Genomic DNA, 144179 nt, shown 5'->3' on the forward strand with positions numbered 1-144179 from the left:
GCCAACTTGCCTGTGGCCTGACCAGGGATTTTACACACAAAAATTCCAGATGGTCGAGGATTTCTCCCAGACCAAAGCTGCCCCTTTCTCCAAACCTGGCTGCCATTGGAGTACCAAACGTGCCCTCCAAAATGACATCAGCCAAGTAGGCGCTGGACTTTTCTTTCCTGTGAAAATGGCCACCTTACAGAGCCAACTTGCCTGTGGCCTGACCGGGGATTTTACACACAAAAATTCCAGATGGTCGAGGATTTCTCCCAGACCAAAGCTGCCCGTTCCTCCAAACCTGGCTGCCATTCGAGTGCCAAACGTGCCCTCCAAAATGACATCTGCCAAGTGGGCGCTGGACTTTTCCTTCCTGTGAAAATTGCCACCTTACAGAGCCAACTTGCCTGTTGCCTGACCGGGGATTTCACACACAAAAATTCCAGATGGTCGAGGATTTCTCCCAGACCAAAGCTGCCCCTTTCTCCAAACCTGGCTGCCATTGGAGTGCCAAACGTGCCCTCCAAAATGACATCTGCCAAGTGGGAGCTGGACTTTTGCTTCCTGTGAAAATTGCCACCTTACAGAGCCATCTATCCGGTGGCCTGACCGGGGAATTTACACACAAAAATTCCAGATGGTCGAGGATTTCTCCCAGACCAAAGATGCCTCTTTCTCCACACCGGGCTGCCATTTGAGTGCCAAACGTGCCCTCCAAAATGACATCTGCCATGTGGGCTCTGGACTTTTTCTTCCTGTGCAAAATTGCCACCTTACAGAGCCAACTTGCCTGTTGCCTTACCGGGGATTTTACACACAAAAATTCCAGATGGTCGAGGATTTCTCCCAGACCAAAGCTGCCCCTTTCTCCAAACCTGGCTGCCATTTGAGTGCCAAATGTGCCCTCCAAAATGACATCTGGCAAGTGGGCGCTGGACTTTTCCTTCCTGTGCAAATTCCCACCTTACAGAGCCAACTTGCCTGTGGCCTGACCGGGGATTTTACACACAAAAATTCCAGATGGTCGAGGATTTCTCCCAGACCAAAGCTGCCCCTTTCTCCAAACCTGGCTGCCATTTCAGTGCCAAACGTGCCCTCCAAAATGACATCTGGCAAGTTGGGTCTTGACTTTTTCTTCCTGTGCAAAAGTGCCACCTTACAGAGCCCACTTGCCTGTGGCCTGACTAGGGATTTTATACACAAAAATTCCAGATGGTCGAGGATTTCTCCCAGACCAAAGCTGCCCCTTTCTCCAAACCTGGCTGCCATTTGAGTGCCAAACGTGCCCTCCAAAATGACATCTGGCAAGTGGGCGCTGGAATTTTGCTTCCTGTGCAAAAGTGCCACCTTACAGAGCCAACTTGCCTGAGGCGTGACCAGGGATTTCACACACAAAAATTCCAGATGGTCGAGGATTTCTCCCAGACCAAAGCTGCCCCTTTCTCCAAACCTGGCTGCCATTGGAGTGCCAAACGTGCCGTCCAAAATGACATCTGGCAAGTGGGCGCTGGAATTTTGCTTCCTGTGCAAAAGTGCCACCTTATAGAGCCAACTTGCCTGTGGCCTGACAGGGGATTTCACATACAAAAATTCCAGATGGTCGAGGATTTCTCCCAGACCAAAGCTGCCCCTTTCTCCAAACCTAGCTGCCATTTGAGTGCCAAACGTGCCCTCCAAAATGACATCTGCCAAGTGGGAGCTGGACTTTTCCTTCCTGTGAAAATTGCCACCTTACAGAGCCATCTTGCCAGTGGCCGGACCGGGGAATTTACACACAAAAATTCCAGATGGTCGAGGATTTCTCCCAGACCAAAGATGCCTCTTTCTCCAAACCTGGCTGCCATTTGAGTGCCAAACGTGCCCTCCAAAATGACATCTGGCAAGTTGGGTCTTGACTTTTTCTTCCTGTGCAAAATTGCCACCTTACAGAGCCAACTTGCCTGTGGCCTGACCAGGGATTTTACACACAAAAATTCCAGATGGTCGAGGATTTCTCCCAGACCAAATCTGCCCCTTTCTCCAAACCTGGCTGCCATTTGAGTGCCAAACGTGCCCTCCAAAATTACATCTGCCAAGTGGGCGCTGGAAATTTTCTTCCTGTCCAAAAGTGCCACCTTATAGAGCCAACTTGCCTGTGGCCTGACCGGGATATTATACACAAAAATTCCAGATGGTCGAGGATTTCTCCCAGACCAAAGCTGCCCCTTTCTCCAAACCTGGCTGCCATTTGAGTGCCAAACGTGCCCTCCAAAATGACATCTGCCAAGTGGGAGCTGGACTTTTCCTTCTTTTGGAAATTGCCACCTTACAGAGCCAACTTGCCTGTGGCCTGACCGGGGATTTTACACACAAAAATTCCAGATGGTCGAGGATTTCTCCCAGACCAAAGCTGCCCCTTTCTCCAAACCTGGCTGCCATTGGAGTGCCAAACGTGCCCTCCAAAATGACATCGGCCAAGTTGGGTCTGGACTTTTCCTTCCTGTGAAAATTGCCACCTTACAGAGCCAACTTGCCTGTGCCCTGACCGGGGATTTTACACACAAATATTCCAGATGGTCGAGGATTTCTCCCAGACCAAAGCTGCCCCTTTCTCCAAACCTGGCTGCCATTAGAGTGCCAAACGTGCCCTCCAAAATGACATCTGCCAAGTGGTCGCTGGACTTTTCCTTCCTGTGAAAATTGCCACCTTACAGAGCCAACTTGCCGGTGGCCTGACCGGGGATTACACACACAAAAATTCCAGATGGTCGAGGATTTCTCCCAGACCAAAGCTGCCCCTTTCTCCAAACCTGGCTGCCATTTCAGTGCCAAACGTGCCCTCCAAAATGACATCTGGCAAGTTGGGTCTTGACTTTTTCTTCCTGTGCAAATGTGCCACCTTACAGAGACAACTTGCCTGTGGCCTGACTAGGGATTTTATACACAAAAATTCCAGATGGTCGAGGATTTCTCCCAGACCAAAGCTGCCCCTTTCTCCAAACCTGGCTGCCATTTGAGTGCCAAACGTGCCCTCCAAAATGACATCTACCAAGTCGGATCTGGACTTTTTCTTCCTGTGCAAAATTGCCACCTTACAGAGCCAACTTGCCTGAGGCGTGACCAGGGATTTCACACAGAAAAATTCCAGATGGTCGAGGATTTCTCCCAGACCAAAGCTGCCCCTTTCTCCAAACCTGGCTGCCATTTGAGTGCCAAACGTGCCCTCCAAAATGACATCTGCCAAGTGGGCTCTGGAATTTTGCTTCCTGTGCAAAAGTGCCACCTTATAGAGCCAAATTGCCTGTGGCCTGACCGGGATATTATACACAAAAATTCCAGATGGTCGAGGATTTCTCCCAGACCAAAGCTGCCCGTTCCTCCAAACCTGGCTGCCATTTGAGTGCCAAACGTGCCCTCCAAAATGACATCTGCCAAGTGGGCGCTGGACTTTTCCTTCCTGTGAAAATTGCCACCTTACAGAGCCAACTTGCCTGTTCCCTGACCGGGGATTTCACACACAAAAATTCCAGATGGTCGAGGATTTCTCCCAGACCAAAGCTGCCCCTTTCTCCACACCTGGCTGCCATTGGAGTGCCAAACGTGCCCTCCAAAATGACATCTGGCAAGTTGGGTCTGGACTTTTCCTTCCTGTGAAAATTGCCACCTTACAGAGCCAACTTGCCTGTGCCCTGACCGGGGATTTTGCACACAAATATTCCAGATGGTCGAGGATTTCTCCCAGACCAAAGCTGCCCCTTTCTCCAAACCTGGCTGCCATTTGAGTGCCAAACGTGCCCTCCAAAATGACATCTGCCAAGTGGTCGCTGGACTTTTCCTTGCTGTGCAAATTCCCACCTTATAGAGCCAACTTGCCTGTGGCCTGACCGGGATATTATACACAAAAATTCCAGATGGTCGAGGATTTCTCCCAGACCAAAGCTGCCTCTTTCTCCAAACCTGGCTGCCATTGGTGTGCCAAACGTGCCCTCCAAAATGACATCTGGCAAGTTGGGTCTTGACTTTTTCTTCCTGTGCAAAAGTGCCACCTTACAGAGCCAACTTGCCTGTGGCCTGACCAGGGATTTTACACACAAAAATTCCAGATGGTCGAGGATTTCTCCCAGACCAAAGCTGCCCCTTTCTCCAAACCTGGCTGCCATTTGAGTGCCAAACGTGCCCTCCAAAATGACATCTGCCAAGTGGGCGCTGGACTTTTCCTTCCTGTGAAAATTGCCACCTTACAGAGCCAACTTGCCGGTGGCCTGACCGGGGATTACACACACAAAAATTCCAGATGGTCGAGGATTTCTCCCAGACCAAAGCTGCCCCTTCCTCCAAACCTGGCTGCCATTTGAGTGCCAAATGTGCCCTCCAAAATGACATCTGGCAAGTGGGCGCTGGACTTTTCCTTCCTGTGCAAATTCCCACCTTACAGAGCCAACTTGCCTGTGACCTGACCGGGGATTTTACACACAAAAATTCCAGATGGTCGAGGATTTCTCCCAGACCAAAGCTGCCCCTTTCTCCAAACCTGGCTGCCATTTCAGTGCCAAACGTGCCCTCCAAAATGACATCTGGCAAGTTGGGTCTTGACTTTTTCTTCCTGTGCAAATGTGCCACCTTACAGAGACAACTTGCCTGTGGCCTGACTAGGGATTTTATACACAAAAATTCCAGATGGTCGAGGATTTCTCCCAGACCAAAGCTGCCCCTTTCTCCAAACCTGGCTGCCATTTGAGTGCCAAACGTGCCCTCCAAAATGACATCTACCAAGTCGGATCTGGACTTTTTCTTCCTGTGCAAAATTGCCACCTTACAGAGCCAACTTGCCTGAGGCGTGACCAGGGATTTCACACAGAAAAATTCCAGATGGTCGAGGATTTCTCCCAGACCAAAGCTGCCCCTTTCTCCAAACCTGGCTGCCATTTGAGTGCCAAACGTGCCCTCCAAAATGACATTTGCCAAGTGGGCTCTGGAATTTTGCTTCCTGTGCAAAAGTGCCACCTTATAAAGCCAAATTGCCTGTGGCCTGACCGGGATATTATACACAAAAATTCCAGATGGTCGAGGATTTCTCCCAGACCAAAGCTGCCCGTTCCTCCAAACCTGGCTGCCATTGGAGTGCCAAACGTGCCCTCCAAAATGACATCTGCCAAGTGGGCGCTGGACTTTTCCTTCCTGTGAAAATTGCCACCTTACAGAGCCAACTTGCCTGTTGCCTGACCGGGGATTTCACACACAAAAATTCCAGATGGTCGAGGATTTCTCCCAGACCAAAGCTGCCCCTTTCTCCACACCTGGCTGCCATTGGAGTGCCAAACGTGCCCTCCAAAATGACATCTGGCAAGTTGGGTCTTGACTTTTTCTTCCTGTGCAAAAGTGCCACCTTACAGAGCCAACTTGCCTGTGGCCTGACCGGGGATTTCACATACAAACATTCCAGATGGTCGAGGATTTCTCCCAGACCAAAGATGCCCCTTTCTCCAAACCTAGCTGCCATTTGAGTGCCAAACGTGCCCTCCAAAATGACATCTGCCAAGTGGGAGCTGGACTTTTCCTTCCTGTGAAAATTGCCACCTTACAGAGCCATCTTGCCAGTGGCCGGACCGGGGAATTTACACACAAAAATTCCAGATGGTCGAGGATTTCTCCCAGACCAAAGATGCCTCTTTCTCCACACCTGGCTGCCATTTGAGTGCCAAACGTGCCCTCCAAAATGACATCTGGCAAGTTGGGTCTTGACTTTTTCTTCCTGTGCAAAAGTGCCACCTTACAGAGCCAACTTGCCTGTGGCCTGACCAGGGATTTTACACACAAAAATTCCAGATGGTCGAGGATTTCTCCCAGACCAAAGCTGCCCCTTTCTCCAAACCTGGCTGCCATTTGAGTGCCAAACGTGCCCTCCAAAATGACATCTGCCAAGTGGGCGCTGGACTTCTGCTTACTGTGAAAATTACCACGTTAACAGAGCCAACTTGCCTGTAGCCTGACCGGGGATTTTACACACAAAAATTCCAGATGGTCGAGGATTTCTCCCAGACCAAAGCTGCCCCTTTCTCCAAACCTGGCTGCCATTTGAGTGCCAAACGTGCCCTCCAAAATGACATCTGCCAAGTGGGAGCTGGACTTTTCCTTCCTGTGGAAATTGCCACCTTACAGAGCCAACTTGCCTGTGGCCTGACCGGGGATTTTACACACAAAAATTCCAGATGGTCGAGGATTTCTCCCAGACCAAAGCTGCCCCTTTCTCCAAACCTGGCTGCCATTTGAGTGCCAAACGTGCCCTCCAAAATGACATCGGCCAAGTTGGGTCTGGACTTTTCCTTCCTGTGAAAATTGCCACCTTACAGAGCCAACTTGCCTGTGCCCTGACCGGGGATTTTACACACAAATATTCCAGATGGTCGAGGATTTCTCCCAGACCAAAGCTGCCCCTTTCTCCAAACCTGGCTGCCATTTGAGTGCCAAACGTGCCCTCCAAAATTACATCTTCCAAGTTGGCGCTGGACTTTTTCTTCCTGTGCAAAAGTGCCACCTTACAGATACAACTTGCCTGTGGCCTGACCGGGATATTATACACAAAAATTCCAGATGGTCGAGGATTTCTCCCAGACCAAAGCTGCCCCTTTCTCCAAACCTGGCTGCCATTTGAGTGCCAAACGTGCCCTCCAAAATGACATCTGGCAAGTTGGGTCTTGACTTTTTCTTCCTGTGCAAAAGTGCCACCTTACAGAGCCAACTTGCCTGTGGCCTGACCAGGGATTTCACACACAAAAATTCCAGATGGTCGAGGATTTCTCCCAGACCAAAGCTGCCCCTTTCTCCAAACCTGGCTGCCATTGGAGTGCCAAACGTGCCCTCCAAAATGACATCTGCCAAGTGGGAGCTGGACTTTTCCTTCCTGTGAAAATTGCCACCTTATAGAGCCAACTTGCCTGTGGCCTGACCGGGGATTTCACATACAAAAATTCCAGATGGTCGAGGATTTCTCCCACACCAAAGCTGCCCCTTTCTCCAAACCTGGCTGCCATTTCAGTGCCAAACGTGCCCTCCAAAATGACATCTGGCAAGTTGGGTCTTGACTTTTTCTTCCTGTGCAAATGTGCCACCTTACAGAGACAACTTGCCTGTGGCCTGACTAGGGATTTTATACACAAAAATTCCAGATGGTCGAGGATTTCTCCCAGACCAAAGCTGCCCCTTTCTCCAAACCTGGCTGCCATTTGAGTGCCAAACGTGCCCTCCAAAATGACATCTACCAAGTCGGATCTGGACTTTTTCTTCCTGTGCAAAATTGCCACCTTACAGAGCCAACTTGCCTGAGGCGTGACCAGGGATTTCACACAGAAAAATTCCAGATGGTCGAGGATTTCTCCCAGACCAAAGCTGCCCCTTTCTCCAAACCTGGCTGCCATTTGAGTGCCAAACGTGCCCTCCAAAATGACATTTGCCAAGTGGGCTCTGGAATTTTGCTTCCTGTGCAAAAGTGCCACCTTATAAAGCCAAATTGCCTGTGGCCTGACCGGGATATTATACACAAAAATTCCAGATGGTCGAGGATTTCTCCCAGACCAAAGCTGCCCGTTCCTCCAAACCTGGCTGCCATTGGAGTGCCAAACGTGCCCTCCAAAATGACATCTGCCAAGTGGGCGCTGGACTTTTCCTTCCTGTGAAAATTGCCACCTTACAGAGCCAACTTGCCTGTTGCCTGACCGGGGATTTCACACACAAAAATTCCAGATGGTCGAGGATTTCTCCCAGACCAAAGCTGCCCCTTTCTCCACACCTGGCTGCCATTGGAGTGCCAAACGTGCCCTCCAAAATGACATCTGGCAAGTTGGGTCTTGACTTTTTCTTCCTGTGCAAAAGTGCCACCTTACAGAGCCAACTTGCCTGTGGCCTGACCGGGGATTTCACATACAAACATTCCAGATGGTCGAGGATTTCTCCCAGACCAAAGATGCCCCTTTCTCCAAACCTAGCTGCCATTTGAGTGCCAAACGTGCCCTCCAAAATGACATCTGCCAAGTGGGAGCTGGACTTTTCCTTCCTGTGAAAATTGCCACCTTACAGAGCCATCTTGCCAGTGGCCGGACCGGGGAATTTACACACAAAAATTCCAGATGGTCGAGGATTTCTCCCAGACCAAAGATGCCTCTTTCTCCACACCTGGCTGCCATTTGAGTGCCAAACGTGCCCTCCAAAATGAGATCTGGCAAGTTGGGTCTTGACTTTTTCTTCCTGTGCAAAATTGCCACCTTACAGAGCCAACTTGCCTGTGGCCTGACCGGGGATTTCACATACAAACATTCCAGATGGTCGAGGATTTCTCCCAGACCAAAGATGCCCCTTTCTCCAAACCTAGCTGCCATTTGAGTGCCAAACGTGCCCTCCAAAATGACATCTGCCAAGTGGGAGCTGGACTTTTCCTTCCTGTGAAAATTGCCACCTTACAGAGCCATCTTGCCAGTGGCCGGACCGGGGAATTTACACACAAAAATTCCAGATGGTCGAGGATTTCTCCCAGACCAAAGATGCCTCTTTCTCCACACCTGGCTGCCATTTGAGTGCCAAACGTGCCCTCCAAAATGACATCTGGCAAGTTGGGTCTTGACTTTTTCTTCCTGTGCAAAAGTGCCACCTTACAGAGCCAACTTGCCTGTGGCCTGACCAGGGATTTTACACACAAAAATTCCAGATGGTCGAGGATTTCTCCCAGACCAAAGCTGCCCCTTTCTCCAAACCTGGCTGCCATTTGAGTGCCAAACGTGCCCTCCAAAATGACATCTGCCAAGTGGGCGCTGGACTTCTGCTTACTGTGAAAATTACCACGTTAACAGAGCCAACTTGCCTGTAGCCTGACCGGGGATTTTACACACAAAAATTCCAGATGGTCGAGGATTTCTCCCAGACCAAAGCTGCCCCTTTCTCCAAACCTGGCTGCCATTTGAGTGCCAAACGTGCCCTCCAAAATTACAACTGCCAAGTGGGCGCTGGAAATTTTCTTCCTGTCCAAAAGTGCCACCTTATAGAGCCAACTTGCCTGTGGCCTGACCGGGATATTATACACAAAAATTCCAGATGGTCGAGGATTTCTCCCAGACCAAAGCTGCCCCTTTCTCCAAACCTGGCTGCCATTTGAGTGCCAAACGTGCCCTCCAAAATGACATCTGCCAAGTGGGAGCTGGACTTTTCCTTCCTGTGGAAATTGCCACCTTACAGAGCCAACTTGCCTGTGCCCTGACCGGGGATTTTACACACAAAAATTCCAGATGGTCGAGGATTTCTCCCAGACCAAAGCTGCCCCTTTCTCCAAACCTGGCTGCCATTTGAGTGCCAAACGTGCCCTCCAAAATGACATCGGCCAAGTTGGGTCTGGACTTTTCCTTCCTGTGAAAATTGCCACCTTACAGAGCCAACTTGCCTGTGCCCTGACCGGGGATTTTACACACAAAAATTCCAGATGGTCGAGGATTTCTCCCAGACCAAAGCTGCCCCTTTCTCCAAACCTGGCTGCCATTTGAGTGCCAAACGTGCCCTCCAAAATTACATCTTCCAAGTTGGCGCTGGACTTTTTCTTCCTGTGCAAAAGTGCCACCTTACAGATACAACTTGCCTGTGGCCTGACCGGGATATTATACACAAAAATTCCAGATGGTCGAGGATTTCTCCCAGACCAAAGCTGCCTCTTTCTCCAAACCTGGCTGCCATTGGTGTGCCAAACGTGCCCTCCAAAATGACATCTGGCAAGTTGGGTCTTGACTTTTTCTTCCTGTGCAAAAGTGCCACCTTACAGAGCCAACTTGCCTGTGGCCTGACCAGGGATTTTACACACAAAAATTCCAGATGGTCGAGGATTTCTCCCAGACCAAAGCTGCCCCTTTCTCCAAACCTGGCTGTCATTTGAGTGCCAAACGTGCCCTCCAAAATGACATCTGCCAAGTGGGCGCTGGACTTTTCCTTCCTGTGAAAATTGCCACCTTATAGAGCCAACTTGCCGGTGGCCTGACCGGGGATTACACACACAAAAATTCCAGATGGTCGAGGATTTCTCCCAGACCAAAGCTGCCCCTTTCTCCAAACCTGGCTGCCATTTGAGTGCCAAACGTGCCCTCCAAAATGACATCTGGCAAGTTGGGTCTTGACTTTTTCTTCCTGTGCAAAAGTGCCACCTTACAGAGCCAACTTGCCTGTGGCCTGACCAGGGATTTCACACACAAAAATTCCAGATGGTCGAGGATTTCTCCCAGACCAAAGCTGCCCCTTTCTCCAAACCTGGCTGCCATTGGAGTGCCAAACGTGCCCTCCAAAATGACATCTGCCAAGTGGGAGCTGGACTTTTCCTTCCTGTGAAAATTGCCACCTTATAGAGCCAACTTGCCTGTGGCCTGACCGGGGATTTCACATACAAAAATTCCAGATGGTCGAGGATTTCTCCCACACCAAAGCTGCCCCTTTCTCCAAACCTGGCTGCCATTTGAGTGCCAAACGTGCCCTCCAAAATGACATCTGCCAAGTGGGCGCTGGAATTTTGCTTCCTGTGCAAAAGTGCCACCTTACAGAGCCATCTTGCCGGTGGCCTGACCGGAATATTATACACAAAAATTCCAGATGGTCGAGGATTTCTCCCAGACCAAAGCTGCCCCTTTCTCCAAACCTGGCTGCCATTGGAGTGCCAAACGTGCCCTCCAAAATGACATCTGGCAAGTTGGGTCTTGACTTTGTCTTCCTGTGCAAAAGTGCCACCATACAGAGCCCACTTGCCTGTGGCCTGACTAGGGATTTTATACACAAAAATTCCAGATGGTCGAGGATTTCTCCCAGACCAAAGCTGCCCCTTTCTCCAAACCTGGCTGCAATTGGAGTGCCAAACGTGCCCTCCAAAATGACATCTACCAAGTCGGATCTGGACTTTTTCTTCCTGTGCAAAAGTGCCACCTTACAGAGCCAACTTGCCTGTGGCCTGACCAGGGATTTCACACACAAAAATTCCAGATGGTCGAGGATTTCTCCCAGACCAAAGCTGCCCCTTTCTCCAAACCTGGCTGCCATTTGAGTGCCAAACGTGCCCTCCAAAATGACATCTGCCAAGTGGGCGCTGGAATTTTGCTTCCTGTGCAAAAGTGCCACCTTATAGAGCCCACTTGCCTGTGGCCTGACCGGGATATTATACACAAAAATTCCAGATGGTCGAGGATTTCTCCCAGACCAAAGCTGCCCGTTCCTCCAAACCTGGCAGCCATTGGAGTGCCAAACGTGCCCTCCAAAATGACATCTGCCAAGTGGGCGCTGGACTTTACTTCCTGTGAAAATTGCCACCTTACAGAGCCAACTTGCCTGTTGCCTGACCGGGGATTTCACACACAAAAATTCCAGATGGTCGAGGATTTCTCCCAGACCAAAGCTGCCCCTTTCTCCACACCTGGCTGCCATTGGAGTGCCAAACGTGCCCTCCAAAATGACATCTGGCAAGTTGGGTCTTGACTTTTCCTTCCTGTGCAAAAGTGCCACCTTACAGAGCCATCTTGCCAGTGGCCGGACCGGGGAATTTACACACAAAAATTCCAGATGGTCGAGGATTTCTCCCAGACCAAAGATGCCTCTTTCTCCACACCTGGCTGCCATTTGAGTGCCAAACGTGCCCTCCAAAATGACATCTGGCAAGTTGGGTCTTGACTTTTTCTTCCTGTGCAAAAGTGCCACCTTACAGAGCCAACTTGCCTGTGGCCTGACCGGGGATTTTACACACAAAAATTCCAGATGGTCGAGGATTTCTCCCAGACCAAAGCTGCCCCTTTCTCCAAACCTGGCTGCCATTTGAGTGCCAAACGTGCCCTCCAAAATGACATCTGCCAAGTGGGCGCTGGACTTCTGCTTCCTGTGAAAATTGCCACGTTAACAGAGCCAACTTGCCTGTAGCCTGACCGGGGATTTTACACACAAAAATTCCAGATGGTCGAGGATTTCTCCCAGACCAAAGCTGCCCCTTTCTCCAAACCTGGCTGCCATTTGAGTGCCAAACGTGCCCTCCAAAATGACATCTGCCAAGTGGGAGCTGGACTTTTCCTTCCTGTGAAAATTGCCACCTTACAGAGCCAACTTGCCTGTGGCCTGACCAGGGATTTTACACACAAAAATTCCAGATGGTCGAGGATTTCTCCCAGACCAAAGCTGCCCCTTTCTCCAAACCTGGCTGCCATTGGAGTGCCAAACGTGCCCTCCAAAATGACATCGGCCAAGTTGGGTCTGGACTTTTCCTTCCTGTGAAAATTGCCACCTTACAGAGCCAACTTGCCTGTGCCCTGACCGGGGATTTTACACACAAAAATTCCAGATGGTCGAGGATTTCTCCCAGACCAAAGCTGCCCCTTTCTCCAAACCTGGCTGCCATTTGAGTGCCAAACGTGCCCTCCAAAATGACATCTGGCAAGTTGGGTCTTGACTTTTTCTTCCTGTGCAAAAGTGCCACCTTACAGAGCCAACTTGCCTGTGGCCTGACCGGGGATTTCACATACAAACATTCCAGATGGTCGAGGATTTCTCCCAGACCAAAGCTGCCCCTTTCTCCAAACCTAGCTGCCATTTGAGTGCCAAACGTGCCCTCCAAAATGACATCTGCCAAGTGGGAGCTGGACTTTTCCTTCCTGTGAAAATTGCCACCTTACAGAGCCATCTTGCCGGTGGCCTGACCGGGGAATTTACACACAAAAATTCCAGATGGTCGAGGATTTCTCCCAGACCAAAGATGCCTCTTTCTCCACACCTGGCTGCCATTTGAGTGCCAAACGTGCCCTCCAAAATGACATCTGGCAAGTTGGGTCTTGACTTTTTCTTCCTGTGCAAAATTGCCACCTTACAGAGCCAACTTGCCTGTGGCCTGACCAGGGATTTTACACACAAAAATTCCAGATGGTCGAGGATTTCTCCCAGACCAAAGCTGCCCCTTTCTCCAAACCTGGCTGCCATTTGAGTGCCAAACGTGCCCTCCAAAATGACATCTGCCAAGTGGGCGCTGGACTTCTGCTTCCTGTGAAAATTGCCACGTTACCAGAGCCAACTTGCCTGTAGCCTGACCGGGGATTTTACACACAAAAATTCCAGATGGTCGAGGATTTCTCCCAGACCAAAGCTGCCCCTTTCTCCAAACCTGGCTGCCATTGGTGTGCCAAACGTGCCCTCCAAAATGACATCTGCCAAGTGGGCGCTGGAAATTTTCTTCCTGTCCAAAAGTGCCACCTTATAGGGCCAACTTGCCTGTGACCAGACCGGGATATTATACACAAAAATTCCAGATGGTCGAGGATTTCTCCCAGACCAAAGCTGCCCCTTTCTCCAAACCTGGCTGCCATTTGAGTGCCAAACGTGCCCTCCAAAATGACATCTGCCAAGTGGGAGCTGGACTTTTCCTTCCGGTGAAAATTGCCACCTTACAGAGCCAACTTGCCTGTGGCCTGACCGGGGATTTTACACACAAAAATTCCAGATGGTCGAGGATTTCTCCCAGACCAAAGCTGCCCCTTTCTCCAAACCTGGCTGCCATTGGAGTGCCAAACGTGCCCTCCAAAATGACATTGGCCAAGTTGGGTCTGGACTTTTCCTTCCTGTGAAAATTGCCACCTTACAGAGCCAACTTGCCTGTGCCCTGACCGGGGATTTTACACACAAATATTCCAGATGGTCGAGGATTTCTCCCAGACCAAAGCTGCCCCTTTCTCCAAACCTGGCTGCCATTTGAGTGCCAAACGTGCCCTCCAAAATGACATCTGCCAAGTGGGCTCTGGACTTTTCCTTCCTGTGAAAATTCCCACCTTATAGAGCCAACTTGCCTGTGGCCTGACCAGGGATATTATACACAAAAATTCCAGATGGTCGAGGATTTCTCCCAGACCAAAGCTGCCTCTTTCTCCAAACCTGGCTGCCATTGGTGTGCCAAATGTGCCCTCCAAAATGACATCTGGCAAGTTGGGTCTTGACTTTTTCTTCCTGTGCAAAATTGCCACCTTACAGAGCCAACTTGCCTGTGGCCTGACCAGGGATTTTACACACAAAAATTCCAGATGGTCGAGGATTTCTCCCAGACCAAAGCTGCCCCTTTCTCCAAACCTGGCTGCCATTTGAGTGCCAAACGTGCCCTCCAAAATGACATCTGCCAAGTGGGCGCTGGACTTCTGCTTCCTGTGAAAATTGCCACGTTAACAGAGCCAACTTGCCTGTAGCCTGACCGGGGATTTTACACACAAAAATTCCAGATGGTCGAGGATTTCTCCCAGACCAAAGCTGCCCCTTTCTCCAAACCTGGCTGCCATTTGAGTGCCAAACGTGCCCTCCAAAATCACAACTGCCAAGTGGGCGCTGGAAATTTTCTTCCTGTCCAAAAGTGCCACCTTATAGAGCCAACTTGCCTGTGACCTGACCGGGATATTATACACAAAAATTCCAGATGGTCGAGGATTTCTCCCAGACCAAAGCTGCCCCTTTCTCCAAACGTGGCTGCCATTTGAGTGCCAAACGTGCCCTCCAAAATGACATCTGCCAAGTGGGAGCTGGACTTTTCCTTCCTGTGGAAATTGCCACCTTACAGAGCCAACTTGCCTGTGGCCTGACCGGGGATTTTACACACAAAAATTCCAGATGGTCGAGGATTTCTCCCAGACCAAAGCTGCCCCTTTCTCCAAACCTGGCTGCCATTTGAGTGCCAAACGTGCCCTCCAAAATGATATCGGCCAAGTTGGGTCTGGACTTTTCCTTCCTGTGAAAATTGCCACCTTACAGAGCCAACTTGCCTGTGCCCTGACCGGGGATTTTACACACAAATATTCCAGATGGTCGAGGATTTCTCCCAGACCAAAGCTGCCCCTTTCTCCAAACCTGGCTGCCATTTGAGTGCCAAACGTGCCCTCCAAAATGACATCTTCCAAGTGGGCGCTGGACTTTTTCTTCCTGTGCAAACGTGCCACCTTACAGATACAACTTGCCTGTGGCCTGACCGGGATATTATACACAAAAATTCCAGATGGTCGAGGATTTCTCCCAGACCAAAGCTGCCTCTTTCTCCAAACCTGGCTGCCATTGGTGTGCCAAACGTGCCCTCCAAAATGACATCTGGCAAGTTGGGTCTTGACTTTTTCTTCCTGTGCAAAAGTGCCACCTTACAGAGCCAACTTGCCTGTGGCCTGACCAGGGATTTTACACACAAAAATTCCAGATGGTCGAGGATTTCTCCCAGACCAAAGCTGCCCCTTTCTCCAAACCTGGCTGCCATTTGAGAGCCAAACGTGCCCTCCAAAATGACATCTGCCAAGTGGGCGCTGGACTTTTCCTTCCTGTGAAAATTGCCACCTTACAGAGCCAACTTGCCGGTGGCCTGACCGGGGATTACACACACAAAAATTCCAGATGGTCGAGGATTTCTCCCAGACCAAAGCTGCCCCTTTCTCCAAACCTGGCTGCCATTTGAGTGCCAAACGTGCCCTCCAAAATGACATCTGCCAAGTGGGCGCTGGACTTCTGCTTCCTGTGAAAATTGCCACGTTAACAGAGCCAACTTGCCTGTAGCCTGACCGGGGATTTTACACACAAAAATTCCAGATGGTCGAGGATTTCTCCCAGACCAAAGCTGCCCCTTTCTCCAAACCTGGCTGCCATTTGAGTGCCAAACGTGCCCTCCAAAATTACATCTGCCAAGTGGGCGCTGGAAATTTTCTTCCTGTCCAAAAGTGCCACCTTATAGAGCCAACTTGCCTGTGGCCTGACCGGGATATTATACACAAAAATTCCAGATGGTCGAGGATTTCTCCCAGACCAAAGCTGCCCCTTTCTCCAAACCTGGCTGCCATTTGAGTGCCAAACGTGCCCTCCAAAATGACATCTGCCAAGTGGGAGCTGGACTTTTCCTTCCTGTGAAAATTGCCACCTTACAGAGCCAACTTGCCTGTGGCCTGACCGGGGATTTTACACACAAAAATTCCAGATGGTCGAGGATTTCTCCCAGACCAAAGCTGCCCCTTTCTCCAAACCTGGCTGCCATTGGAGTGCCAAACGTGCCCTCCAAAATGACATCGGCCAAGTTGGGTCTGGACTTTTCCTTCCTGTGAAAATTGCCACCTTACAGAGCCAACTTGCCTGTGCCCTGACCGGGGATTTTACACACAAAAATTCCAGATGGTCGAGGATTTCTCCCAGACCAAAGCTGCCCCTTTCTCCAAACCTGGCTGCCATTTGAGTGCCAAACGTGCCCTCCAAAATGACATCTGGCAAGTTGGGTCTTGACTTTTTCTTCCTGTGCAAAAGTTCCACCTTACAGAGCCAACTTGCCTGTGGCCTGACCGGGGATTTCACATACAAACATTCCAGATGGTCGAGGATTTCTCCCAGACCAAAGCTGCCCCTTTCTCCAAACCTAGCTGCCATTTGAGTGCCAAACGTGCCCTCCAAAATGACATCTGCCAAGTGGGAGCTGGACTTTTCCTTCCTGTGCAAAATTGCCACCTTACAGAGCCATCTTGCCAGTGGCCTGACCGGGGAATTTACACACAAAAATTCCAGATGGTCGAGGATTTCTCCCAGACCAAAGATGCCTCTTTCTCCACACCTGGCTGCCATTTGAGTGCCAAACGTGCCCTCCAAAATGACATCTGGCAAGTTGGGTCTTGACTTTTTCTTCCTGTGCAAAATTGCCACCTTACAGAGCCAACTTGCCTGTGGCCTGACCAGGGATTTTACACACAAAAATTCCAGATGGTCGAGGATTTCTCCCAGACCAAAGCTGCCCCTTTCTCCAAACCTGGCTGCCATTTGAGTGCCAAACGTGCCCTCCAAAATGACATCTGCCAAGTGGGCGCTGGACTTCTGCTTCCTGTGAAAATTGCCACGTTAACAGAGCCAACTTCCCTGTAGCCTGACCGGGGATTTTACACACAAAAATTCCAGATGGTCGAGGATTTCTCCCAGACCAAAGCTGCCCCTTTCTCCAAACCTGGCTGCCATTTGAGTGCCAAACGTGCCCTCCAAAATTACATCTGCCAAGTGGGCGCTGGAAATTTTCTTCCTGTCCAAAAGTGCCACCTTATAGAGCCAACTTGCCTGTGACCTGACCGGGATATTATACACAAAAATTCCAGATGGTCGAGGATTTCTCCCAGACCAAAGCTGCCCCTTTCTCCAAACCTGGCTGCCATTTGAGTGCCAAACGTGCCCTCCAAAATGACATCTGCCAAGTGGGAGCTGGACTTTTCCTTCCTGTGGAAATTGCCACCTTACAGAGCCAACTTGCCTGTGGCCTGACCGGGGATTTTACACACAAAAATTCCAGATGGTCGAGGATTTCTCCCAGACCAAAGCTGCCCCTTTCTCCAAACCTGGCTGCCATTGGAGTGCCAAATGTGCCCTCCAAAATGACATCTGCCAAGTGGGCTCTGGACTTTTCCTTCCTGTGAAAATTGCCACCTTACAGAGCCAACTTGCCTGTGCCCTGACCGGGGATTTTACACACAAAAATTCCAGATGGTCGAGGATTTCTCCCAGACCAAAGCTGCCCCTTTCTCCAAACCTGGCTGCCATTTGAGTGCCAAACGTGCCCTCCAAAATGACATCTGGCAAGTGGGCGCTGGACTTTTCCTTGCTGTGCAAATTCCCACCTTATAGAGCCAACTTGCCTGTGGCCTGACCGGGATATTATACACAAAAATTCCAGATGGTCGAGGATTTCTCCCAGACCAAAGCTGCCCCTTTCTCCAAACCTGGCTGCCATTGGTGTGCCAAATGTGCCCTCCAAAATGACATCTGGCAAGTTGGGTCTTGACTTTGTCTTCCTGTGCAAAAGTGCCACCTTACAGAGCCAACTTGCCTGTGGCCTGACCAGGGATTTTACACACAAAAATTCCAGATGGTCGAGGATTTCTCCCAGACCAAAGCTGCCCCTTTCTCCACACCTGGCTGCCATTTGAGTGCCAAACGTGCCCTCCAAAATGACATCTGCCAAGTGGTCGCTGGACTTTTCCTTGCTGTGCAAATTCCCACCTTATAGAGCCAACTTGCCTGTGGCCTGACCGGGATATTATACACAAAAATTCCAGATGGTCGAGGATTTCTCCCAGACCAAAGCTGCCTCTTTCTCCAAACCTGGCTGCCATTGGTGTGCCAAACGTGCCCTCCAAAATGACATCTGGCAAGTTGGGTCTTGACTTTGTCTTCCTGTGCAAAAGTGCCACCTTACAGAGCCAACTTGCCTGTGGCCTGACCAGGGATTTTACACACAAAAATTCCAGATGGTCGAGGATTTCTCCCAGACCAAAGCTGCCCCTTTCTCCAAACCTGGCTGCCATTTGAGTGCCAAACGTGCCCTCCAAAATGACATCTGCCAAGTGGTCGCTGGACTTTTCCTTGCTGTGCAAATTCCCACCTTATAGAGCCAACTTGCCTGTGGCCTGACCGGGATATTATACGCAAAAATTCCAGATGGTCGAGGATTTCTCCCAGACCAAAGCTGCCCCTTTCTCCACACCTGGCTGCCATTTGAGTGCCAAACGTGCCCTCCAAAATGACATCTGCCAAGTGGGCGCTGGACTTTTCCTTCCTGTGAAAATTGCCACCTTATAGAGCCAACTTGCCTGTGGCCTGACCGGGGATTTCACATACAAAAATTCCAGATGGTCGAGGATTTCTCCCAGACCAAAGCTGCCCCTTTCTCCAAACCTGGCTGCCATTTGAGTGCCAAACGTGCCCTCCAAAATGACATCTGGCAAGTAGGGTCTTGACTTTGTCTTCCTGTGCAAAACTGCCACCTTACAGAGCCATCTTGCCGGTGGCCTGACCGGAATATTATACACAAAAATTCCAGATGGTCGAGGATTTCTCCCAGACCAAAGCTGCCCGTTCCTCCAAACCTGGCTGCCATTGGAGTGCCAAACGTGCCCTCCAAAATGACATCTGCCAAATGGGCGCTGGACTTTTCCTTCCTGTGAAAATTGCCACCTTACAGAGCCAACTTGCCTGTTGCCTGACCGGGGATTTCACACACAAAAATTCCAGATGGTCGAGGATTTCTCCCAGACCAAAGCTGCCCCTTTCTCCAAACCTGGCTGCCATTGGAGTGCCAAACGTGCCCTCCAAAATGACATCTGGCAAGTTGGGTCTTGACTTTTTCTTCCTGTGCAAAAGTGCCACCATACAGAGCCCACTTGCCTGTGGCCTGACTAGGGATTTTATACACAAAAATTCCAGATGGTCGAGGATTTCTCCCAGACCAAAGCTGCCCCTTTCTCCAAACCTGGCTGCCATTGGAGTGCCAAACGTGCCCTCCAAAATGACATCTGGCAAGTTGGATCTGGACTTTTTCTTCCTGTGAAAATTGCCACGTTAACAGAGCCAACTTGCCTGAGGCGTGACCAGGGATTTCACACACAAAAATTCCAGATGGTCGAGGATTTCTCCCAGACCAAAGCTGCCCCTTTCTCCAAACCTGGCTGCCATTTGAGTGCCAAACGAGCCCTCCAAAATGACATCTGCCAAGTGGGCGCTGGAATTTTGCTTCCTGTGCAAAAGTGACACCTTACAGAGCCAACTTGCCTGTGGCCTGACCGGGATATTATACACAAAAATTCCAGATGGTCGAGGATTTCTCCCAGACCAAAGCTGCCCGTTCCTCCAAACCTGGCTGCCATTGGAGTGCCAAACGTGCCCTCCAAAATGACATCTGCCAAGTGGGCGCTGGACTTTTCCTTCCTGTGAAAATTGCCACCTTACAGAGCCAACTTGCCTGCTGCCTGACCGGGGATTTCACACACAAAAATTCCAGATGGTCGAGGATTTCTCCCAGACCAAAGCTGCCCCTTTCTCCACACCTGGCTGCCATTGGAGTGCCAAACGTGCCCTCCAAAATGACATCTGGCAAGTTGGGTCTTGACTTTTTCTTCCTGTGCAAAAGTGCCACCTTACAGAGCCAACTTGCCTGTGGCCTGACCGGGGATTTCACATACAAACATTCCAGATGGTCGAGGATTTCTCCCAGACCAAAGCTGCCCCTTTCTCCAAACCTAGCTGCCATTTGAGTGCCAAACGTGCCCTCCAAAATGACATCTGCCAAGTGGGCGCTGGAAATTTTCTTCCTGTCCAAAAGTGCCACCTTATAGAGCCAACTTGCCTGTGGCCTGACCGGGATATTATACACAAAAATTCCAGATGGTCGAGGATTTCTCCCAGACCAAAGCTGCCCCTTTCTCCAAACCTGGCTGCCATTTGAGTGCCAAACGTGCCCTCCAAAATGACATCTGCCAAGTGGGAGCTGGACTTTTCCTTCCTGTGAAAATTGCCACCTTACAGAGCCAACTTGCCTGTGGCCTGACCGGGGATTTTACACACAAAAATTCCAGATGGTCGAGGATTTCTCCCAGAACAAAGCTGCCCCTTTCTCCAAACCTAGCTGCCATTTGAGTGCCAAACGTGCCCTCCAAAATGACATCTGCCAAGTTGGGTCTTGACTTTGTCTTCCTGTGCAAAAGTGCCACCTTACAGAGCCAACTTGCCTGTGGCCTGACCGGGGATTTCACATACAAAAATTCCAGATGGTCGAGGATTTCTCCCAGACCAAAGCTGCCCCTTTCTCCAAACCTGGCTGCCATTGGAGTGCCAAACGTGCCCTCCAAAATGACATCTGGCAAGTTGGGTCTTGACTTTTTCTTCCTGTGCAAAAGTGCCACCATACAGAGCCCACTTGCCTGTGGCCTGACTAGGGATTTTATACACAAAAATTCCAGATGGTCGAGGATTTCTCCCAGACCAAAGCTGCCCCTTTCTCCAAACCTAGCTGCCATTTGAGTGCCAAACGTGCCCTCCAAAATGACATCTGCCAAGTGGGAGCTGGACTTTTCCTTCCTGTGAAAATTGCCACCTTACAGAGCCATCTTGCCGGTGGCCGGACCGGGGAATTTGCACACAAAAATTCCAGATGGTCGAGGATTTCTCCCAGACCAAAGATGCCTCTTTCTCCACACCTGGCTGCCATTTGAGTGCCAAACGTGCCCTCCAAAATGACATCTGGCAAGTTGGGTCTTGACTTTTTCTTCCTGTGCAAAATTGCCACCTTACAGAGCCAACTTGCCTGTGGCCTGACCAGGGATTTTACACACAAAAATTCCAGATGGTCGAGGATTTCTCCCAAACCAAAGCTGCCCCTTTCTCCAAACCTGGCTGCCATTTGAGTGCCAAACGTGCCCTCCAAAATGACATCTGCCAAGTGGGCGCTGGACTTCTGCTTCCTGTGAAAATTGCCACGTTAACAGAGCCAACTTGCCTGTGGCCTGACCGGGGATTTTACACACAAAAATTCCAGATGGTCGAGGATTTCTCCCAGACCAAAGCTGCCCCTTTCTCCAAACCTGGCTGCCATTTGAGTGCCAAACGTGCCCTCCAAAATTACATCTGCCAAGTGGGCGCTGGAAATTTTCTTCCTGTCCAAAAGTGCCACCTTATAGAGCCAACTTGCCTGTGGCCTGACCGGGATATTATACACAAAAATTCCAGATGGTCGAGGATTTCTCCCAGACCAAAGCTGCCCCTTTCTCCAAACCTGGCTGCCATTTGAGTGCCAAACGTGCCCTCCAAAATGACATCTGCCAAGTGGGAGCTGGACTTTTCCTTCCTGTGAAAATTGCCACCTTACAGAGCCAACTTGCCTGTGGCCTGACCGGGGATTTTACACACAAAAATTCCAGATGGTCGAGGATTTCTCCCAGAACAAAGCTGCCCCTTTCTCCAAACCTGGCTGCCATTGGAGTGCCAAACGTGCCCTCCAAAATGACATCTGCCAAGCTGGGTCTTGACTTTGTCTTCCTGTGCAAAAGTGCCACCGTACAGAGCCAACTTGCCTGTGGCCTGACCAGGGATTTTACACACAAAAATTCCAGATGGTCGAGGATTTCTCCCAGACCAAAGCTGCCCCTTTCTCCAAACCTGGCTGCCATTTGAGTGCCAAACGTGCCCTCCAAAATGACATCTGCCAAGTTGGGTCTTGACTTTGTCTTCCTGTGCAAAAGTGCCACCTTACAGAGCCAACTTGCCTGTGGCCTGACCGGGGATTTCACACACAAAAATTCCAGATGGTCGAGGATTTCTCCCAGACCAAAGCTGCCCCTTTCTCCAAACCTGGCTGCCATTGGAGTGCCAAACGTGCCCTCCAAAATGACATCTGGCAAGTTGGGTCTTGACTTTTTCTTCCTGTGCAAAAGTGCCACCATACAGAGCCCACTTGCCTGTGGCCTGACTAGGGATTTTATACACAAAAATTCCAGATGGTCGAGGATTTCTCCCAGACCAAAGCTGCCCCTTTCTCCAAACCTGGCTGCCATTGGAGTGCCAAACGTGCCCTCCAAAATGACATCTGGCAAGTTGGATCTGGACTTTTTCTTCCTGTGCAAAAGTGCCACCTTACAGAGCCAACTTGCCTGAGGCGTGACCAGGGATTTCACACACAAAAATTCCAGATGGTCGAGGATTTCTCCCAGACCAAAGCTGCCCCTTTCTCCAAACCTGGCTGCCATTTGAGTGCCAAACGAGCCCTCCAAAATGACATCTGCCAAGTGGGCGCTGGAATTTTGCTTCCTGTGCAAAAGTGACACTTTACAGAGCCAACTTGCCTGTGGCCTGACCGGGATATTATACACAAAAATTCCAGATGGTCGAGGATTTCTCCCAGACCAAAGCTGCCCGTTCCTCCAAACCTGGCTGCCATTGGAGTGCCAAACGTGCCCTCCAAAATGACATCTGCCAAGTGGGCGCTGGACTTTTCCTTCCTGTGAAAATTGCCACCTTACAGAGCCAACTTGCCTGCTGCCTGACCGGGGATTTCACACACAAAAATTCCAGATGGTCGAGGATTTCTCCCAGACCAAAGCTGCCCCTTTCTCCACACCTGGCTGCCATTGGAGTGCCAAACGTGCCCTCCAAAATGACATCTGGCAAGTTGGGTCTTGACTTTTTCTTCCTGTGCAAAAGTGCCACCTTACAGAGCCAACTTGCCTGTGGCCTGACCGGGGATTTCACATACAAACATTCCAGATGGTCGAGGATTTCTCCCAGACCAAAGCTGCCCCTTTCTCCAAACCTAGCTGCCATTTGAGTGCCAAACGTGCCCTCCAAAATGACATCTGCCAAGTGGGAGCTGGACTTTTCCTTCCTGTGAAAATTGCCACCTTACAGAGCCATCTTGCCGGTGGCCGGACCGGGGAATTTGCACACAAAAATTCCAGATGGTCGAGGATTTCTCCCAGACCAAAGATGCCTCTTTCTCCACACCTGGCTGCCATTTGAGTGCCAAACGTGCCCTCCAAAATGACATCTGGCAAGTTGGGTCTTGACTTTTTCTTCCTGTGCAAAATTGCCACCTTACAGAGCCAACTTGCCTGTGGCCTGACCAGGGATTTTACACACAAAAATTCCAGATGGTCGAGGATTTCTCCCAGACCAAAGCTGCCCCTTTCTCCAAACCTGGCTGCCATTTGAGTGCCAAACGTGCCCTCCAAAATGACATCTGCCAAGTGGGCGCTGGACTTCTGCTTCCTGTGAAAATTGCCACGTTAACAGAGCCAACTTGCCTGTGGCCTGACCGGGGATTTTACACACAAAAATTCCAGATGGTCGAGGATTTCTCCCAGACCAAAGCTGCCCCTTTCTCCAAACCTGGCTGCCATTTGAGTGCCAAACGTGCCCTCCAAAATTACATCTGCCAAGTGGGCGCTGGAAATTTTCTTCCTGTCCAAAAGTGCCACCTTATAGAGCCAACTTGCCTGTGGCCTGACCGGGATATTATACACAAAAATTCCAGATGGTCGAGGATTTCTCCCAGACCAAAGCTGCCCCTTTCTCCAAACCTGGCTGCCATTTGAGTGCCAAACGTGCCCTCCAAAATGACATCTGCCAAGTGGGAGCTGGACTTTTCCTTCCTGTGAAAATTGCCACCTTACAGAGCCAACTTGCCTGTGGCCTGACCGGGGATTTTACACACAAAAATTCCAGATGGTCGAGGATTTCTCCCAGAACAAAGCTGCCCCTTTCTCCAAACCTGGCTGCCATTGGAGTGCCAAACGTGCCCTCCAAAATGACATCGGCCAAGTTGGGTCTGGACTTTTCCTTCCTGTGAAAATTGCCACCTTACAGAGCCAACTTGCCTGTGCCCTGACCGGGGATTTTAAACACAAAAATTCCAGATGGTCGAGGATTTCTCCCAGACCAAAGCTGCCCCTTTCTCCAAACCTGGCTGCCATTTGAGTGCCAAACGTGCCCTCCAAAATGACATCTGCCAAGTTGGGTCTTGACTTTTTCTCCCTGTGCAAAAGTGCCACCTTACAGAGCCAACTTGCCTGAGGCCTGACCAGGGATTTTACACATAAAAATTCCAGATGGTCGAGGATTTCTCCCAGACCAAAGCTGCCCCTTTCTCCAAACCTGGCTGCCATTTGAGTGCCAAACGTGCCCTCCAAAATGACATCTGCCAAGTGGGCGCTGGACTTTTCCTTCCTGTGAAAATTGCCACCTTACAGAGCCATCTTGCCGGTGGCCTGACCGGGGATATCACATACAAAAATTCCAGATGGTCGAGGATTTCTCCCAGACCAAAGATGCCTCTTTCTCCACACCTGGCTGCCATTTGAGTGCCAAACGTGCTCTCCAAAATGACATCTGCGAAATGGGCGCTGGACTTTTCCTTCCTGTGAAAATTGCCACCTTACAGAGCCCACTTGCCGGTGGCCTAACCGGGGAATTCACACACAAAAATTCCAGATGGTCGAGGATTTCTCCCAGACCAAAGCTGCCCCTTTCTCCAAACCTGGCTGCCATTTGAGTGCCAAACGTGCCCTCCAAAATGACATCGGCCAAGTCGGATCTGGACTTTTCCTTCCTGTGCAAAAGTGCCACCTTACAGAGCCAACTTGCCTGTGCCCTGACCGGGGATTTTACACACAAAAATTCCAGATGGTCGAGGATTTCTCCCAGACCAAAGCTGCCCCTTTCTCCAAACCTGGCTGCCATTGGAGTGCCAAACGTGCCCTCCAAAATGACATCTGCCAAGTGGGCGCTGGACTTTTCCTTCCTGTGAAAATTGCCACCTTACAGAGCCAACTTGCCTGAGGCGTGAGCAGGGATTTCACACACAAAAATTCCAGATGGTCGAGGATTTCTCCCAGACCAAAGCTGCCTCTTTCTCCACACCTGGCTGTCATTGGAGTGCCAAACGTGCCCTCCAAAATGACATCTGCCAAGTGGGCGCTGGACTTTTCCTTCCTGTGAAAATTGCCACCTTACAGAGCCAACTTGCCTGTGGCCTGACCGGGGATTTTACACACAAAAATTCCAGATGGTCGAGGATTTCTCCCAGACCAAAGCTGCCCCTTTCTCCAAACCTGGCTGCCATTTGAGTGCCAAACGTGCCCTCCAAAATGACATCTGGCAAGTTGGGTCTTGACTTTTCCTTCCTGTGAAAATTGCCACCTTACAGAGCCAACTTGCCTGTGGCCTGACCAGGGATTTTACACACAAAAATTCCAGATGGTCGAGGATTTCTCCCAGACCAAAGCTGCCCCTTTCTCCAAACCTGGCTGCCATTTGAGTGCCAAACGTGCCCTCCAAAATTACATCTGCCAAGTGGGCGCTGGAAATTTTCTTCCTGTCCAAAAGTGCCACCTTATAGAGCCAACTTGCCTGTGGCCTGACCGGGATATTATACACAAAAATTCCAGATGGTCGAGGATTTCTCCCAGACCAAAGCTGCCCCTTTCTCCAAACCTGGCTGCCATTTGAGTGCCAAACGTGCCCTCCAAAATGACATCTGCCAAGTGGGAGCTGGACTTTTCCTTCCTGTGAAAATTGCCACCTTACAGAGCCAACTTGCCTGTGGCCTGACCGGGGATTTTACACACAAAAATTCCAGATGGTCGAGGATTTCTCCCAGAACAAAGCTGCCCCTTTCTCCAAACCTAGCTGCCATTTGAGTGCCAAACGTGCCCTCCAAAATGACATCTGCCAAGTGGGCGCTGGACTTTTCCTTCCTGTGAAAATTGCCACCTTATAGAGCCAACTTGCCTGTGGCCTGACCGGGGATTTCACATACAAAAATTCCAGATGGTCGAGGATTTCTCCCAGACCAAAGCTGCCCCTTTCTCCAAACCTGGCTGCCATTTGAGTGCCAAACGTGCCCTCCAAAATGACATCTGGCAAGTAGGGTCTTGACTTTGTCTTCCTGTGCAAAACTGCCACCTTACAGAGCCATCTTGCCGGTGGCCTGACCGGAATATTATACACAAAAATTCCAGATGGTCGAGGATTTCTCCCAGACCAAAGCTGCCCGTTCCTCCAAACCTGGCTGCCATTGGAGTGCCAAACGTGCCCTCCAAAATGACATCTGCCAAATGGGCGCTGGACTTTTCCTTCCTGTGAAAATTGCCACCTTACAGAGCCAACTTGCCTGTTGCCTGACCGGGGATTTCACACACAAAAATTCCAGATGGTCGAGGATTTCTCCCAGACCAAAGCTGCCCCTTTCTCCAAACCTGGCTGCCATTGGAGTGCCAAACGTGCCCTCCAAAATGACATCTGGCAAGTTGGGTCTTGACTTTTTCTTCCTGTGCAAAAGTGCCACCATACAGAGCCCACTTGCCTGTGGCCTGACTAGGGATTTTATACACAAAAATTCCAGATGGTCGAGGATTTCTCCCAGACCAAAGCTGCCCCTTTCTCCAAACCTGGCTGCCATTGGAGTGCCAAACGTGCCCTCCAAAATGACATCTGGCAAGTTGGATCTGGACTTTTTCTTCCTGTGAAAATTGCCACGTTAACAGAGCCAACTTGCCTGAGGCGTGACCAGGGATTTCACACACAAAAATTCCAGATGGTCGAGGATTTCTCCCAGACCAAAGCTGCCCCTTTCTCCAAACCTGGCTGCCATTTGAGTGCCAAACGAGCCCTCCAAAATGACATCTGCCAAGTGGGCGCTGGAATTTTGCTTCCTGTGCAAAAGTGACACCTTACAGAGCCAACTTGCCTGTGGCCTGACCGGGATATTATACACAAAAATTCCAGATGGTCGAGGATTTCTCCCAGACCAAAGCTGCCCGTTCCTCCAAACCTGGCTGCCATTGGAGTGCCAAACGTGCCCTCCAAAATGACATCTGCCAAGTGGGCGCTGGACTTTTCCTTCCTGTGAAAATTGCCACCTTACAGAGCCAACTTGCCTGCTGCCTGACCGGGGATTTCACACACAAAAATTCCAGATGGTCGAGGATTTCTCCCAGACCAAAGCTGCCCCTTTCTCCACACCTGGCTGCCATTGGAGTGCCAAACGTGCCCTCCAAAATGACATCTGGCAAGTTGGGTCTTGACTTTTTCTTCCTGTGCAAAAGTGCCACCTTACAGAGCCAACTTGCCTGTGGCCTGACCGGGGATTTCACATACAAACATTCCAGATGGTCGAGGATTTCTCCCAGACCAAAGCTGCCCCTTTCTCCAAACCTAGCTGCCATTTGAGTGCCAAACGTGCCCTCCAAAATGACATCTGCCAAGTGGGCGCTGGAAATTTTCTTCCTGTCCAAAAGTGCCACCTTATAGAGCCAACTTGCCTGTGGCCTGACCGGGATATTATACACAAAAATTCCAGATGGTCGAGGATTTCTCCCAGACCAAAGCTGCCCCTTTCTCCAAACCTGGCTGCCATTTGAGTGCCAAACGTGCCCTCCAAAATGACATCTGCCAAGTGGGAGCTGGACTTTTCCTTCCTGTGAAAATTGCCACCTTACAGAGCCAACTTGCCTGTGGCCTGACCGGGGATTTTACACACAAAAATTCCAGATGGTCGAGGATTTCTCCCAGAACAAAGCTGCCCCTTTCTCCAAACCTAGCTGCCATTTGAGTGCCAAACGTGCCCTCCAAAATGACATCTGCCAAGTTGGGTCTTGACTTTGTCTTCCTGTGCAAAAGTGCCACCTTACAGAGCCAACTTGCCTGTGGCCTGACCGGGGATTTCACATACAAAAATTCCAGATGGTCGAGGATTTCTCCCAGACCAAAGCTGCCCCTTTCTCCAAACCTGGCTGCCATTGGAGTGCCAAACGTGCCCTCCAAAATGACATCTGGCAAGTTGGGTCTTGACTTTTTCTTCCTGTGCAAAAGTGCCACCATACAGAGCCCACTTGCCTGTGGCCTGACTAGGGATTTTATACACAAAAATTCCAGATGGTCGAGGATTTCTCCCAGACCAAAGCTGCCCCTTTCTCCAAACCTAGCTGCCATTTGAGTGCCAAACGTGCCCTCCAAAATGACATCTGCCAAGTGGGAGCTGGACTTTTCCTTCCTGTGAAAATTGCCACCTTACAGAGCCATCTTGCCGGTGGCCGGACCGGGGAATTTGCACACAAAAATTCCAGATGGTCGAGGATTTCTCCCAGACCAAAGATGCCTCTTTCTCCACACCTGGCTGCCATTTGAGTGCCAAACGTGCCCTCCAAAATGACATCTGGCAAGTTGGGTCTTGACTTTTTCTTCCTGTGCAAAATTGCCACCTTACAGAGCCAACTTGCCTGTGGCCTGACCAGGGATTTTACACACAAAAATTCCAGATGGTCGAGGATTTCTCCCAGACCAAAGCTGCCCCTTTCTCCAAACCTGGCTGCCATTTGAGTGCCAAACGTGCCCTCCAAAATGACATCTGCCAAGTGGGCGCTGGACTTCTGCTTCCTGTGAAAATTGCCACGTTAACAGAGCCAACTTGCCTGTGGCCTGACCGGGGATTTTACACACAAAAATTCCAGATGGTCGAGGATTTCTCCCAGACCAAAGCTGCCCCTTTCTCCAAACCTGGCTGCCATTTGAGTGCCAAACGTGCCCTCCAAAATTACATCTGCCAAGTGGGCGCTGGAAATTTTCTTCCTGTCCAAAAGTGCCACCTTATAGAGCCAACTTGCCTGTGGCCTGACCGGGATATTATACACAAAAATTCCAGATGGTCGAGGATTTCTCCCAGACCAAAGCTGCCCCTTTCTCCAAACCTGGCTGCCATTTGAGTGCCAAACGTGCCCTCCAAAATGACATCTGCCAAGTGGGAGCTGGACTTTTCCTTCCTGTGAAAATTGCCACCTTACAGAGCCAACTTGCCTGTGGCCTGACCGGGGATTTTACACACAAAAATTCCAGATGGTCGAGGATTTCTCCCAGAACAAAGCTGCCCCTTTCTCCAAACCTGGCTGCCATTGGAGTGCCAAACGTGCCCTCCAAAATGACATCTGCCAAGCTGGGTCTTGACTTTGTCTTCCTGTGCAAAAGTGCCACCGTACAGAGCCAACTTGCCTGTGGCCTGACCAGGGATTTTACACACAAAAATTCCAGATGGTCGAGGATTTCTCCCAGACCAAAGCTGCCCCTTTCTCCAAACCTGGCTGCCATTTGAGTGCCAAACGTGCCCTCCAAAATGACATCTGCCAAGTTGGGTCTTGACTTTGTCTTCCTGTGCAAAAGTGCCACCTTACAGAGCCAACTTGCCTGTGGCCTGACCGGGGATTTCACACACAAAAATTCCAGATGGTCGAGGATTTCTCCCAGACCAAAGCTGCCCCTTTCTCCAAACCTGGCTGCCATTGGAGTGCCAAACGTGCCCTCCAAAATGACATCTGGCAAGTTGGGTCTTGACTTTTTCTTCCTGTGCAAAAGTGCCACCATACAGAGCCCACTTGCCTGTGGCCTGACTAGGGATTTTATACACAAAAATTCCAGATGGTCGAGGATTTCTCCCAGACCAAAGCTGCCCCTTTCTCCAAACCTGGCTGCCATTGGAGTGCCAAACGTGCCCTCCAAAATGACATCTGGCAAGTTGGATCTGGACTTTTTCTTCCTGTGCAAAAGTGCCACCTTACAGAGCCAACTTGCCTGAGGCGTGACCAGGGATTTCACACACAAAAATTCCAGATGGTCGAGGATTTCTCCCAGACCAAAGCTGCCCCTTTCTCCAAACCTGGCTGCCATTTGAGTGCCAAACGAGCCCTCCAAAATGACATCTGCCAAGTGGGCGCTGGAATTTTGCTTCCTGTGCAAAAGTGACACTTTACAGAGCCAACTTGCCTGTGGCCTGACCGGGATATTATACACAAAAATTCCAGATGGTCGAGGATTTCTCCCAGACCAAAGCTGCCCGTTCCTCCAAACCTGGCTGCCATTGGAGTGCCAAACGTGCCCTCCAAAATGACATCTGCCAAGTGGGCGCTGGACTTTTCCTTCCTGTGAAAATTGCCACCTTACAGAGCCAACTTGCCTGCTGCCTGACCGGGGATTTCACACACAAAAATTCCAGATGGTCGAGGATTTCTCCCAGACCAAAGCTGCCCCTTTCTCCACACCTGGCTGCCATTGGAGTGCCAAACGTGCCCTCCAAAATGACATCTGGCAAGTTGGGTCTTGACTTTTTCTTCCTGTGCAAAAGTGCCACCTTACAGAGCCAACTTGCCTGTGGCCTGACCGGGGATTTCACATACAAACATTCCAGATGGTCGAGGATTTCTCCCAGACCAAAGCTGCCCCTTTCTCCAAACCTAGCTGCCATTTGAGTGCCAAACGTGCCCTCCAAAATGACATCTGCCAAGTGGGAGCTGGACTTTTCCTTCCTGTGAAAATTGCCACCTTACAGAGCCATCTTGCCGGTGGCCGGACCGGGGAATTTGCACACAAAAATTCCAGATGGTCGAGGATTTCTCCCAGACCAAAGATGCCTCTTTCTCCACACCTGGCTGCCATTTGAGTGCCAAACGTGCCCTCCAAAATGACATCTGGCAAGTTGGGTCTTGACTTTTTCTTCCTGTGCAAAATTGCCACCTTACAGAGCCAACTTGCCTGTGGCCTGACCAGGGATTTTACACACAAAAATTCCAGATGGTCGAGGATTTCTCCCAGACCAAAGCTGCCCCTTTCTCCAAACCTGGCTGCCATTTGAGTGCCAAACGTGCCCTCCAAAATGACATCTGCCAAGTGGGCGCTGGACTTCTGCTTCCTGTGAAAATTGCCACGTTAACAGAGCCAACTTGCCTGTGGCCTGACCGGGGATTTTACACACAAAAATTCCAGATGGTCGAGGATTTCTCCCAGACCAAAGCTGCCCCTTTCTCCAAACCTGGCTGCCATTTGAGTGCCAAACGTGCCCTCCAAAATTACATCTGCCAAGTGGGCGCTGGAAATTTTCTTCCTGTCCAAAAGTGCCACCTTATAGAGCCAACTTGCCTGTGGCCTGACCGGGATATTATACACAAAAATTCCAGATGGTCGAGGATTTCTCCCAGACCAAAGCTGCCCCTTTCTCCAAACCTGGCTGCCATTTGAGTGCCAAACGTGCCCTCCAAAATGACATCTGCCAAGTGGGAGCTGGACTTTTCCTTCCTGTGAAAATTGCCACCTTACAGAGCCAACTTGCCTGTGGCCTGACCGGGGATTTTACACACAAAAATTCCAGATGGTCGAGGATTTCTCCCAGAACAAAGCTGCCCCTTTCTCCAAACCTGGCTGCCATTGGAGTGCCAAACGTGCCCTCCAAAATGACATCGGCCAAGTTGGGTCTGGACTTTTCCTTCCTGTGAAAATTGCCACCTTACAGAGCCAACTTGCCTGTGCCCTGACCGGGGATTTTAAACACAAAAATTCCAGATGGTCGAGGATTTCTCCCAGACCAAAGCTGCCCCTTTCTCCAAACCTGGCTGCCATTTGAGTGCCAAACGTGCCCTCCAAAATGACATCTGCCAAGTTGGGTCTTGACTTTTTCTCCCTGTGCAAAAGTGCCACCTTACAGAGCCAACTTGCCTGAGGCCTGACCAGGGATTTTACACATAAAAATTCCAGATGGTCGAGGATTTCTCCCAGACCAAAGCTGCCCCTTTCTCCAAACCTGGCTGCCATTTGAGTGCCAAACGTGCCCTCCAAAATGACATCTGCCAAGTGGGCGCTGGACTTTTCCTTCCTGTGAAAATTGCCACCTTACAGAGCCATCTTGCCGGTGGCCTGACCGGGGATATCACATACAAAAATTCCAGATGGTCGAGGATTTCTCCCAGACCAAAGATGCCTCTTTCTCCACACCTGGCTGCCATTTGAGTGCCAAACGTGCTCTCCAAAATGACATCTGCTAAATGGGCGCTGGACTTTTCCTTCCTGTGAAAATTGCCACCTTACAGAGCCCACTTGCCGGTGGCCTAACCGGGGAATTCACACACAAAAATTCCAGATGGTCGAGGATTTCTCCCAGACCAAAGCTGCCCCTTTCTCCAAACCTGGCTGCCATTTGAGTGCCAAACGTGCCCTCCAAAATGACATCGGCCAAGTCGGATCTGGACTTTTCCTTCCTGTGCAAAAGTGCCACCTTACAGAGCCAACTTGCCTGTGCCCTGACCGGGGATTTTACACACAAAAATTCCAGATGGTCGAGGATTTCTCCCAGACCAAAGCTGCCCCTTTCTCCAAACCTGGCTGCCATTGGAGTGCCAAACGTGCCCTCCAAAATGACATCTGCCAAGTGGGCGCTGGACTTTTCCTTCCTGTGAAAATTGCCACCTTACAGAGCCAACTTGCCTGAGGCGTGAGCAGGGATTTCACACACAAAAATTCCAGATGGTCGAGGATTTCTCCCAGACCAAAGCTGCCTCTTTCTCCACACCTGGCTGTCATTGGAGTGCCAAACGTGCCCTCCAAAATGACATCTGCCAAGTGGGCGCTGGACTTTTCCTTCCTGTGAAAATTGCCACCTTACAGAGCCAACTTGCCTGTGGCCTGACCGGGGATTTTACACACAAAAATTCCAGATGGTCGAGGATTTCTCCCAGACCAAAGCTGCCCCTTTCTCCAAACCTGGCTGCCATTTGAGTGCCAAACGTGCCCTCCAAAATGACATCTGGCAAGTTGGGTCTTGACTTTTCCTTCCTGTGAAAATTGCCACCTTACAGAGCCAACTTGCCTGTGGCCTGACCAGGGATTTTACACACAAAAATTCCAGATGGTCGAGGATTTCTCCCAGACCAAAGCTGCCCCTTTCTCCAAACCTGGCTGCCATTTGAGTGCCAAACGTGCCCTCCAAAATTACATCTGCCAAGTGGGCGCTGGAAATTTTCTTCCTGTCCAAAAGTGCCACCTTATAGAGCCAACTTGCCTGTGGCCTGACCGGGATATTATACACAAAAATTCCAGATGGTCGAGGATTTCTCCCAGACCAAAGCTGCCCCTTTCTCCAAACCTGGCTGCCATTTGAGTGCCAAACGTGCCCTCCAAAATGACATCTGCCAAGTGGGAGCTGGACTTTTCCTTCCTGTGAAAATTGCCACCTTACAGAGCCAACTTGCCTGTGGCCTGACCGGGGATTTTACACACAAAAATTCCAGATGGTCGAGGATTTCTCCCAGAACAAAGCTGCCCCTTTCTCCAAACCTAGCTGCCATTTGAGTGCCAAACGTGCCCTCCAAAATGACATCTGCCAAGTGGGAGCTGGACTTTTCCTTCCTGTGAAAATTGCCACCTTACAGAGCCATCTTGCCGGTGGCCGGACCGGGGAATTTGCACACAAAAATTCCAGATGGTCGAGGATTTCTCCCAGACCAAAGATGCCTCTTTCTCCACACCTGGCTGCCATTTGAGTGCCAAACGTGCCCTCCAAAATGACATCTGGCAAGTTGGGTCTTGACTTTTTCTTCCTGTGCAAAATTGCCACCTTACAGAGCCAACTTGCCTGTGGCCTGACCAGGGATTTTACACACAAAAATTCCAGATGGTCGAGGATTTCTCCCAGACCAAAGCTGCCCCTTTCTCCAAACCTGGCTGCCATTTGAGTGCCAAACGTGCCCTCCAAAATGACATCTGCCAAGTGGGCGCTGGACTTCTGCTTCCTGTGAAAATTGCCACGTTAACAGAGCCAACTTGCCTGTGGCCTGACCGGGGATTTTACACACAAAAATTCCAGATGGTCGAGGATTTCTCCCAGACCAAAGCTGCCCCTTTCTCCAAACCTGGCTGCCATTTGAGTGCCAAACGTGCCCTCCAAAATTACATCTGCCAAGTGGGCGCTGGAAATTTTCTTCCTGTCCAAAAGTGCCACCTTATAGAGCCAACTTGCCTGTGGCCTGACCGGGATATTATACACAAAAATTCCAGATGGTCGAGGATTTCTCCCAGACCAAAGCTGCCCCTTTCTCCAAACCTGGCTGCCATTTGAGTGCCAAACGTGCCCTCCAAAATGACATCTGCCAAGTGGGAGCTGGACTTTTCCTTCCTGTGAAAATTGCCACCTTACAGAGCCAACTTGCCTGTGGCCTGACCGGGGATTTTACACACAAAAATTCCAGATGGTCGAGGATTTCTCCCAGAACAAAGCTGCCCCTTTCTCCAAACCTGGCTGCCATTGGAGTGCCAAACGTGCCCTCCAAAATGACATCTGCCAAGCTGGGTCTTGACTTTGTCTTCCTGTGCAAAAGTGCCACCGTACAGAGCCAACTTGCCTGTGGCCTGACCAGGGATTTTACACACAAAAATTCCAGATGGTCGAGGATTTCTCCCAGACCAAAGCTGCCCCTTTCTCCAAACCTGGCTGCCATTGGAGTGCCAAACGTGCCCTCCAAAATGACATCTGCCAAGTTGGGTCTTGACTTTGTCTTCCTGTGCAAAAGTGCCACCTTACAGAGCCAACTTGCCTGTGGCCTGACCGGGGATTTCACACACAAAAATTCCAGATGGTCGAGGATTTCTCCCAGACCAAAGCTGCCCCTTTCTCCAAACCTGGCTGCCATTGGAGTGCCAAACGTGCCCTCCAAAATGACATCTGGCAAGTTGGGTCTTGACTTTTTCTTCCTGTGCAAAAGTGCCACCATACAGAGCCCACTTGCCTGTGGCCTGACTAGGGATTTTATACACAAAAATTCCAGATGGTCGAGGATTTCTCCCAGACCAAAGCTGCCCCTTTCTCCAAACCTGGCTGCCATTGGAGTGCCAAACGTGCCCTCCAAAATGACATCTGGCAAGTTGGATCTGGACTTTTTCTTCCTGTGCAAAAGTGCCACCTTACAGAGCCAACTTGCCTGAGGCGTGACCAGGGATTTCACACACAAAAATTCCAGATGGTCGAGGATTTCTCCCAGACCAAAGCTGCCCCTTTCTCCAAACCTGGCTGCCATTTGAGTGCCAAACGAGCCCTCCAAAATGACATCTGCCAAGTGGGCGCTGGAATTTTGCTTCCTGTGCAAAAGTGACACCTTACAGAGCCAACTTGCCTGTGGCCTGACCGGGATATTATACACAAAAATTCCAGATGGTCGAGGATTTCTCCCAGACCAAAGCTGCCCGTTCCTCCAAACCTGGCTGCCATTGGAGTGCCAAACGTGCCCTCCAAAATGACATCTGCCAAGTGGGCGCTGGACTTTTCCTTCCTGTGAAAATTGCCACCTTACAGAGCCAACTTGCCTGCTGCCTGACCGGGGATTTCACACACAAAAATTCCAGATGGTCGAGGATTTCTCCCAGACCAAAGCTGCCCCTTTCTCCACACCTGGCTGCCATTGGAGTGCCAAACGTGCCCTCCAAAATGACATCTGGCAAGTTGGGTCTTGACTTTTTCTTCCTGTGCAAAAGTGCCACCTTACAGAGCCAACTTGCCTGTGGCCTGACCGGGGATTTCACATACAAACATTCCAGATGGTCGAGGATTTCTCCCAGACCAAAGCTGCCCCTTTCTCCAAACCTAGCTGCCATTTGAGTGCCAAACGTGCCCTCCAAAATGACATCTGCCAAGTGGGAGCTGGACTTTTCCTTCCTGTGAAAATTGCCACCTTACAGAGCCATCTTGCCGGTGGCCGGACCGGGGAATTTGCACACAAAAATTCCAGATGGTCGAGGATTTCTCCCAGACCAAAGATGCCTCTTTCTCCACACCTGGCTGCCATTTGAGTGCCAAACGTGCCCTCCAAAATGACATCTGGCAAGTTGGGTCTTGACTTTTTCTTCCTGTGCAAAATTGCCACCTTACAGAGCCAACTTGCCTGTGGCCTGACCAGGGATTTTACACACAAAAATTCCAGATGGTCGAGGATTTCTCCCAGACCAAAGCTGCCCCTTTCTCCAAACCTGGCTGCCATTTGAGTGCCAAACGTGCCCTCCAAAATGACATCTGCCAAGTGGGCGCTGGACTTCTGCTTCCTGTGAAAATTGCCACGTTAACAGAGCCAACTTGCCTGTGGCCTGACCGGGGATTTTACACACAAAAATTCCAGATGGTCGAGGATTTCTCCCAGACCAAAGCTGCCCCTTTCTCCAAACCTGGCTGCCATTTGAGTGCCAAACGTGCCCTCCAAAATTACATCTGCCAAGTGGGCGCTGGAAATTTTCTTCCTGTCCAAAAGTGCCACCTTACAGAGCCAACTTGCCTGTGGCCTGACCGGGATATTATACACAAAAATTCCAGATGGTCGAGGATTTCTCCCAGACCAAAGCTGCCCCTTTCTCCAAACCTGGCTGCCATTTGAGTGCCAAACGTGCCCTCCAAAATGACATCTGCCAAGTGGGAGCTGGACTTTTCCTTCCTGTGAAAATTGCCACCTTACAGAGCCAACTTGCCTGTGGCCTGACCGGGGATTTTACACACAAAAATTCCAGATGGTCGAGGATTTCTCCCAGACCAAAGCTGCCCCTTTCTCCAAACCTGGCTGCCATTGGAGTGCCAAACGTGCCCTCCAAAATGACATCGGCCAAGTTGGGTCTGGACTTTTCCTTCCTGTGAAAATTGCCACCTTACAGAGCCAACTTGCCTGTGCCCTGACCGGGGATTTTAAACACAAAAATTCCAGATGGTCGAGGATTTCTCCCAGACCAAAGCTGCCCCTTTCTCCAAACCTGGCTGCCATTTGAGTGCCAAACGTGCCCTCCAAAATGACATCTGCCATGTGGTCGCTGGACTTTTCCTTGCTGTGCAAATTCCCACCTTATAGAGCCAACTTGCCTGTGGCCTGACCGGGATATTTTACACAAAAATTCCAGATGGTCGAGGATTTCTCCCAGACCAAAGCTGCCTCTTTCTCCAAACCTGGCTGCCATTGGTGTGCCAAACGTGCCCTCCAAAATGACATCTGGCAAGTGGGCGCTGGACTTTTCCTTCCTGTGAAAATTGCCACCTTACAGAGCCAATTTGCCGGTGGCCTGACCGGGGATTACACACACAAAAATTCCAGATGGTCGAGGATTTCTCCCAGACCAAAGCTGCCCCTTTCTCCAAACCTGGCTGCCATTTGAGTGCCAAACGTGCCCTCCAAAATGACATCTGCCAAGTGGGCGCTGGAATTTTTCTTCCTGTGCAAAAGTGCCACCTTATAGAGCCAATTTGCCTGTGGCCTGACCGGAATATTATACACAAAAATTCCAGATGGTCGAGGATTTCTCCCAGACCAAAGCTGCCCGTTCCTCCAAACCTGGCTGCCATTGGAGTGCCAAACGTGCCCTCCAAAATGACATCTGCCAAATGGGCGCTGGACTTTTCCTTCCTGTGAAAACTGCCACCTTACAGAGCCAACTTGCCTGTGGCCTGACCAGGGATTTCACACACAAAAATTCCAGATGGTCGAGGATTTCTCCCAGACCAAAGCTGCCCCTTTCTCCAAACCTGGCTGCCATTTGAGTGCCAAACGTTCCCTCCAAAATGACATCTGCCAAGTGGGTGCTGGACTTTTCCTTCCTGTGAAAATTGCCACCTTATAGAGCCAACTTGCCTTTGACCTGACCGGGGATCTTACACACAAAAATTCCAGATGGTCGAGGATTTCTCCCAGACCAAAGCTGCCCCTTTCTACAAACCTGGCTGCCATTGGAGTGCCAAACGTGCCCTCCAAAATGACATCGGCCAAGTCGGATCTGGACTTTTCCTTCCTGTGCAAAAGTGCCACCTTACAGAGCCAACTTGCCTGTGCCCTGACCGGGGATTTTACACACAAAAATTCCAGATGGTCGAGGATTTCTCCCAGACCAAAGCTGCCCCTTTCTCCAAACCTGGCTGCCATTGGAGTGCCAAACGTGCCCTCCAAAATGACATCTGCCAAGCTGGGTCTTGACTTTGTCTTCCTGTGCAAAAGTGCCACCGTACAGAGCCAACTTGCCTGTGGCCTGACCAGGGATTTTACACACAAAAATTCCAGATGGTCGAGGATTTCTCCCAGACCAAAGCTGCCCCTTTCTCCAAACCTGGCTGCCATTTGAGTGCCAAACGTGCCCTCCAAAATGACATCTGCCAAGTTGGGTCTTGACTTTGTCTTCCTGTGCAAAAGTGCCACCTTACAGAGCCAACTTGCCTGTGGCCTGACCGGGGATTTCACACACAAAAATTCCAGATGGTCGAGGATTTCTCCCAGACCAAAGCTGCCCCTTTCTCCAAACCTGGCTGCCATTTGAGTGCCAAATGTGCCCTCCAAAATGACATCTGCCAAGTGGTCGCTGGACTTTTCCTTGCTGTGCAAATTCCCACCTTATAGAGCCAACTTGCCTGTGGCCTGACCGGGATATTATACACAAAAATTCCAGATGGTCGAGGATTTCTCCCAGACCAAAGCTGCCCCTTTCTCCAAACCTGGCTGCCATTTGAGTGCCAAATGTGCCCTCCAAAATGACATCTGCCAAGTGGTCGCTGGACTTTTCCTTGCTGTGCAAATTCCCACCTTATAGAGCCATCTTGCCTGTGGCCTGACCGGGGATTTCACACACAAAAATTCCAGATGGTCGAGGATTTCTCCCAGACCAAAGATGCCTCTTTCTCCACACCTGGCTGCCATTTGAGTGCCAAACGTGCCCTCCAAAATGACATCTGGCAAGTTGGGTCTTGACTTTTTCTTCCTGTGCAAAATTGCCACCTTACAGAGCCAACTTGCCTGTGGCCTGACCAGGGATTTTACACACAAAAATTCCAGATGGTCGAGGATTTCTCCCAGACCAAAGCTGCCCCTTTCTCCAAACCTGGCTGCCATTTGAGTGCCAAACGTGCCCTCCAAAATGACATCTGCCAAGTGGGCGCTGGACTTCTGCTTCCTGTGAAAATTGCCACGTTAACAGAGCCAACTTGCCTGTGGCCTGACCGGGGATTTTACACACAAAAATTCCAGATGGTCGAGGATTTCTCCCAGACCAAAGCTGCCCCTTTCTCCAAACGAGGCTGCCATTGGAGTGCCAAACGTGCCCTCCAAAATGACATCTGCCAAGCTGGGTCTTGACTTTGTCTTCCTGTGCAAAAGTGCCACCGTACAGAGCCAACTTGCCTGTGGCCTGACCAGGGATTTTACACACAAAAATTCCAGATGGTCGAGGATTTCTCCCAGACCAAAGCTGCCCCTTTCTCCAAACCTGGCTGCCATTTGAGTGCCAAACATGCCCTCCAAAATGACATCTGCCAAGTTGGGTCTTGACTTTGTCTTCCTGTGCAAAAGTGCCACCTTACAGAGCCAACTTGCCTGTGGCCTGACCGGGGATTTCACACACAAAAATTCCAGATGGTCGAGGATTTCTCCCAGACCAAAGCTGCCCCTTTCTCCAAACCTGGCTGCCATTTGAGTGCCAAACGTGCCCTCCAAAATGACATCTGCCAAGTGGTCGCTGGACTTTTCCTTGCTGTGCATATTCCCACCTTATAGAGCCAACTTGCCTGTGGCCTGACCGGGATATTATACACAAAAATTCCAGATGGTCGAGGATTTCTCCCAGACCAAAGCTGCCCCTTTCTCCAAACCTGGCTGCCATTTGAGTGCCAAACGTGCCCTCCAAAATGACATCTGCCAAGTGGTCGCTGGACTTTTCCTTGCTGTGCAAATTCCCACCTTATAGAGCCATCTTGCCTGTTGCCTGACCGGGGATTTCACACACAAAAATTCCAGATGGTCGAGGATTTCTCCCAGACCAAAGATGCCTCTTTCTCCACACCTGGCTGCCATTTGAGTGCCAAACGTGCCCTCCAAAATGACATCTGGCAAGTTGGGTCTTGACTTTTTCTTCCTGTGCAAAATTGCCACCTTACAGAGCCAACTTGCCTGTGGCCTGACCAGGGATTTTACACACAAAAATTCCAGATGGTCGAGGATTTCTCCCAGACCAAAGCTGCCCCTTTCTCCAAACCTGGCTGCCATTTGAGTGCCAAACGTGCCCTCCAAAATGACATCTGCCAAGTGGGCGCTGGAAATTTTCTTCCTGTCCAAAAGTGCCACCTTATAGAGCCAACTTGCCTGTGGCCTGACCGGGATATTATACACAAAAATTCCAGATGGTCGAGGATTTCTCCCAGACCAAAGCTGCCCCTTTCTCCAAACCTGGCTGCCATTTGAGTGCCAAACGTGCCCTCCAAAATGACATCTGCCAAGTGGGAGCTGGACTTTTCCTTCCTGTGAAAATTGCCACCTTACAGAGCCAACTTGCCTGTGGCCTGACCGGGGATTTTACACACAAAAATTCCAGATGGTCGAGGATTTCTCCCAGACCAAAGCTGCCCCTTTCTCCAAACCTGGCTGCCATTGGAGTGCCAAACGTGCCCTCCAAAATGACATCGGCCAAGTTGGGTCTGGACTTTTCCTTCCTGTGAAAATTGCCACCTTACAGAGCCAACTTGCCTGTGCCCTGACCGGGGATTTTACACACAAAAATTCCAGATGGTCGAGGATTTCTCCCAGACCAAAGCTGCCCCTTTCTCCAAACCTGGCTGCCATTTGAGTGCCAAACGTGCCCTCCAAAATGACATCTGCCAAGTGGTCGCTGGACTTTTCCTTGCTGTGCAAATTCCCACCATATAGAGCCAACTTGCCTGTGGCCTGACCGGGATATTTTACACAAAAATTCCAGATGGTCGAGGATTTCTCCCAGACCAAAGCTGCCTCTTTCTCCAAACCTGGCTGCCATTGGTGTGCCAAACGTGAGCTCCAAAATGACATCTGGCAAGTTGGGTCTTGACTTTTTCTTCCTGTGCAAAAGTGCCACCTTACAGAGCCAACTTGCCTGTGGCCTGACCGGGGATTTCACACACAAAAATTCCAGATGGTCGAGGATTTCTCCCAGACCAAAGCTGCCCCTTTCTCCAAACCTGGCTGCCATTTGAGTGCCAAACGTGCCCTCCAAAATGACATCTGGCAAGTGGGCGCTGGACTTTTCCTTCCTGTGAAAATTGCCACCTTACAGAGCCAACTTGCCGGTGGCCTGACCGGGGATTACACACACAAAAATTCCAGATGGTCGAGGATTTCTCCCAGACCAAAGCTGCCCCTTTCTCCAAACCTGGCTGCCATTTGAGTGCCAAACGTGCCCTCCAAAATGACATCTGGCAAGTTGGGTCTTGACTTTTTCTTCCTGTGCAAAAGTGCCACCTTACAGAGCCAACTTGCCTGTGGCCTGACCAGGGATTTTACACACAAAAATTCCAGATGGTCGAGGATTTCTCCCAGACCAAAGCTGCCCCTTTCTCCAAACCTGGCTGCCATTGGAGTGCCAAACGTGCCCTCCAAAATGACATCTGCCAAGTTGGGTCTTGACTTTTTCTTCCTGTGCAAAAGTGCCACCTTACAGAGCCAACTTGCCTGTGGCCTGACCAGGGATTTTACACACAAAAATTCCAGATGGTCGAGGATTTCTCCCAGACCAAAGCTGCCCCTTTCTCCAAACCTGGCTGCCATTTGAGTGCCAAACGTTCCCTCCAAAATGACATCTGCCAAGTGGGTGCTGGACTTTTCCTTCCTGTGAAAATTGCCACCTTATAGAGCCAACTTGCCTTTGACCTGACCGGGGATTTTACACACAAAAATTCCAGATGGTCGAGGATTTCTCCCAGACCAAAGCTGCCCCTTTCTCCAAACCTGGATGCCATTGGAGTGCAAAACGTGCCCTCCAAAATGACATTGGCCAAGTCGGATCTGGACTTTTCCTTCCTGTGAAAAAGTGCCACCTTACAGAGCCAACTTGCCTGTGCCCTGACCAGGGATTTTACACACAAAAATTCCAGATGGTCGAGGATTTCTCCCAGACCAAAGCTGCCCTTTCTCCAAACCTGGCTGCCATTGGAGTGCCAAACGTGCCCTCCAAAATGACATCTGCCAAGTGGGCGCTGGACTTTTCCTGCCTGTTAAAATTGCCACCTTACAGAGCCAACTTGCCGGTGGCCTGACCGGGGATTTTACACACAAAAATTCCAGATGGTCGAGGATTTCTCCCAGACCAAAGCTGCCCCTTTCTCCAAACCAGGCTGCCATTGGAGTGCCAAACGTGCCCTCCAAAATGACATCTGCCAAGCTGGGTCTTGATTTTGTCTTCCTGTGCAAAAGTGGCACCGTACAGATCCAACTTGCCTGTGGCCTGACCGGGGATTTTACACACAAAAATTCCAGATGGTCGAGGATTTCTCCCAGACCAAAGCTGCCCCTTTCTCCAAACCTGGCTGCCATTTGAGTGCCAAATGTGCCCTCCAAAATGACATCTGCCAAGTGGTCGCTGGACTTTTCCTTGTTGTGCAAATTCCCACCTTATAGAGCCAACTTGCCTGTGGCCTGACCGGGATATTATACACAAAAATTCCAGATGGTCGAGGATTTCTCCCAGACCAAAGCTGCCCCTTTCTCCAAACCTGGCTGCCATTTGAGTGCCAAACGTGCCCTCCAAAATGACATCTGCCAAGTGGTCGCTGGACTTTTCCTTGCTGTGCAAATTCCCACCTTATAGAGCCAACTTGCCTGTGGCCTGACCGGGATATTATACACAAAAATTCCAGATGGTCGAGGATTTCTCCCAGACCAAAGCTGCCCCTTTCTCCAAACCTGGCTGCCATTGGAGTGCCAAACGTGCCCTCCAAAATGACATCTGCCAAGTGGGCGCTGGAATTTTGCTTCCTGCGCAAAAGTGCCACCTTATAGAGCCAACTTGCCTGTGGCCTGACCGGGATATTATACACAAAAATTCCAGATGGTCGAGGATTTCTCCCAGACCAAAGCTGCCCGTTCCTCCAAACCTGGCTGCCATTGGAGTGCCAAACGTGCCCTCCAAAATGACATCTGCCAAGTGGTCGCTGGACTTTTCCTTGCTGTGCAAATTCCCACCTTATAGAGCCAACTTGCCTGTGGCCTGACCGGGATATTATACACAAAAATTCCAGATGGTCGAGGATTTCTCCCAGACCAAAGCTGCCCCTTTCTCCAAACCTGGCTGCCATTGGAGTGCCAAACGTGCCCTCCAAAATGACATCTGCCAAGTGGTCGCTGGACTTTTCCTTGCTGTGCATATTCCCACCTTATAGAGCCAACTTGCCTGTGGCCTGACCGGGATATTATACACAAAAATTCCAGATGGTCGAGGATTTCTCCCAGACCAAAGCTGCCCCTTTCTCCACACCTGGCTGCCATTTGAGTGCCAAACGTGCCCTCCAAAATGACATCTGGCAAGTTGGGTCTTGACTTTTTCTTCCTGTGCAAAATTGCCACCTTACAGAGCCAACTTGCCTGTGGCCTGACCAGGGATTTTACACACAAAAATTCCAGATGGTCGAGGATTTCTCCCAGACCAAAGCTGCCCCTTTCTCCAAACCTGGCTGCCATTTGAGTGCCAAACGTGCCCTCCAAAATGACATCTGCCAAGTGGGCGCTGGAAATTTTCTTCCTGTCCAAAAGTGCCACCTTATAGAGCCAACTTGCCTGTGGCCTGACCGGGATATTATACACAAAAATTCCAGATGGTCGAGGATTTCTCCCAGACCAAAGCTGCCCCTTTCTCCAAACCTGGCTGCCATTTGAGTGCCAAACGTGCCCTCCAAAATGACATCTGCCAAGTGGGAGCTGGACTTTTCCTTCCTGTGAAAATTGCCACCTTACAGAGACACCTTGCCTGTGGCCTGACCGGGGATTTTACACACAAAAATTCCAGATGGTCGAGGATTTCTCCCAGACCAAAGCTGCCCCTTTCTCCAAACCTGGCTGCCATTGGAGTGCCAAACGTGCCCTCCAAAATGACATCGGCCAAGTTGGGTCTGGACTTTTCCTTCCTGTGAAAATTGCCACCTTACAGAGCCAACTTGCCTGTGCCCTGACCGGGGATTTTACACACAAAAATTCCAGATGGTCGAGGATTTCTCCCAGACCAAAGCTGCCCCTTTCTCCAAACCTGGCTGCCATTTGAGTGCCAAACGTGCCCTCCAAAATGACATCTGCCAAGTGGTCGCTGGACTTTTCCTTGCTGTGCAAATTCCCACCATATAGAGCCAACTTGCCTGTGGCCTGACCGGGATATTTTACACAAAAATTCCAGATGGTCGAGGATTTCTCCCAGACCAAAGCTGCCTCTTTCTCCAAACCTGGCTGCCATTGGTGTGCCAAACGTGAGCTCCAAAATGACATCTGGCAAGTTGGGTCTTGACTTTTTCTTCCTGTGCAAAAGTGCCACCTTACAGAGCCAACTTGCCTGTGGCCTGACCGGGGATTTCACACACAAAAATTCCAGATGGTCGAGGATTTCTCCCAGACCAAAGCTGCCCCTTTCTCCAAACCTGGCTGCCATTTGAGTGCCAAACGTGCCCTCCAAAATGACATCTGGCAAGTGGGCGCTGGACTTTTCCTTCCTGTGAAAATTGCCACCTTACAGAGCCAACTTGCCGGTGGCCTGACCGGGGATTACACACACAAAAATTCCAGATGGTCGAGGATTTCTCCCAGACCAAAGCTGCCCCTTTCTCCAAACCTGGCTGCCATTTGAGTGCCAAACGTGCCCTCCAAAATGACATCTGGCAAGTTGGGTCTTGACTTTTTCTTCCTGTGCAAAAGTGCCACCTTACAGAGCCAACTTGCCTGTGGCCTGACCAGGGATTTTACACACAAAAATTCCAGATGGTCGAGGATTTCTCCCAGACCAAAGCTGCCCCTTTCTCCAAACCTGGCTGCCATTGGAGTGCCAAACGTGCCCTCCAAAATGACATCTGCCAAGTTGGGTCTTGACTTTTTCTTCCTGTGCAAAAGTGCCACCTTACAGAGCCAACTTGCCTGTGGCCTGACCAGGGATTTTACACACAAAAATTCCAGATGGTCGAGGATTTCTCCCAGACCAAAGCTGCCCCTTTCTCCAAACCTGGCTGCCATTTGAGTGCCAAACGTTCCCTCCAAAATGACATCTGCCAAGTGGGTGCTGGACTTTTCCTTCCTGTGAAAATTGCCACCTTATAGAGCCAACTTGCCTTTGACCTGACCGGGGATTTTACACACAAAAATTCCAGATGGTCGAGGATTTCTCCCAGACCAAAGCTGCCCCTTTCTCCAAACCTGGATGCCATTGGAGTGCAAAACGTGCCCTCCAAAATGACATTGGCCAAGTCGGATCTGGACTTTTCCTTCCTGTGAAAAAGTGCCACCTTACAGAGCCAACTTGCCTGTGCCCTGACCAGGGATTTTACACACAAAAATTCCAGATGGTCGAGGATTTCTCCCAGACCAAAGCTGCCCTTTCTCCAAACCTGGCTGCCATTGGAGTGCCAAACGTGCCCTCCAAAATGACATCTGCCAAGTGGGCGCTGGACTTTTCCTTCCTGTGAAAATTGCCACCTTACAGAGCCAACTTGCCGGTGGCCTGACCGGGGATTTTACACACAAAAATTCCAGATGGTCGAGGATTTCTCCCAGACCAAAGCTGCCCCTTTCTCCAAACCAGGCTGCCATTGGAGTGCCAAACGTGCCCTCCAAAATGACATCTGCCAAGCTGGGTCTTGATTTTGTCTTCCTGTGCAAAAGTGGCACCGTACAGATCCAACTTGCCTGTGGCCTGACCGGGGATTTTACACACAAAAATTCCAGATGGTCGAGGATTTCTCCCAGACCAAAGCTGCCCCTTTCTCCAAACCTGGCTGCCATTTGAGTGCCAAATGTGCCCTCCAAAATGACATCTGCCAAGTGGTCGCTGGACTTTTCCTTGTTGTGCAAATTCCCACCTTATAGAGCCAACTTGCCTGTGGCCTGACCGGGATATTATACACAAAAATTCCAGATGGTCGAGGATTTCTCCCAGACCAAAGCTGCCCCTTTCTCCAAACCTGGCTGCCATTTGAGTGCCAAACGTGCCCTCCAAAATGACATCTGCCAAGTGGTCGCTGGACTTTTCCTTGCTGTGCAAATTCCCACCTTATAGAGCCAACTTGCCTGTGGCCTGACCGGGATATTATACACAAAAATTCCAGATGGTCGAGGATTTCTCCCAGACCAAAGCTGCCCCTTTCTCCAAACCTGGCTGCCATTGGAGTGCCAAACGTGCCCTCCAAAATGACATCTGCCAAGTGGGCGCTGGAATTTTGCTTCCTGCGCAAAAGTGCCACCTTATAGAGCCAACTTGCCTGTGGCCTGACCGGGATATTATACACAAAAATTCCAGATGGTCGAGGATTTCTCCCAGACCAAAGCTGCCCGTTCCTCCAAACCTGGCTGCCATTGGAGTGCCAAACGTGCCCTCCAAAATGACATCTGCCAAGTGGTCGCTGGACTTTTCCTTGCTGTGCAAATTCCCACCTTATAGAGCCAACTTGCCTGTGGCCTGACCGGGATATTATACACAAAAATTCCAGATGGTCGAGGATTTCTCCCAGACCAAAGCTGCCCCTTTCTCCAAACCTGGCTGCCATTGGAGTGCCAAACGTGCCCTCCAAAATGACATCTGCCAAGTGGGCGCTGGACTTTTCCTTCCTGTGAAAATTGCCACCTTACAGAGCCAACTTGCCTGTGACCTGACCGGGGATTTCACAAACAAAAATTCCAGAAGGTCGAGGATTTCTCCCAGACAAAAGCTGCCCCTTTCTCCAAACCTAGCTGCCATTTGAGTGCCAAACGTGCCCTCCAAAATGACATCTGCCAAGTGGGAGCTGGACTTTTCCTTCCTGTGAAAATTGCCACCTTACAGAGCCATCTTGCCGGTGGCCGGACCGGGGAATTTACACACAAAAATTCCAGATGGTCGAGGATTTCTCCCAGACCAAAGATGCCTCTTTCTCCACACCTGGCTGCCATTTGAGTGCCAAACGTGCCCTCCAAAATGACATCTGGCAAGTTGGGTCTTGACTTTTTCTTCCTGAGCAAAATTGCCACCTTACAGAGCCAACTTGCCTGTGCCCTGACCAGGGATTTTACACACAAAAATTCCAGATGGTCGAGGATTTCTCCCAGACCAAAGCTGCCCCTTTCTCCAAACCTGGCTGCCATTTGAGTGCCAAACGTGCCCTCCAAAATGACATCTGCCAAGTGGGCGCTGGACTTCTGCTTCCTGTGAAAATTGCCACGTTAACAGAGCCAACTTGCCTGTGGCCTGACCGGGGATTTTACACACAAAAATTCCAGATGGTCGAGGATTTCTCCCAGACCAAAGCTGCCCCTTTCTCCAAACCTGGCTGCCATTTGAGTGCCAAACGTGCCCTCCAAAATTACATCTGCCAAGTGGGCGCTGGAATTTTGCTTCCTGTGCAAAAGTGCCACCTTATAGAGCCAACTTGCCTGTGGCCTGACCGGGGATTTCACATACAATAATTCCAGATGGTCGAGGATTTCTCCCAGACCAAAGCTGCCCCTTTCTCCAAACCTGGCTGCCATTTGAGTGCCAAACGTGCCCTCCAAAATGACGTCTGGCAAGTTGGGTCTGGACTTGTTCTTCCTGTGCAAAATTGCCACCTTACAGAGCCAACTTGCCTGTGGCCTGACCAGGGATTTTACACACAAAAATTCCAGATGGTCGAGGATTTCTCCCAGACCAAAGCTGCCCCTTTCTCCAAACCTGGCTGCCATTTGAGTGCCAAACGTGCCCTCCAAAATTACATCTGCCAAGTGGGCTCTGGAAATTTTCTTCCTGTCCAAAAGTGCCACCTTATAGAGCCAACTTGCCTGTGGCCTGACCGGGATATTATACACAAAAATTCCAGATGGTCGAGGATTTCTCCCAGACCAAAGCTGCCCCTTTCTCCAAACCTGGCTGCCATTTGAGTGCCAAACGTTCCCTCCAAAATGACATCTGCCAAGTGGGTGCTGGACTTTTCCTTCCTGTGAAAATTGCCACCTTATAGAGCCAACTTGCCTTTGACCTGACCGGGGATCTTACACACAAAAATTCCAGATGGTCGAGGATTTCTCCCAGACCAAAGCTGCCCCTTTCTCCAAACCTGGCTGCCATTGGAGTGCCAAACGTGCCCTCCAAAATGACATCGGCCAAGTCGGATCTGGACTTTTCCTTCCTGTGAAAATTGCCACCTTACAGAGCCAACTTGCCTGTGGCCTGACCAGGGATTTTACACACAAAAATTCCAGATGGTCGAGGATTTCTCCCAGACCAAAGCTGCCCCTTTCTCCAAACCTGGCTGCCATTTGAGTGCCAAACGTGCCCTCCAAAATGACATCTGCCAAGTGGGCGCTGGACTTTTCCTTCCTGTGAAAATTGCCACCTTACAGAGCCAACTTGCCGGTGGCCTGACCGGGGATTTTACACACAAAAATTCCAGATGGTCGAGGATTTCTCCCAGACCAAAGCTGCCCCTTTCTCCAAACCAGGCTGCCATTGGAGTGCCAAACGTGCCCTCCAAAATGACATCTGCCAAGCTGGGTCTTGACTTTGTCTTCCTGTGCAAAAGTGCCACCGTACAGAGCCAACTTGCCTGTGGCCTGACCGGGGATTTTACACACAAAAATTCCAGATGGTCGAGGATTTCTCCCAGACCAAAGCTGCCCCTTTCTCCAAACCTGGCTGCCATTGGAGTGCCAAACGTGCCCTCCAAAATGACATCTGCCAAGTGGGCGCTGGACTTCTGCTTCCTGTGAAAATTGCCACGTTAACAGAGCCAACTTGCCTGTGGCCTGACCGGGGATTTCACACACAAAAATTCCAGATGGTCGAGGATTTCTCCCAGACCAAAGCTGCCCCTTTCTACAAACCTGGCTGCCATTTGAGTGCCAAACGTGCCCTCCAAAATGACATCTGCCAAGTGGTCGCTGGACTTTTCCTTGCTGTGCAAATTCCCACCTTATAGAGCCAACTTGCCTGTGGCCTGACCGGGATATTATACACAAAAATTTGAGATGGTCGAGGATTTCTCCCAGACCAAAGCTGCCCCTTTCTCCAAACCTGGCTGCCATTGGAGTGCCAAACGTGCCCTCCAAAATGACATCTGCCAAGTGGTCGCTGGACTTTTCCTTGCTGTGCAAATTCCCACCTTATAGAGCCAACTTGCCTGTGGCCTGACCGGGATATTATACACAAAAATTCCAGATGGTCGAGGATTTCTCCCAGACCAAAGCTGCCTCTTTCTCCAAACCTGGCTGCCATTGGTGTGCCAAACGTGAGCTCCAAAATGACATCTGGCAAGTTGGGTCTTGACTTTTTCTTCCTGTGCAAAAGTGCCACCTTACAGAGCCAACTTGCCTGTGACTTGACCGGGGATTTTACACACAAAAATTCCAGATGGTCGAGGATTTCTCCCAGACCAAAGCTGCCCCTTTCTCCAAACCTGGCTGCCATTTGAGTGCCAAACGTGCCCTCCAAAATGATATCTGCCAAGTGGGCGCTGGACTTTTCCTTCCTGTGAAAATTGCCACCTTACAGAGCCAACTTGCCGGTGGCCTGACCGGGGATTACACACACAAAAATTCCAGATGGTCGAGGATTTCTCCCAGACCAAAGCTGCCCCTTTCTCCAAACCTGGCTGCCATTGGAGTGCCAAACATGCCCTCCAAAATGACATCTACCAAGTCGGATCTGGACTTTTTCTTCCTGTGCAAAATTGCCACCTTACAGAGCCAACTTGTCTGAGGCGTGACCAGGGATTTCACACACAAAAATTCCAGATGGTCGAGGATTTCTCCCAGACCAAAGCTGCCCCTTTCTCCAAACCTGGCTGCCATTGGAGTGCCAAACGTGCCCTCCAAAATGACATCTGACAAGTGGGCGCTGGACTTCTGCTTCCTGTGAAAATTGCCACGTTAACAGAGCCAACTTGCCTGTGGCCTGACCGGGGATTTTACACACAAAAATTCCAGATGGTCGAGGATTTCTCCCAGACCAAAGCTGCCCCTTTCTCCAAACCTGGCTGCCATTTGAGTGCCAAACGTGCCCTCCAAAATTACATCTGGCAAGTGGGCGCTGGAAATTTTCTTCCTGTCCAAAAGTGCCACGTTATAGAGCCAACTTGCCTGTGGCCTGACCGGGATATTATACACAAAAATTCCAGATGGTCGAGGATTTCTCCCAGACCAAAGCTGCCCCTTTCTCCAAACCTGGCTGCCATTTGAGTGCCAAACGTGCCCTCCAAAATGACATCTGCCAAGTGGATGCTGGACTTTTCCTTCCTGTGAAAATTGCCACCTTACAGAGCCAACTTGGCTGTGGCCTGACCGGGGATTTTACACACAAAAATTCCAGATGGTCGAGGATTTCTCCCAGACCAAAGCTGCCCCTTTCTCCAAACCTGGCTGCCATTGGAGTGCCAAACGTGCCCTCCAAAATGACATCGGCCAAGTTGGGTCTGGACTTTTCCTTCCTGTGAAAATTGCCACCTTACAGAGCCAACTTGCCTGTGCCCTGACCGGGGATTTTACACACAAAAATTCCAGATGGTCGAGGATTTCTCCCAGACCAAAGCTGCCCCTTTCTCCAAACCTGGCTGCCATTTGAGTGCCAAACGTGCCCTCCAAAATGACATCTGCCAAGTGGTCGCTGGACTTTTCCTTGCTGTGCAAATTCCCACCTTATAGAGCCAACTTGCCTGTGGCCTGACCGGGATATTTTACACAAAAATTCCAGATGGTCGAGGATTTCTCCCAGACCAAAGCTGCCCCTTTCTCCAAACCTGGCTGCCATTTGAGTGCCAAACGTGCCCTCCAAAATGACATCTGGCAAGTTGGGTCTTGACTTTGTCTTCCTGTGTAAAAGTGCCACCATACAGAGCCCACTTGCCTGTGGCCTGACTAGGGATTTTATACAAAAAAATTCCAGATGGTCGAGGATTTCTCCCAGACCAAAGCTGCCCCTTTCTCCAAACCTGGCTGCCATTGGAGTGCCAAACGTGCCCTCCAAAATGACATCTACCAAGTCGGATCTGGACTTTTTCTTCCTGTGCAAAAGTGCCACCTTACAGAGCCAACTTGTCTGAGGCGTGACCAGGGATTTCACACACAAAAATTCCAGATGGTCGAGGATTTCTCCCAGACCAAAGCTGCCCCTTTCTCCACACCTGGCTGCCATTGGAGTGCCAAACGTGCCCTCCAAAATGACATCTGCCAAGTGGTCGCTGGACTTTTCCTTGCTGTGCAAATTCCCACCTTATAGAGCCAACTTGCCTGTGGCCTGACCGGGATATTTTACACAAAAATTCCAGATGGTCGAGGATTTCTCCCAGACCAAAGCTGCCCCTTTCTCCAAACCTGGCTGCCATTTGAGTGCCAAACGTGCCCTCCAAAATGACATCTGGCAAGTTGGGTCTTGACTTTTTCTTCCTGTGCAAAAGTGCCACCTTACAGAGCCAACTTGCCTGTGGCCTGACCAGGGATTTTACACACAAAAATTCCAGATGGTCAAGGATTTCTCCCAGACCAAAGCTGCCCCTTTCTCCAAACCTGGCTGCCATTTGAGTGCCAAACGTGCCCTCCAAAATGACATCTGCCAAGTGGGCGCTGGACTTCTGCTTCCTGTGAAAATTGCCACGTTAACAGAGCCAACTTGCCTGTGGCCTGACCGGGATATTTTACACAAAAATTCCAGATGGTCGAGGATTTCTCCCAGACCAAAGCTGCCCCTTTCTCCAAACCTGGCTGCCATTTGAGTGCCAAACGTGCCCTCCAAAATGACATCTGCCAAGTGGGCGCTGGACTTTTCCTTCCTGTGAAAATTGCCACCTTACAGAGCCAACTTGCCGGTGGCCTGACCGGGGATTACACACACAAAAATTCCAGATGGTCGAGGATTTCTCCCAGACCAAAGCTGCCCCTTTCTCCAAACCTGGCTGCCATTGGAGTGCCAAACGTGCCCTCCAAAATGACATCTGCCAAGTGGGCGCTGGACTTTTCCTTCCTGTGAAAATTGCCACCTTATAGAGCCAACTTGCCTGTAGCCTGACCGGGGATTTAACACACAAAAATTCCAGATGGTCGAGGATTTCTCCCAGACCAAAGCTGCCCCTTTCTCCAAACCTGGCTGCCATTGGTGTGCCAAACGTGCCCTCCAAAATGACATCTGGCAAGTTGGGTCTTGACTTTGTCTTCCTGTGCAAAAGTGCCACCATACAGAGCCCACTTGCCTGTGGCCTGACTAGGGATTTTATACACAAAAATTCCAGATGGTCGAGGATTTCTCCCAGACCAAAGCTGCCCCTTTCTCCAAACCTGGCTGCCATTTGAGTGCCAAACGTGCCCTCCAAAATGACATCTGCCAAGTGGGAGCTGGACTTTTCCTTCCTGTGAAAATTGCCACCTTACAGAGCCATCTTGCCTGTGGCCGGACCGGGGAATTTACACACAAAAATTCCAGATGGTCGAGGATTTCTCCCAGACCAAAGATGCCTCTTTCTCCACACCTGGCTGCCATTTGAGTGCCAAACGTGCCCTCCAAAATGACATCTGGCAAGTTGGGTCTTGACTTTTTCTTCCTGTGCAAAATTGCCACCTTACAGAGCCAACTTGCCTGTGGCCTGACCAGGGATTTTACACACAAAAATTCCAGATGGTCGAGGATTTCTCCCAGACCAAAGCTGCCCCTTTCTCCAAACCTGGCTGCCATTGGAGTGCCAAACGTGCCCTCCAAAATGACATCTGCCAAGTGGGCGCTGGACTTCTGCTTCCTGTGAAAATTGCCACGTTAACAGAGCCAACTTGCCTGTTGCCTGACCGGGGATTTTACACACAAAAATTCCAGATGGTCGAGGATTTCTCCCAGACCAAAGCTGCCCCTTTCTGCAAACCTGGCTGCCATTGGAGTGCCAAACGTGCCCTCCAAAATGACATCGGCCAAGTTGGGTCTGGACTTTTCCTTCCTGTGAAAATTGCCACCTTACCGAGCCAACTTGCCTGTGCCCTGACCGGGGATTTTACACACAAAAATTCCAGATGGTCGAGGATTTCTCCCAGACCAAAGCTGCCCCTTTCTCCAAACCTGGCTGCCATTTGAGTGCCAAACGTGCCCTCCAAAATGACATCTGGCAAGTTGGGTCTTGACTTTTTCTTCCTGTGCAAAAGTGCCACCTTACAGAGCCAACTTGCCTGTGGCCTGACCGGGGATTTCACATACAAAAATTCCAGATGGTCGAGGATTTCTCCCAGACCAAAGCTGCCCCTTTCTCCAAACCTAGCTGCCATTTGAGTGCCAAACGTGCCCTCTAAAATGACATCTGCCAAGTGGGAGCTGGACTTTTCCTTCCTGTGCAAATTGCCACCTTACAGAGCCAACTTGGCTGTGGCCTGACCGGGGATTTTACACACAAAAATTCCAGATGGTCGAGGATTTCTCCCAGACCAAAGATGCCCCTTTCTCCAAACCTGGCTGCCATTGGAGTGCCAAACGTGCCCTCCAAAATGACATCGGCCATGTTGGGTCTGGACTTTTCCTTCCTGTGAAAATTGCCACCTTACAGAGCCAACTTGCCTGTGCCCTGATCGGGGATTTTACACACAAAAATTCCAGATGGTCGAGGATTTCTCCCAGACCAAAGCTGCCCCTTTCTCCAAACCAGGCTGCCATTTGAGTGCCAAACGTGCCCTCCAAAATGACATCTGCCAAGTGGTCGCTGGACTTTTCCTTGCTGTGCAAATTCCCACCATATAGAGCCAACTTGCCTGTGGCCTGACCGGGATATTTTACACAAAAATTCCAGATGGTCGAGGATTTCTCCCAGACCAAAGCTGCCCCTTTCTCCAAACCTGGCTGCCATTGGAGTGCCAAACGTGCCCTCCAAAATGACATCTGCCAAGTGGGTGCTGGACTTTTCCTTCCTGTGAAAATTGCCACCTTATAGAGCCAACTTGCCTTTGACCTGACCGGGGATCTTACACACAAAAATTCCAGATGGTCGAGGATTTCTCCCAGACCAAAGCTGCCCCTTTCTCCAAACCTGGCTGCCATTGGAGTGCCAAACGTGCCCTCCAAAATGACATCTGCCAAGTGGGCTCTGGACTTTTCCTTCCTGTGAAAATTGCCACCTTATAGAGCCAACTTGCCGGTGGCCTGACCAGGGATTTTACACACAAAAATTCCAGATGGTCGAGGATTTCTCCCAGACCAAAGCTGCCCCTTTCTCCAAACCTGGCTGCCATTGGAGTGCCAAACGTGCCCTCCAAAATGACATCGGCCAAGTCGGATCTGGACTTTTCCTTCCTGTGAAAATTGCCACCTTACAGAGCCAACTTGCCTGTGCCCTGACCGGGGATTTTACACACAAAAATTCCAGATGGTCGAGGATTTCTCCCAGACCAAAGCTGCCCCTTTCTCCAAACCTGGCTGCCATTTGAGTGCCAAACGTGCCCTCCAAAATGATATCTGCCAAGTGGGCGCTGGACTTTTCCTTCCTGTGAAAATTGCCACCTTACAGAGCCAACTTGCCGGTGGCCTGACCGGGGATTACACACACAAAAATTCCAGATGGTCGAGGATTTCTCCCAGACCAAAGCTGCCCCTTTCTCCAAACCTGGCTGCCATTTGAGTGCCAAACGTGCCCTCCAAAATGACATCTGCCAAGTGGATGCTGGACTTTTCCTTCCTGTGAAAATTGCCACCTTACAGAGCCAACTTGCCTGTGGCCTGACCGGGGATTTTACACACAAAAATTCCAGATGGTCGAGGATTTCTCCCAGACCAAAGCTGCCCCTTTCTCCAAACCTGGCTGCCATTGGAGTGCCAAACGTGCCCTCCAAAATGACATCGGCCAAGTTGGGTCTGGACTTTTCCTTCCTGTGAAAATTGCCACCTTACAGAGCCAACTTGCCTGTGCCCTGACCGGGGATTTTACACACAAAAATTCCAGATGGTCGAGGATTTCTCCCAGACCAAAGCTGTCCCTTTCTCCAAACCTGGCTGCCATTTGAGTGCCAAACGTGCCCTCCAAAATGACATCTGCCAAGTGGTCGCTGGACTTTTCCTTGCTGTGCAAATTCCCACCTTATAGAGCCAACTTGCCTGTGGCCTGACCGGGATATTTTACACAAAAATTCCAGATGGTCGAGGATTTCTCCCAGACCAAAGCTGCCCCTTTCTCCAAACCTAGCTGCCATTTGAGTGCCAAACGTGCCCTCCAAAATGACATCTGCCAAGTGGGAGCTGGACTTTTCCTTCCTGTGAAAATTGCCACCTTACAGAGCCATCTTGCCTGTGGCCGGACCGGGGAATTTACACACAAAAATTCCAGATGGTCGAGGATTTCTCCCAGACCAAAGATGCCTCTTTCTCCACACCTGGCTGCCATTTGAGTGCCAAACGTGCCCTCCAAAATGACATCTGGCAAGTTGGGTCTTGACTTTTTCTTCCTGTGCAAAATTGCCACCTTACAGAGCCAACTTGCCTGTGGCCTGACCAGGGATTTTACACACAAAAATTCCAGATGGTCGAGGATTTCTCCCAGACCAAAGCTGCCCCTTTCTCCAAACCTGGCTGCCATTGGAGTGCCAAACGTGCCCTCCAAAATGACATCTGCCAAGTGGGCGCTGGACTTCTGCTTCCTGTGAAAATTGCCACGTTAACAGAGCCAACTTGCCTGTTGCCTGACCGGGGATTTTACACACAAAAATTCCAGATGGTCGAGGATTTCTCCCAGACCAAAGCTGCCCCTTTCTGCAAACCTGGCTGCCATTGGAGTGCCAAACGTGCCCTCCAAAATGACATCGGCCAAGTTGGGTCTGGACTTTTCCTTCCTGTGAAAATTGCCACCTTACCGAGCCAACTTGCCTGTGCCCTGACCGGGGATTTTACACACAAAAATTCCAGATGGTCGAGGATTTCTCCCAGACCAAAGCTGCCCCTTTCTCCAAACCTGGCTGCCATTTGAGTGCCAAACGTGCCCTCCAAAATGACATCTGGCAAGTTGGGTCTTGACTTTTTCTTCCTGTGCAAAAGTGCCACCTTACAGAGCCAACTTGCCTGTGGCCTGACCGGGGATTTCACATACAAAAATTCCAGATGGTCGAGGATTTCTCCCAGACCAAAGCTGCCCCTTTCTCCAAACCTAGCTGCCATTTGAGTGCCAAACGTGCCCTCTAAAATGACATCTGCCAAGTGGGAGCTGGACTTTTCCTTCCTGTGCAAATTGCCACCTTACAGAGCCAACTTGGCTGTGGCCTGACCGGGGATTTTACACACAAAAATTCCAGATGGTCGAGGATTTCTCCCAGACCAAAGATGCCCCTTTCTCCAAACCTGGCTGCCATTGGAGTGCCAAACGTGCCCTCCAAAATGACATCGGCCATGTTGGGTCTGGACTTTTCCTTCCTGTGAAAATTGCCACCTTACAGAGCCAACTTGCCTGTGCCCTGACCGGGGATTTTACACACAAAAATTCCAGATGGTCGAGGATTTCTCCCAGACCAAAGCTGCCCCTTTCTCCAAACCAGGCTGCCATTTGAGTGCCAAACGTGCCCTCCAAAATGACATCTGCCAAGTGGTCGCTGGACTTTTCCTTGCTGTGCAAATTCCCACCATATAGAGCCAACTTGCCTGTGGCCTGACCGGGATATTTTACACAAAAATTCCAGATGGTCGAGGATTTCTCCCAGACCAAAGCTGCCCCTTTCTCCAAACCTGGCTGCCATTGGAGTGCCAAACGTTCCCTCCAAAATGACATCTGCCAAGTGGGTGCTGGACTATTCCTTCCTGTGAAAATTGCCACCTTATAGAGCCAACTTGCCTTTGACCTGACCGGGGATCTTACACACAAAAATTCCAGATGGTCGAGGATTTCTCCCAGACCAAAGCTGCCCCTTTCTCCAAACCTGGCTGCCATTGGAGTGCCAAACGTGCCCTCCAAAATGACATCTGCCAAGTGGGCTCTGGACTTTTCCTTCCTGTGAAAATTGCCACCTTATAGAGCCAACTTGCCGGTGGCCTGACCAGGGATTTTACACAAAATTCCAGATGGTCGAGGATTTCTCCCAGACCAAAGCTGCCCCTTTCTCCAAACCTGGCTGCCATTGGAGTGCCAAACGTGCCCTCCAAAATGACATCGGCCAAGTCGGATCTGGACTTTTCCTTCCTGTGAAAATTGCCACCTTACAGAGCCAACTTGCCTGTGCCCTGACCGGGGATTTTACACACAAAAATTCCAGATGGTCGAGGATTTCTCCCAGACCAAAGCTGCCCCTTTCTCCAAACCTGGCTGCCATTTGAGTGCCAAACGTGCCCTCCAAAATGATATCTGCCAAGTGGGCGCTGGACTTTTCCTTCCTGTGAAAATTGCCACCTTACAGAGCCAACTTGCCGGTGGCCTGACCGGGGATTACACACACAAAAATTCCAGATGGTCGAGGATTTCTCCCAGACCAAAGCTGCCCCTTTCTCCAAACCTGGCTGCCATTTGAGTGCCAAACGTGCCCTCCAAAATGACATCTGCCAAGTGGATGCTGGACTTTTCCTTCCTGTGAAAATTGCCACCTTACAGAGCCAACTTGGCTGTGGCCTGACCGGGGATTTTACACACAAAAATTCCAGATGGTCGAGGATTTCTCCCAGACCAAAGCTGCCCCTTTCTCCAAACCTGGCTGCCATTGGAGTGCCAAACGTGCCCTCCAAAATGACATCGGCCAAGTTGGGTCTGGACTTTTCCTTCCTGTGAAAATTGCCACCTTACAGAGCCAACTTGCCTGTGCCCTGACCGGGGATTTTACACACAAAAATTCCAGATGGTCGAGGATTTCTCCCAGACCAAAGCTGTCCCTTTCTCCAAACCTGGCTGCCATTTGAGTGCCAAACGTGCCCTCCAAAATGACATCTGCCAAGTGGTCGCTGGACTTTTCCTTGCTGTGCAAATTCCCACCTTATAGAGCCAACTTGCCTGTGGCCTGACCGGGATATTTTACACAAAAATTCCAGATGGTCGAGGATTTCTCCCAGACCAAAGCTGCCCCTTTCTCCAAACCTGGCTGCCAATGGAGTGCCAAACGTGCCCTCCAAAATGACATCTGCCAAGTGGGCGCTGGACTTTTCCTTCCTGTGAAAATTGCCACCTTACAGAGCCAACTTGCCAGTGGCCTGACCGGGGATTACACACACAAAAATTCCAGATGGTCGAGGATTTCTCCCAGACCAAAGCTGCCCCTTTCTCCAAACCTGGCTGCCATTTGAGTGCCAAACGTGCCCTCCAAAATGACATCTGGCAAGTTGGGTCTTGACTTTTTCTTCCTGTGCAAAAGTGCCACCTTACAGAGCCAACTTGCCTGTGGCCTGACCAGGGATTTCACACACAAAAATTCCAGATGGTCGAGGATTTCTCCCAGACCAAAGCTGCCCCTTTCTCCAAACCTGGCTGCCATTGGAGTGCCAAACGTGCCCTCCAAAATGACATCTGCCAAGTGGGCGCTGGACTTTTCCTTCCTGTGAAAATTGCCACCTTATAGAGCCAACTTGCCTGTTGCCTGACCGGGGATTTCACACACAAAAATTCCAGATGGTCGAGGATTTCTCCCAGACCAAAGCTGCCCCTTTCTCCAAACCTGGCTGCCATTGGAGTGCCAAACGTGCCCTCCAAAATGACATCTGGCAAGTTGGGTCTTGACTTTGTCTTCCTGTGCAAAAGTGCCACCATACAGAGCCCACTTGCCTGTGGCCTGACTAGGGATTTTATACACAAAAATTCCAGATGGTCGAGGATTTCTCCCAGACCAAAGCTGCCCCTTTCTCCAAATCTGGCTGCCATTGGAGTGCCAAACGTGCCCTCCAAAATGACATCTACCAAGTCGGATCTGGACTTTTTCTTCCTGTGCAAAAGTGCCACCTTACAGAGCCAACTTGTCTGAGGCGTGACCAGGGATTTCACACACAAAAATTCCAGATGGTCGAGGATTTCTCCCAGACCAAAGCTGCCCCTTTCTCCACACCTGGCTGCCATTGGAGTGCCAAACGTGCCCTCCAAAATGACATCTGGCAAGTTGGGTCTTGACTTTTTCTTCCTGTGCAAAAGTGCCACCTTACAGAGCCAACTTGCCTGTGGCCTGACCGGGGATTTCACATACAAAAATTCCAGATGGTCGAGGATTTCTCCCAGACCAAAGCTGCCCCTTTCTCCAAACCTAGCTGCCATTTGAGTGCCAAACGTGCCCTCCAAAATGACATCTGGCAAGTTGGGTCTTGACTTTTCCTTCCTGTGAAAATTGCCACCTTACAGAGCCATCTTGCCGGTGGCCGGACCGGGGAATTTACACACAAAAATTCCAGATGGTCGAGGATTTCTCCCAGACCAAAGATGCCTCTTTCTCCACACCTGGCTGCCATTTGAGTGCCAAACGTGCCCTCCAAAATGACATCTGGCAAGTTGGGTCTTGACTTTTTCTTCCTGTGCAAAATTGCCACCTTACAGAGCCAACTTGCCTGTGGCCTGACCAGGGATTTTACACACAAAAATTCCAGATGGTCGAGGATTTCTCCCAGACCAAAGCTGCCCCTTTCTCCAAACCTGGCTGCCATTTGAGTGCCAAACGTGCCCTCCAAAATGACATCTGCCAAGTGGGCGCTGGACTTCTGCTTCCTGTGAAAATTGCCACGTTAACAGAGCCAACTTGCCTGTGGCCTGACCGGGATATTTTACACAAAAATTCCAGATGGTCGAGGATTTCTCCCAGACCAAAGCTGCCCCTTTCTCCAAACCTGGCTGCCATTTGAGTGCCAAACGTGCCCTCCAAAATGACATCTGCCAAGTGGGCGCTGGACTTTTCCTTCCTGTGAAAATTGCCACCTTACAGAGCCAACTTGCCGGTGGCCTGACCGGGGATTACACACACAAAAATTCCAGATGGTCGAGGATTTCTCCCAGACCAAAGCTGCCCCTTTCTCCAAACCTGGCTGCCATTTGAGTGCCAAACGTGCCCTCCAAAATGACATCTGGCAAGTTGGGTCTTGACTTTTTCTTCCTGTGCAAAAGTGCCACCTTACAGAGCCAACTTGCCTGTGGCCTGACCAGGGATTTCACACACAAAAATTCCAGATGGTCGAGGATTTCTCCCAGACCAAAGCTGCCCCTTTCTCCAAACCTGGCTGCCATTGGAGTGCCAAACGTGCCCTCCAAAATGACATCTGCCAAGTGGGCGCTGGACTTTTCCTTCCTGTGAAAATTGCCACCTTATAGAGCCAACTTGCCTGTTGCCTGACCGGGGATTTCACACACAAAAATTCCAGATGGTCGAGGATTTCTCCCAGACCAAAGCTGCCCCTTTCTCCAAACCTGGCTGCCATTGGAGTGCCAAACGTGCCCTCCAAAATGACATCTGGCAAGTTGGGTCTTGACTTTGTCTTCCTGTGCAAAAGTGCCACCATACAGAGCCCACTTGCCTGTGGCCTGACTAGGGATTTTATACACAAAAATTCCAGATGGTCGAGGATTTCTCCCAGACCAAAGCTGCCCCTTTCTCCAAACCTGGCTGCCATTGGAGTGCCAAACGTGCCCTCCAAAATGACATCTACCAAGTCGGATCTGGACTTTTTCTTCCTGTGCAAAAGTGCCACCTTACAGAGCCAACTTGTCTGAGGCGTGACCAGGGATTTCACACACAAAAATTCCAGATGGTCGAGGATTTCTCCCAGACCAAAGCTGCCCCTTTCTCCACACCTGGCTGCCATTGGAGTGCCAAACGTGCCCTCCAAAATGACATCTGCCAAGTGGTCGCTGGACTTTTCCTTGCTGTGCAAATTCCCACCTTATAGAGCCAACTTGCCTGTGGCCTGACCGGGATATTTTACACAAAAATTCCAGATGGTCGAGGATTTCTCCCAGACCAAAGCTGCCCCTTTCTCCAAACCTGGCTGCCATTTGAGTGCCAAACGTGCCCTCCAAAATGACATCTGCCAAGTGGGCGCTGGACTTTTCCTTCCTGTGAAAATTGCCACCTTACAGAGCCAACTTGCCGGTGGCCTGACCGGGGATTACACACACAAAAATTCCAGATGGTCGAGGATTTCTCCCAGACCAAAGCTGCCCCTTTCTCCAAACCTGGCTGCCATTTGAGTGCCAAACGTGCCCTCCAAAATGACATCTAGCAACTTGGGTCTTGACTTTTTCTTCCTGTGCAAAAGTGCCACCTTACAGAGCCAACTTGCCTGTGGCCTGACCAGGGATTTCACACACAAAAATTCCAGATGGTCGAGGATTTCTCCCAGACCAAAGCTGCCCCTTTCTCCAAACCTGGCTGCCATTGGAGTGCCAAACGTGCCCTCCAAGATGACATCTGCCAAGTGGGCGCTGGACTTTTCCTTCCTGTGAAAATTGCCACCTTATAGAGCCAACTTGCCTGTTGCCTGACCGGGGATTTCACACACAAAAATTCCAGATGGTCGAGGATTTCTCCCAGACCAAAGCTGCCCCTTTCTCCAAACCTGGCTGCCATTGGAGTGCCAAACGTGCCCTCCAAAATGACATCTGGCAAGTTGGGTCTTGACTTTGTCTTCCTGTGCAAAAGTGCCACCATACAGAGCCCACTTGCCTGTGGCCTGACCGGGGATTTTATACACAAAAATTCCAGATGGTCGAGGATTTCTCCCAGACCAAAGCTGCCCCTTTCTCCAAATCTGGCTGCCATTGGAGTGCCAAACGTGCCCTCCAAAATGACATCTACCAAGTCGGATCTGGACTTTTTCTTCCTGTGCAAAAGTGCCACCTTACAGAGCCAACTTGTCTGAGGCGTGACCAGGGATTTCACACACAAAAATTCCAGATGGTCGAGGATTTCTCCCAGACCAAAGCTGCCCCTTTCTCCACACCTGGCTGTCATTGGAGTGCCAAACGTGCCCTCCAAAATGACATCTGGCAAGTTGGGTCTTGACTTTTTCTTCCTGTGCAAAAGTGCCACCTTACAGAGCCAACATGCCTGTGGCCTGACCGGGGATTTCACATACAAAAATTCCAGATGGTCGAGGATTTCTCCCAGACCAAAGCTGCCCCTTTCTCCAAACCTAGCTGCCATTTGAGTGCCAAACGTGCCCTCCAAAATGACATCTGCCAAGTGGGAGCTGGACTTTTCCTTCCTGTGAAAATTGCCACCTTACAGAGCCATCTTGCCGGTGGCCGGACCGGGGAATTTACACACAAAAATTCCAGATGGTCGAGGATTTCTCCCAGACCAAAGATGCCTCTTTCTCCACACCTGGCTGCCATTTGAGTGCCAAACGTGCCCTCCAAAATGACATCTGGCAAGTTGGGTCTTGACTTTTTCTTCCTGTGCAAAATTGCCACCTTACAGAGCCAACTTGCCTGTGGCCTGACCAGGGATTTTACACACAAAAATTCCAGATGGTCGAGGATTTCTCCCAGACCAAAGCTGCCCCTTTCTCCAAACCTGGCTGCCATTTGAGTGCCAAACGTGCCCTCCAAAATGACATCTGCCAAGTGGGCGCTGGACTTCTGCTTCCTGTGAAAATTGCCACGTTAACAGAGCCAACTTGCCTGTGGCCTGACCGGGATATTTTACACAAAAATTCCAGATGGTCGAGGATTTCTCCCAGACCAAAACTGCCCCTTTCTCCAAACCTGGCTGCCATTGGAGTGCCAAACGTGCCCTCCAAAATGACATCTGGCAAGTGGGCGCTGGACTTTTCCTTCCTGTGAAAATTGCCACCTTACTGAGCCCACTTGCCTGTTGCCTGACCAGGGATTTCACACACAAAAATTCCAGATGGTCGAGGATTTCTCCCAGACCAAAGCTGCCCCTTTCTCCAAACCTGGCTGCCATTGGAGTGCCAAACGTGCCCTCCAAAATGACATCTGCCAAGTGGGCGCTGGACTTTTCCTTCCTGTGCAAATTGCCACCTTACAGAGCCATCTTGCCTGAGGCCTGACCGGGGATTTCACATACAAAAATTCCAGATGGTCGAGGATTTCTCCCAGACCAAAGCTGCCTCTTTCTCCTCACCTGGCTGCCATTTGAGTGCCAAACGTGCCCTCCAAAATGACATCTGCCAAGTGGGCGCTGGACTTTTCCTTCCTGTGCAAATTGCCACCTTACAGAGCCCACTTGCCGGTGGCCTGACCGGGGAATTCACACACAAAAATTCCAGATGGTCGAGGATTTCTCCCAGACCAAAGCTGCCCCTGTCTCCAAACCTGGCTGCCATTTGAGTGCCAAACGTGCCCTCCAAAATGACATCTGGCAAGTGGGCGCTGGACTTTTCCTTCCTGTGAAAATTGCCACCTTACAGAGCCAACTTGCCGGTGGCCTGACCGGGGATTACACACACAAAAATTCCAGATGGTCGAGGATTTCTCCCAGACCAAAGCTGCCCCTTTCTCCAAACCTGGCTGCCATTGGAGTGCCAAACGTGCCCTCCAAAATGACATCTGCCAAATGGGCGCTGGACTTTTCCTTCCTGTGAAAATTGCCACCTTACAGAGCCATCTTGCCGGTGGCCTGACCGTGATATTATACACAAAAATTCCAGATGGTCGAGGATTTCTCCCACACCAAAGCTGCCCCTTTCTCCAAACCTGGCTGCCATTTGAGTGCCAAACGTGCCCTCCAAAATGACATCTGCCAAGTTGGGTCTTGACTTTGTGTTCCTGTGCAAAAGTGCCACCATACACAGCCAATTTGCCTGAGGCCTGACCAGGGATTTTAAACACAAAAATTCCAGATGGTCGAGGATTTCTCCCAGACCAAAGCTGCCCCTTTCTCCAAACCTGGCTGCCATTTGAGTGCCAAACGTGCCCTCCAAAATGACATCTGCCAAGTGGGCGCTGGACTTTTCCTTCCTGTGAAAATTGCCACCTTACAGAGCCCACTTGCCGGTGGCCTGACCGGGGAATTCACACACAAAAATTCCAGATGGTCGAGGATTTCTCCCAGACCAAAGCTGCCCCTTTCTCCAAACCTGGCTGCCATTGGAGTGCCAAACGTGCCCTCCAAAATGACATCGGCCAAGTCGGATCTGGACTTTTCCTTCCTGTGCAAAAGTGCCACCTTACAGAGCCAACTTGCCTGTGTCCTGACCGGGGATTTCACATACAAAAATTCCAGATGGTCGAGGATTTCTCCCAGACCAAAGCTGCCCCTTTCTCCAAACCTGGCTGCCATTTGAGTGCCAAACGTGCCCTCCAAAATGACATCTGCCAAGTGGGCGCTGGAATTTTTCTTCCTGTGCAAAAGTGCCACCTTACAGAGCCATCTTGCCGGTGGCCTGACCGTGATATTATACACAAAAATTCCAGATGGTCGAGGATTTCTCCCAGACCAAAGCTGCCCCTTTCTCCAAACCTGGCTGCCATTGGAGTGCCAAACGTGCCCTCCAAAATGACATCTGCGAAATGGGCGCTGGACTTTTCCTTCCTGTGAAAATTGCCACCTTACAGAGCCAACTTGCTGGTGGCCTGACCGGGGATTTTACACACAAAAATTCCAGATGGTCGAGGATTTCTCCCAGACCAAAGCTGCCCCTTTCTCCAAACCAGGCTGCCATTTGAGTGCCAAACGTGCCCTCCAAAATGACATCTGCCAAGCTGGGTCTTGACTTTGTCTTCCTGTGCAAAAGTACCACCTTACAGAGCCAACTTGCCTGTGGCCTGACCGGGGATTTTACACACAAAAATTCCAGATGGTCGAGGATTTCTCCCAGACCAAAGCTGCCCCTTTCTCCAAACCTGGCTGCCATTTGAGTGCCAAACGTGCCCTCCAAAATGACATCTGCCAAGTTGGGTCTTGACTTTTTCTCCCTGTGCAAAAGTGCCACCTTACAGAGCCAACTTGCCTGAGGCCTGACCAGGGATTTTACACATAAAAATTCCAGATGGTCGAGGATTTCTCCCAGACCAAAGCTGCCCCTTTCTCCAAACCTGGCTGCCATTTGAGTGCCAAACGTGCCCTCCAAAATGACATCTGCCAAGTGGGCGCTGGACTTTTCCTTCCTGTGAAAATTGCCACCTTACAGAGCCATCTTGCCGGTGGCCTGACCGGGGATATCACATACAAAAATTCCAGATGGTCGAGGATTTCTCCCAGACCAAAGATGCCTCTTTCTCCACACCTGGCTGCCATTTGAGTGCCAAACGTGCTCTCCAAAATGACATCTGCGAAATGGGCGCTGGACTTTTCCTTCCTGTGAAAATTGCCACCTTACAGAGCCCACTTGCCGGTGGCCTAACCGGGGAATTCACACACAAAAATTCCAGATGGTCGAGGATTTCTCCCAGACCAAAGCTGCCCCTTTCTCCAAACCTGGCTGCCATTGGAGTGCCAAACGTGCCCTCCAAAATGACATCTGGCAAGTTGGGTCTTGACTTTGTCTTCCTGTGCAAAAGTGCCACCATACAGAGCCCACTTGCCTGTGGCCTGACTAGGGATTTTATACACAAAAATTCCAGATGGTCGAGGATTTCTCCCAGACCAAAGCTGCCCCTTTCTCCAAATCTGGCTGCCATTTGAGTGCCAAACGTGCCCTTCAAAATGACATCTACCAAGTCGGATCTGGACTTTTTCTTCCTGTGCAAAAGTGCCACCTTACAGAGCCAACTTGTCTGAGGCGTGACCAGGGATTTCACACACAAAAATTCCAGATGGTCGAGGATTTCTCCCAGACCAAAGCTGCCCCTTTCTCCACACCTGGCTGTCATTGGAGTGCCAAACGTGCCCTCCAAAATGACATCTGGCAAGTTGGGTCTTGACTTTTTCTTCCTGTGCAAAAGTGCCACCTTACAGAGCCAACTTGCCTGTGGCCTGACCGGGGATTTCACATACAAAAATTCCAGATGGTCGAGGATTTCTCCCAGACCAAAGCTGCCCCTTTCTCCAAACCTAGCTGCCATTTGAGTGCCAAACGTGCCCTCCAAAATGACATCTGCCAAGTGGGAGCTGGACTTTTCCTTCCTGTGAAAATTGCCACCTTACAGAGCCATCTTGCCGGTGGCCGGACCGGGGAATTTACACACAAAAATTCCAGATGGTCGAGGATTTCTCCCAGACCAAAGATGCCTCTTTCTCCACACCTGGCTGCCATTTGAGTGCCAAACGTGCCCTCCAAAATGACATCTGGCAAGTTGGGTCTTGACTTTTTCTTCCTGTGCAAAATTGCCACCTTACAGAGCCAACTTGCCTGTGGCCTGACCAGGGATTTTACACACAAAAATTCCAGATGGTCGAGGATTTCTCCCAGACCAAAGCTGCCCCTTTCTCCAAACCTGGCTGCCATTTGAGTGCCAAACGTGCCCTCCAAAATGACATCTGCCAAGTGGGCGCTGGACTTCTGCTTCCTGTGAAAATTGCCACGTTAACAGAGCCAACTTGCCTGTGGCCTGACCGGGATATTTTACACAAAAATTCCAGATGGTCGAGGATTTCTCCCAGACCAAAACTGCCCCTTTCTCCAAACCTGGCTGCCATTGGAGTGCCAAACGTGCCCTCCAAAATGACATCTGGCAAGTGGGCGCTGGACTTTTCCTTCCTGTGAAAATTGCCACCTTACTGAGCCCACTTGCCTGTTGCCTGACCAGGGATTTCACACACAAAAATTCCAGATGGTCGAGGATTTCTCCCAGACCAAAGCTGCCCCTTTCTCCAAACCTGGCTGCCATTGGAGTGCCAAACGTGCCCTCCAAAATGACATCTGCCAAGTGGGCGCTGGACTTTTCCTTCCTGTGAAAATTGCCACCTTACAGAGCCAACTTGCCGGTGGCCTGACCGGGGATTACACACACAAAAATTCCAGATGGTCGAGGATTTCTCCCAGACCAAAGCTGCCCCTTTCTCCAAACCTGGCTGCCATTTGAGTGCCAAACGTGCCCTCCAAAATGACATCTGCCAAGTGGGCGCTGGACTTTTCCTTCCTGTGCAAATTGCCACCTTACAGAGCCATCTTGCCGGTGGCCTGACCGTGATATTATACACAAAAATTCCAGATGGTCGAGGATTTCTCCCACACCAAAGCTGCCCCTTTCTCCAAACCTGGCTGCCATTTGAGTGCCAAACGTGCCCTCCAAAATGACATCTGCCAAGTTGGGTCTTGACTTTGTGTTCCTGTGCAAAAGTGCCACCATACACAGCCAATTTGCCTGAGGCCTGACCAGGGATTTTAAACACAAAAATTCCAGATGGTCGAGGATTTCTCCCAGACCAAAGCTGCCCCTTTCTCCAAACCTGGCTGCCATTTGAGTGCCAAACGTGCCCTCCAAAATGACATCTGCCAAGTGGGCGCTGGACTTTTCCTTCCTGTGAAAATTGCCACCTTACAGAGCCCACTTGCCGGTGGCCTGACCGGGGAATTCACACACAAAAATTCCAGATGGTCGAGGATTTCTCCCAGACCAAAGCTGCCCCTTTCTCCAAACCTGGCTGCCATTGGAGTGCCAAACGTGCCCTCCAAAATGACATCGGCCAAGTCGGATCTGGACTTTTCCTTCCTGTGCAAAAGTGCCACCTTACAGAGCCAACTTGCCTGTGTCCTGACCGGGGATTTCACATACAAAAATTCCAGATGGTCGAGGATTTCTCCCAGACCAAAGCTGCCCCTTTCTCCAAACCTGGCTGCCATTTGAGTGCCAAACGTGCCCTCCAAAATGACATCTGCCAAGTGGGCGCTGGAATTTTTCTTCCTGTGCAAAAGTGCCACCTTACAGAGCCATCTTGCCGGTGGCCTGACCGTGATATTATACACAAAAATTCCAGATGGTCGAGGATTTCTCCCAGACCAAAGCTGCCCCTTTCTCCAAACCTGGCTGCCATTGGAGTGCCAAACGTGCCCTCCAAAATGACATCTGCGAAATGGGCGCTGGACTTTTCCTTCCTGTGAAAATTGCCACCTTACAGAGCCAACTTGCCTGTGCCCTGACCAGGGATTTTACACACAAAAATTCCAGATGGTCGAGGATTTCTCCCAGACCAAAGCTGCCCCTTTCTCCAAACCTGGCTGCCATTGGAGTGCCAAACGTGCCCTCCAAAATGACATCTGCCAAGTGTGCGCTGGACTTTTCCTTCCTGTGAAAATTGCCACCTTACAGAGCCAACTTGCTGGTGGCCTGACCGGGGATTTTACACACAAAAATTCCAGATGGTCGAGGATTTCTCCCAGACCAAAGCTGCCCCTTTCTCCAAACCAGGCTGCCATTGGAGTGCCAAACGTGCCCTCCAAAATGACATCTGCCAAGCTGGGTCTTGACTTTGTCTTCCTGTGCAAAAGTACCACCTTACAGAGCCAACTTGCCTGTGGCCTGACCGGGGATTTTACACACAAAAATTCCAGATGGTCGAGGATTTCTCCCAGACCAAAGCTGCCCCTTTCTCCAAACCTGGCTGCCATTTGAGTGCCAAACGTGCCCTCCAAAATGACATCTGGCAAGTGGGCGCTGGACTTCTGCTTCCTGTGAAAATTGCCACCTTACTGAGCCAACTTGCCTGTGGCCTGACCGGGGATTTTACACACAAAAATTCCAGATGGTCGAGGATTTCTCCCAGACCAAAGCTGCCCCTTTCTCCAAACCTGGCTGCCATTTGAGTGCCAAACGTGCCCTCCAAAATGACATCTGCCAAGTTGGGTCTTGACTTTTTCTCCCTGTGCAAAAGTGCCACCTTACAGAGCCAACTTGCCTGAGGCCTGACCAGGGATTTTACACATAAAAATTCCAGATGGTCGAGGATTTCTCCCAGACCAAAGCTGCCCCTTTCTCCAAACCTGGCTGCCATTGGAGTGCCAAACGTGCCCTCCAAAATGACATCTGCCAAGTGGGCGCTGGACTTTTCCTTCCTGTGAAAATTGCCACCTTACAGAGCCATCTTGCCGGTGGCCTGACCGGGGATATCACATACAAAAATTCCAGATGGTCGAGGATTTCTCCCAGACCAAAGATGCCTCTTTCTCCACACCTGGCTGCCATTTGAGTGCCAAACGTGCTCTCCAAAATGACATCTGCGAAATGGGCGCTGGACTTTTCCTTCCTGTGAAAATTGCCACCTTACAGAGCCCACTTGCCGGTGGCCTAACCGGGGAATTCACACACAAAAATTCCAGATGGTCGAGGATTTCTCCCAGACCAAAGCTGCCCCTTTCTCCAAACCTGGCTGCCATTTGAGTGCCAAACGTGCCCTCCAAAATGACATCGGCCAAGTCGGATCTGGACTTTTCCTTCCTGTGCAAAAGTGCCACCTTACTGAGCCAACTTGCCTGTGCCCTGACCGGGGATTTTACACACAAAAATTCCAGATGGTCGAGGATTTCTCCCAGACCAAAGCTGCCCCTTTCTCCAAACCTGGCTGCCATTGGAGTGCCAAACGTGCCCTCCAAAATGACATCTGCCAAGTGGGCGCTGGACTTTTCCTTCCTGTGAAAATTGCCACCTTACAGAGCCAACTTGCCTGAGGCGTGAGCAGGGATTTCACACACAAAAATTCCAGATGGTCGAGGATTTCTCCCAGACCAAAGCTGCCTCTTTCTCCACACCTGGCTGTCATTGGAGTGCCAAACGTGCCCTCCAAAATGACATCTGCCAAGTGGGCGCTGGACTTTTCCTTCCTGTGAAAATTGCCACCTTACAGAGCCAACTTGCCTGTGGCCTGACCGGGGATTTTACACACAAAAATTCCAGATGGTCGAGGATTTCTCCCAGACCAAAGCTGCCCCTTTCTCCAAACCTGGCTGCCATTTGAGTGCCAAACGTGCCCTCCAAAATGACATCTGGCAAGTGGGCGCTGGACTTTTCCTTCCTGTGAAAATTGCCACCTTACAGAGCCAACTTGCCTGTGGCCTGACCAGGGATTTTACACACAAAAATTCCAGATGGTCGAGGATTTCTCCCAGACCAAAGCTGCCCCTTTCTCCAAACCTGGCTGCCATTGGAGTGCCAAACGTGCCCTCCAAAATGACATCTGCCAAGTTGGGTCTTGACTTTGTCTTCCTGTGCAAAATTGCCCCCTTAACAGAGCCAACTTGCCTGAGGCCTTAGCAGGGATTTTACACATAAAAATTCCAGATGGTCGAGGATTTCTCCCAGACCAAAGCTGCCCCTTTCTCCAAACCTGGCTGCCATTTGAGTGCCAAACGTGCCCTCCAAAATGACATCTGCCAAGTGGGAGCTGGACTTTTCCTTCCTGTGAAAATTGCCACCTTACAGAGCCCACTTGCCGGTGGCCTGACCGTGGAATTCACACACAAAAATTCCAGATGGTCGAGGATTTCTCCCAGACCAAAGCTGCCCCTTTCTCCAAACCTGGCTGCCATTGGAGTGCCAAACGTGCCCTCCAAAATGACATCGGCCAAGTCGGATCTGGACTTTACCTTCCTGTGCAAATGTGCCACCTTACAGAGCCAACTTGCCTGTGCCCTGACCGGGGATTTTACACACAAAAATTCCAGATGGTCGAGGATTTCTCCCAGACCAAAGCTGCCTCCATCTCCACACCTGGCTGCCATTGGAGTGCCAAACGTGCCCTCCAAAATGACATCTGCCAAGTGGGCGCTGGACTTTTCCTTCCTGTGCAAATTGCCACCTTACAGAGCCATCTTGCCGGTGGCCTGACCGTGATATTATACACAAAAATTCCAGATGGTCGAGGATTTCTCCCACACCAAAGCTGCCCCTTTCTCCAAACCTGGCTGCCATTTGAGTGCCAAACGTGCCCTCCAAAATGACATCTGCCAAGTTGGGTCTTGACTTTGTGTTCCTGTGAAAAAGTGCCACCATACACAGCCAATTTGCCTGAGGCCTGACCAGGGATTTTAAACACAAAAATTCCAGATGGTCGAGGATTTCTCCCAGACCAAAGCTGCCCCTTTCTCCAAACCTGGCTGCCATTTGAGTGCCAAACGTGCCCTCCAAAATGACATCTGCCAAGTGGGCGCTGGACTTTTCCTTCCTGTGCAAATTGCCACCTTACAGAGCCCACTTGCCTGTGGCCTGACCGGGGATTTCACATACACAAATTCCAGATGGTCGAGGATTTCTCCCAGACCACAGCTGCCCCTTTCTCCAAACCTGGCTGCCAATGGAGTGCCAAACGTGCCCTCCAAAATGACATCTGCCAAGTGGGCGCTGGAATTTTGCTTCCTGTGCAAAAGTGCCACCTTATAGAGCCAACTTGCCTGTGGCCTGACCGGGATATTATACACAAAAATTCCAGATGGTCGAGGATTTCTCCCAGACCAAAGCTGCCTCTTTCTCCAAACCTGGCTGCCATTGGAGTGCCAAACGTGCCCTCCAAAATGACATCTGGCAAGTTGGGTCTTGACTTTTTCTTCCTGTGCAAAAGTGCCACCTTACAGAGCCAACTTGCCTGTGGCCTGACCAGGGATTTTACACACAAAAATTCCAGATGGTCGAGGATTTCTCCCAGACCAAAGCTGCCCCTTTCTCCAAACCTGGCTGCCATTTGAGTGCCAAACGTGCCCTCCAAAATGACATCTGCCAAGTGGGCGCTGGACTTTTCCTTCCTGTGAAAATTGCCACCTTACAGAGCCAACTTGCCTGTGGCCTGACCGGAGAATTCACACACAAAAATTCCAGATGGTCGAGGATTTCTCCCAGACCAAAGCTGCCCCTTTCTCCAAACCTGGCTGCCATTTGAGTGCCAAACGTGCCCTCCAAAATGACATCTGCCAAGTGGGCGCTGGAATTTTTCTTCCTGTGCAAAAGTGCCACCTTACAGAGCCATCTTGCCGGTGGCCTGACCGTGATATTATACACAAAAATTCCAGATGGTCGAGGATTTCTCCCAGACCAAAGCTGCCCCTTTCTCCAAACCTGGCTGCCATTGGAGTGCCAAACGTGCCCTCCAAAATGACATCTGCGAAATGGGCGCTGGACTTTTCCTTCCTGTGAAAATTGCCACCTTACAGAGCCAACTTGCCTGTGCCCTGACCGGGGATTTTACACACAAAAATTCCAGATGGTCGAGGATTTCTCCCAGACCAAAGCTGCCCCTTTCTCCAAACCTGGCTGCCATTGGAGTGCCAAACGTGCCCTCCAAAATGACATCTGCCAAGTGTGCGCTGGACTATTCCTTCCTGTGAAAATTGCCACCTTACAGAGCCAACTTGCTGGTGGCCTGACCGGGGATTTTACACACAAAAATTCCAGATGGTCGAGGATTTCTCCCAGACCAAAGCCGCCCCTTTCTCCAAACCAGGCTGCCATTGGAGTGCCAAACGTGCCCTCCAAAATGACATCTGCCAAGCTGGGTCTTGACTTTGTCTTCCTGTGCAAAAGGACCACCTTACAGAGCCAACTTGCCTGTGGCCTGACCGGGGATTTTACACACAAAAATTCCAGATGGTCGAGGATTTCTCCCAGACCAAAGCTGCCCCTTTCTCCAAACCTGGCTGCCATTTGAGTGCCAAACGTGCCCTCCAAAATGACATCTGGCAAGTGGGCGCTGGACTTCTGCTTCCTGTGAAAATTGCCACCTTACTGAGCCAACTTGCCTGTGGCCTGACCGGGGATTTTACACACAAAAATTCCAGATGGTCGAGGATTTCTCCCAGACCAAAGCTGCCCCTTTCTCCAAACCTGGCTGCCATTTGAGTGCCAAACGTGCCCTCCAAAATGACATCTGCCAAGTTGGGTCTTGACTTTTTCTCCCTGTGCAAAAGTGCCACCTTACAGAGCCAACTTGCCTGAGGCCTGACCAGGGATTTTACACATAAAAATTCCAGATGGTCGAGGATTTCTCCCAGACCAAAGCTGCCCCTTTCTCCAAACCTGGCTGCCATTTGAGTGCCAAACGTGCCCTCCAAAATGACATCTGCCAAGTGGGCGCTGGACTTTTCCTTCCTGTGAAAATTGCCACCTTACAGAGCCATCTTGCCGGTGGCCTGACCGGGGATATCACATACAAAAATTCCAGATGGTCGAGGATTTCTCCCAGACCAAAGATGCCTCTTTCTCCACACCTGGCTGCCATTTGAGTGCCAAACGTGCTCTCCAAAATGACATCTGCGAAATGGGCGCTGGACTTTTCCTTCCTGTGAAAATTGCCACCTTACAGAGCCCACTTGCCGGTGGCCTGACCGGGGAATTCACACACAAAAATTCCAGATGGTCGAGGATTTCTCCCAGACCAAAGCTGCCCCTTTCTCCAAACCTGGCTGCCATTGGAGTGCCAAACGTGCCCTCCAAAATGACATCGGCCAAGTCGGATCTGGACTTTTCCTTCCTGTGCAAAAGTGCCACCTTACTGAGCCAACTTGCCTGTGCCCTGACCGGGGATTTTACACACAAAAATTCCAGATGGTCGAGGATTTCTCCCAGACCAAAGCTGCCCCTTTCTCCAAACCTGGCTGCCATTTGAGTGCCAAACGTGCCCTCCAAAATGACATCTGCCAAGTGGGCGCTGGACTTTTCCTTCCTGTGAAAATTGCCACCTTACAGAGCCAACTTGCCTGAGGCGTGAGCAGGGATTTCACACACAAAAATTCCAGATGGTCGAGGATTTCTCCCAGACCAAAGCTGCCTCTTTCTCCACACCTGGCTGTCATTGGAGTGCCAAACGTGCCCTCCAAAATGACATCTGCCAAGTGGGCGCTGGACTTTTCCTTCCTGTGAAAATTGCCACCTTACAGAGCCAACTTGCCTGTGGCCTGACCGGGGATTTTACACACAAAAATTCCAGATGGTCGAGGATTTCTCCCAGACCAAAGCTGCCCCTTTCTCCAAACCTGGCTGCCATTTGAGTGCCAAACGTGCCCTCCAAAATGACATCTGGCAAGTGGGCGCTGGACTTTTCCTTCCTGTGAAAATTGCCACCTTACAGAGCCAACTTGCCTGTGGCCTGACCAGGGATTTTACACACAAAAATTCCAGATGGTCGAGGATTTCTCCCAGACCAAAGCTGCCCCTTTCTCCAAACCTGGCTGCCATTGGAGTGCCAAACGTGCCCTCCAAAATGACATCTGCCAAGTTGGGTCTTGACTTTGTCTTCCTGTGCAAAATTGCCCCCTTAACAGAGCCAACTTGCCTGAGGCCTTACCAGGGATTTTACACATAAAAATTCCAGATGGTCGAGGATTTCTCCCAGACCAAAGCTGCCCCTTTCTCCAAACCTGGCTGCCATTTGAGTGCCAAACGTGCCCTCCAAAATGACATCTGCCAAGTGGGCGCTGGACTTTTCCTTCCTGTGCAAATTGCCACCTTACAGAGCCATCTTGCCGGTGGCCTGACCGGGGATTTCACATACAAAAATTCCAGATGGTCGAGGATTTCTCCCAGACCAATGATGCCTCTTTCTCCAAACCTGGCTGCCATTTGAGTGCCAAACGTGCCCTCCAAAATGACATCTGGCAAGTGGGAGCTGGACTTTTCCTTCCTGTGAAAATTGCCACCTTACAGAGCCCACTTGCCGGTGGCCTGACCGGGGAATTCACACACAAAAATTCCAGATGGTCGAGGATTTCTCCCAGACCAAAGCTGCCCCTTTCTCCAAACCTGGCTGCCATTGGAGTGCCAAACGTGCCCTCCAAAATGACATCGGCCAAGTCGGATCTGGACTTTTCCTTCCTGTGCAAATGTGCCACCTTACAGAGCCAACTTGCCTGTGCCCTGACCGGGGATTTTACACACAAAAATTCCAGATGGTCGAGGATTTCTCCCAGACCAAAGCTGCCTCCATCTCCACACCTGGCTGCCATTGGAGTGCCAAACGTGCCCTCCAAAATGACATCTGCCAAGTGGGCGCTGGACTTTTCCTTCCTGTGCAAATTGCCACCTTACAGAGCCATCTTGCCGGTGGCCTGACCGTGATATTATACACAAAAATTCCAGATGGTCGAGGATTTCTCCCACACCAAAGCTGCCCCTTTCTCCAAACCTGGCTGCCATTTGAGTGCCAAACGTGCCCTCCAAAATGACATCTGCCAAGTTGGGTCTTGACTTTGTGTTCCTGTGAAAAAGTGCCACCATACACAGCCAATTTGCCTGAGGCCTGACCAGGGATTTTAAACACAAAAATTCCAGATGGTCGAGGATTTCTCCCAGACCAAAGCTGCCCCTTTCTCCAAACCTGGCTGCCATTTGAGTGCCAAACGTGCCCTCCAAAATGACATCTGCCAAGTGGGCGCTGGACTTTTCCTTCCTGTGCAAATTGCCACCTTACAGAGCCCACTTGCCTGTGGCCTGACCGGGATATTATACACAAAAATTCCAGATGGTCGAGGATTTCTCCCAGACCAAAGCTGCCTCTTTCTCCAAACCTGGCTGCCATTGGTGTGCCAAACGTGCCCTCCAAAATGACATCTGGCAAGTTGGGTCTTGACTTTTTCTTCCTGTGCAAAAGTGCCACCTTACAGAGCCAACTTGCCTGTGGCCTGACCAGGGATTTTACACACAAAAATTCCAGATGGTCGAGGATTTCTCCCAGACCAAAGCTGCCCCTTTCTCCAAACCTGGCTGCCATTTGAGTGCCAAACGTGCCCTCCAAAATGACATCTGCCAAGTGGGCGCTGGACTTTTCGTTCCTGTGAAAATTGCCACCTTACAGAGCCAACTTGCCTGTGGCCTGACCGGAGAATTCACACACAAAAATTCCAGATGGTCGAGGATTTCTCCCAGACCAAAGCTGCCCCTTTCTCCAAACCTGGCTGCCATTTGAGTGCCAAACGTGCCCTCCAAAATGACATCTGCCAAGTGGGCGCTGGAATTTTTCTTCCTGTGCAAAAGTGCCACCTTACAGAGCCATCTTGCCGGTGGCCTGACCGTGATATTATACACAAAAATTCCAGATGGTCGAGGATTTCTCCCAGACCAAAGCTGCCCCTTTCTCCAAACCTGGCTGCCATTTGAGTGCCAAACGTGCCCTCCAAAATGACATCTGCGAAATGGGCGCTGGAGTTTTCCTTCCTGTGAAAATTGCCACCTTACAGAGCCAAATTGCCTGTGGCCTGGGCACGGATTTTACACACAAAAATTCCAGATGGTCGAGGATTTCTCCCAGACCAAAGCTGCCCCTTTCTCCACACCTGGCTGCCATTTGAGTGCCAAACGTGCCCTCCAAAATGACACCTGCCAAGTTGGGTCTTGACTTTATCTTCCTGCGCAAAAGTGCCACCTTACAGAGCCAACTTGCCTGTGGCCTGACTAGGGATTTTACACACAAAAATTCCAGATGGTCGAGGATTTCTCCCAGACCCAAGCTGCCCCTTTCTCCAAACCTGGCTGCCATTTGATTGCCAAACATGCCCTCCAAAATGACATCTGCGAAGTGGGCTCTGGACTTTTCCTTTCTGTGCAAATTGCCACCTTACAGAGACAACTTGCCTGTGGCCTGACCAGGGATTTTACACACAAAAATTCCAGATGGTCAAGGAATTCTCCCAGACCAAAGCTGCCACTTTCGCCAAACCTGGCTGCCATTTGAGTGCCAAACGTGCCCTCCAAAATGACATCTGACACGTCGGCTCTGGAATTTGTCTTCCTGTCGAAAAGTGCCACCTTACAGAGACAACTTGCCTGTGGCCTGACCGGGGATTTTACACACAAAAATTCCAGATGGTCGAGGATTCCTCCCACACCAAAGATGCCCCTTTCTCCAAACCTGGCTGCCATTTGAGTGCCAAACGTGCCCTCCAAAATGACATCTGGCAAGTTGGGTCTTGACTTTGTCTTCCTGTGCAAAAGTGCCACCTTACAGAGCCAACTTGCCTGTGGCCTGACCGGGGATTTTACACACAAAAATTCCAGATTGTCAAGGAATTCTCCCACACCAAAGCGGCCCCTTTCTCCAAACCTGGCTGCCATTTGAGTGCCAAACGTGCCCTCCAAAATGACATCTGGCACGTTGGGTCTTGACTTTTTCTTCCTGCGCAAAAGTGCCACCTTACAGAGACAACTAGCCTGTGGCCTGACCAGGGATTTTACACACAAAAATTCCAGATGGTTGAGGATTTCTCCCACACCAAAGATGCCCCTTTCTCCAAACCTGGCTGCCATTCGAGTGCCAAACGTGCCCTCCAAAATGACATCTGCCAAGTTGGGTCTTGACTTTGTCATCCCGTGCAAAAGTGCCACCTTACACAGCCAACTTGCCTGTGGCCTCACCGGGGACTTTACACACAAAAATTCCAGATGGTCGAGGATTTCTCCCAGACCAAAGCTGCCCCTTTCTCCAAACCTGGCTGCCATTTGAGTGCCAAACGTGCCCTCCAAAATGACATCTGCCAAGTGGGCGCTGGGCTTTTTCTTCCTGTGCAAAAGTGCCACCTTACAGAGCCAACTTGCCTGTGGCCTGACCAGGGATTTCACACACAAAAATTCCAGATGGTCGAGGATTTCTCCCAGACCAAAGCTGCCCCTTTCTCCAAACCTGGCTGCCATTTCAGTGCCAAACGTGCCCTCCAAAATGACATCTGGTAAGTTGGGTCTTGACTTTTTCTTCCTGTGTAAAAGTGCCACCTTACAGAGCCCACTTGCCTGTGGCCTGACTAGGGATTTTATACACAAAAATTCCAGATGGTCGAGGATTTCTCCCAGACCAAAGCTGCCCCTTTCTCCAAACCTGGCTGCCATTTGAGTGCCAAACGTGCCCTCCAAAATGACATCTACCAAGTCGGATCTGGACTTTTTCTTCCTGTGCAAAAGTGCCACCTTACAGAGCCAACTTGCCTGTGGCCTGACCAGGGATTTCACACACAAAAATTCCAGATGGTCGAGGATTTCTCCCAGACCAAAGCTGCCCCTTTCTCCAAACCTGGCTGCCATTTGAGTGCCAAACGTGCCCTCCAAAATGACATCTGCCAAGTGGGCGCTGGAATTTTGCTTCCTGTGCAAAATTGCCACATTAACAGAGCCAACTTGCCTGTGGCCTGACCGGGGATTTTACACACAAAAATTCCAGATGGTCGAGGATTTCTCCCAGACCAAAGCTGCCTCTTTCTCCAAACCTGGCTGCCATTGGAGTGCCAAACGTGCCCTCCAAAATGACATCTGCCAAGTGGGCTCTGGACTTTGTCTTCCTGTGCAAAAGTGCCACCTTATAGAGCCAACCTGCCTGTGACCTGACCAGGGATTTTACACACAAAAATTCCAGATGGTCGAGGATTTCTCCCAGACCAAAGCTGCCCCTTTCTCCAAACCTGGCTGCCATTGGAGTGCCAAACGTGCCCTCCAAAATGACATCTGCCAAGTGGGCGCTGGACTTTTCCTTCCGGTGAAAATTGCCACCTTACAGAGCCAACTTGCCTGTGACCTGACCAGGGATTTTACACACAAAAATTCCAGATGGTCGAGGATTTCTCCCAGACCAAAGCAGACCGTTCCTCAATACCTAGCGGCCATTTGAGTGCCAAACGTGCCCTCCAAAATGACATCTGCCAAGTGGGCGCTGGAATTTTTCTTCCTGTACAAAAGTGCCACCTTACAGAACCAACTTGCCTGTGGCCTGACCGGGATATTATACACAAAAATTCCAGATGGTCGAGGATTTCTCCCAGACCAAAGCTGCCCCTTTCTCCAAACCTGGCTGCCATTTGAGTGCCAAACGGGCTCTCCAAAATAACATCAGGCAAGTTGCGTCTTGATTTTTTCTTCCTGCGCAAAAGTGCCACCTTACAGAGCCTACTTGCCTGTGGCCTGACCGGGGATTTTACACACAAAAATTCCAGATGGTCGAGGATTTCTCCCAGACCAAAGATGCCCCTTTCTCCAAACCTGGCTGCCATTTGAGTGCCAAACGTGCCCTCCAAAATGACATCTGCCAAGTGGGCGCTGGACTTTTCCTTCCTGTGAAAATTGCCACCTTATAGAGCCAACTTGCCTGTGGCCTGACCGGGGATTTTACACACAAAAATTCCAGATGGTCGAGGATTTCTCCCAGACCAAAGCTGCCCCTTTCTACAAACCTGGCTGCCATTTGAGTGCCAAACGTGCCCTCCAAAATGACATCTAGCAATTTGGGTCTTGACATTTTCTTCCTGTGCAAAAGTGCCACCTTACAGAGACAACTTGCCTGTGCCTTGATCGGGGACTTTACACACAAAAATTCCAGATGGTCGAGGATTTCTCCCAGACCAAAGCTGGCCCTTTCTCCAAACCTGGCTGCCATTGGAGTGCCAAACGTGCCCTCCAAAATGACATCTAGCAACTTGGGTCTTCACTTTTTCTTCCTGTGCAAAAGTGCCACCTTACAGAGACAACTTGCCTGTGCCCTGGTCGGGGACTTTACACACAAAAATTCCAGATGGTCGAGGATTTCTCCCAGACCAAAGCTGCCCGTTCCTCCAAACCTGGCTGCCATTTGACTACCAAACGTGCCCTCCAAAATGACATCTGCCAAGTGGGCTCTGGACTTTTTCTTCCTGCGCAAAAATGCCACCTTACAGATCCAACTTGCCTGTGGCCTGACCAGGGATTACACCTCCCAAATTTCCAGATGGTCAAGGATTTCTCCCAGACCAAAGCTGCCCCTTTCTCCAAACCTGGCTGCCATTTGAGTCCCAAATGTGCCCTCCAAAATGACATCTGCCAAGTGGGCCCTGGACTTTTTCTTCCTGTGCAAAAGTGCCACCTTACAGAGCCAACTTGCCTGTGGCCTGACCAGGGATTTCACCTCCAAAATTTCCAGATGGTCAAGGATTTCTCCCAGACCAAAGCTGCCCCTTTCTGCAAACCTGGCTGCCATTGAGTGCCAAACGTGCCCACCAAAATGACATCTGGCATGTTGGGTCTTGACTTTGTCTTCCTGTGCAAAAGTGCCACCTTACAGATCCAACTTGCCTGTGGCCTGACCAGGGATTACACCTCCCAAATTTCCAGATGGTCAAGGATTTCTCCCAGACCAAAGCTGCCCCTTTCTCCAAACCTGGCTGCCATTTGAGTGCCAAACGTGCCCTGCAAAATGACATCTGCCAAGTGGGCGCTGGAATTTTCCTTCCTGTGAAAATTGCCACCTTACAGAGCCAACTTGCCTGTTGCCTGACCGGGGATTTCACAAACAAAAATTCCAGATGGTCGAGGATTTCTCCCAGACCAAAGCTGCCCCTTTCTCCAAACCTGGCTGCCATTTGAGTGCCAAACGTGCCCTCCAAAATGACATCTGCCAAGTGGGCGCTGGACTTTTCCTTCCTGTGAAAATTGCCACCTTACAGAGCCAACTTGGCTGTGGCCTGACTGGGGATTTTACACACAAAAATTCCAGATGGTCGAGGATTTCTCCCAGACCAAAGCTGCCCCTTTCTCCAAACCTGGCTGCCATTTGAGTGCCAAACGTGCCCTCCAAAATGACATCTGCCAAGTGGGCGCTGGACTTCTGCTTCCTGTGAAAATTGCCACCTTAATAGAGCCAACTTGCCTGTGACCTGACCGGGGATTTTACACACAAAAATTCCAGATGGTCGAGGATTTCTCCCAGACCAAAGCGGCCCCTTTCTCCTAACCTGGCTGCCATTTGAGTGCCAAACGTGCCCTCCAAAATGACATCTGCCAAGTGGGCGCTGGACTTTTCCTTCCTGTGAAAATTGCCACCTTACAGAGCCAACTTGCCTGTGGCCTGACCGGGGATTTTACACACAAAAATTCCAGATGGTCGAGGATTTCTCCCAGACCAAAGCTGCCCGTTCCTCCAAACCTAGCTGCTATTTGAGTGCCAAACGTGCCCTCCAAAATGACATCTGCCAAGTTGGGTCTTGACTTCTCCTTCCTGTGCAAAAGTGTCACCATACACAGCCAATTTGCCTGTGGCCTGACCAGGGATTTTACACACAAAAATTCCAGATGGTCGAGGATTTCTCCAAGACCAAAGCTGCCCCTTTCTCCAAACCTGGCTGCCATTTGAGTGCCCAAAGTGCCCTCCGAAATGACATCTGCCAAGTGGGCGCTGGAATTTTTCTTCCTGTACAAAAGTGCCACCTTACAGAGCCAACTTGCCTGTGGCCTGACCGGGATATTATACACAAAAATTCCAGATGGTCGAGGATTTCTCCCAGACCAAAGCTGCCCCTTTCTCCAAACCTGGCTGCCATTTGAGTGCCAAACGTGCCCTCCAAAATGACATCTGCCAAGTGGGCACTGGAATTTTCCGTTCTGTGAAAATTGCCACCTTACAGAGCCAACTTGCCTGTTGCCTGACCGGGGATTTCACACACAAAAATTCCAGATGGTCGAGGATTTCTCCCAGACCAAAGCTGCCCCTTTCTACAAACCTGGCTGCCATTTGAGTGCCAAACGTGCCCTCCAAAATGACATCTGGCAAGTGGGCGCTGGACTTTTCCTTCCTGTGAAAATTGCCACCTTATAGAGCCAACTTGCCTGTGCCCTGACCGGGGATTTTACACACAAAAATTCCAGATGGTCGAGGATTTCTCCCAGACCAAAGCTGCCCCTTTCTCCAAACCTGGCTGCCATTGGAGTGCCAAACGTGCCCTCCAAAATGACATCTGCCAAGTGGGCGCTGGACTTCTGCTTCCTGTGAAAATTGCCACCTTAACAGAGCCAACTTGCCTGTGGCCTGACCGGGGATTTTACACACAAAAATTCCAGATGGTCGAGGATTTCTCCCAGACCAAAGCTGCCCCTTTCTCCAAACCTGGCTGCTATTTGAGTGCCAAACGTGCCCTCCAAAATGACATCTAGCAATTTGGGTCTTGACATTTTCTTCCTGTGCAAAAGTGCCACCTTACAGAGACAACTTGCCTGTGCCTTGATCGGGGACTTTACACACAAAAATTCCAGATGGTCGAGGATTTCTCCCAGACCAAAGCTGCCCCTTTCTCCTAACCTGGCTGCCATTTGAGTGCCAAACGTGCCCTCCAAAATGACATCTAGCAACTTGGGTCTTGACTTTTTCTTCCTGTGCAAAAGTGCCACCTTACAGAGCCAACTTGCCTGTGGCCTGACCAGGGATTTCAACTCCAAAATTTCCAGATGGTCAAGGATTTCTCCCAGACCAAAGCTGCCCCTTTCTGCAAACCTGGCTGCCATTGAGTACCAAACGTGCCCTCCAAAATGACATCTGGCAAGTTGGGTCTTGACTTTGTCTTCCTGTGCAAAATTGCCACCTTACAGATCCAACTTGCCTGTGGCCTGACCAGGGATTACACCTCCCAAATTTCCAGATGGTCGAGGATTTCTCCCAGACCAAAACTGCCCCTTTCTCCAAACCTGGCTGCCATTTGAGTGCCAAACGTGCCCTCCAAAATGACATCTGGCAAGTGGGCGCTGGAATTTTCCTTCCTGTGAAAATTGCCACGTTACAGAGCCAACTTGCCTGTTGCCTGACCGGGGATTTCACACACAAAAATTCCAGATGGTCGAGGATTTCTCCCAGACCAAAGCTGCCCCTTTCTCCAAACCTGGCTGCCATTGGAGTGCCAAACGTGCCCTCCAAAATGACATCTGGCAAGTGGGCTCTGGACTTTGTCTTCCCATGCAAAAGTGCCACCTTACAGAGACAACTTGCCTGTGGCCTGACCGGGGATTTTACACACAAAAATTCCAGGTGGTCGAGGATTTCTCCCAGACCAAAGCTGCCCCTTTCTCCAAACCTGGCTGCCATTTGAGTGCCAAACGTGCCCTCCAAAATGACATCTAGCAATTTGGGTCTTGACTTTGTCTTCCTGTGCAAAAGTGCCACCTTACAGAGACAACTTGCCTGTGGCTTGACCGGGGATTTTACACACAAAAATTCCAGATGGTCGAGGATTTCTCCCAGACCAAAGCTGCCCCTTTCTCCAAACCTGCCTGCCATCAGACTGCCAAAGGTGCCCTCCAAAATGACATCTGCCAAGTGGGCTCTGGACTTTTTCTTCCTGTGAAAATTGCCACCTTACAGAGCCAACTTGCCTGTGGCCTGACCAGGGATTTTACACACAAAAATTCCAGATGGTCGAGGATTTCTCCCAGACCAAAGCTGCCCCTTTCTCCAAACATGGCTGCCATTGGAGTGCCAAACGTGCCCTCCAAAATGACATCGGCCAAGTGGGCACTGGACTTTTCCTTCCTGTGAAAATTGCCACCTTACAGAGCCAACTTGCCTGTGCCCTGACCAGGGATTTTACACACAGAAATTCCAGATGGTCGAGGATTTCTCCCAGACCAAAGCTGCCCCTTTCTCCAAACCTGGCTGCCATTGGAGTGCCAAACGTGCCCTCCAAAATGACATCTGCCAAGTTGGGTCTTGATTTTGTCTTCCTGCGCAAAAGTGCCACCTTACAGAGCCAACTTGCCTGTGGCCTGACCAGGGATTTTACACACTAAAATTCCAGATGGTCGAGGATTTCTCCCAGACCAAAGCTGCCCCTTTCTACAAACCTGGCTGCCATTTGAGCGCCAAACGTGCCCTCCAAAATGACATCTGCCAAGTTGGGTCTTGACTTTGTCTCCCTGTACAAAAGCACCACCTTACAGAGACAACTTGCCTGTGGCCTGACCAGGGATTTTACACACAAAAATTCCAGATGGTCAAGGATTTCTCGCAGACCAAAGCTGCCCCTTTCTCCAAACCTGGCTGCCATTTGAGTGCCAAACGTGCCCTCCAAAATGACATCTGCCAAGTGGGCTCTGGACTTTTTCTTCCTTTGCAAAAGTGCCACCTTACAATGCCAACTTGCCTGTGGCCTGACCAGGGATTACACACACAAAAATTCCAGATGGTCGAGGATTTCTCCCAGACCAAAGCTGCCCCTTTCTCCAAACCTGGCTGCCATTGGAGTGCCAAACGTGCCCTCCAAAATGACATCTGGGAAGTGGGCTCTGGACTTTTCATTCCTGTGCAAAAGTGCCACTTTACAGAGCCAACTTGCCTGTCACCTGACTGGGGATTTTACACACAAAAATTCCAGATGGTCGAGGATTTCTCCCAGACCAAAGATGCCCCTTTCTCCAAACCTGGCTGCCATTTGAGTGCCAAACGTGCCCTCCAAAATGACATCTGCCAAGTTGGGTCTTGACTTTTTCTTCCTGCGCAAAAATGCCACCTTACGGAGCAAACTTGCCTGTGGCCTGACTGGGGATTTTACACACAAAAATTCCAGATGGTCAAGGATTTCTCCCAGACCAAAGCTGCCCCTTTCTCCAAACCTGGCTGCCATTGGAGTGCCAAACGTGCCCTCCAAAATGACATCTGGCAAGTGGGAGCTGGACATTTTCTTCCTGTGCAAAAGTGCCACCTTACAGATCCAACTTGCCTGTGGCCCAACCGGGGATTTCACACACAAAAATTCCAGATGGTCGAGGATTTCTCCCTGACCAAATATGCCTCTTTCTCCAAACCTGGCTGCCATTTGAGTGCCAAACGTGCCCTCCAAAATGACATCTGCCAAGTGGGCTCTCGACTTTTCCTTTCTGTGGAAATTGCCACCATACAGAGCCAACTTGCCTGTGCCCTGACCAGGGATTTTTCACACAAAACAATTCCAGATGGTCGAGGATTTCTCCCAGACCAAAGCTGCCCCTTTCTCCAAACCTGGCTGCCATTTGAGTGCCAAACATGCCCTCCAAAATGACATCTGACAAGTGGGCTCTGGACTTTTTCTTCCTGCGCAAAAGTGCCACCTTACAGAGCCAACTTGCCTGTGGCCTGACCAGGGATTTTACACACAAAAATTCCAGATGGTCGAGGATTTCTCCCAGACCAAAGCTGCCCCTTTCTCCAATCCTGGCTGCCATTTGAGTGCCAAACGTGCCCTCCAAAATGACATCTGCCAAGTGGGCGCTGGACTTTTCCTTCCTGTGCAAATTGCCACCTTACAGATCCAACTTGCCTGTGACCTGACCGGGGATTTTACACACAAAAATTCCAGATGGTCAAGGATTTCTCCCAGACCAAAGCTGCCCCTTTCTCCAAACCTGGCTGCCATTGGAGTGCCAAACGTGCCCTCCAAAATGACATCTGCCAAGTGTGCGCTGGACTTTTCCTTCCTGTGAAGATTGCCACCTTACAGAGCCAACTTGCCTGTGCCCTGACCGGGGATTTTACACACAAAAATTCCAGATGGTCGAGGATTTCTCCCAGACCAAAGATGCCTCTTTCTCCAAACCTGGCTGCCATTGGAGTGCCAAACGCGCCCTCCAAAATGACATCTGCCAAGTTGGGTCTTCACTTTGTCTTCCTGTGAAAATTGCTACCTTACAGAGCCAACTTGCCTGTGCCCTGACCGGGGATTTCACACACAAAAATTCCAGATGGTCGAGGATTTCTCCCAGACCAAAGCTGCCCCTTTCTCCAAACCTGGCTGCCATTTGAGTGCCAAACGTGCCCTCCAAAATGACATCTGCCAAGTGGGCGCTGGACTTCTCCTTCCTGTGAAAATTGCCACCTTACAGAGCCAACTTGCCGGTGGCCTGATCGGGGATTTTACACACAAAAATTCCAGATGGTCGAGGATTTCTCCCAGACCAAAGATGCCTCTTTCTCCACACCTGGCTGCCATTTGAGTGCCAAACGTGCCCTCCAAAATGACATCTGGCAAGTTGGGTCTTGACTTTTTCTTCCTGTGCAAAAGTGCCACCATACACAGCATATTTGCCTGTGGCCTGACCAGGGATTTCACCTCCAAAATTTCCAGATGGTCAAGGATTTCTCCCAGACCAAAGCTGCCCCTTTCTCCAAACCTGGCTGCCATTTGAGTGCCAAACGTGCCCTCCAAAATGACATCTGCCAAATTGGGTCTTGACTTTGTCTTCCTGTGCAAAAGTGCCACTTTACAGAGCCAACTTGCCTGTGGCCTGACCAGGGATTTTTCACACAAAAATTCCAGATGGTCGAGGATTTCTCCCAGACCAAAGCTGCCCCTTTCTCCAAACCTGGCTGCCATTGGAGTGCCAAACGTGCCCTCCAAAATGACATCTGGCAAGTTGGGTCTTGACTTTTTCTCCCTGTGCAAAAGTACCACCTTACAGAGCCAACTTGCCTGTGGCTTGACCGGGGATTTTACACACAAAAATTCCAGATGGTCGAGGATTTCTCCCAGACCAAAGCTGCCCCTTTCTCCAAACCTGGCTGCCATTTGAGTGCCAAATGTGCCCTCCAAAATGACATCTGCCAAGTGGGCTCTCGACTTTTCCTTTCTGTGCAAATTGCCACCTTACAGAGACAACTTGCCTGTGGCCTGACCGGGGATTTCACACACAAAAATTCCAGATGGTCGAGGATTTCTCCCAGACCAAAGCTGCCCCTTTCTCCAAACCTGGCTGCCATTTGAGTGCCAAACGTGCCCTCCAAAATGACATCTGCCAAGTTGGGTCTTGACTTTGTCTTCCTGTGCAAAAGTGCCACCTTACAGAGCCAACTTGCCTGTGGCCTGACCGGGGATTTTACACACAAAAATTCCAGATGGTCGAGGATTTCTCCCAGACCAAAGCTGCCCCTTTCTCCAAACCTGGCTGCCATTGGAGTGCCAAACGTGCCCTCCAAAATGACATCTGGCAAGTGGGAGCTGGACATTTTCTTCCTGTGCAAAAGTGCCACCTTACAGATCCAACTTGCCTGTGGCCCAACCGGGGATTTCACACACAAAAATTCCAGATGGTCGAGGATTTCTCCCTGACCAAATATGCCTCTTTCTCCAAACCTGGCTGCCATTTGAGTGCCAAACGTGCCCTCCAAAATGACATCTGCCAAGTGGGCTCTCGACTTTTCCTTTCTGTGGAAATTGCCACCATACAGAGCCAACTTGCCTGTGACCTGACCAGGGATTTTTCACACAAAACAATTCCAGATGGTCGAGGATTTCTCCCAGACCAAAGCTGCCCCTTTCTCCAAACCTGGCTGCCATTTGAGTGCCAAACATGCCCTCCAAAATGACATCTGACAAGTGGGCTCTGGACTTTTTCTTCCTGCGCAAAAGTGCCACCTTACAGAGCCAACTTGCCTGTGGCCTGACCAGGGATTTTACACACAAAAATTCCAGATGGTCGAGGATTTCTCCCAGACCAAAGCTGCCCCTTTCTCCAATCCTGGCTGCCATTTGAGTGCCAAACGTGCCCTCCAAAATGACATCTGCCAAGTGGGCGCTGGACTTTTCCTTCCTGTGCAAATTGCCACCTTACAGATCCAACTTGCCTGTGACCTGACCGGGGATTTTACACACAAAAATTCCAGATGGTCAAGGATTTCTCCCAGACCAAAGCTGCCCCTTTCTCCAAACCTGGCTGCCATTGGAGTGCCAAACGTGCCCTCCAAAATGACATCTGCCAAGTGTGCGCTGGACTTTTCCTTCCTGTGAAGATTGCCACCTTACAGAGCCAACTTGCCTGTGCCCTGACCGGGGATTTTACACACAAAAATTCCAGATGGTCGAGGATTTCTCCCAGACCAAAGATGCCTCTTTCTCCAAACCTGGCTGCCATTGGAGTGCCAAACGCGCCCTCCAAAATGACATCTGCCAAGTTGGGTCTTCACTTTGTCTTCCTGTGAAAATTGCTACCTTACAGAGCCAACTTGCCTGTGCCCTGACCGGGGATTTCACACACAAAAATTCCAGATGGTCGAGGATTTCTCCCAGACCAAAGCTGCCCCTTTCTCCAAACCTGGCTGCCATTTGAGTGCCAAACGTGCCCTCCAAAATGACATCTGCCAAGTGGGCGCTGGACTTCTCCTTCCTGTGAAAATTGCCACCTTACAGAGCCAACTTGCCTGTGGCCTGATCGGGGATTTTACACACAAAAATTCCAGATGGTCGAGGATTTCTCCCAGACCAAAGATGCCTCTTTCTCCACACCTGGCTGCCATTTGAGTGCCAAACGTGCCCTCCAAAATGACATCTGGCAAGTTGGGTCTTGACTTTTTCTTCCTGTGCAAAAGTGCCACCATACACAGCATATTTGCCTGTGGCCTGACCAGGGATTTCACCTCCAAAATTTCCAGATGGTCAAGGATTTCTCCCAGACCAAAGCTGCCCCTTTCTCCAAACCTGGCTGCCATTTGAGTGCCAAACGTGCCCTCCAAAATGACATCTGCCAAATTGGGTCTTGACTTTGTCTTCCTGTGCAAAAGTGCCACTTTACAGAGCCAACTTGCCTGTGGCCTGACCAGGGATTTTTCACACAAAAATTCCAGATGGTCGAGGATTTCTCCCAGACCAAAGCTGCCCCTTTCTCCAAACCTGGCTGCCATTGGAGTGCCAAACGTGCCCTCCAAAATGACATCTGGCAAGTTGGGTCTTGACTTTTTCTCCCTGTGCAAAAGTACCACCTTACAGAGCCAACTTGCCTGTGGCTTGACCGGGGATTTTACACACAAAAATTCCAGATGGTCGAGGATTTCTCCCAGACCAAAGCTGCCCCTTTCTCCAAACCTGGCTGCCATTTGAGTGCCAAATGTGCCCTCCAAAATGACATCTGCCAAGTGGGCTCTCGACTTTTCCTTTCTGTGCAAATTGCCACCTTACAGAGACAACTTGCCTGTGGCCTGACCGGGGATTTCACACACAAAAATTCCAGATGGTCGAGGATTTCTCCCAGACCAAAGCTGCCCCTTTCTCCAAACCTGGCTGCCATTTGAGTGCCAAACGTGCCCTCCAAAATGACATCTGCCAAGTTGGGTCTTGACTTTGTCTTCCTGTGCAAAAGTGCCACCTTACAGAGCCAACTTGCCTGTGGCCTGACCGGGGATTTTACACACAAAAATTCCAGATGGTCGAGGATTTCTCCCAGACCAAAGCTGCCCCTTTCTCCAAACCTGGCTGCCATTTGAGTGCCAAACGTGCCCTCCAAAATGACATCTGCTAAGAGGGCTCTGGACTTTTTCTTCCTGCGCAAAAGTGCCACCTTACAGAGCCAACTTGCCTGTGGCCTGACCGGGGATTTTACACACAAAAATTCCAGATGGTCGAGGATTTCTCCCAGACCAAAGCTGCCCCTTTCTCCAAACCTGGCTGCCATTTGAGTGCCAAACGTGCCCTCCATAATGACATCTGGCAAGTTGGGTCTTGACTTTTTCTTCCTGTGCAAAAGTGCCACCATACAGATCCAACTTGCCTGTGACCTTACCGGGGATTTTACACACAAAAATTCCAGATGGTCGAGGATTTCTCCCAGACCAAAGCTGCCCCTTTCTCCAAACCTGGCTGCCATTTGAGTGCCAAACGTGCCCTCTAAAATGACATCTGCCAAGTGGGCTCTGGACTTTTCTTTCCTGTGAAAATTGCCACCTTACAGATCCAACTTGCCTGTGACCTGACCGGGGACTACACACACAAAAATTCCAGATGGTCGAGGATTTCTCCCAGACCAAAGCTGCCCCTTTCTCCAAACCTGGCTGCCATTTGAGAGCCAAATGTGCCCTCCAAAATGACATCTGCCAAGTGGGCTCTCGACTTTTCCTTTCTGTGCAAATTGCCACCTTACAGAGACAACTTGCCTGTGGCCTGACCGGGGATTTCACACACAAAAATTCCAGATGGTCGAGGATTTCTCCCAGACCAAAGCTGCCCCTTTCTCCAAACCTGGCTGCCATTTGAGTGCCAAACGTGCCCTCCAAAATGACATCTGCCAAGTTGGGTCTTGACTTTTTCTTCCTGCACAAAAGAGCCACCTTACGGAGCAAACTTGCCTGTGGCCTGACTGGGGATTTTACACACAAAAATTCCAGATGGTCAAGGATTTCTCCCAGACCAAAGCTGCCCCTTTCTCCAAACCTGGCTGCCATTTGAGTGCCAAACGTGCCCTCCAAAATTACATCTGCCAAGTCGGCTCTGGACTTTTCCTTCCTGTGCAAAAGTGCCACATTACATAGCCAACTTGCCTGTGGCCTGACCAGGGATTTCACACACAAAAATTCCAGATGGTCGAGGATTTCTCCCAGACCAAAGCTGCCTCTTTCTCCAAACCTGGCTGCCATTGGAGTGCCAAACGTGCCCTCCAAAATGACATCTGGCAAGTGGGCTCTGGACTTTGTCTTCCTGTGCAAAAGTGCCACCTTATAGAGCCAACCTGCCTGTGACCTGACCAGGGATTTTACACACAAAAATTCCAGATGGTCGAGGATTTCTCCCAGACCAAATCTGCCCCTTTCTCCAAACCTGGCTGCCATTTGAGTGCCAAACGTGCCCTCCAAAATGACATCTGCCAAGTGGGCGCTGGACTTTTCCTTCCGGTGAAAATTGCCACCTTACAGAGCCAACTTGCCTGTGGCCTGACCAGGGATTTTACACACAAAAATTCCAGATGGTCGAGGATTTCTCGCAGACCAAAGCTGCCCCTTTCTCCAAACCTGGCTGCCATTTGAGTGCCAAACGTGCCCTCCAAAATGACATCTGCCAAGTGGGCTCTGGACTTTTTCTTCCTTTGCAAAAGTGCCACCTTACAATGCCAACTTGCCTGTGGCCTGACCAGGGATTACACACACAAAAATTCCAGATGGTCGAGGATTTCTCCCAGACCAAAGCTGCCCCTTTCTCCAAACCTGGCTGCCATTTGAGTGCCAAACGTGCCCTCCAAAATGACATCTGCCAAGTGGGCTCTGGACTTTTCCTTCCTGTGCAAAAGTGCCACTTTACAGAGCCAACTTGCCTGTCACCTGACTGGGGATTTTACACACAAAAATTCCAGATGGTCGAGGATTTCTCCCAGACCAAAGATGCCCCTTTCTCCAAACCTGGCTGCCATTTGAGTGCCAAACGTGCCCTCCAAAATGACATCTGGCAAGTTGGGTCTTGACTTTTTCTCCCTGTGCAAAAGTGCCCCCTTACAGAGCCAACTTCCCGTGGCCTGACCGGGGATTTTACACACAAAAATTCCAGATGGTCGAGGATTTCTCCCAGACCAAAGCTGCCCCTTTCTCCAAACCTGGCTGCCATTTGAGTGCCAAACGTGCCCTCCAAAATGACATCTGCCAAGTTGGGTCTTGACTTTTTCTTCCTGTGGAAAAGTGCCACATTACAGAGACAACTTGCCTGAGGCCTGACCGGGGATTACACACACAAAAAGTCCAGATGGTCAAGGATTTCTCCCAGACCAAAGCTGCCCCTTTCTCCAAACCTGGCTGCCATTTGAGTGCCAAACGAGCCCTCCAAAATGACATCTGCCAAGTGGGCGCTGGACTTTTCCTTCCTGTGAAAATTGCCACCTTACAGAGCCAACTTGCCTGTGGCCTGACCGGGGATTTCACACACAAATATTCCAGATGCTCGAGGATTTCTCCCAGACCAAAGCTGCCCCTTTCTCCAAACCTGGCTGCCATTTGAGTGCCAAACGTGCCCTCCAAAATGACATCTGCCAAGTGGGCCCTGGACTTTTTCTTCCTGTGCAAAAGTGCCACCTTACAGAGCCAACTTGCCTGTGCCCTGATCGGGGACTTTACACACAAAAATTCCAGATGGTCGAGGATTTCTCCCAGACCAAAGCTGCCCCTTTCTCCAAACCTGGCTGCCATTTGAGTGCCAAACGTGCCCTCCAAAATGACATCTGCCAAGTGGGCTCTGGACTTTGTCTTCCTGTGCCAAAGTGCCACCTTAAAGAGCCACCTTGCCTGTGGCCTGACCAGGGATTTTACACACAAAAATTCCAGATGGTCAAGGATTTCTCCCAGACCAAAGCTGCCCCTTTTCTCCAAACCTGGCTGCCATGTGAGTGCCTAACGTGCCCTCCAAAATGACATCTGGCAAGTTGGGTCTTGACTTTGTCATCACGTGCAAAAGTGCCACCTTACAGAGCCAACTTGCCTGTGGTCTGACCAGGGATTTTACACACAAAAATTCCAGATGGTCGAGGATTTCTGCCAGACCAAAGCTGCCCCTTTCTCCAAACCTGGCTGCCCTTGGAGTGCCAAACGTGCCCTCCAAAATGACATCTGGCAAGTTGGGTCTTGACTTTGTCTTCCTGTGCAATAATGCCACCTTACAGAGCCAACTTGCCTGTGGCCTGACCAGGGATTTTACACACAAAAATTCCAGATGGTCGAGGATTTCTCCCAGACCAAACCTGCCCCTTTCTCCAAACCTGGCTGCCATTTGAGTGCCAAACGTGCCCTCCAAAATGACATCTGCCAAGTTGGGTCTTGACTTTTTCTTCCTGTGCAAAAGTGCCACATTACAGAGACAACTTGCCTGTGGCCTGACCGGGGATTACACACACAAAAATTCCAGATGGTCAAGGATTTCTCCCAGACCAAAGCTGCCCCTTTCTCCAAACCTGGCTGCCATTTGAGTGCCAAACGAGCCCTCCAAAATGATATCTGCCAAGTGGGCGCTGGACTTTTCCTTCCTGTGAAAATTGCCACCTTACAGAGCCAACTTGCCTGTGGCCTGACCGGGGATTTCACACACAAATATTCCAGAAGCTCGAGGATTTCTCCCAGACCAAAGCTGCCTCTTTCTCCAAACCTGGCTGCTATTTGAGTGCCAAACGTGCCCTCCAAAATGACATCTGCCAAGTGGGAGCTGGACTTTTCCTTCCTGTGCAAAAGTGCCACCTTACAGAGCCAACTTGCCTGTGGCCTGATCGGGGACTTTACACACAAAAATTCCAGATGGTCGAGGATTTCTCCCAGACCAAAGCTGCCCCTTTCTCCAAACCTGGCTGCCATTTGAGTGCCAAACGTGCCCTCCAAAATGACATCTGCCAAGTGGGCTCTGGACTTTGTCTTCCTGTGCAAAAGTGCCACCTTAAAGAGCCACCTTGCCTGTGGCCTGACCAGGGATTTTACACACAAAAATTCCAGATGGTCAAGGATTTCTCCCAGACCAAAGCTGCCCCTTTTCTCCAAACCTGGCTGCCATGTGAGTGCCTAACGTGCCCTCCAAAATGACATCTGGCAAGTTGGGTCTTGACTTTGTCATCACGTGCAAAAGTGCCACATTACAGAGCCAACTTGCCTGTGGTCTGACCAGGGATTTTACACACAAAAATTCCAGATGGTCGAGGATTTCTGCCAGACCAAAGCTGCCCCTTTCTCCAAACCTGGCTGCCCTTGGAGTGCCAAACGTGCCCTCCAAAATGACATCTGCCAAGTTGGGTCTTGACTTTTTCTTCCTGTGCAAAAGTGCCACATTACAGAGACAACTTGCCTGTGGCCTGACCGGGGATTACACACACAAAAATTCCAGATGGTCAAGGATTTCTCCCAGACCAAAGCTGCCCCTTTCTCCAAACCTGGCTGCCATTTGAGTGCCAAACGAGCCCTCCAAAATGATATCTGCCAAGTGGGAGCTGGACTTTTCCTTCCTGTGCAAAAGTGCCACCTTACAGAGCCAACTTGCCTGTGGCCTGACCAGGGATTTTATACACAAAAATTCCAGATGGTCAAGGATTTCTCCCAGACCAAAGCTGCCCCTTTCTCCAAACCTGGCTGCCATTTGAGTGCCAAATGTGCCCTCCAAAATGACATCTTCCAAGTGGGCTCTGGACTTTTCCTTCCTGTGAAAATTGCCACCTTACAGAGACAACTTGCCTGTGGCCTGACCGGGGATTTTACACACAAATATTCCAGATGGTCGAGGATTTCTCCCAGACCAAAGCTGCCCCTTTCTCCAAACCTGGCTGCCATTTGAGTGCCAAACGTGCCCTCCAAAATGACATCTGGCAAGTTGGGTCTTGACTTTGTCTTCCTGTGCAAAAGTGCCACCTTACAGAGCCAACTTGCCTGTGGTCTGACCAGGGATTTTACACACAAAAATTCCAGATGGTCGAGGATTTCTGCCAGACCAAAGCTGCCCCTTTCTCCAAACCTGGCTGCCATTTGAGTGCCAAACGTGCCCTCCAAAATGACATCTGGCAAGTTGGGTCTTGACTTTTTCTTCCTGTGCAAAAGTGCCACCTTACAGAGCCACCTTGCCTGTGGCCTGACCAGGGATTTTACACACAAAAATTCCAGATGGTCAAGGATTTCTCCCAGACCAAAGCTGCCCCTTTTCTCCAAACCTGGCTGCCATTTGAGTGCCAAACGTGCCCTCCAAAATGACATCTGGCAAGTTGGGTCTTGACTTTGTCATCACGTGCAAAAGTGCCAACTTACAGAGCCAACTTGCCTGTGGCCTGACCGGGGATTACACACACAAAAATTCCAGATGGTCGAGGATTTCTCCCAGACCAAAGCTGCCCCTTTTTCCAAACCTGGCTGCCATTTGAGTGCCAAACGTGCCCTCCAAAATGACATCTGGCAAGTGGGCTCTGGACTTTGTCTTCCTGTGCAAAAGTGCCACATTACAGAGCCACCTTGCCTGTGGCCTGACCGGGGATTACACACACAAAAATTCCATATGGTTGAGGATTCCTCCCATACCCAAGGTGCCCGTTCCTCCAAATCTGGCTGCCATTTGAGTGCCAAACGTGCCCTCCAAAATGACATCTGGCAAGTTGGGTCTTGACTTTGTCTTCCTGTGCAAAAGTGCCACCTTACAGAGACACCTTGCCGGTGCCATGACCGGGGATCTTACACACAAAAATTCGAGATGGTCGAGGATTTCTCCCAGACCAAAGCTGCCCCTTTCTCCAAACCTGGCTGCCATTTGAGTGCAAACGTGCCCTCCAAAATGACTTCTGCCAAGTGGGCGCTGGACTTTTCCTTCCTGTGAAAATTGCCACCTTACAGATCCAACTTGCCTGTGACGTGACCGGGGACTACACACACAAAAATTCCAGATGGTCAAGGATTTCTCCCACACCAAAGATGCCCCTTTCTCCAAACCTGGCTGCCATTTGAATGCCAAATGTGCCCTCCAAAATGACATCTGCCAAGTGGGCTCTCGACTTTTTCTTTCAGTGCAAAGTGCCACCTTACAGAGCCAACTTGCCTGTGACCTGACCTGGGATTTTACACACAAAAATTCCAGATGGTCGAGGATTTCTCCCAGACCAAAGCTGCCCCTTGCTCCAAACCTGGCTGCCATTTGAGTGCCAAACGTGCCCTCCAAAATGACATCTGCCAAGTTGGGTCTTGACTTTTTCTTCCTGTGCAAAAGTGCCACCTTACAGAGCCAACTTGCCTGTGGCCTGACCAGGGATTTTACACACAAAAATTCCAGATGGTCAAGGATTTCTCCCAGACCAAAGCTGCCCCTTGCTCCAAACCTGGCTGCCATTTGAGTGCCAAACGTGCCCTCCAAAATGACATCTGGCAAGTTGGGTCTTGACTTTTTCTTCCTGTGCAAAAGTGCCACCTTACTGAGACAACTTGCCTGTTGCCTGACCGGGGATTACACACACAAAAATTCCAGATGGTCAAGGATTTCTCCCAGACCAAAGCTGCCCCTTTCTCCAAACCTGGCTGCCATTGGAGTGCCAAACGTGCCCTCCAAAATGACATCTGGCAAGTTGGGTCTTGACTTTTTCTTCCTGTGCAAAAGTGCCACCTTACAGAGACAACTTGCCTGTGGCCTGACCAGGGATTTTACACACAAAAATTCCAGATGGTCGAGGATTTCTCCCAGACCAAAGCTGCCCCTTTCTCCAAACCTGGCTGCCATTTGAGTGCCAAACGTGCCCTCCAAAATGACATCTGCCAAGTTGGGTCTTGACTTTTTCTTCCTGTGCAAAAGTGCCACCTTACAGAGACAACTTGCCTGTGGCCTGACCGGGGATTACACACACAAAAATTCCAGATGGTCAAGGATTTCTCCCAGACCAAAGATGCCCCTTTCTCCAAACCTGGCTGCCATTTGAGTGCCAAACGTGCCCTCCAAAATAACATCTGCCAAGTCGGCTCTGGAATTTGTCTTCCTGTCCAAAAGTGCCACATTACAGAGCCAACTTGCCTGTGACCTGACCGGGGATTTTACACACAAAAATTCCAGATGGTCGAGGATTTCTCCCAGACCAAAGCTGCCCCTTTCTCCAAACCTGGCTGCCATTTGAGTGCCAAACGAGCCCACCAAAATGATATCTGGCAAGTGGGCGCTGGACTTTTCCTTCCTGTGAAAATTGCCACCTTACTGAGACAACTTGCCTGTGGCCTGACCGGGGATTTCACACACAAATATTCCAGATGGTCGAGGATTTCTCCCAGACCAAAGCTGCCTCTTTCTCCAAACCTGGCTGCCATTGGAGTGCCAAACGTGCCCTCCAAAATGACATCTGCCAAGTGGGAGCTGGACTTTTCCTTCCTGTGCAAAAGTGCCACCTTACAGAGCCAACTTGCCTGTGGCCTGACCAGGGATTTTATACACAAAAATTCCAGATGGTCGAGGATTTCTCCCAGACCAAAGCTGCCCCTTTCTCCAAACCTGGCTGCCATTTGAGTGCCAAACGTGCCCTCCAAAATGACATCTGCCAAGTGGGCGCTGGACTTTTCCTTCCTGTGCAAATTGCCACCTTACAGAGCCAACTTGCCTGTGGCCTGACCAGGGATTTTACACACAAAAATTCCAGATGGTCGAGGATTTCTCCCAGACCAAAGCTGCCCCTTTCTCCAAACCTGGCTGCCATTTGAGTGCCAAACGTGCCCTCCAAAATGACATCTGCCAAGTCGGATCTGGACATTTTCTTCCTGTGAAAATTGCCGCCATACAGAGCCAACTTGCCTGTGGCCTGACCGGGGATTACACACACAAAAATTCCAGATGGTCAAGGATTTCTCCCAGACCAAAGCTGCCCCTTTCTCCAAACCTGGCTGCCATTAGAGTGCCAAATGTGCCCTCCAAAATGACATCTGCCAAGTGGGCTCTCGACTTTTTCTTTCTGTGCAAATTGCCACCTTACAGAGACAACTTGCCTGTGGCCTGACCGGGGATTACACACACAAAAATTCCAGATGGTCAAGGATTTCTCCCAGACCATAGATGCCCTTTTCTCCAAACCTGGCTGCCATTTGAGTGCCAAACGTGCCCTCCAAAATGACATCTGCCAAGTCGGCTCTGGAATTTGTCTTCCTGTCCAAAAGTGCCACCTTACAGAGCCAACTTGCCTGTGCCCTGACCAGGGATTTTACACACAAAAATTCCAGATGGTCGAGGATTTCTCCCAGACCAAAGCTGCCCCTTTCTCCAAACCTGGCTGCCATTTGAGTGCCTAACATGCCCTCCAAAATGACATCTGGCAAGTTGGGTCTTGACTTTGTCATCCCGTGCAAAAGTGCCACCTTACAGAGCCAACTTGCCTGTGGCCTGACCAGGGATTTTATACACAAAAATTCCAGATGGTCGAGGATTTCTCCCAGACCAAAGCTGCCCCTTTCTCCAAACCTGGCTGCCATTGGAGTGCCAAACGAGCCCTCCAAAATGACATCTGGCAAGTTGGGTCTTGACTTTTTCTTCCTGTGCAAAAGTGCCACCTTACAGAGCCAAATTGCCTGTGGCCTGACAGGGGATTACACACGCAAAAATTCCAGATGGTCGAGGATTTCTCCCAGACCAAAGCTGCCCCTTTCTCCAAACCTGGCTGCCATTTGAGTGCCAAACGTGCCCTCCAAAATGACATCTGCCAAGTGGGCTCTGGACTTTTCCTTCCTGTGAAAATTGCCACCTTACAGAGCCAACTTGCCTGTGGCCTGACCGGGGATTTCACACACCAATATTCCAGATGCTCGAGGATTTCTCCCAGACCAAAGCTGCCTCTTTCTCCAAACCTGGCTGCCATTGGAGTGCCAAACGTGCCCTCCAAAATGACATCTGGTAAGTTGGGTCTTGACTTTTTCTTCCTGTGCAAAAGTGCCACCTTACAGAGCCAACTTGCCTGTGGCCTGACCCAGGATTTTATACACAAAATTTCCAGATGGTCGAGGATTTCTCCCAGACCAAAGCTGCCCCTTTCTCCAAACCTGGCTGCCATTTGAGTGCCAAACGTGCCCTCCAAAATGACATCTGCCAAGTGGGCTCTGGACTTTTCCTTCCTGTGAAAATTGCCACCTTACAGAGCCAACTTGCCTGTGGCCTGACCAGGGATTTTACACACAAAAATTCCAGATGGTCAAGGATTTCTCCCAGACCAAAGCTGCCCCTTTCTCCAAACCTGGCTTGCATTGGAGGGCCAAACGTGCACTCCAAAATGACATCTGCCAAGTTGGGTCTTGACTTTTTCTTCCTGTGCAAAAGTGCCACCATACAGATCCAACTTGTCTGTGACCTGACCGGGGATTTTACACACAAAAATTCCAGATGGTCGAGGATTTCTCCCAGACAAAAGCTGCCCTTTTCTCCAAACCTGGCCGCCATTTGAGTGCCAAACGTGCCCTCCAAAATGACATCTGCCAAGTGGGCTCTGGACTTTTCCTTCCTGTGAAAATTGCCACCTTACAGAGACAACTTGCCTGTGGCCTGACCAGGGATTTTACACACAAAAATTCCAGATGGTTGAGGATTTCTCCCACACCAAAGCTGCCCCTTTCTCCAAACCTGGTTGCCATTGGAGGGCCAAACGTGCCCTCCAAAATGACATCTGCCAAGTTGGGTCTTGACTTTTTCTTCCTGCGCAAAAGTGCCACCTTACAGAGCCAACTTGCCTGTGGCCTGACCCGGGATTTTACTCACAAAAATTTCAGATGGTCGAGGATTTCTCCCATGCCACAGCTGCCCCTTTCTCCAAACCTGGCTGCCATTTGAGTGCCAAACGTGCCCTCCAAAATTACATCTGGCAAGTTGGGTCTTGACTTTTTCTTCCTGTGCAAAAGTGCCACCATACAGATCCAACTTGCCTGTGGCCTGACCAGGGATTTTACACATAAAAATTCCAGATGGTCGAGGATTTCTCCCAGACCAAAGCTGCCCCTTTCTCCAAACCTGGCTGCCATTTGAGTGCCAAACGTGCCCTCCAAAATGACATCTGCCAAGTTGGGTCTTGACTTTGTCATCCCATGCAAAAGTGCCACCTTACAGAGCCAAATTGCCTGTGGCCTGACCAGGGATTTTACACACAAAAATTCCAGATGGTCGAGGATTTCTCCCAGACCAAAGCTGCCCCTTTCGCCAAACCTGGCTGCCATTTCAGTGCCAAACGTGCCCTCCAAAATGACATCTGACAAGTCGGCTCTGGAATTTGTCTTCCTGTCGAAAAGTGCCACCTTACAGAGCCAACTTGCCTGTGGCCTGACCGGGGATTTTACACACAAAAATTCAAGATGGTCGAGGATTTCTCCCACACCAAAGATGCCCCTTTCTCCAAACCTGGCTGCCATTGGAGTGCCAAACGTGCCCTCCAAAATTACATCTGGCAAGTTGGGTCTTGACTTTTTCTTCCTGCGCAAAAGTGCCACCTTACAGAGACAACTTGCCTGTGGCCTGACCAGGGATTTTACACACAAAAATTCCAGATGGTCAAGGATTTCTCCCAGACCAAAGCTGTCCCTTTCTCCAAACCTGGCTGCCATTTGAGTGCCAAACGTGCCCTCCAAAATGACATCTGCCAAGATGGGTCTTGACGTTGCCTTCCTGTGCAAAAGTGCCACCTTACAGAGACACCTTTCCTGTGGCCTGACGGGGGATTTTACACACAAAAATTCCAGATGGTCGAAGATTTCTCCCAGACCAAAGCTGTCCCTTTCTCCAAACCTGGCTGCCATTTGAGTGCCTAACGTGCCCTCCAAAATGACATCTGCCAAGTTGGGTCTTGACTTTGTCATCCCATGCAAAAGTGCCACCTTACAGAGCCAACTTGCCTGTGGCCTGACCTGGGATTTTACACACAAAAATTCCAGATGGTCGAGGATTTCTCCCACACCAAAGCTGCCCCTTTCTCCAAACCTGGCTGCCATTTGAGAGCCAAACGTGCCCTCCAAAATGACATCTGGCAAGTTGGGTCTTGACTTTTTCTTCCTGTGCAAAAGTGCCACCATACAGATCCAACTTGCCTGTGACCTGACCGGGGATTTTACACACAAAAATTCCAGATGGTCGAGGATTTCTCCCAGACCAAAGCTGCCCCTTTCTCCAAATGTGGCTGCCATTTGAGTGCCAAACGTGCCCTCCAAAATGACATCTGCCAAGTGGGCGCTGGACTTTTCCTTCCTGTGCAAATTGCCACCTTACAGAGCCAACTTGCCTGTGGCCTGACCAGGGATTTTACACACAAAAATTCCAGATGGTCGAGGATTTCTCCCAGACCAAAGCTGCCCCTTTCTCCAAACCTGGCTGCCATTTGAGTGCCAAACGTGCCCTCCAAAATGACATCTGCCAAGTCGGATCTGGACATTTTCTTCCTGTGAAAATTGCCACCATACAGAGCCAACTTGCCTGTGGCCTGACCGGGGATTACACACACAAAAATTCCAGATGGTCAAGGATTTCTCCCAGACCAAAGCTGCCCCTTTATCCAAACCTGGCTGCCATTTGAGTGCCAAATGTGCCCTCCAAAATGACATCTGCCAAGTGGGCTCTCGACTTTTTCTTTCTGTGCAAATTGCCACCTTACAGAGCCAACTTGCCTGTGGCCTGACCGGGGATTACACACACAAAAATTCCAGATGGTCAAGGATTTCTCCCAGACCATAGATGCCCTTTTCTCCAAACCTGGCTGCCATTTGAGTGCCAAACGTGCCCTCCAAAATGACATCTGCCAAGTCGGCTCTGGAATTTGTCTTCCTGTCCAAAAGTGCCACCTTACAGAGCCAACTTGCCTGTGCCCTGACCAGGGATTTTACACACAAAAATTCCAGATGGTCGAGGATTTCTCCCAGACCAAAGCTGCCCCTTTCTCCAAACCTGGCTGCCATTTGAGTGCCTAACATGCCCTCCAAAATGACATCTGGCAAGTTGGGTCTTGACTTTGTCATCCCGTGCAAAAGTGCCACCTTACGGAGCAAACTTGCCTGTGGCTTGACCAGTGATTTTACACACAAAAATTCCAGATGGTCGAGGATTTCTCCCAGACCAAAGCTGCCCCTTTCTCCAAACCTGGCTGCCACTTGAGTGCCAAATGTGCCCTCCACAATGACATCTGGCAAGTGGGCGCAGGACTTTTCCTTCCTGTGAAAATTGCCACCTTACTGATCCAACTTGCCTGTGACCTGACCGGGGATTTTACACACAAAAATTCCAGATGGTCGAGGATTTCTCCCAGACCAAAGCTGCCCCTTTCTCCAAACCTGGCTGCCATTTGAGTGCAAACGTGACCTCCAAAATGACATCGGCCAAGTGGGCTCTGGACTTTTCCTTCCTGTGAAAATTGCCACCTTACAGAGCCAAATTGCCTGTGGCCTGACCAGGGATTTACACACAAAAATTCCAGATGGTCGAGGATTTCTCCCAGACCAAAGCTGCCCCTTTCTCCAAACCTGGCTGCCAATTGAGTGCCAAACGTGCCCTCCAAAATGACATCTGCCAAGTTGGGTCTTGACTTTTTCTTCCTGTGCAAAAGTGCCACCTTACAGAGACAACTTGCCTGTGGCCAGACGGGGGATTTCGCACAAAACTATTCCAGATGGTCAAGGATTTCTCGCAGAACAAAGCTGCCCCTTTCTCCAAACCTGGCTGCCATTTGAGTGCCAAACGTGCCCTCCAAAATAACATCTGCCAAGTGGGCTCTGGACTTTTTCTTCCTGTGCAAAAGTGCCACCTTACAGAGACAACTTGCCTGTGGCCTGACCCGGGATTTTATACACAAAAATTCCAGATGGTCGAGGATTTCTCCCAGACCAAAGCTGCCCCTTTCTCCAAACCTGGCTGCCATTTGATTGCCAAATGTGCCCTCCAAAATGACATCTGCCAAGTGGGCTCTGGACTTTTCCTTCCTGTGAAAATTGCCACCTTACAGAGCCAACTTGCCTGTGACCTGACTGGGGATTTCACACACAAAAATTCCAGATGGTCGAGGATTTCTCCCAGACCAAAGCTGCCCCTTTCTCCAAACCTGGCTGCCATTTGAGTGCCAAACGTGCCCTCCAAAATGACATCTGGCAAGTAGGGTCTTGACTTTTTCTTCCTGTGCAAAAGTGCCACCTTACAGAGACACCTTGCCTGTGGCCTGACCGGGGATTTTACACACAAAAATTCCAGATGGTCGAAGATTTCTCCCAGACCGAAGCTGCCCCTTTCTCCAAACCTGGCTGCCATTTGAGTGCCAAACGTGCCCTCCAAAATGACATCTGCCAAGTGGGCTCTGGACTTTTTCTTCCTTTGCAAAATTGCCACATTACAGAGCCAACTTGCCTGTGGCCTGACCCGGGATTTTATACACAAAAATTCCAGATGGTCGAGGATTTCTCCCAGACCAAAGATGCCCCTTTCTCCAAACCTGGCTGCCATTTGAGTGCCAAATGTGCCCTCCAAAATGACATCTGCCAAGTGGGCTCTCAACTTTTCCTTTCTGTGCAAATTGCCACCTTACAGAGACAACTTGCCTGTGGCCTGACCAGGGATTTTACACACAAAAATTCCAGATGGTCGAGGATTTCTCCCAGACCAAAGCTGCCCCTTTCGCCAAACCTGGCTGCCATTTGAGTGCCAAACGTGCCCTCCAAAATGACATCTGCCAAGTGGGCGCTGGACTTTTCCTTCCTGTGCAAATTGCCACCTTACAGAGCCAACTTGCCTGTGGCCTGACCGGGGATTTCACACAAAAAAATTCCAGATGGTCGAGGATTTCTCCCACACCAAAGCTGCCCCTTTCTCCAAACCTGGCTGCCATTTGAGTGCCAAACGTGCCCTCCAAAATGACATCTGCCAAGTGGGCGCTGGACTTTTCCTTCCTGTGCAAATTGCCACCTTACAGAGCCAACTTGCCTGTGGCCTGACCAGGGATTTTACACACAAAAATTCCAGATGGTCGAGGATTTCTCCCAGACCAAAGCTGCCCCTTTCTCCAAACCTGGCTGCCATTTGAGTGCCAAACGTGCCCTCCAAAATGACATCTGGCAAGTTGGGTCTTCACTTCGTCTTCCCGCGCAAAAGTGCCACCTTACAGAGCCAACATGCCTGTGGCCTGACCAGGGATTTTACACACAAAAATTCCAGATGGTCGAGGATTTCTCCCAGAACAAAGCTGCCCCTTTCTCCAAACCTGGCTGCCATTTGAGTGCCAAACATGCCCTCCAAAATGACATCAGCCAACTGGGCACTGGAATTTTCCTTCCTGTGAAAATTGCCACCTTACAGATCCAACTTGCCTGTCACCTGACCACGGATTTTACACACAAAAATTCCAGATGGTCGAGGATTTCTCCCAGACCAAAGCTGCCCGTTCCTCCAAACCTGGCTGCAATTTGAGTGCCAAACATGCCCTCCAAAATGACATCTTGCAAGTTGGGTCTTGACTTTTTCTTCCTGTGCAAATGTGCCACCATACAGATCCAACTTGTCTGTGACCTGACCGGGGATTTTACACACAAAAATTCCAGATGGTCGAGGATTTCTCCCAGACCAAAGATGCCCCTTTCTCCAAACCTGGCTGCCATTTGAGTGCCAAATGTGCCCTCCAAAACGACATCTGCCAAGTGGGCTCTCAACTTTTCCTTTCTGTGCAAATTGCCACCTTACAGAGCCAACTTGCCTGTGGCCTGACCAGGGATTTTACACACAAAAATTCCAGATGGTCAAGGATTTCTCCCAGACCAAAGCTGACCCTTTCTCCAAACCTGGCTGCCATTGGAGGGCCAAACGTGCCCTCCAAAATTACATCTGCCAAGTTGGGTCTTGACTCTTTCTTCCTGCGCAAAAGTGCCACCTTACAGAGCCAACCTGCCTGTGGCCTGACCAGGGATTTTACACACAAAAATTGCAGATGGTCGAGGATTTCTCCCAGACCAAAACTGCCCCTTTCTCCAAACCTGGCTGCCATTTGAGTGCAAACGTGCCCTCCAAAATGACATCTGCCAAGTGGGCTCTGAACTTTTCCTTCCTGTGAAAATTGCCACCTTACAGATCCAACTTGCCTGTGACCTGACCGGGGATTTTACACACAAAAATTCCAGATGGTCGAGGATTTCTCCCAGACCAAAGCTGCCCCTTTCTCCAAACCTGGCTGCCATTTGAGTGCCAAACGTGCCCTCCAAAATTACATCTGCCAAGTGGGCGCTGGACTTCTTCTTCCTGTGCAAAATTGCCACCTTACAGAGCCAACTTGCCTGTTGCCTGACCAGGGATTTTACACACAAAAATTCCAGATGGTCGAGGATTTCTCCCAGAGCAACGCTGCCCCTTTCTCCAAACCTGGCTGACATTGGAGTGCCAAACGTGCCCTCCAAAATGACATCTGCCAAGTCGGATCTGGACTTTTTCTTCCTGCGAAAATTGCCACCATACAGAGCCAACTTGCCTGTGGCCTGACCGGGGATTACACACACAAAAATTCCAGATGGTCAAGGATTTCTCCCAGACCAAAGCTGCCCCTTTATCCAAACCTGGCTGCCATTTGAGTGCCAAATGTGCCCTCCAAAATGACATCTGCCAAGTGGGCTCTCGACTATTTATTTCTGTGCAAATTGCCACCTTACAGAGCCAACTTGCCTGTGGCCTGACCGGGGATTTTACACACCAAAATTCCAGATGGTCGAGGATTTCTCCCAGACCAAAGATGCCCCTTTCTCCAAACCTGGCTGACATTGGAGTGCCAAACGTGCCCTCCAAAATGACATCTGCCAAGTGGGCGCTGGACTTTTCCTTCCTGTGAAAATTGCCACCTTACAGATCCAACTTGCCTGTCACATGGCCACGGATTTTACACACAAAAATTCCAGATGGTCGAGGATTTCTCCCAGACCAAAGCTGCCCGTTCCTCCAAACCTGGCTGCCATTTGAGTGCCAAACATGCCCTCCAAAATGACATCTGGCAAGTTGGGTCTTGACTTTTTCTTCCTGTGCAAATGTGCCACCATACAGATCCAACTTGTCTGTGACCTGACCGGGGATTTTACACACAAAAATTCCAGATGGTCGAGGATTTCTCCCAGACCAAAGCTGCCCCTTTCTCCAAACCTGGCTGCCATTTGAGTGCCAAATGTGCCCTCCAAAACGACATCTGCCAAGTGGGCTCTCAACTTTTCCTTTCTGTGCAAATTGCCACCTTACAGAGCCAACTTGCCTGTGGCCTGACCAGGGATTTTACACACAAAAATTCCAGATGGTCAAGGACTTCTCCCAGACATAAGCTGACCCTTTCTCCAAACCTGGCTGCCATAGGAGGGCCAAACGTGCCCTACAAAATGACATCTGCCAAGTTGGGTCTTGACTTATTCTTCCTGTGCAAAAGTGCCACCTTACAGAGACAACTTGCCTGTGGCCTGACAAGGGATTTTACACACAAAAATTCCAGATGGTCAAGGATTTCTCGCAGAACAAAGCTGCCCCTTTCTCCAAACCTGGCTGCCATTTGAGTGCCAAACGTGCCCTCCAAAATGACATCTGCCAAGTGGGCTCTGGACTTTTTCTTCCTTTGCAAAATTGCCACATTACAGAGCCAACTTGCCTGTGGCCTGACCCGGGATTTTATACACAAAAATTCCAGATGGTCGAGGATTTCTCCCAGACCAAAGATGCCCCTTTCTCCAAACCTGGCTGCCATTTGAGTGCCAAATGTGCCCTCCAAAATGACATCTGCCAAGTGGGCTCTGGACTTTTCCTTTTTGTGCAAATTGCCACCTTACAGAGACAACTTGCCTGTGGCCTGACCAGGGATTTTACACACAAAAATTCCAGATGGTCGAGGATTTCTCCCAGACCAAAGCTGCCCCTTTCGCCAAACCTGGCTGCCATTTGAGTGCCAAACGTGCCCTCCAAAATGACATCTGCCAAGTGGGCGCTGGACTTTTCCTTCCTGTGCAAATTGCCACCTTACAGAGCCAACTTGCCTGTGGCCTGACCGGGGATTTCACACAAAAAAATTCCAGATGGTCGAGGATTTCTCCCACACCAAAGCTGCCCCTTTCTCCAAACCTGGCTGCCATTTGAGTGCCAAACGTGCCCTCCAAAATGACATCTGCCAAGTGGGCGCTGGACTTTTCCTTCCTGTGCAAATTGCCACCTTACAGAGCCAACTTGCCTGTGGCCTGACCAGGGATTTTACACACAAAAATTCCAGATGGTCGAGGATTTCTCCCAGACCAAAGCTGCCCCTTTCTCCAAACCTGGCTGCCATTTGAGTGCCAAACGTGCCCTCCAAAATGACATCTGGCAAGTTGGGTCTTGACTTCGTCTTCCCGCGCAAAAGTGCCACCTTACAGAGCCAACATGCCTGTGGCCTGACCAGGGATTTTACACACAAAAATTCCAGATGGTCGAGGATTTCTCCCAGAACAAAGCTGCCCCTTTCTCCAAACCTGGCTGCCATTTGAGTGCCAAACATGCCCTCCAAAATGACATCAGCCAACTGGGCACTTGACTTTTCCTTCCTGTGAAAATTGCCACCTTACAGATCCAACTTGCCTGTCACCTGACCACGGATTTTACACACAAAAATTCCAGATGGTCGAGGATTTCTCCCAGACCAAAGCTGCCCGTTCCTCCAAACCTGGCTGCAATTTGAGTGCCAAACATGCCCTCCAAAATGACATCTTGCAAGTTGGGTCTTGACTTTTTCTTCCTGTGCAAATGTGCCACCATACAGATCCAACTTGTCTGTGACCTGACCGGGGATTTTACACACAAAAATTCCAGATGGTCGAGGATTTCTCCCAGACCAAAGATGCCCCTTTCTCCAAACCTGGCTGCCATTTGAGTGCCAAATGTGCCCTCCAAAACGACATCTGCCAAGTGGGCTCTCAACTTTTCCTTTCTGTGCAAATTGCCACCTTACAGAGCCAACTTGCCTGTGGCCTGACCAGGGATTTTACACACAAAAATTCCAGATGGTCAAGGATTTCTCCCAGACCAAAGCTGACCCTTTCTCCAAACCTGGCTGCCATTGGAGGGCCAAACGTGCCCTCCAAAATTACATCTGCCAAGTTGGGTCTTGACTCTTTCTTCCTGCGCAAAAGTGCCACCTTACAGAGCCAACCTGCCTGTGGCCTGACCAGGGATTTTACACACAAAAATTGCAGATGGTCGAGGATTTCTCCCAGACCAAAACTGCCCCTTTCTCCAAACCTGGCTGCCATTTGAGTGCAAACGTGCCCTCCAAAATGACATCTGCCAAGTGGGCTCTGAACTTTTCCTTCCTGTGAAAATTGCCACCTTACAGATCCAACTTGCCTGTGACCTGACCGGGGATTTTACACACAAAAATTCCAGATGGTCGAGGATTTCTCCCAGACCAAAGCTGCCCCTTTCTCCAAACCTGGCTGCCATTTGAGTGCCAAACGTGCCCTCCAAAATTACATCTGCCAAGTGGGCGCTGGACTTCTTCTTCCTGTGCAAAATTGCCACCTTACAGAGCCAACTTGCCTGTTGCCTGACCAGGGATTTTACACACAAAAATTCCAGATGGTCGAGGATTTCTCCCAGAGCAACGCTGCCCCTTTCTCCAAACCTGGCTGACATTGGAGTGCCAAACGTGCCCTCCAAAATGACATCTGCCAAGTCGGATCTGGACTTTTTCTTCCTGCGAAAATTGCCACCATACAGAGCCAACTTGCCTGTGGCCTGACCGGGGATTACACACACAAAAATTCCAGATGGTCAAGGATTTCTCCCAGACCAAAGCTGCCCCTTTATCCAAACCTGGCTGCCATTTGAGTGCCAAACGTGCCCTCCAAAATGACATCAGCCAAGTGGGCGCTGGACTTTTCCTTCCTGTGCAAATTGCCACCTTACAGATCCAACTTGCCTGTCACATGGCCACGGATTTTACACACAAAAATTCCAGATGGTCGAGGATTTCTCCCAGACCAAAGCTGCCCGTTCCTCCAAACCTGGCTGCAATTTGAGTGCCAAACATGCCCTCCAAAATGACATCTGGCAAGTTGGGTCTTGACATTTTCTTCCTGTGCAAATGTGCCACCATACAGATCCAACTTGTCTGTGACCTGACCGGGGATTTTACACACAAAAATTCCAGATGGTCGAGGATTTCTCCCAGACCAAAGCTGCCCCTTTCTCCAAACCTGGCTGCCATTTGAGTGCCAAATGTGCCCTCCAAAACGACATCTGCCAAGTGGGCTCTCAACTTTTCCTTTCTGTGCAAATTGCCACCTTACAGAGCCAACTTGCCTGTGGCCTGACCAGGGATTTTACACACAAAAATTCCAGATGGTCAAGGACTTCTCCCAGACATAAGCTGACCCTTTCTCCAAACCTGGCTGCCATAGGAGGGCCAAACGTGCCCTCCAAAATGACATCTGCCAAGTTGGGTCTTGACTTATTCTTCCTGTGCAAAAGTGCCACCTTACAGAGACAACTTGCCTGTGGCCTGACAAGGGATTTTACACACAAAAATTCCAGATGGTCAAGGATTTCTCCCAGACCAAAGCTGCCCCTTTCTCCAAACCTGGCTGCCATTTGAGTGCAAACGTGCCCTCCAAAATGACATCTGCCAAGTGGGCTCTGAACTTTTCCTTCCTGTGAAAATTGCCACCTTACAGAGCCAACTTGCCTGTGACCTGACCGGGGATTTTACACACAAAAATTCCAGATGGTCGGGGATTTCTCCCAGACCAAAGATGCCCCTTTCTCCAAACCTGGCTGCCATTTGAGTGCCAAACGTGCCCTCCAAAATGACATCTGGCAAGTTGGGTCTTGACTTTTTCTTCCTGTGCAAAAGTGCCACCTTACTGAGACAACTTGCCTGTGGCCTGACCGGGGATTACACACACAAAAATTCCAGATGGTCAAGGATTTCTCCCAGAACAAAGCTGCCCCTTTCTCCAAACCTGGCTGCCATTTGAGTGCCAAACGTGCCCTCCAAAATTACATCTGGCCAGTTGGGTCTTGACTTTTTCTTCCTGTGCAAACGTGCCACCATACAGATCCAACTTGTCTGTGACCTGACCGGGGATTTTACACACAAAAATTCCAGATGCTCGAGGATTTCTCCCAGACCAAAGCTGCCCTTTTCTCCAAACCTGGCTGCCACTTGAGTGCCAAATGTGCCCTCCACAATGACATCTGGCAAGTGGGCGCAGGACTTTTCCTTCCTGTGAAAATTGCCACCTTACTGATCCAACTTGCCTGTGACCTGACCGGGGATTTTACACACAAAAATTCCAGATGGTCGAGGATTTCTCCCAGACCAAAGCTGCCCCTTTCTCCAAACCTGGCTGCCATTTGAGTGCAAACGTGACCTCCAAAATGACATCGGCCAAGTGGGCTCTGGACTTTTCCTTCCTGTGAAAATTGCCACCTTACAGAGCCAACTTGCCTGTGGCCTGACCAGGGATTTTACACACAAAAATTCCAGATGGTCGAGGATTTCTCCCAGACCAAAGCTGCCCCTTTCTCCAAACCTGGCTGCCAATTGAGTGCCAAACGTGCCCTCCAAAATGACATCTGCCAAGTGGGCGCTGGACTTTTCGTTCCTGTGAAAATTGCCACCTTACAGAGCCAACTTGCCTGTGGCCTGACCGGAGAATTCACACACAAAAATTCCAGATGGTCGAGGATTTCTCCCAGACCAAAGCTGCCCCTTTCTCCAAACCTGGCTGCCATTTGAGTGCCAAACGTGCCCTCCAAAATGACATCTGCCAAGTGGGCGCTGGAATTTTTCTTCCTGTGCAAAAGTGCCACCTTACAGAGCCATCTTGCCGGTGGCCTGACCGTGATATTATACACAAAAATTCCAGATGGTCGAGGATTTCTCCCAGACCAAAGCTGCCCCTTTCTCCAAACCTGGCTGCCATTTGAGTGCCAAACGTGCCCTCCAAAATGACATCTGCGAAATGGGCGCTGGAGTTTTCCTTCCTGTGAAAATTGCCACCTTACAGAGCCAAATTGCCTGTGGCCTGGGCACGGATTTTACACACAAAAATTCCAGATGGTCGAGGATTTCTCCCAGACCAAAGCTGCCCCTTTCTCCACACCTGGCTGCCATTTGAGTGCCAAACGTGCCCTCCAAAATGACACCTGCCAAGTTGGGTCTTGACTTTATCTTCCTGCGCAAAAGTGCCACCTTACAGAGCCAACTTGCCTGTGGCCTGACTAGGGATTTTACACACAAAAATTCCAGATGGTCGAGGATTTCTCCCAGACCCAAGCTGCCCCTTTCTCCAAACCTGGCTGCCATTTGATTGCCAAACATGCCCTCCAAAATGACATCTGCGAAGTGGGCTCTGGACTTTTCCTTTCTGTGCAAATTGCCACCTTACAGAGACAACTTGCCTGTGGCCTGACCAGGGATTTTACACACAAAAATTCCAGATGGTCAAGGAATTCTCCCAGACCAAAGCTGCCACTTTCGCCAAACCTGGCTGCCATTTGAGTGCCAAACGTGCCCTCCAAAATGACATCTGACACGTCGGCTCTGGAATTTGTCTTCCTGTCGAAAAGTGCCACCTTACAGAGACAACTTGCCTGTGGCCTGACCGGGGATTTTACACACAAAAATTCCAGATGGTCGAGGATTCCTCCCACACCAAAGATGCCCCTTTCTCCAAACCTGGCTGCCATTTGAGTGCCAAACGTGCCCTCCAAAATGACATCTGCCAAGTTGGGTCTTGACTTTGTCTTCCTGTGCAAAAGTGCCACCTTACAGAGCCAACTTGCCTGTGGCCTGACCGGGGATTTTACACACAAAAATTCCAGATTGTCAAGGAATTCTCCCACACCAAAGCGGCCCCTTTCTCCAAACCTGGCTGCCATTTGAGTGCCAAACGTGCCCTCCAAAATGACATCTGGCACGTTGGGTCTTGACTTTTTCTTCCTGCGCAAAAGTGCCACCTTACAGAGACAACTAGCCTGTGGCCTGACCAGGGATTTTACACACAAAAATTCCAGATGGTTGAGGATTTCTCCCACACCAAAGATGCCCCTTTCTCCAAACCTGGCTGCCATTCGAGTGCCAAACGTGCCCTCCAAAATGACATCTGCCAAGTTGGGTCTTGACTTTGTCATCCCGTGCAAAAGTGCCACCTTACACAGCCAACTTGCCTGTGGCCTCACCGGGGACTTTACACACAAAAATTCCAGATGGTCGAGGATTTCTCCCAGACCAAAGCTGCCCCTTTCTCCAAACCTGGCTGCCATTTGAGTGCCAAACGTGCCCTCCAAAATGACATCTGCCAAGTGGGCGCTGGGCTTTTTCTTCCTGTGCAAAAGTGCCACCTTACAGAGCCAACTTGCCTGTGGCCTGACCAGGGATTTCACACACAAAAATTCCAGATGGTCGAGGATTTCTCCCAGACCAAAGCTGCCCCTTTCTCCAAACCTGGCTGCCATTTCAGTGCCAAACGTGCCCTCCAAAATGACATCTGGTAAGTTGGGTCTTGACTTTTTCTTCCTGTGTAAAAGTGCCACCTTACAGAGCCCACTTGCCTGTGGCCTGACTAGGGATTTTATACACAAAAATTCCAGATGGTCGAGGATTTCTCCCAGACCAAAGCTGCCCCTTTCTCCAAACCTGGCTGCCATTTGAGTGCCAAACGTGCCCTCCAAAATGACATCTACCAAGTCGGATCTGGACTTTTTCTTCCTGTGCAAAAGTGCCACCTTACAGAGCCAACTTGCCTGTGGCCTGACCAGGGATTTCACACACAAAAATTCCAGATGGTCGAGGATTTCTCCCAGACCAAAGCTGCCCCTTTCTCCAAACCTGGCTGCCATTTGAGTGCCAAACGTGCCCTCCAAAATGACATCTGCCAAGTGGGCGCTGGAATTTTGCTTCCTGTGCAAAATTGCCACATTAACAGAGCCAACTTGCCTGTGGCCTGACCGGGGATTTTACACACAAAAATTCCAGATGGTCGAGGATTTCTCCCAGACCAAAGCTGCCTCTTTCTCCAAACCTGGCTGCCATTGGAGTGCCAAACGTGCCCTCCAAAATGACATCTGCCAAGTGGGCTCTGGACTTTGTCTTCCTGTGCAAAAGTGCCACCTTATAGAGCCAACCTGCCTGTGACCTGACCAGGGATTTTACACACAAAAATTCCAGATGGTCGAGGATTTCTCCCAGACCAAAGCTGCCCCTTTCTCCAAACCTGGCTGCCATTGGAGTGCCAAACGTGCCCTCCAAAATGACATCTGCCAAGTGGGCGCTGGACTTTTCCTTCCGGTGAAAATTGCCACCTTACAGAGCCAACTTGCCTGTGACCTGACCAGGGATTTTACACACAAAAATTCCAGATGGTCGAGGATTTCTCCCAGACCAAAGCAGACCGTTCCTCAATACCTAGCGGCCATTTGAGTGCCAAACGTGCCCTCCAAAATGACATCTGCCAAGTGGGCGCTGGAATTTTTCTTCCTGTACAAAAGTGCCACCTTACAGAACCAACTTGCCTGTGGCCTGACCGGGATATTATACACAAAAATTCCAGATGGTCGAGGATTTCTCCCAGACCAAAGCTGCCCCTTTCTCCAAACCTGGCTGCCATTTGAGTGCCAAACGGGCTCTCCAAAATAACATCAGGCAAGTTGCGTCTTGATTTTTTCTTCCTGCGCAAAAGTGCCACCTTACAGAGCCTACTTGCCTGTGGCCTGACCGGGGATTTTACACACAAAAATTCCAGATGGTCGAGGATTTCTCCCAGACCAAAGCTGCCCCTTTCTCCAAACCTGGCTGCCATTTGAGTGCCAAACGTGCCCTCCAAAATGACATCTGCCAAGTGGGCGCTGGACTTTTCCTTCCTGTGAAAATTGCCACCTTATAGAGCCAACTTGCCTGTGGCCTGACCGGGGATTTTACACACAAAAATTCCAGATGGTCGAGGATTTCTCCCAGACCAAAGCTGCCCCTTTCTACAAACCTGGCTGCCATTTGAGTGCCAAACGTGCCCTCCAAAATGACATCTAGCAATTTGGGTCTTGACATTTTCTTCCTGTGCAAAAGTGCCACCTTACAGAGACAACTTGCCTGTGCCTTGATCGGGGACTTTACACACAAAAATTCCAGATGGTCGAGGATTTCTCCCAGACCAAAGCTGGCCCTTTCTCCAAACCTGGCTGCCATTGGAGTGCCAAACGTGCCCTCCAAAATGACATCTAGCAACTTGGGTCTTCACTTTTTCTTCCTGTGCAAAAGTGCCACCTTACAGAGACAACTTGCCTGTGCCCTGGTCGGGGACTTTACACACAAAAATTCCAGATGGTCGAGGATTTCTCCCAGACCAAAGCTGCCCGTTCCTCCAAACCTGGCTGCCATTTGACTACCAAACGTGCCCTCCAAAATGACATCTGCCAAGTGGGCTCTGGACTTTTTCTTCCTGCGCAAAAATGCCACCTTACAGATCCAACTTGCCTGTGGCCTGACCAGGGATTACACCTCCCAAATTTCCAGATGGTCAAGGATTTCTCCCAGACCAAAGCTGCCCCTTTCTCCAAACCTGGCTGCCATTTGAGTCCCAAATGTGCCCTCCAAAATGACATCTGCCAAGTGGGCCCTGGACTTTTTCTTCCTGTGCAAAAGTGCCACCTTACAGAGCCAACTTGCCTGTGGCCTGACCAGGGATTTCACCTCCAAAATTTCCAGATGGTCAAGGATTTCTCCCAGACCAAAGCTGCCCCTTTCTGCAAACCTGGCTGCCATTGAGTGCCAAACGTGCCCACCAAAATGACATCTGGCATGTTGGGTCTTGACTTTGTCTTCCTGTGCAAAAGTGCCACCTTACAGATCCAACTTGCCTGTGGCCTGACCAGGGATTACACCTCCCAAATTTCCAGATGGTCAAGGATTTCTCCCAGACCAAAGCTGCCCCTTTCTCCAAACCTGGCTGCCATTTGAGTGCCAAACGTGCCCTGCAAAATGACATCTGCCAAGTGGGCGCTGGAATTTTCCTTCCTGTGAAAATTGCCACCTTACAGAGCCAACTTGCCTGTTGCCTGACCGGGGATTTCACAAACAAAAATTCCAGATGGTCGAGGATTTCTCCCAGACCAAAGCTGCCCCTTTCTCCAAACCTGGCTGCCATTTGAGTGCCAAACGTGCCCTCCAAAATGACATCTGCCAAGTGGGCGCTGGACTTTTCCTTCCTGTGAAAATTGCCACCTTACAGAGCCAACTTGGCTGTGGCCTGACTGGGGATTTTACACACAAAAATTCCAGATGGTCGAGGATTTCTCCCAGACCAAAGCTGCCCCTTTCTCCAAACCTGGCTGCCATTTGAGTGCCAAACGTGCCCTCCAAAATGACATCTGCCAAGTGGGCGCTGGACTTCTGCTTCCTGTGAAAATTGCCACCTTAATAGAGCCAACTTGCCTGTGACCTGACCGGGGATTTTACACACAAAAATTCCAGATGGTCGAGGATTTCTCCCAGACCAAAGCGGCCCCTTTCTCCTAACCTGGCTGCCATTTGAGTGCCAAACGTGCCCTCCAAAATGACATCTGCCAAGTGGGCGCTGGACTTTTCCTTCCTGTGAAAATTGCCACCTTACAGAGCCAACTTGCCTGTGGCCTGACCGGGGATTTTACACACAAAAATTCCAGATGGTCGAGGATTTCTCCCAGACCAAAGCTGCCCGTTCCTCCAAACCTAGCTGCTATTTGAGTGCCAAACGTGCCCTCCAAAATGACATCTGCCAAGTTGGGTCTTGACTTCTCCTTCCTGTGCAAAAGTGTCACCATACACAGCCAATTTGCCTGTGGCCTGACCAGGGATTTTACACACAAAAATTCCAGATGGTCGAGGATTTCTCCCAGACCAAAGCTGCCCCTTTCTCCAAACCTGGCTGCCATTTGAGTGCCCAAAGTGCCCTCCGAAATGACATCTGCCAAGTGGGCGCTGGAATTTTTCTTCCTGTACAAAAGTGCCACCTTACAGAGCCAACTTGCCTGTGGCCTGACCGGGATATTATACACAAAAATTCCAGATGGTCGAGGATTTCTCCCAGACCAAAGCTGCCCCTTTCTCCAAACCTGGCTGCCATTTGAGTGCCAAACGTGCCCTCCAAAATGACATCTGCCAAGTGGGCACTGGAATTTTCCGTTCTGTGAAAATTGCCACCTTACAGAGCCAACTTGCCTGTTGCCTGACCGGGGATTTCACACACAAAAATTCCAGATGGTCGAGGATTTCTCCCAGACCAAAGCTGCCCCTTTCTACAAACCTGGCTGCCATTTGAGTGCCAAACGTGCCCTCCAAAATGACATCTGGCAAGTGGGCGCTGGACTTTTCCTTCCTGTGAAAATTGCCACCTTATAGAGCCAACTTGCCTGTGCCCTGACCGGGGATTTTACACACAAAAATTCCAGATGGTCGAGGATTTCTCCCAGACCAAAGCTGCCCCTTTCTCCAAACCTGGCTGCCATTGGAGTGCCAAACGTGCCCTCCAAAATGACATCTGCCAAGTGGGCGCTGGACTTCTGCTTCCTGTGAAAATTGCCACCTTAACAGAGCCAACTTGCCTGTGGCCTGACCGGGGATTTTACACACAAAAATTCCAGATGGTCGAGGATTTCTCCCAGACCAAAGCTGCCCCTTTCTCCAAACCTGGCTGCTATTTGAGTGCCAAACGTGCCCTCCAAAATGACATCTAGCAATTTGGGTCTTGACATTTTCTTCCTGTGCAAAAGTGCCACCTTACAGAGACAACTTGCCTGTGCCTTGATCGGGGACTTTACACACAAAAATTCCAGATGGTCGAGGATTTCTCCCAGACCAAAGCTGCCCCTTTCTCCTAACCTGGCTGCCATTTGAGTGCCAAACGTGCCCTCCAAAATGACATCTAGCAACTTGGGTCTTGACTTTTTCTTCCTGTGCAAAAGTGCCACCTTACAGAGCCAACTTGCCTGTGGCCTGACCAGGGATTTCAACTCCAAAATTTCCAGATGGTCAAGGATTTCTCCCAGACCAAAGCTGCCCCTTTCTGCAAACCTGGCTGCCATTGAATACCAAACGTGCCCTCCAAAATGACATCTGGCAAGTTGGGTCTTGACTTTGTCTTCCTGTGCAAAATTGCCACCTTACAGATCCAACTTGCCTGTGGCCTGACCAGGGATTACACCTCCCAAATTTCCAGATGGTCGAGGATTTCTCCCAGACCAAAACTGCCCCTTTCTCCAAACCTGGCTGCCATTTGAGTGCCAAACGTGCCCTCCAAAATGACATCTGGCAAGTGGGCGCTGGAATTTTCCTTCCTGTGAAAATTGCCACGTTACAGAGCCAACTTGCCTGTTGCCTGACCGGGGATTTCACACACAAAAATTCCAGATGGTCGAGGATTTCTCCCAGACCAAAGCTGCCCCTTTCTCCAAACCTGGCTGCCATTGGAGTGCCAAACGTGCCCTCCAAAATGACATCTGGCAAGTGGGCTCTGGACTTTGTCTTCCCATGCAAAAGTGCCACCTTACAGAGACAACTTGCCTGTGGCCTGACCGGGGATTTTACACACAAAAATTCCAGGTGGTCGAGGATTTCTCCCAGACCAAAGCTGCCCCTTTCTCCAAACCTGGCTGCCATTTGAGTGCCAAACGTGCCCTCCAAAATGACATCTAGCAATTTGGGTCTTGACTTTGTCTTCCTGTGCAAAAGTGCCACCTTACAGAGACAACTTGCCTGTGGCTTGACCGGGGATTTTACACACAAAAATTCCAGATGGTCGAGGATTTCTCCCAGACCAAAGCTGCCCCTTTCTCCAAACCTGCCTGCCATCAGACTGCCAAAGGTGCCCTCCAAAATGACATCTGCCAAGTGGGCTCTGGACTTTTTCTTCCTGTGAAAATTGCCACCTTACAGAGCCAACTTGCCTGTGGCCTGACCAGGGATTTTACACACAAAAATTCCAGATGGTCGAGGATTTCTCCCAGACCAAAGCTGCCCCTTTCTCCAAACATGGCTGCCATTGGAGTGCCAAACGTGCCCTCCAAAATGACATCGGCCAAGTGGGCACTGGACTTTTCCTTCCTGTGAAAATTGCCACCTTACAGAGCCAACTTGCCTGTGCCCTGACCAGGGATTTTACACACAGAAATTCCAGATGGTCGAGGATTTCTCCCAGACCAAAGCTGCCCCTTTCTCCAAACCTGGCTGCCATTGGAGTGCCAAACGTGCCCTCCAAAATGACATCTGCCAAGTTGGGTCTTGATTTTGTCTTCCTGCGCAAAAGTGCCACCTTACAGAGCCAACTTGCCTGTGGCCTGACCAGGGATTTTACACACTAAAATTCCAGATGGTCGAGGATTTCTCCCAGACCAAAGCTGCCCCTTTCTCCAAACCTGGCTGCCATTGGAGTGCCAAACGTGCCCTCCAAAATGACATCTGCCAAGTTGGGTCTTGACTTTGTCTCCCTGTACAAAAGCACCACCTTACAGAGACAACTTGCCTGTGGCCTGACCAGGGATTTTACACACAAAAATTCCAGATGGTCAAGGATTTCTCGCAGACCAAAGCTGCCCCTTTCTCCAAACCTGGCTGCCATTTGAGTGCCAAACGTGCCCTCCAAAATGACATCTGCCAAGTGGGCTCTGGACTTTTTCTTCCTTTGCAAAAGTGCCACCTTACAATGCCAACTTGCCTGTGGCCTGACCAGGGATTACACACACAAAAATTCCAGATGGTCGAGGATTTCTCCCAGACCAAAGCTGCCCCTTTCTCCAAACCTGGCTGCCATTGGAGTGCCAAACGTGCCCTCCAAAATGACATCTGGGAAGTGGGCTCTGGACTTTTCATTCCTGTGCAAAAGTGCCACTTTACAGAGCCAACTTGCCTGTCACCTGACTGGGGATTTTACACACAAAAATTCCAGATGGTCGAGGATTTCTCCCAGACCAAAGATGCCCCTTTCTCCAAACCTGGCTGCCATTTGAGTGCCAAACGTGCCCTCCAAAATGACATCTGCCAAGTTGGGTCTTGACTTTTTCTTCCTGCGCAAAAATGCCACCTTACGGAGCAAACTTGCCTGTGGCCTGACTGGGGATTTTACACACAAAAATTCCAGATGGTCAAGGATTTCTCCCAGACCAAAGCTGCCCCTTTCTCCAAACCTGGCTGCCATTGGAGTGCCAAACGTGCCCTCCAAAATGACATCTGGCAAGTGGGAGCTGGACATTTTCTTCCTGTGCAAAAGTGCCACCTTACAGATCCAACTTGCCTGTGGCCCAACCGGGGATTTCACACACAAAAATTCCAGATGGTCGAGGATTTCTCCCTGACCAAATATGCCTCTTTCTCCAAACCTGGCTGCCATTTGAGTGCCAAACGTGCCCTCCAAAATGACATCTGCCAAGTGGGCTCTCGACTTTTCCTTTCTGTGGAAATTGCCACCATACAGAGCCAACTTGCCTGTGCCCTGACCAGGGATTTTTCACACAAAACAATTCCAGATGGTCGAGGATTTCTCCCAGACCAAAGCTGCCCCTTTCTCCAAACCTGGCTGCCATTTGAGTGCCAAACATGCCCTCCAAAATGACATCTGACAAGTGGGCTCTGGACTTTTTCTTCCTGCGCAAAAGTGCCACCTTACAGAGCCAACTTGCCTGTGGCCTGACCAGGGATTTTACACACAAAAATTCCAGATGGTCGAGGATTTCTCCCAGACCAAAGCTGCCCCTTTCTCCAATCCTGGCTGCCATTTGAGTGCCAAACGTGCCCTCCAAAATGACATCTGCCAAGTGGGCGCTGGACTTTTCCTTCCTGTGCAAATTGCCACCTTACAGATCCAACTTGCCTGTGACCTGACCGGGGATTTTACACACAAAAATTCCAGATGGTCAAGGATTTCTCCCAGACCAAAGCTGCCCCTTTCTCCAAACCTGGCTGCCATTGGAGTGCCAAACGTGCCCTCCAAAATGACATCTGCCAAGTGTGCGCTGGACTTTTCCTTCCTGTGAAGATTGCCACCTTACAGAGCCAACTTGCCTGTGCCCTGACCGGGGATTTTACACACAAAAATTCCAGATGGTCGAGGATTTCTCCCAGACCAAAGATGCCTCTTTCTCCAAACCTGGCTGCCATTGGAGTGCCAAACGCGCCCTCCAAAATGACATCTGCCAAGTTGGGTCTTCACTTTGTCTTCCTGTGAAAATTGCTACCTTACAGAGCCAACTTGCCTGTGCCCTGACCGGGGATTTCACACACAAAAATTCCAGATGGTCGAGGATTTCTCCCAGACCAAAGCTGCCCCTTTCTCCAAACCTGGCTGCCATTTGAGTGCCAAACGTGCCCTCCAAAATGACATCTGCCAAGTGGGCGCTGGACTTCTCCTTCCTGTGAAAATTGCCACCTTACAGAGCCAACTTGCCTGTGGCCTGATCGGGGATTTTACACACAAAAATTCCAGATGGTCGAGGATTTCTCCCAGACCAAAGCTGCCCGTTCCTCCAAACCTGGCTGCCATTTGACTACCAAACGTGCCCTCCAAAATGACATCTGCCAAGTGGGCTCTGGACTTTTTCTTCCTGCGCAAAAATGCCACCTTACAGATCCAACTTGCCTGTGGCCTGACCAGGGATTACACCTCCCAAATTTCCAGATGGTCAAGGATTTCTCCCAGACCAAAGCTGCCCCTTTCTCCAAACCTGGCTGCCATTTGAGTCCCAAATGTGCCCTCCAAAATGACATCTGCCAAGTGGGCCCTGGACTTTTTCTTCCTGTGCAAAAGTGCCACCTTACAGAGCCAACTTGCCTGTGGCCTGACCAGGGATTTCACCTCCAAAATTTCCAGATGGTCAAGGATTTCTCCCAGACCAAAGCTGCCCCTTTCTGCAAACCTGGCTGCCATTGAGTGCCAAACGTGCCCACCAAAATGACATCTGGCATGTTGGGTCTTGACTTTGTCTTCCTGTGCAAAAGTGCCACCTTACAGATCCAACTTGCCTGTGGCCTGACCAGGGATTACACCTCCCAAATTTCCAGATGGTCAAGGATTTCTCCCAGACCAAAGCTGCCCCTTTCTCCAAACCTGGCTGCCATTTGAGTGCCAAACGTGCCCTGCAAAATGACATCTGCCAAGTGGGCGCTGGAATTTTCCTTCCTGTGAAAATTGCCACCTTACAGAGCCAACTTGCCTGTTGCCTGACCGGGGATTTCACAAACAAAAATTCCAGATGGTCGAGGATTTCTCCCAGACCAAAGCTGCCCCTTTCTCCAAACCTGGCTGCCATTTGAGTGCCAAACGTGCCCTCCAAAATGACATCTGCCAAGTGGGCGCTGGACTTTTCCTTCCTGTGAAAATTGCCACCTTACAGAGCCAACTTGGCTGTGGCCTGACTGGGGATTTTACACACAAAAATTCCAGATGGTCGAGGATTTCTCCCAGACCAAAGCTGCCCCTTTCTCCAAACCTGGCTGCCATTTGAGTGCCAAACGTGCCCTCCAAAATGACATCTGCCAAGTGGGCGCTGGACTTCTGCTTCCTGTGAAAATTGCCACCTTAATAGAGCCAACTTGCCTGTGACCTGACCGGGGATTTTACACACAAAAATTCCAGATGGTCGAGGATTTCTCCCAGACCAAAGCGGCCCCTTTCTCCAAACCTGGCTGCCATTTGAGTGCCAAACGTGCCCTCCAAAATGACATCTGCCAAGTGGGCGCTGGACTTTTCCTTCCTGTGAAAATTGCCACCTTACAGAGCCAACTTGCCTGTGGCCTGACCGGGGATTTTACACACAAAAATTCCAGATGGTCGAGGATTTCACCCAGACCAAAGCTGCCCGTTCCTCCAAACCTAGCTGCTATTTGAGTGCCAAACGTGCCCTCCAAAATGACATCTGCCAAGTTGGGTCTTGACTTCTCCTTCCTGTGCAAAAGTGTCACCATACACAGCCAATTTGCCTGTGGCCTGACCAGGGATTTTACACACAAAAATTCCAGATGGTCGAGGATTTCTCCCAGACCAAAGCTGCCCCTTTCTCCAAACCTGGCTGCCATTTGAGTGCCCAAAGTGCCCTCCGAAATGACATCTGCCAAGTGGGCGCTGGAATTTTTCTTCCTGTACAAAAGTGCCACCTTACAGAGCCAACTTGCCTGTGGCCTGACCGGGATATTATACACAAAAATTCCAGATGGTCGAGGATTTCTCCCAGACCAAAGCTGCCCCTTTCTCCAAACCTGGCTGCCATTTGAGTGCCAAACGTGCCCTCCAAAATGACATCTGCCAAGTGGGCACTGGAATTTTCCGTTCTGTGAAAATTGCCACCTTACAGAGCCAACTTGCCTGTTGCCTGACCGGGGATTTCACACACAAAAATTCCAGATGGTCGAGGATTTCTCCCAGACCAAAGCTGCCCCTTTCTACAAACCTGGCTGCCATTTGAGTGCCAAACGTGCCCTCCAAAATGACATCTGGCAAGTGGGCGCTGGACTTTTCCTTCCTGTGAAAATTGCCACCTTATAGAGCCAACTTGCCTGTGCCCTGACCGGGGATTTTACACACAAAAATTCCAGATGGTCGAGGATTTCTCCCAGACCAAAGCTGCCCCTTTCTCCAAACCTGGCTGCCATTGGAGTGCCAAACGTGCCCTCCAAAATGACATCTGCCAAGTGGGCGCTGGACTTCTGCTTCCTGTGAAAATTGCCACCTTAACAGAGCCAACTTGCCTGTGGCCTGACCGGGGATTTTACACACAAAAATTCCAGATGGTCGAGGATTTCTCCCAGACCAAAGCTGCCCCTTTCTCCAAACCTGGCTGCTATTTGAGTGCCAAACGTGCCCTCCAAAATGACATCTAGCAATTTGGGTCTTGACATTTTCTTCCTGTGCAAAAGTGCCACCTTACAGAGACAACTTGCCTGTGCCTTGATCGGGGACTTTACACACAAAAATTCCAGATGGTCGAGGATTTCTCCCAGACCAAAGCTGCCCCTTTCTCCTAACCTGGCTGCCATTTGAGTGCCAAACGTGCCCTCCAAAATGACATCTAGCAACTTGGGTCTTGACTTTTTCTTCCTGTGCAAAAGTGCCACCTTACAGAGCCAACTTGCCTGTGGCCTGACCAGGGATTTCAACTCCAAAATTTCCAGATGGTCAAGGATTTCTCCCAGACCAAAGCTGCCCCTTTCTGCAAACCTGGCTGCCATTGAATACCAAACGTGCCCTCCAAAATGACATCTGGCAAGTTGGGTCTTGACTTTGTCTTCCTGTGCAAAATTGCCACCTTACAGATCCAACTTGCCTGTGGCCTGACCAGGGATTACACCTCCCAAATTTCCAGATGGTCGAGGATTTCTCCCAGACCAAAACTGCCCCTTTCTCCAAACCTGGCTGCCATTTGAGTGCCAAACGTGCCCTCCAAAATGACATCTGGCAAGTGGGCGCTGGAATTTTCCTTCCTGTGAAAATTGCCACGTTACAGAGCCAACTTGCCTGTTGCCTGACCGGGGATTTCACACACAAAAATTCCAGATGGTCGAGGATTTCTCCCAGACCAAAGCTGCCCCTTTCTCCAAACCTGGCTGCCATTGGAGTGCCAAACGTGCCCTCCAAAATGACATCTGGCAAGTGGGCTCTGGACTTTGTCTTCCCATGCAAAAGTGCCACCTTACAGAGACAACTTGCCTGTGGCCTGACCGGGGATTTTACACACAAAAATTCCAGGTGGTCGAGGATTTCTCCCAGACCAAAGCTGCCCCTTTCTCCAAACCTGGCTGCCATTTGAGTGCCAAACGTGCCCTCCAAAATGACATCTAGCAATTTGGGTCTTGACTTTGTCTTCCTGTGCAAAAGTGCCACCTTACAGAGACAACTTGCCTGTGGCTTGACCGGGGATTTTACACACAAAAATTCCAGATGGTCGAGGATTTCTCCCAGACCAAAGCTGCCCCTTTCTCCAAACCTGCCTGCCATCAGACTGCCAAAGGTGCCCTCCAAAATGACATCTGCCAAGTGGGCTCTGGACTTTTTCTTCCTGTGAAAATTGCCACCTTACAGAGCCAACTTGCCTGTGGCCTGACCAGGGATTTTACACACAAAAATTCCAGATGGTCGAGGATTTCTCCCAGACCAAAGCTGCCCCTTTCTCCAAACATGGCTGCCATTGGAGTGCCAAACGTGCCCTCCAAAATGACATCGGCCAAGTGGGCACTGGACTTTTCCTTCCTGTGAAAATTGCCACCTTACAGAGCCAACTTGCCTGTGCCCTGACCAGGGATTTTACACACAGAAATTCCAGATGGTCGAGGATTTCTCCCAGACCAAAGCTGCCCCTTTCTCCAAACCTGGCTGCCATTGGAGTGCCAAACGTGCCCTCCAAAATGACATCTGCCAAGTTGGGTCTTGATTTTGTCTTCCTGCGCAAAAGTGCCACCTTACAGAGCCAACTTGCCTGTGGCCTGACCAGGGATTTTACACACTAAAATTCCAGATGGTCGAGGATTTCTCCCAGACCAAAGCTGCCCCTTTCTACAAACCTGGCTGCCATTTGAGCGCCAAACGTGCCCTCCAAAATGACATCTGCCAAGTTGGGTCTTGACTTTGTCTCCCTGTACAAAAGCACCACCTTACAGAGACAACTTGCCTGTGGCCTGACCAGGGATTTTACACACAAAAATTCCAGATGGTCAAGGATTTCTCGCAGACCAAAGCTGCCCCTTTCTCCAAACCTGGCTGCCATTTGAGTGCCAAACGTGCCCTCCAAAATGACATCTGCCAAGTGGGCTCTGGACTTTTTCTTCCTTTGCAAAAGTGCCACCTTACAATGCCAACTTGCCTGTGGCCTGACCAGGGATTACACACACAAAAATTCCAGATGGTCGAGGATTTCTCCCAGACCAAAGCTGCCCCTTTCTCCAAACCTGGCTGCCATTGGAGTGCCAAACGTGCCCTCCAAAATGACATCTGGGAAGTGGGCTCTGGACTTTTCATTCCTGTGCAAAAGTGCCACTTTACAGAGCCAACTTGCCTGTCACCTGACTGGGGATTTTACACACAAAAATTCCAGATGGTCGAGGATTTCTCCCAGACCAAAGATGCCCCTTTCTCCAAACCTGGCTGCCATTTGAGTGCCAAACGTGCCCTCCAAAATGACATCTGCCAAGTTGGGTCTTGACTTTTTCTTCCTGCGCAAAAATGCCACCTTACGGAGCAAACTTGCCTGTGGCCTGACTGGGGATTTTACACACAAAAATTCCAGATGGTCAAGGATTTCTCCCAGACCAAAGCTGCCCCTTTCTCCAAACCTGGCTGCCATTGGAGTGCCAAACGTGCCCTCCAAAATGACATCTGGCAAGTGGGAGCTGGACATTTTCTTCCTGTGCAAAAGTGCCACCTTACAGATCCAACTTGCCTGTGGCCCAACCGGGGATTTCACACACAAAAATTCCAGATGGTCGAGGATTTCTCCCTGACCAAATATGCCTCTTTCTCCAAACCTGGCTGCCATTTGAGTGCCAAACGTGCCCTCCAAAATGACATCTGCCAAGTGGGCTCTCGACTTTTCCTTTCTGTGGAAATTGCCACCATACAGAGCCAACTTGCCTGTGCCCTGACCAGGGATTTTTCACACAAAACAATTCCAGATGGTCGAGGATTTCTCCCAGACCAAAGCTGCCCCTTTCTCCAAACCTGGCTGCCATTTGAGTGCCAAACATGCCCTCCAAAATGACATCTGACAAGTGGGCTCTGGACTTTTTCTTCCTGCGCAAAAGTGCCACCTTACAGAGCCAACTTGCCTGTGGCCTGACCAGGGATTTTACACACAAAAATTCCAGATGGTCGAGGATTTCTCCCAGACCAAAGCTGCCCCTTTCTCCAATCCTGGCTGCCATTTGAGTGCCAAACGTGCCCTCCAAAATGACATCTGCCAAGTGGGCGCTGGACTTTTCCTTCCTGTGCAAATTGCCACCTTACAGATCCAACTTGCCTGTGACCTGACCGGGGATTTTACACACAAAAATTCCAGATGGTCAAGGATTTCTCCCAGACCAAAGCTGCCCCTTTCTCCAAACCTGGCTGCCATTGGAGTGCCAAACGTGCCCTCCAAAATGACATCTGCCAAGTGTGCGCTGGACTTTTCCTTCCTGTGAAGATTGCCACCTTACAGAGCCAACTTGCCTGTGCCCTGACCGGGGATTTTACACACAAAAATTCCAGATGGTCGAGGATTTCTCCCAGACCAAAGATGCCTCTTTCTCCAAACCTGGCTGCCATTGGAGTGCCAAACGCGCCCTCCAAAATGACATCTGCCAAGTTGGGTCTTCACTTTGTCTTCCTGTGAAAATTGCTACCTTACAGAGCCAACTTGCCTGTGCCCTGACCGGGGATTTCACACACAAAAATTCCAGATGGTCGAGGATTTCTCCCAGACCAAAGCTGCCCCTTTCTCCAAACCTGGCTGCCATTTGAGTGCCAAACGTGCCCTCCAAAATGACATCTGCCAAGTGGGCGCTGGACTTCTCCTTCCTGTGAAAATTGCCACCTTACAGAGCCAACTTGCCTGTGGCCTGATCGGGGATTTTACACACAAAAATTCCAGATGGTCGAGGATTTCTCCCAGACCAAAGATGCCTCTTTCTCCACACCTGGCTGCCATTTGAGTGCCAAACGTGCCCTCCAAAATGACATCTGGCAAGTTGGGTCTTGACTTTTTCTTCCTGTGCAAAAGTGCCACCATACACAGCATATTTGCCTGTGGCCTGACCAGGGATTTCACCTCCAAAATTTCCAGATGGTCAAGGATTTCTCCCAGACCAAAGCTGCCCCTTTCTCCAAACCTGGCTGCCATTTGAGTGCCAAACGTGCCCTCCAAAATGACATCTGCCAAATTGGGTCTTGACTTTGTCTTCCTGTGCAAAAGTGCCACTTTACAGAGCCAACTTGCCTGTGGCCTGACCAGGGATTTTTCACACAAAAATTCCAGATGGTCGAGGATTTCTCCCAGACCAAAGCTGCCCCTTTCTCCAAACCTGGCTGCCATTGGAGTGCCAAACGTGCCCTCCAAAATGACATCTGGCAAGTTGGGTCTTGACTTTTTCTCCCTGTGCAAAAGTACCACCTTACAGAGCCAACTTGCCTGTGGCTTGACCGGGGATTTTACACACAAAAATTCCAGATGGTCGAGGATTTCTCCCAGACCAAAGCTGCCCCTTTCTCCAAACCTGGCTGCCATTTGAGTGCCAAATGTGCCCTCCAAAATGACATCTGCCAAGTGGGCTCTCGACTTTTCCTTTCTGTGCAAATTGCCACCTTACAGAGACAACTTGCCTGTGGCCTGACCGGGGATTTCACACACAAAAATTCCAGATGGTCGAGGATTTCTCCCAGACCAAAGCTGCCCCTTTCTCCAAACCTGGCTGCCATTTGAGTGCCAAACGTGCCCTCCAAAATGACATCTGCCAAGTTGGGTCTTGACTTTGTCTTCCTGTGCAAAAGTGCCACCTTACAGAGCCAACTTGCCTGTGGCCTGACCGGGGATTTTACACACAAAAATTCCAGATGGTCGAGGATTTCTCCCAGACCAAAGCTGCCCCTTTCTCCAAACCTGGCTGCCATTGGAGTGCCAAACGTGCCCTCCAAAATGACATCTGGCAAGTGGGAGCTGGACATTTTCTTCCTGTGCAAAAGTGCCACCTTACAGATCCAACTTGCCTGTGGCCCAACCGGGGATTTCACACACAAAAATTCCAGATGGTCGAGGATTTCTCCCTGACCAAATATGCCTCTTTCTCCAAACCTGGCTGCCATTTGAGTGCCAAACGTGCCCTCCAAAATGACATCTGCCAAGTGGGCTCTCGACTTTTCCTTTCTGTGGAAATTGCCACCATACAGAGCCAACTTGCCTGTGCCCTGACCAGGGATTTTTCACACAAAACAATTCCAGATGGTCGAGGATTTCTCCCAGACCAAAGCTGCCCCTTTCTCCAAACCTGGCTGCCATTTGAGTGCCAAACATGCCCTCCAAAATGACATCTGACAAGTGGGCTCTGGACTTTTTCTTCCTGCGCAAAAGTGCCACCTTACAGAGCCAACTTGCCTGTGACCTGACCAGGGATTTTACACACAAAAATTCCAGATGGTCGAGGATTTCTCCCAGACCAAAGCTGCCCCTTTCTCCAATCCTGGCTGCCATTTGAGTGCCAAACGTGCCCTCCAAAATGACATCTGCCAAGTGGGCGCTGGACTTTTCCTTCCTGTGCAAATTGCCACCTTACAGATCCAACTTGCCTGTGACCTGACCGGGGATTTTACACACAAAAATTCCAGATGGTCAAGGATTTCTCCCAGACCAAAGCTGCCCCTTTCTCCAAACCTGGCTGCCATTGGAGTGCCAAACGTGCCCTCCAAAATGACATCTGCCAAGTGTGCGCTGGACTTTTCCTTCCTGTGAAGATTGCCACCTTACAGAGCCAACTTGCCTGTGCCCTGACCGGGGATTTTACACACAAAAATTCCAGATGGTCGAGGATTTCTCCCAGACCAAAGATGCCTCTTTCTCCAAACCTGGCTGCCATTGGAGTGCCAAACGCGCCCTCCAAAATGACATCTGCCAAGTTGGGTCTTCACTTTGTCTTCCTGTGAAAATTGCTACCTTACAGAGCCAACTTGCCTGTGCCCTGACCGGGGATTTCACACACAAAAATTCCAGATGGTCGAGGATTTCTCCCAGACCAAAGCTGCCCCTTTCTCCAAACCTGGCTGCCATTTGAGTGCCAAACGTGCCCTCCAAAATGACATCTGCCAAGTGGGCGCTGGACTTCTCCTTCCTGTGAAAATTGCCACCTTACAGAGCCAACTTGCCTGTGGCCTGATCGGGGATTTTACACACAAAAATTCCAGATGGTCGAGGATTTCTCCCAGACCAAAGATGCCTCTTTCTCCACACCTGGCTGCCATTTGAGTGCCAAACGTGCCCTCCAAAATGACATCTGGCAAGTTGGGTCTTGACTTTTTCTTCCTGTGCAAAAGTGCCACCATACACAGCATATTTGCCTGTGGCCTGACCAGGGATTTCACCTCCAAAATTTCCAGATGGTCAAGGATTTCTCCCAGACCAAAGCTGCCCCTTTCTCCAAACCTGGCTGCCATTTGAGTGCCAAACGTGCCCTCCAAAATGACATCTGCCAAATTGGGTCTTGACTTTGTCTTCCTGTGCAAAAGTGCCACTTTACAGAGCCAACTTGCCTGTGGCCTGACCAGGGATTTTTCACACAAAAATTCCAGATGGTCGAGGATTTCTCCCAGACCAAAGCTGCCCCTTTCTCCAAACCTGGCTGCCATTGGAGTGCCAAACGTGCCCTCCAAAATGACATCTGGCAAGTTGGGTCTTGACTTTTTCTCCCTGTGCAAAAGTACCACCTTACAGAGCCAACTTGCCTGTGGCTTGACCGGGGATTTTACACACAAAAATTCCAGATGGTCGAGGATTTCTCCCAGACCAAAGCTGCCCCTTTCTCCAAACCTGGCTGCCATTTGAGTGCCAAATGTGCCCTCCAAAATGACATCTGCCAAGTGGGCTCTCGACTTTTCCTTTCTGTGCAAATTGCCACCTTACAGAGACAACTTGCCTGTGGCCTGACCGGGGATTTCACACACAAAAATTCCAGATGGTCGAGGATTTCTCCCAGACCAAAGCTGCCCCTTTCTCCAAACCTGGCTGCCATTTGAGTGCCAAACGTGCCCTCCAAAATGACATCTGCCAAGTTGGGTCTTGACTTTGTCTTCCTGTGCAAAAGTGCCACCTTACAGAGCCAACTTGCCTGTGGCCTGACCGGGGATTTTACACACAAAAATTCCAGATGGTCGAGGATTTCTCCCAGACCAAAGCTGCCCCTTTCTCCAAACCTGGCTGCCATTTGAGTGCCAAACGTGCCCTCCAAAATGACATCTGCTAAGAGGGCTCTGGACTTTTTCTTCCTGCGCAAAAGTGCCACCTTACAGAGCCAACTTGCCTGTGGCCTGACCGGGGATTTTACACACAAAAATTCCAGATGGTCGAGGATTTCTCCCAGACCAAAGCTGCCCCTTTCTCCAAACCTGGCTGCCATTTGAGTGCCAAACGTGCCCTCCATAATGACATCTGGCAAGTTGGGTCTTGACTTTTTCTTCCTGTGCAAAAGTGCCACCATACAGATCCAACTTGCCTGTGACCTTACCGGGGATTTTACACACAAAAATTCCAGATGGTCGAGGATTTCTCCCAGACCAAAGCTGCCCCTTTCTCCAAACCTGGCTGCCATTTGAGTGCCAAACGTGCCCTCTAAAATGACATCTGCCAAGTGGGCTCTGGACTTTTCTTTCCTGTGAAAATTGCCACCTTACAGATCCAACTTGCCTGTGACCTGACCGGGGACTACACACACAAAAATTCCAGATGGTCGAGGATTTCTCCCAGACCAAAGCTGCCCCTTTCTCCAAACCTGGCTGCCATTTGAGAGCCAAATGTGCCCTCCAAAATGACATCTGCCAAGTGGGCTCTCGACTTTTCCTTTCTGTGCAAATTGCCACCTTACAGAGACAACTTGCCTGTGGCCTGACCGGGGATTTCACACACAAAAATTCCAGATGGTCGAGGATTTCTCCCAGACCAAAGCTGCCCCTTTCTCCAAACCTGGCTGCCATTTGAGTGCCAAACGTGCCCTCCAAAATGACATCTGCCAAGTTGGGTCTTGACTTTTTCTTCCTGCACAAAAGAGCCACCTTACGGAGCAAACTTGCCTGTGGCCTGACTGGGGATTTTACACACAAAAATTCCAGATGGTCAAGGATTTCTCCCAGACCAAAGCTGCCCCTTTCTCCAAACCTGGCTGCCATTTGAGTGCCAAACGTGCCCTCCAAAATTACATCTGCCAAGTCGGCTCTGGACTTTTCCTTCCTGTGCAAAAGTGCCACATTACATAGCCAACTTGCCTGTGGCCTGACCAGGGATTTCACACACAAAAATTCCAGATGGTCGAGGATTTCTCCCAGACCAAAGCTGCCTCTTTCTCCAAACCTGGCTGCCATTGGAGTGCCAAACGTGCCCTCCAAAATGACATCTGGCAAGTGGGCTCTGGACTTTGTCTTCCTGTGCAAAAGTGCCACCTTATAGAGCCAACCTGCCTGTGACCTGACCAGGGATTTTACACACAAAAATTCCAGATGGTCGAGGATTTCTCCCAGACCAAATCTGCCCCTTTCTCCAAACCTGGCTGCCATTTGAGTGCCAAACGTGCCCTCCAAAATGACATCTGCCAAGTGGGCGCTGGACTTTTCCTTCCGGTGAAAATTGCCACCTTACAGAGCCAACTTGCCTGTGGCCTGACCAGGGATTTTACACACAAAAATTCCAGATGGTCGAGGATTTCTCGCAGACCAAAGCTGCCCCTTTCTCCAAACCTGGCTGCCATTTGAGTGCCAAACGTGCCCTCCAAAATGACATCTGCCAAGTGGGCTCTGGACTTTTTCTTCCTTTGCAAAAGTGCCACCTTACAATGCCAACTTGCCTGTGGCCTGACCAGGGATTACACACACAAAAATTCCAGATGGTCGAGGATTTCTCCCAGACCAAAGCTGCCCCTTTCTCCAAACCTGGCTGCCATTTGAGTGCCAAACGTGCCCTCCAAAATGACATCTGCCAAGTGGGCTCTGGACTTTTCCTTCCTGTGCAAAAGTGCCACTTTACAGAGCCAACTTGCCTGTCACCTGACTGGGGATTTTACACACAAAAATTCCAGATGGTCGAGGATTTCTCCCAGACCAAAGATGCCCCTTTCTCCAAACCTGGCTGCCATTTGAGTGCCAAACGTGCCCTCCAAAATGACATCTGGCAAGTTGGGTCTTGACTTTTTCTCCCTGTGCAAAAGTGCCCCCTTACAGAGCCAACTTCCCGTGGCCTGACCGGGGATTTTACACACAAAAATTCCAGATGGTCGAGGATTTCTCCCAGACCAAAGCTGCCCCTTTCTCCAAACCTGGCTGCCATTTGAGTGCCAAACGTGCCCTCCAAAATGACATCTGCCAAGTTGGGTCTTGACTTTTTCTTCCTGTGGAAAAGTGCCACATTACAGAGACAACTTGCCTGAGGCCTGACCGGGGATTACACACACAAAAAGTCCAGATGGTCAAGGATTTCTCCCAGACCAAAGCTGCCCCTTTCTCCAAACCTGGCTGCCATTTGAGTGCCAAACGAGCCCTCCAAAATGACATCTGCCAAGTGGGCGCTGGACTTTTCCTTCCTGTGAAAATTGCCACCTTACAGAGCCAACTTGCCTGTGGCCTGACCGGGGATTTCACACACAAATATTCCAGATGCTCGAGGATTTCTCCCAGACCAAAGCTGCCCCTTTCTCCAAACCTGGCTGCCATTTGAGTGCCAAACGTGCCCTCCAAAATGACATCTGCCAAGTGGGCCCTGGACTTTTTCTTCCTGTGCAAAAGTGCCACCTTACAGAGCCAACTTGCCTGTGCCCTGATCGGGGACTTTACACACAAAAATTCCAGATGGTCGAGGATTTCTCCCAGACCAAAGCTGCCCCTTTCTCCAAACCTGGCTGCCATTTGAGTGCCAAACGTGCCCTCCAAAATGACATCTGCCAAGTGGGCTCTGGACTTTGTCTTCCTGTGCCAAAGTGCCACCTTAAAGAGCCACCTTGCCTGTGGCCTGACCAGGGATTTTACACACAAAAATTCCAGATGGTCAAGGATTTCTCCCAGACCAAAGCTGCCCCTTTTCTCCAAACCTGGCTGCCATGTGAGTGCCTAACGTGCCCTCCAAAATGACATCTGGCAAGTTGGGTCTTGACTTTGTCATCACGTGCAAAAGTGCCACCTTACAGAGCCAACTTGCCTGTGGTCTGACCAGGGATTTTACACACAAAAATTCCAGATGGTCGAGGATTTCTGCCAGACCAAAGCTGCCCCTTTCTCCAAACCTGGCTGCCCTTGGAGTGCCAAACGTGCCCTCCAAAATGACATCTGGCAAGTTGGGTCTTGACTTTGTCTTCCTGTGCAATAATGCCACCTTACAGAGCCAACTTGCCTGTGGCCTGACCAGGGATTTTACACACAAAAATTCCAGATGGTCGAGGATTTCTCCCAGACCAAACCTGCCCCTTTCTCCAAACCTGGCTGCCATTTGAGTGCCAAACGTGCCCTCCAAAATGACATCTGCCAAGTTGGGTCTTGACTTTTTCTTCCTGTGCAAAAGTGCCACATTACAGAGACAACTTGCCTGTGGCCTGACCGGGGATTACACACACAAAAATTCCAGATGGTCAAGGATTTCTCCCAGACCAAAGCTGCCCCTTTCTCCAAACCTGGCTGCCATTTGAGTGCCAAACGAGCCCTCCAAAATGATATCTGCCAAGTGGGCGCTGGACTTTTCCTTCCTGTGAAAATTGCCACCTTACAGAGCCAACTTGCCTGTGGCCTGACCGGGGATTTCACACACAAATATTCCAGAAGCTCGAGGATTTCTCCCAGACCAAAGCTGCCTCTTTCTCCAAACCTGGCTGCTATTTGAGTGCCAAACGTGCCCTCCAAAATGACATCTGCCAAGTGGGAGCTGGACTTTTCCTTCCTGTGCAAAAGTGCCACCTTACAGAGCCAACTTGCCTGTGGCCTGATCGGGGACTTTACACACAAAAATTCCAGATGGTCGAGGATTTCTCCCAGACCAAAGCTGCCCCTTTCTCCAAACCTGGCTGCCATTTGAGTGCCAAACGTGCCCTCCAAAATGACATCTGCCAAGTGGGCTCTGGACTTTGTCTTCCTGTGCAAAAGTGCCACCTTAAAGAGCCACCTTGCCTGTGGCCTGACCAGGGATTTTACACACAAAAATTCCAGATGGTCAAGGATTTCTCCCAGACCAAAGCTGCCCCTTTTCTCCAAACCTGGCTGCCATGTGAGTGCCTAACGTGCCCTCCAAAATGACATCTGGCAAGTTGGGTCTTGACTTTGTCATCACGTGCAAAAGTGCCACCTTACAGAGCCAACTTGCCTGTGGTCTGACCAGGGATTTTACACACAAAAATTCCAGATGGTCGAGGATTTCTGCCAGACCAAAGCTGCCCCTTTCTCCAAACCTGGCTGCCCTTGGAGTGCCAAACGTGCCCTCCAAAATGACATCTGGCAAGTTGGGTCTTGACTTTGTCTTCCTGTGCAATAATGCCACCTTACAGAGCCAACTTGCCTGTGGCCTGACCAGGGATTTTACACACAAAAATTCCAGATGGTCGAGGATTTCTCCCAGACCAAAGCTGCCCCTTTCTCCAAACCTGGCTGCCATTTGAGTGCCAAACGTGCCCTCCAAAATGACATCTGCCAAGTTGGGTCTTGACTTTTTCTTCCTGTGCAAAAGTGCCACATTACAGAGACAACTTGCCTGTGGCCTGACCGGGGATTACACACACAAAAATTCCAGATGGTCAAGGATTTCTCCCAGACCAAAGCTGCCCCTTTCTCCAAACCTGGCTGCCATTTGAGTGCCAAACGAGCCCTCCAAAATGATATCTGCCAAGTGGGAGCTGGACTTTTCCTTCCTGTGCAAAAGTGCCACCTTACAGAGCCAACTTGCCTGTGGCCTGACCAGGGATTTTATACACAAAAATTCCAGATGGTCAAGGATTTCTCCCAGACCAAAGCTGCCCCTTTCTCCAAACCTGGCTGCCATTTGAGTGCCAAATGTGCCCTCCAAAATGACATCTTCCAAGTGGGCTCTGGACTTTTCCTTCCTGTGAAAATTGCCACCTTACAGAGACAACTTGCCTGTGGCCTGACCGGGGATTTTACACACAAATATTCCAGATGGTCGAGGATTTCTCCCAGACCAAAGCTGCCCCTTTCTCCAAACCTGGCTGCCATTTGAGTGCCAAACGTGCCCTCCAAAATGACATCTGGCAAGTTGGGTCTTGACTTTGTCTTCCTGTGCAAAAGTGCCACCTTACAGAGCCAACTTGCCTGTGGTCTGACCAGGGATTTTACACACAAAAATTCCAGATGGTCGAGGATTTCTGCCAGACCAAAGCTGCCCCTTTCTCCAAACCTGGCTGCCATTTGAGTGCCAAACGTGCCCTCCAAAATGACATCTGGCAAGTTGGGTCTTGACTTTTTCTTCCTGTGCAAAAGTGCCACCTTACAGAGCCACCTTGCCTGTGGCCTGACCAGGGATTTTACACACAAAAATTCCAGATGGTCAAGGATTTCTCCCAGACCAAAGCTGCCCCTTTTCTCCAAACCTGGCTGCCATTTGAGTGCCAAACGTGCCCTCCAAAATGACATCTGGCAAGTTGGGTCTTGACTTTGTCATCACGTGCAAAAGTGCCAACTTACAGAGCCAACTTGCCTGTGGCCTGACCGGGGATTACACACACAAAAATTCCAGATGGTCGAGGATTTCTCCCAGACCAAAGCTGCCCCTTTTTCCAAACCTGGCTGCCATTTGAGTGCCAAACGTGCCCTCCAAAATGACATCTGGCAAGTGGGCTCTGGACTTTGTCTTCCTGTGCAAAAGTGCCACATTACAGAGCCACCTTGCCTGTGGCCTGACCGGGGATTACACACACAAAAATTCCATATGGTTGAGGATTCCTCCCATACCCAAGGTGCCCGTTCCTCCAAATCTGGCTGCCATTTGAGTGCCAAACGTGCCCTCCAAAATGACATCTGGCAAGTTGGGTCTTGACTTTGTCTTCCTGTGCAAAAGTGCCACCTTACAGAGACACCTTGCCGGTGCCATGACCGGGGATCTTACACACAAAAATTCGAGATGGTCGAGGATTTCTCCCAGACCAAAGCTGCCCCTTTCTCCAAACCTGGCTGCCATTTGAGTGCAAACGTGCCCTCCAAAATGACTTCTGCCAAGTGGGCGCTGGACTTTTCCTTCCTGTGAAAATTGCCACCTTACAGATCCAACTTGCCTGTGACGTGACCGGGGACTACACACACAAAAATTCCAGATGGTCAAGGATTTCTCCCACACCAAAGATGCCCCTTTCTCCAAACCTGGCTGCCATTTGAATGCCAAATGTGCCCTCCAAAATGACATCTGCCAAGTGGGCTCTCGACTTTTTCTTTCAGTGCAAAGTGCCACCTTACAGAGCCAACTTGCCTGTGACCTGACCTGGGATTTTACACACAAAAATTCCAGATGGTCGAGGATTTCTCCCAGACCAAAGCTGCCCCTTGCTCCAAACCTGGCTGCCATTTGAGTGCCAAACGTGCCCTCCAAAATGACATCTGCCAAGTTGGGTCTTGACTTTTTCTTCCTGTGCAAAAGTGCCACCTTACAGAGCCAACTTGCCTGTGGCCTGACCAGGGATTTTACACACAAAAATTCCAGATGGTCAAGGATTTCTCCCAGACCAAAGCTGCCCCTTGCTCCAAACCTGGCTGCCATTTGAGTGCCAAACGTGCCCTCCAAAATGACATCTGGCAAGTTGGGTCTTGACTTTTTCTTCCTGTGCAAAAGTGCCACCTTACTGAGACAACTTGCCTGTTGCCTGACCGGGGATTACACACACAAAAATTCCAGATGGTCAAGGATTTCTCCCAGACCAAAGCTGCCCCTTTCTCCAAACCTGGCTGCCATTTGAGTGCCAAACGTGCCCTCCAAAATGACATCTGCCAAGTTGGGTCTTGACTTTTTCTTCCTGTGCAAAAGTGCCACCTTACAGAGACAACTTGCCTGTGGCCTGACCGGGGATTACACACACAAAAATTCCAGATGGTCAAGGATTTCTCCCAGACCAAAGATGCCCCTTTCTCCAAACCTGGCTGCCATTTGAGTGCCAAACGTGCCCTCCAAAATAACATCTGCCAAGTCGGCTCTGGAATTTGTCTTCCTGTCCAAAAGTGCCACATTACAGAGCCAACTTGCCTGTGACCTGACCGGGGATTTTACACACAAAAATTCCAGATGGTCGAGGATTTCTCCCAGACCAAAGCTGCCCCTTTCTCCAAACCTGGCTGCCATTTGAGTGCCAAACGAGCCCACCAAAATGATATCTGGCAAGTGGGCGCTGGACTTTTCCTTCCTGTGAAAATTGCCACCTTACTGAGACAACTTGCCTGTGGCCTGACCGGGGATTTCACACACAAATATTCCAGATGGTCGAGGATTTCTCCCAGACCAAAGCTGCCTCTTTCTCCAAACCTGGCTGCCATTGGAGTGCCAAACGTGCCCTCCAAAATGACATCTGCCAAGTGGGAGCTGGACTTTTCCTTCCTGTGCAAAAGTGCCACCTTACAGAGCCAACTTGCCGGTGGCCTGACCAGGGATTTTATACACAAAAATTCCAGATGGTCGAGGATTTCTCCCAGACCAAAGCTGCCCCTTTCTCCAAACCTGGCTGCCATTTGAGTGCCAAACGTGCCCTCCAAAATGACATCTGCCAAGTGGGCGCTGGACTTTTCCTTCCTGTGCAAATTGCCACCTTACAGAGCCAACTTGCCTGTGGCCTGACCAGGGATTTTACACACAAAAATTCCAGATGGTCGAGGATTTCTCCCAGACCAAAGCTGCCCCTTTCTCCAAACCTGGCTGCCATTTGAGTGCCAAACGTGCCCTCCAAAATGACATCTGCCAAGTCGGATCTGGACATTTTCTTCCTGTGAAAATTGCCGCCATACAGAGCCAACTTGCCTGTGGCCTGACCGGGGATTACACACACAAAAATTCCAGATGGTCAAGGATTTCTCCCAGACCAAAGCTGCCCCTTTCTCCAAACCTGGCTGCCATTAGAGTGCCAAATGTGCCCTCCAAAATGACATCTGCCAAGTGGGCTCTCGACTTTTTCTTTCTGTGCAAATTGCCACCTTACAGAGACAACTTGCCTGTGGCCTGACCGGGGATTACACACACAAAAATTCCAGATGGTCAAGGATTTCTCCCAGACCATAGATGCCCTTTTCTCCAAACCTGGCTGCCATTTGAGTGCCAAACGTGCCCTCCAAAATGACATCTGCCAAGTCGGCTCTGGAATTTGTCTTCCTGTCCAAAAGTGCCACCTTACAGAGCCAACTTGCCTGTGCCCTGACCAGGGATTTTACACACAAAAATTCCAGATGGTCGAGGATTTCTCCCAGACCAAAGCTGCCCCTTTCTCCAAACCTGGCTGCCATTTGAGTGCCTAACATGCCCTCCAAAATGACATCTGGCAAGTTGGGTCTTGACTTTGTCATCCCGTGCAAAAGTGCCACCTTACAGAGCCAACTTGCCTGTGGCCTGACCAGGGATTTTATACACAAAAATTCCAGATGGTCGAGGATTTCTCCCAGACCAAAGCTGCCCCTTTCTCCAAACCTGGCTGCCATTGGAGTGCCAAACGAGCCCTCCAAAATGACATCTGGCAAGTTGGGTCTTGACTTTTTCTTCCTGTGCAAAAGTGCCACCTTACAGAGCCAAATTGCCTGTGGCCTGACAGGGGATTACACACGCAAAAATTCCAGATGGTCGAGGATTTCTCCCAGACCAAAGCTGCCCCTTTCTCCAAACCTGGCTGCCATTTGAGTGCCAAACGTGCCCTCCAAAATGACATCTGCCAAGTGGGCTCTGGACTTTTCCTTCCTGTGAAAATTGCCACCTTACAGAGCCAACTTGCCTGTGGCCTGACCGGGGATTTCACACACCAATATTCCAGATGCTCGAGGATTTCTCCCAGACCAAAGCTGCCTCTTTCTCCAAACCTGGCTGCCATTGGAGTGCCAAACGTGCCCTCCAAAATGACATCTGGTAAGTTGGGTCTTGACTTTTTCTTCCTGTGCAAAAGTGCCACCTTACAGAGCCAACTTGCCTGTGGCCTGACCCAGGATTTTATACACAAAATTTCCAGATGGTCGAGGATTTCTCCCAGACCAAAGCTGCCCCTTTCTCCAAACCTGGCTGCCATTTGAGTGCCAAACGTGCCCTCCAAAATGACATCTGCCAAGTGGGCTCTGGACTTTTCCTTCCTGTGAAAATTGCCACCTTACAGAGCCAACTTGCCTGTGGCCTGACCAGGGATTTTACACACAAAAATTCCAGATGGTCAAGGATTTCTCCCAGACCAAAGCTGCCCCTTTCTCCAAACCTGGCTTGCATTGGAGGGCCAAACGTGCACTCCAAAATGACATCTGCCAAGTTGGGTCTTGACTTTTTCTTCCTGTGCAAAAGTGCCACCATACAGATCCAACTTGTCTGTGACCTGACCGGGGATTTTACACACAAAAATTCCAGATGGTCGAGGATTTCTCCCAGACAAAAGCTGCCCTTTTCTCCAAACCTGGCCGCCATTTGAGTGCCAAACGTGCCCTCCAAAATGACATCTGCCAAGTGGGCTCTGGACTTTTCCTTCCTGTGAAAATTGCCACCTTACAGAGACAACTTGCCTGTGGCCTGACCAGGGATTTTACACACAAAAATTCCAGATGGTTGAGGATTTCTCCCACACCAAAGCTGCCCCTTTCTCCAAACCTGGTTGCCATTGGAGGGCCAAACGTGCCCTCCAAAATGACATCTGCCAAGTTGGGTCTTGACTTTTTCTTCCTGCGCAAAAGTGCCACCTTACAGAGCCAACTTGCCTGTGGCCTGACCCGGGATTTTACTCACAAAAATTTCAGATGGTCGAGGATTTCTCCCATGCCACAGCTGCCCCTTTCTCCAAACCTGGCTGCCATTTGAGTGCCAAACGTGCCCTCCAAAATTACATCTGGCAAGTTGGGTCTTGACTTTTTCTTCCTGTGCAAAAGTGCCACCATACAGATCCAACTTGCCTGTGGCCTGACCAGGGATTTTACACATAAAAATTCCAGATGGTCGAGGATTTCTCCCAGACCAAAGCTGCCCCTTTCTCCAAACCTGGCTGCCATTTGAGTGCCAAACGTGCCCTCCAAAATGACATCTGCCAAGTTGGGTCTTGACTTTGTCATCCCATGCAAAAGTGCCACCTTACAGAGCCAAATTGCCTGTGGCCTGACCAGGGATTTTACACACAAAAATTCCAGATGGTCGAGGATTTCTCCCAGACCAAAGCTGCCCCTTTCGCCAAACCTGGCTGCCATTTCAGTGCCAAACGTGCCCTCCAAAATGACATCTGACAAGTCGGCTCTGGAATTTGTCTTCCTGTCGAAAAGTGCCACCTTACAGAGCCAACTTGCCTGTGGCCTGACCGGGGATTTTACACACAAAAATTCAAGATGGTCGAGGATTTCTCCCACACCAAAGATGCCCCTTTCTCCAAACCTGGCTGCCATTGGAGTGCCAAACGTGCCCTCCAAAATTACATCTGGCAAGTTGGGTCTTGACTTTTTCTTCCTGCGCAAAAGTGCCACCTTACAGAGACAACTTGCCTGTGGCCTGACCAGGGATTTTACACACAAAAATTCCAGATGGTCAAGGATTTCTCCCAGACCAAAGCTGTCCCTTTCTCCAAACCTGGCTGCCATTTGAGTGCCAAACGTGCCCTCCAAAATGACATCTGCCAAGATGGGTCTTGACGTTGCCTTCCTGTGCAAAAGTGCCACCTTACAGAGACACCTTTCCTGTGGCCTGACGGGGGATTTTACACACAAAAATTCCAGATGGTCGAAGATTTCTCCCAGACCAAAGCTGTCCCTTTCTCCAAACCTGGCTGCCATTTGAGTGCCTAACGTGCCCTCCAAAATGACATCTGCCAAGTTGGGTCTTGACTTTGTCATCCCATGCAAAAGTGCCACCTTACAGAGCCAACTTGCCTGTGGCCTGACCTGGGATTTTACACACAAAAATTCCAGATGGTCGAGGATTTCTCCCACACCAAAGCTGCCCCTTTCTCCAAACCTGGCTGCCATTTGAGAGCCAAACGTGCCCTCCAAAATGACATCTGGCAAGTTGGGTCTTGACTTTTTCTTCCTGTGCAAAAGTGCCACCATACAGATCCAACTTGCCTGTGACCTGACCGGGGATTTTACACACAAAAATTCCAGATGGTCGAGGATTTCTCCCAGACCAAAGCTGCCCCTTTCTCCAAATGTGGCTGCCATTTGAGTGCCAAACGTGCCCTCCAAAATGACATCTGCCAAGTGGGCGCTGGACTTTTCCTTCCTGTGCAAATTGCCACCTTACAGAGCCAACTTGCCTGTGGCCTGACCAGGGATTTTACACACAAAAATTCCAGATGGTCGAGGATTTCTGCCAGACCAAAGCTGCCCCTTTCTCCAAACCTGGCTGCCATTTGAGTGCCAAACGTGCCCTCCAAAATGACATCTGCCAAGTCGGATCTGGACATTTTCTTCCTGTGAAAATTGCCACCATACAGAGCCAACTTGCCTGTGGCCTGACCGGGGATTACACACACAAAAATTCCAGATGGTCAAGGATTTCTCCCAGACCAAAGCTGCCCCTTTATCCAAACCTGGCTGCCATTTGAGTGCCAAATGTGCCCTCCAAAATGACATCTGCCAAGTGGGCTCTCGACTTTTTCTTTCTGTGCAAATTGCCACCTTACAGAGCCAACTTGCCTGTGGCCTGACCGGGGATTACACACACAAAAATTCCAGATGGTCAAGGATTTCTCCCAGACCATAGATGCCCTTTTCTCCAAACCTGGCTGCCATTTGAGTGCCAAACGTGCCCTCCAAAATGACATCTGCCAAGTCGGCTCTGGAATTTGTCTTCCTGTCCAAAAGTGCCACCTTACAGAGCCAACTTGCCTGTGCCCTGACCAGGGATTTTACACACAAAAATTCCAGATGGTCGAGGATTTCTCCCAGACCAAAGCTGCCCCTTTCTCCAAACCTGGCTGCCATTTGAGTGCCTAACATGCCCTCCAAAATGACATCTGGCAAGTTGGGTCTTGACTTTGTCATCCCGTGCAAAAGTGCCACCTTACGGAGCAAACTTGCCTGTGGCTTGACCAGTGATTTTACACACAAAAATTCCAGATGGTCGAGGATTTCTCCCAGACCAAAGCTGCCCCTTTCTCCAAACCTGGCTGCCACTTGAGTGCCAAATGTGCCCTCCACAATGACATCTGGCAAGTGGGCGCAGGACTTTTCCTTCCTGTGAAAATTGCCACCTTACTGATCCAACTTGCCTGTGACCTGACCGGGGATTTTACACACAAAAATTCCAGATGGTCGAGGATTTCTCCCAGACCAAAGCTGCCCCTTTCTCCAAACCTGGCTGCCATTTGAGTGCAAACGTGACCTCCAAAATGACATCGGCCAAGTGGGCTCTGGACTTTTCCTTCCTGTGAAAATTGCCACCTTACAGAGCCAAATTGCCTGTGGCCTGACCAGGGATTTACACACAAAAATTCCAGATGGTCGAGGATTTCTCCCAGACCAAAGCTGCCCCTTTCTCCAAACCTGGCTGCCAAATGAGTGCCAAACGTGCCCTCCAAAATGACATCTGCCAAGTTGGGTCTTGACTTTTTCTTCCTGTGCAAAAGTGCCACCTTACAGAGACAACTTGCCTGTGGCCAGACGGGGGATTTCGCACAAAACTATTCCAGATGGTCAAGGATTTCTCGCAGAACAAAGCTGCCCCTTTCTCCAAACCTGGCTGCCATTTGAGTGCCAAACGTGCCCTCCAAAATAACATCTGCCAAGTGGGCTCTGGACTTTTTCTTCCTGTGCAAAAGTGCCACCTTACAGAGACAACTTGCCTGTGGCCTGACCCGGGATTTTATACACAAAAATTCCAGATGGTCGAGGATTTCTCCCAGACCAAAGCTGCCCCTTTCTCCAAACCTGGCTGCCATTTGATTGCCAAATGTGCCCTCCAAAATGACATCTGCCAAGTGGGCTCTGGACTTTTCCTTCCTGTGAAAATTGCCACCTTACAGAGCCAACTTGCCTGTGACCTGACTGGGGATTTCACACACAAAAATTCCAGATGGTCGAGGATTTCTCCCAGACCAAAGCTGCCCCTTTCTCCAAACCTGGCTGCCATTTGAGTGCCAAACGTGCCCTCCAAAATGACATCTGGCAAGTAGGGTCTTGACTTTTTCTTCCTGTGCAAAAGTGCCACCTTACAGAGACACCTTGCCTGTGGCCTGACCGGGGATTTTACACACAAAAATTCCAGATGGTCGAAGATTTCTCCCAGACCGAAGCTGCCCCTTTCTCCAAACCTGGCTGCCATTTGAGTGCCAAACGTGCCCTCCAAAATGACATCTGCCAAGTGGGCTCTGGACTTTTTCTTCCTTTGCAAAATTGCCACATTACAGAGCCAACTTGCCTGTGGCCTGACCCGGGATTTTATACACAAAAATTCCAGATGGTCGAGGATTTCTCCCAGACCAAAGATGCCCCTTTCTCCAAACCTGGCTGCCATTTGAGTGCCAAATGTGCCCTCCAAAATGACATCTGCCAAGTGGGCTCTCAACTTTTCCTTTCTGTGCAAATTGCCACCTTACAGAGACAACTTGCCTGTGGCCTGACCAGGGATTTTACACACAAAAATTCCAGATGGTCGAGGATTTCTCCCAGACCAAAGCTGCCCCTTTCGCCAAACCTGGCTGCCATTTGAGTGCCAAACGTGCCCTCCAAAATGACATCTGCCAAGTGGGCGCTGGACTTTTCCTTCCTGTGCAAATTGCCACCTTACAGAGCCAACTTGCCTGTGGCCTGACCGGGGATTTCACACAAAAAAATTCCAGATGGTCGAGGATTTCTCCCACACCAAAGCTGCCCCTTTCTCCAAACCTGGCTGCCATTTGAGTGCCAAACGTGCCCTCCAAAATGACATCTGCCAAGTGGGCGCTGGACTTTTCCTTCCTGTGCAAATTGCCACCTTACAGAGCCAACTTGCCTGTGGCCTGACCAGGGATTTTACACACAAAAATTCCAGATGGTCGAGGATTTCTCCCAGACCAAAGCTGCCCCTTTCTCCAAACCTGGCTGCCATTTGAGTGCCAAACGTGCCCTCCAAAATGACATCTGGCAAGTTGGGTCTTCACTTCGTCTTCCCGCGCAAAAGTGCCACCTTACAGAGCCAACATGCCTGTGGCCTGACCAGGGATTTTACACACAAAAATTCCAGATGGTCGAGGATTTCTCCCAGAACAAAGCTGCCCCTTTCTCCAAACCTGGCTGCCATTTGAGTGCCAAACATGCCCTCCAAAATGACATCAGCCAACTGGGCACTGGAATTTTCCTTCCTGTGAAAATTGCCACCTTACAGATCCAACTTGCCTGTCACCTGACCACGGATTTTACACACAAAAATTCCAGATGGTCGAGGATTTCTCCCAGACCAAAGCTGCCCGTTCCTCCAAACCTGGCTGCAATTTGAGTGCCAAACATGCCCTCCAAAATGACATCTTGCAAGTTGGGTCTTGACTTTTTCTTCCTGTGCAAATGTGCCACCATACAGATCCAACTTGTCTGTGACCTGACCGGGGATTTTACACACAAAAATTCCAGATGGTCGAGGATTTCTCCCAGACCAAAGATGCCCCTTTCTCCAAACCTGGCTGCCATTTGAGTGCCAAATGTGCCCTCCAAAACGACATCTGCCAAGTGGGCTCTCAACTTTTCCTTTCTGTGCAAATTGCCACCTTACAGAGCCAACTTGCCTGTGGCCTGACCAGGGATTTTACACACAAAAATTCCAGATGGTCAAGGATTTCTCCCAGACCAAAGCTGACCCTTTCTCCAAACCTGGCTGCCATTGGAGGGCCAAACGTGCCCTCCAAAATTACATCTGCCAAGTTGGGTCTTGACTCTTTCTTCCTGCGCAAAAGTGCCACCTTACAGAGCCAACTTGCCTGTGGCCTGACCAGGGATTTTACACACAAAAATTGCAGATGGTCGAGGATTTCTCCCAGACCAAAACTGCCCCTTTCTCCAAACCTGGCTGCCATTTGAGTGCAAACGTGCCCTCCAAAATGACATCTGCCAAGTGGGCTCTGAACTTTTCCTTCCTGTGAAAATTGCCACCTTACAGATCCAACTTGCCTGTGACCTGACCGGGGATTTTACACACAAAAATTCCAGATGGTCGAGGATTTCTCCCAGACCAAAGCTGCCCCTTTCTCCAAACCTGGCTGCCATTTGAGTGCCAAACGTGCCCTCCAAAATTACATCTGCCAAGTGGGCGCTGGACTTCTTCTTCCTGTGCAAAATTGCCACCTTACAGAGCCAACTTGCCTGTTGCCTGACCAGGGATTTTACACACAAAAATTCCAGATGGTCGAGGATTTCTCCCAGAGCAACGCTGCCCCTTTCTCCAAACCTGGCTGACATTGGAGTGCCAAACGTGCCCTCCAAAATGACATCTGCCAAGTCGGATCTGGACTTTTTCTTCCTGCGAAAATTGCCACCATACAGAGCCAACTTGCCTGTGGCCTGACCGGGGATTACACACACAAAAATTCCAGATGGTCAAGGATTTCTCCCAGACCAAAGCTGCCCCTTTATCCAAACCTGGCTGCCATTTGAGTGCCAAATGTGCCCTCCAAAATGACATCTGCCAAGTGGGCTCTCGACTATTTATTTCTGTGCAAATTGCCACCTTACAGAGCCAACTTGCCTGTGGCC

This window comes from Cinclus cinclus, unplaced genomic scaffold (assembly GCF_963662255.1).
Source record: "Cinclus cinclus unplaced genomic scaffold, bCinCin1.1 SCAFFOLD_36, whole genome shotgun sequence".
NCBI classification, from domain to species: domain Eukaryota; kingdom Metazoa; phylum Chordata; class Aves; order Passeriformes; family Cinclidae; genus Cinclus; species Cinclus cinclus.